General features: G+C 42.3%; 1 protein-coding gene across 1 annotated transcript; it reads right to left on the bottom strand.

Moving 5' to 3' along the window:
- Nucleotides 1-34,835: 34,835 nt before the first annotated feature.
- Nucleotides 34,836-137,179, bottom strand: LOC138583665 (A-kinase anchor protein 13). Its single transcript, XM_069655645.1, has 39 exons — nucleotides 137,143-137,179; nucleotides 128,105-128,258; nucleotides 124,021-124,175; nucleotides 123,301-123,469; nucleotides 116,220-116,403; nucleotides 114,662-114,857; nucleotides 112,544-114,398; nucleotides 111,116-111,195; nucleotides 91,637-91,691; nucleotides 82,981-83,117; nucleotides 80,312-80,667; nucleotides 77,744-77,791; nucleotides 74,829-75,006; nucleotides 74,285-74,387; nucleotides 72,969-73,097; nucleotides 70,734-70,776; nucleotides 70,450-70,561; nucleotides 67,296-67,455; nucleotides 64,782-64,849; nucleotides 64,600-64,666; nucleotides 63,821-63,971; nucleotides 63,464-63,576; nucleotides 62,937-63,083; nucleotides 62,101-62,357; nucleotides 61,157-61,282; nucleotides 60,488-60,605; nucleotides 56,181-56,429; nucleotides 55,955-56,031; nucleotides 53,967-54,148; nucleotides 52,972-53,054; nucleotides 52,690-52,878; nucleotides 49,561-49,707; nucleotides 47,619-47,692; nucleotides 46,681-46,725; nucleotides 44,210-44,260; nucleotides 43,710-43,982; nucleotides 41,917-42,096; nucleotides 41,361-41,658; nucleotides 34,836-37,727 (listed from the first exon to the last, which is right to left on the bottom strand). Exons 1-39 carry the CDS (start codon nucleotides 137,173-137,175, stop codon nucleotides 37,675-37,677), a joined length of 7,095 nt encoding a protein of 2,364 aa, XP_069511746.1. The 5' UTR covers nucleotides 137,176-137,179; the 3' UTR covers nucleotides 34,836-37,674.
- Nucleotides 137,180-144,179: the final 7,000 nt, after the last annotated feature.

Here is a 144,179-nt window from a genome sequence, read left to right as displayed (position 1 = left end):
TGTTGGTTTTATTTTCACGTCAAGTGTGTCCCAAAAAAACGCTTTAATAAACGGTGCATCATCCCGATATAATACACAGACACGGATCATTTCTGTCATACTGTGCATAGTTGTTTTATACTTATGATGTGCTAGTTTTACCTTTCAAAGTTTGACCTCATTATCTCGTTTTTTTTTCGAAGCACTTCCAAACAGAACTCTCTAACGGCAGCAGAAGCCACACCCGCTTTACCTGCACCTGGCACTAATGCTTTCTTCTTCTTCTGTTATTTAACGGCGGTTATCAGGCGGCTTTCAGATGCGCTACAGCCACTCTCTGATGGTAGTACCGCATTACAACCAGGTGGTGGTAAAAACTGTGGGGAAAATATATATTTAAGATGAGATAATAGTCGCTTGAACTTTTGATTTTTTTATAATGACTATTTGGCCTATCTCTAAATAGTCTATGAACTTTATTCTAAGCCGTTACTATTTAGAAATGCAACGAGACAGTAAGTAAAATCTCTCTCTTTCAGTGCAACATGAGCATTCACTAATAATTACCATACGACGAATAAAAGGCCTGGGGTGGGGATAAGTCTTTCTGGTCTGTCTTGCAGGTGAGTAAATATATCACTTGTGCTGTATTACTCCACAGGAACAACTGGATTCTCACACAAAGACACTGAGCTAACAGAAAGTTTCTGACTTGAGGCAGTCTGGCATCTACGTACTTCTCTGGGAAGAGTGCCAGGGCGTAGGGGTGCGATTTTAAAACAACTACTTTCTATTAAGTTTCCAAATATGTTAATGTGAAATTCTATTTTCAAATATGTTAATTTAAAATGAAATCTTGATATATATCGGCCTGGTATCAGTTTGTCCTTTGAGCCTGTAAAAAACGAAGGGTTTTAAAAGTTGTCACAGCAGATAGAAGATGTTTTTACTGCAACAGTGTAGTAAAACCCTGACAAGTGGACGGGAAGTTTTGCCACAGTGAATTAAAGGTTGAAATCAGTGGAGGAACAAAACCAGCCTCTGCATCTTTGCATTACATTTTATGTTCTGAGTTGACAGCCAAAAAGTAAAATGTGTACTGTAGTATATGTGTGCTGATAAAACACGACCAAAGACTGTGTTGACTGATTAAGTATCAGCTGCAGACTACTTGCAAACACCTGCGTCACTGTAAATCAAACTTTCATACTTTGACTGATCATGGTTATTTGTTACTTCAACAGTGTTGCTCTTTATCTACTCCTGCATAGTTTAACAGATCCATTGTATTATGCATAAGGAACAACTGGATTTTCACTTACAGTCCCTGACTTTAGGCGGTGTGGCATCCACCTCTTGTTCTCTGGGAGGAATGCCAGGGCGTAGGGGTTTTAAAACAACCATTTTCTATTAGGTGGGAAGTTTCCAAATATGTTAATCTGAACATTTTTACATTTCTATATTTTCAATAAAAAGTTGTTCAGTCTGTCCTTTAGCGTGTCCAAACCTACGTCCATAGCAGTAATCATTACAGCAGAATGGCAGCTCTGCAGCTCACAGGAAAAAGTGGGAGAGAAGTGGCGCATTCTTGCATGGTGGATTCAAAGCTGACATCAGCTGCAGACTCAACACAACAGGCCTCTACAGTTTGTTTTATGTCCTGAACTGAGAGTCAAATCCAATGTGTGGTGTGTAAATAATGTGTTTGTGCCGTCATTTAATTAGACAAGGAAAATCCAAACATTATCTGAGATTGAATTAAATGAATGCAGCATCAGGATTCAACAAGCTGCAGACAAGAGCTGCGTCCCAACTCAGGGGCTGCATCCTTTGAAGGACGTGTCAAAACGGTGCGTCGAAGGCTGTCCCATTTCATGAGCTCCTTCAAATGCGGCCGACAAATGCGTCCTCCTTTTCCCGGGTAGAAGGATCCAACGCGTGCATCCTTCGGGGCCAAACATATCCCAAGATTGATTGCGAGCCAATTCAAACAAGATGGTGGACTCTTAAATAGCCGAATAACACACTTTTTTCCCAGGGTTTTTTGGGGGGCATTTTATGCCTTTATTTATAGAGAGGACAGCGGATAGTGTTGGAAACAGGGGAAAAGAGAATGGGGGATGCCACACGGCAAAGGGCCGAGGGTGGGAGTTGAGCTAGGGGCCGCCGCATCAAGAACTGCAGACTCTGTACCTGGGCCGCCAATTTATCCGCTAAGCTAAACTGATGCCCTGTAAATTTAAACGTTTTTGGGCTTAACTCAATGGAATAGCTGCTGTAAAAAAAACAATGGGGCCTTGAAACGTCAAATTATCTTTAAAATAATAGGTTGTGTGACGTTAGTTATGTTAGCTAGTTAGCCAGCTAGCTACCTGTTGCTCAGCAACAGGAGCAGCGTTCGGTGACGTAAGGGTGGGAACATTTTGTGACGCAAACAGGAAATCCTCCGTAGACCGTCTCATGTCAGTTTTGCCTTAGCAGTGACTCATCCTTGGTAGCCCGCATGCTTTTAACGATGCTGCCCCTGAGCCACAGCTACACACTGTGCACCGGTGAATCAGTTCATTGTAAAGGAGCTGCAAGCAGCTGCTTTTTCTTCATCAAGTCAGATTAATAGAACAACAATAAATACAACAACAGGCAGCCTCACTGCTGTTGTGTTCTGAGCAAACACCCGCTTCACTGTAAATTAAACTAACTTAAATTAATGTGTGAAACCTTCTGTCAGCCTGAAAATGGTCTCTGCAGTTATGATAATGAACATGGCCATGGGTACAGAGCAGGGAAGTTATGAGCATGCTAATCCATTCAGAAACATGGGTAAACACTGGTGTTGCTTTCTCATACACACAAGATGTGCAGAAGACAATGAGACATGAAGAGTTAGCTGCGTGAGTCAGTCAGGTTTTTCTCTGTAGCGAGTTAGCTGTGCCTGATTTTTCTCTTTACTAATAGATTTTATTATTATCACTGCGCCGTATATCCCTCTGTCGGTGTTAATGTCTGTCTCTACTTTTCTTCTCTGTCTCTCTCTCTGCATCTGTCTCTTCTCCCTCTCGCTGCTGTATTGCTATCAGCAGCAAGTCAGAAATGTTCCTGTTATTGATGCACACCAATGCACAGCCTCTGACAGGAGCAGACAGCATGAAAAGAGAAGCTGCTGAAATAAATACATATGTAATGAGGGGAAAGGGGCCGCCAAATGGCTTGCCAATTTGTGTTTGTCAAAGGCTGAGCTCAGGTTGCATTGACGTATAGATCCATAATGGAGCCACTTCTTAAGTCATTTAGAGGGTCTGCACCAGTCTGCGCAGGTCTCTTTGGAGAGCTTCTAGAATAGCAAGGTGCCTAATGTTCTTAATTATAGAAAATTGTTTTGTCCAAACGAGACTTGAAGTCACTCCAGCTGTCATCAGGGGGAAAATTGCATGCCATTTCTGCCACCGGCTTCGCAAAGCTAAAAGATACTACAAGCTGGAGCTGCCACGTCGAGCATTTCAGCAGCAATTTCCAAAGCAACTGCACTCACAGTGAATTCTGCTGAGATCCTCAGAAGGAGCTGTGCACTAGAGCGATAAATGTCCACTAATACCGTATGGGTATATTTTGATCTCTTTAAGTTGTGTGCTCAGTGTGGCTGGGCACACAATAGGAAGAAGAAACACCAATGTGTGCTGCTGTATAACACCGCTTTGTTGTCTTCACACCCTGACATTAGTCGCTTTATGTTCACTCACTCGTTAGCTAGTGTAGCATCATGCTTTTAAAAGGCAACTTAAGGTCAAAACTATGTATTTAATTGCTTCTTATGCTTTAAACAAAGCGACTATTGCATCATCAAACAGAAACCACTATCCTGTGATCCTAAATTTAAGCGGCTTGTTTCGGACAGTTCATATTTCACGACCAACACTCAGACAGTGAAGCCCACTGCAGCTATTCAGTCTAGGTGTAAAGAGGTGGAAAGGATTTAAGCTTCTTTCTTGCTTTGTAACTTATTATTTGAGTTATCAAGTAAAAGTTTGCACTTGGAACCCCATTTGTACAATTTATTAGGTTATGGCTGAAGATGCAGAGGTCTTCGACAGAGATCAATGTGGCATTTAGATGAAGCAAAGATGAGGCTGTGACTGTAGATTTTTCCGACTCCTTTACTTTTACTTTTCAAAATCGTATGCCATGAGGGACGTATGTGAAGGCCGAATGTGTCGAGGCTGTCTAAGGCTCCTTCAAATGCGTCCAACAAATGCGTCCTCCTTTTCCCTGGCCACAGAGGATACACTGAGTGTATCCTTCGTGGCCCAACATATTCATTGCGCGCAAATCTCAACAAGATGGCGGACTCTTGAGCGGCACAGGAATACACTTTTAAATGTATCGATCGAACAGCTAGTGTGACGCACACAAAAGATGTGGTCACATTTTGTTTGGGCAGTACTTACCTTATTGTGATAATCATACGTGTACTTGGTGATTTATTCTCTGTGTTGAAAGACACTAATCTAGTTTTTGTGGACTTGTCAACCTGGTGCAGTACCCAGCAGCGTCAGTAGGTGGCAGCAGGACGTTGAGCAGCCGACTGGAACCCCGCTTTGCTCTCTTGTTGACCCTCTCGCCATTCTGCTCCGAGGATTAATGCAGAAACAGCCTAACGTTGTCCTGTCTGCTCACTAAACCTTTCAAACAGGATTGTATGGTCGCATGCCTGGGACCTGCAACACTAGCGATACAAACGTTAAAATAATAGTTTTAAGTTACGTGAGGTTAGCTAGTTAGCCTAATAGCTACCTGTTGCTAAGCGACAGGAGCTGTGTTTGGTGATGCAAATCCTCCGTAGACGATGAAGCTCCTGAATTGAGTCGGATGATGGCACCGGTGAAACGTAAATAGGCGATTATATGAATGGTCTGGGTAGTTGGGCCGTGGATTTCCGTTGTCATCCCAGCTCAGCTCAACTTCACGAGGATCAAGGTTGGCCTGCCTGACGTGACTGACAGCTGACTCCCTTTGACTCGATTGAGAGGTTCAGCTCCATGAGTGCTTTTTTTCCCTCTTCTGTGAAAATGACTTATTTGCTTGATTAACTGAGCTGAGTATTTGAACTGAATTTTAATTCACATCTGGAAACTGATTGAAAGTCTGTGAAGGATATTTTTCATTTGTTTGTCTTTTTATAAAAAATTAAACTGAATATTTTTTTGTTCACTTTCATTATTTGGTATTTTTTGTGCTTTTCCCTGATTTAGTACAAAACGCTTTATTGTCCAAGAAAAGGTGTGTGTGATGGTTTCTATGTTCATCATTATTTTCTGTTATGTTGATAGAGATTGTATGAGAATTCCAATCACTTTTACATCCTTTGTGATAGTTTTATTAGGTGTGTGTGACTTAAACAACCACTTTTCCTCAACTGGCACCCCATAAAACGAAATAAGTCATACATACTGTCACCGTCACAGTATATTTTGCCTTAAAACGTACTCAGATGGCACATCTTACAAACCAGTTCAGCCTTAGTTGGTACTTCTGACAGAGCAACATGGTGTTGTTTGGCGAGGTTGTGTCAGAGTGTATAGCTCATCGTTGCCTCATTGTGGCTCCTCTGAGGGAAAAAAACCCACGCACTCTGTTCTGCCAAACCAAATGTCAAGTAAATAGTTGGTATGTTCTGCCCGACAGCCACAGGGAGCAGCAGTGAACCGATCATGGTCCCGAGGGTGGGGACTAATTGGTTTGGTAAAACAAGTCTACTTAACTTACCACATCTGATAAATAGCACAGCACAGTCACATCCCTGAGCATCTATGGGACCTGAGGGACTGTCTTTCATGCAGTGGATGAGCAGGGCTGGTTCATTAAGGCTGGCCCGCACTAAAAGCATCCATCCAGTCATCCATTATCTTCCGCTTATCCGGGGCTGGGTCGAGGTAGCTGCAGGCTAAGCAAGGTGACTTAAAGAATTTAAAATCTTAACAGATGTTGAAAATGTGAGAGACCGCACACATGACATCAAATAATGCTACATTTAACAGTTTTGTTCTTATAGTGTGAGGAGAGCATCGATATGGCCCAAGCAGCACACCATACACCAGTCCCGAAATCTCACAAAATGTCTCGTGGACAAACGTAAGGTCAAACCAGGCCGGAAACTATGGATGACATCATGGAGACGGCGTGAACATCGCTGCAGTGGTTGTGCTTCCTTCTTCAGTCAGCTTGCTTCACAATTAAACCAATCATTGAACATGTTTAATATTTAAGAAAATTGGTGTGGCCTCAGTGTTCTCCAGTGCAGATCACTTTTAACATCCCTCACACCACTGGCAAAATCTGGCAAGATAATCTTTAAACCATCAAAAACAATGTTTGTAGTGTGTACCCCACCTTACAGGCATACTGAAACCTTCATCGGTTCTTGCTCTGATGTCAAATAATAGCACATTAATGGGGCGCCTGTTTAGCTCATTGGTTAAATCGTGTGCCCCATATACAGAGGCTACAGTCCTCAATGTGGCGGCCCAGGGTTCGACTCCCACCCTCTGCCCTTTGCTGCGCGTCGTCCCCACTCTCTCTTTCCCTGTTTCCGACACTATCCACTGTCCTCTCTCAATAAAGGCAAAAAACATTATATTTTCACAATAATTCAAAGGAGATATAGGAATGCAGAATATTAACAAGCTTAAAGTGAAATCTTTTTGGCGATAATTGCGGGAGCATACTTCCCAGATATCCAGACAGTGTTGCATGTGTAACGTCCACAGTTGGCTCCGGTTGTAACTCTTGATTTTCATGGCTGACGGTTGCTTTCCTTTTCAGACTGTTTGCCTTCATCTGAGCGTCGAGTTTGTTTCTTTTTCTTTGGATTTTCACTTATTTTTGAAGTCGTATCTGTAGTCATCAATCTTTTCTTTGTTTGTTCAGCCATTGTAGATTACTGTTTACTCACAACACTTGCAGAGACCGGAGAAGCAGCCGCTTAGCTCCGCCTACCCTCTCTGGCAGACCAACCACTGCTGGCTGATGGAAAACGCGTCACTAACTGGGCGCCGCTCGTGATTTTTCCCTCTTAAGTCGCACCAAACACCCAGACTGTAATACTGCAAATGTAAAGGCTTTCATCAGTGGGCCAGAGGCTCAATCAGCATTGTGTTACGTCATTCTTAACAGACATTTATTTAAATGAAAATCTTAAGATTTTTACAGGTGTTTAAAACCCGTAGACGAAGCCATGGTTCAGTGTAACCTTGCAGTGTTGCCAACTCAGCTACTTTCTCGCTAGACTCAGCAACTTTTCAGACACTCTTTGCGACTTTTTTCCTAAAAAGCAACTACTTTAGGGACTTTTTTAGACCAGTGAAATATATTATATTGTAATTCATTCCCATGTTTACTGCTCAGAGTATTTGCAGTTCCTGGCTCCTCTGCCAACAGCTCCGAGCTGCTCTCTCTCCTCTCTCCTCTTGTCCCATGCACAGCAGCACTGCGCAGGCAGTCAGGGGCGGGCGGGGCTGGCCTCACAACCGCTGAGAGTTATGCAAATGAATATGTGATGGCGTATATGTATATGCCAATTAGCATATGACGTCAGAGACTTCTAGCGACTTTTGGAGCTAGCTACTTTCATTGGAAAACAGTTGGCAGCACTGTAACCTTGTTGACAACAGGACCAGATGTACAGTAAAAAGGCAAAGAACAGTAGTTCTCCTCTCTGTTGGAGTTATTAGACATTATTTTCTCTTTACTAAAGTCACTTACACAAGCTGAGCCTTTTGGTATCAAGCAGAGCCTTTCTGTTTGAGCAGCAGAGAAACGAAAACAAATTAATAAATCTGTGCTATTCCATCAAGAGCGAGGCTCATCTTTGAGCATGTTTGCTGCGTTCATTATTTGAGAGTTAACTGCTGACGCTAATGATGAATGAAGACACACTCCAAGCAGCTTAGTATCTGTCTTTCTTGAACTGTCACAGGTCCAGCTCGAAGATTAAAACATTCCCTTTTTTGGTGCTGGTGAAGTTAAGTCTCTAAATTAATAACTTATTTGACCATTACACACCACGCTGCGAGGGAGCTCGAGCTCTTCTGACGCCTCACGGCGTGCATGCTCTCTAGTACAACAAAGCTGACTTATTTCCACAGCTACATGAATGAATCCGCCATCACATGTTGACAGCTCAGACCGTGCAACTGAAGAAAACATTTGTACTCCACGCCTTCACACCTGTGCTACCACAGCATGATGGATAATTTGTTGCAACCTTGGTGAAAACAGCAGAGGCACTTTTCCCCCCTTTCCATTAGACCACTAAACATTCCCTGACACACTTTAGCGTGTAGCCCCGCTCGCTGAGGGTACTGAAGGCTTCACAGTTTAAATTTTCCACAGCAGAACACATTTGTTACATGAGAGTGACAAAAACATGTCATTGTACATGCAAGAATGCGACAATCACGTTGACTGCCAAGCTCCAATCAGCTGTGGAAATGTTGCGTGACTGTTTCCTTCACACAGTTTCTTCACAGATTCCCTTCATTCTGTCTCATTATGGAGCACTTGCTATTTGTGTCCCCTTTTAGCCTTTATATTCCCGGCCATCCCTGCAGTTATTTCTTGGATTTCTCACGTTTCACACTCAGATAGTTGAGCTGAGAAAACACAGATTACATTTTCTTTCCCCCGAGAAGGAATCCAAATTCCAGCTCTGCAGGATCACACAGTGAGTATGACAATTTCTACATCTGTACGTCATTAAATACTTACTCCAAATCACACACTTTCATTGATGCATGTATTTATCCGTGTAGACAGCGATACACACATTAACTGAAGATTTCCCATTAGCATCCTCTACCTCAATAATCAGCAGCACATTTCAAAGTGTTTTTCCCCCTGTATTCATTCTGCAGCAGTGCGCTAAGACAGAAAGTGAATTACCATCACACTCAGAAGAAAGAGGAAATGAACATAGACGTACAAGTCTGTCTGATTTTCCACAAAAACAAAAGCAGCTGTACACACATGTGGAAATGAAGCTTAAATTACCTGCAGGTGATGCAGTTAAGGTGAGTATTTTCTTTACCTTTCCTCTCCACGTGTGCCAGGAAGGCAGCTTTTACATTTCTGGGAACTTAACGTTAGTAGAAGTAAGCCTCCTGAAGATCTGTCTGAACTTTCTCTTCAGTTTGACATCTTACGTTAGCTTACCGATTGTCAGATGGGGTCTCAAGCTGGAGGTCCTTATGGTTCTAATGCAACAGCAAAATAAATAAAAATAGACATCTGAAACAGTATGAAAAGTATTTAGCCTTATATACAGTTAAATGCGTTCTTATAAACGTTTTTAAAGCCCCCCCTCCAGTGAGAATCAAGCGTTTAACCTTGTGAACATCTCCATGTGGTGTTCTTCATGTGCTACAAGACATATCAGGGACAACATCAGCAGTCATCTCCATGGCTGGGCCTGTCTGCTTTTAAACTGCAGTGTACCAAGGACAGGCTGAACAACACGGTTTCAGATTGGCAGGTTTGAGACGTCACAAACCTAAGGCGCCAATCCCGTTAATGGACGGGGTGACGCTATGCATATTATTATGTGTAACCTATGGCAACCACTTCAGCCATGCGCAAGCCATCTGTAACAGCCATCACAAACTCACTACTGACAAATAACGTTAACATTACAACCACTAATTACTACATTTCAAGCTAGCTAAGTTTCAACAAGTTGCCGCTAAACGAGGGCAGAGACGTGTTTTGTTTTCAGCTGTAATTTTACAAAAGGAGAAACGTAGTACAGAGTGGGCGGGGCCTATGCAGATTCATGAATTTTTAATGAGGGAGAAGGAGGAGATGCCTTGAGAAGATTTTTACAAGGTAATTAAACGTATTTTGCGGAAAAAACATATGAGACACAATTTATTATTTCAAGCCGAGCATTTTATATGTCTTAAAACATGACTGGAGCTGGACTTTAACAGTAAACAGCATTTTCAGTAAGTAGTTGGCCTGTTTTACTTAGCAAACATTCTTGATCACGGATCTCTCGCATCTCAGACATGCAACACACTGGGTCTGTAATATAGAAGACGAGTTGTGTAGCCTATATAATTTTAAAATTACATGTTCAATCATATCTCAGAGCAAATTTCCCATTTTTGCCCAAATGTTTCTGCCTCAAGCTGCATAGCCGACGCGCTGATTGAATAATACAATCTAGTGTTATGTCCGTCGGTGCTGCATTGCTTTTGGGTTTAAACTGGTTTAGGTAGTAATCATTCAGAAAGGAGATTATAAATGCATATGTTAGCACTGAAAAAAATATTTATTTTTGAATTGAGGATAAAGTTTTTTTATGTTTTAGGGATATTTCACAGGACTCAGCTTGAAAACAGGACATTCAAAGACAAAGCAGACGTCTAGCTTTTGTATGGTGTGCTAAAGTAAGGAAAATAAGTATAATTTCCTCCTTATCTGCAGTTTTAGCCATGAGATGCATATTTAAGACCTCTTAATTGGGCTCTCATTTTAAAACAATTCAGCTTCAAACATTCAAAAGTCAGACATTTTAGATGCTTAACACTAGCTGAATTTGGTAGCTAGCTAGCGTCATATCTTATCAAATCTGCTAGAAAAGATAAGCTGCTTTTTTTCTACCCTTGTCATCTCTGACTTTTTGTTTTAAAAGTTACTACTTACATTACCGTTGTAAACATATTTGTTGTGCAGAAATGGAAAGGAAGAAGTAGCAGCACCTGAAGGAGGGGGTTTGGTGAAGGGTGAATTGAAGTCAGTGGGTGAGCTGGTCCCAGGTGGCCTTCCTGTTTCATCAAACTGATGTTCGTGACAAGAAATTTCTTCTGCCAAAGGAACATGCACATTCTGTCTCAAAGCCTATTTCTGTTCAAGCTGTCAATATTCACAGCTGATGGAAAGTGTCTCTCAGAGACGCCTCTCACAGGCTCGCTACAAATGAGCTGACAGCAGAGTTACCAAGACAACAAGCACCGTGATTCCTGACTGATGAAGCACAGATACAAGTCAAACATCAGGAAGTAGTTGTTGTTTCATACACACACACGCAAAAATCTGTGCTCCCCCACAAATCAGCCTGCAGCTGCTGCACATCCCGAGCATTCAGCTTGCATGTTGTTCTTGGTGCAAATTTCTCAGAGTAAATACAGCAGTATGTATTTTTAGCTCGTAGATAATCAGTGAATCACAGAAACATTTTACAGTTTTACACTGCAGCACCGTCCATTTGGAGATTTGACTGCGCATGCTTTACAAACGGCTTGCACTTTGCTTCGGCGAATTGGATCCCTGTGGACGCAGAGAGAGAAAAATCATGCACACGCCAAGTTCATATTTTAGGTTGAGCGAGAGTACCTTACATGATTTCTTTTTCCTCTCCCTGCTCGCTGGAAGGCGAGAAAAAAAGAAAAGCCCCGGCAGCGACATATTACTATTCCCCTCCTGCTCTCTCTCTCTCCACCTCTCTGGCTGTCTGATTATCTCTCACTCTTCCTTTTTCTGTCTCTTCTGACATCACAGAAGCATTGCAGCTTCACCAGTAAGCCATGCAATAATGTTCACAGACTGGATCTCATGCCAGTGAACCTCATCACTCGGAGAGACCCCTGTCAACACGCACACGTCACCGCGTACACTCCTGTGATGTGTGCACACGCTTTACACCGCCTCCCTTTTACCCCGGCGTTGTCATGCTATCCATCTTGTACAGGAGCCCACGGAGAGCAGTAGAGGGAGCGTTGCAGGGGAACTGGGACCAAACTGTCTTCACTCATTCCCGTCGGTAAAGCCTAGGACGCTGCTTAGAGTCTCTGCCGTCCTCTCTTGCATATATTCCTCCTCGATCCTTTTCCTCCTCCTGTATGTCTCTTTCCGGTAAGCCTGTGCATTATGCGAGCGACCTCCTAACTCCGCTGCTACACTAATGACAGCAGAGGCCTTTATCTGGCAGGGGAACAGGATCTCATCTCCAGCGCTGCCCCCGGCTACAGTACACACACAGACATACATTAAACCCCACCAATACCCTCAAAGAGGAGGGAAATAGAATTCAATTTAAAAGTAGCTCCCAGAAAGACAATAAGGGAGGGTTTGTTTGTGCCTTTGTTTGTTTCTCCGCCTGCCTCGCTGTGCAGCACCTTGAATATCAAAATTAATAGCAAAACATGATTTGCATTACGGCGGTCAGTCACTGAAAAAAAAACAAAAATAAGTTTGCAGATGATGAGCAGAGACACAGCACAGCGTCAGCATGTACAACACACAGCAATATGTCACAACTTCCATTCAAATTTAGACGTGCCGGGCTAAAATGATTGGCTCTTTAATTAATTGCATTATCATCAGCAAACACAGTGATTTTCTCCCAGCCGTGAAAGCTCCTGAGAGAAGACAGATATAATGTAGCTGAGGCCACCCTACTCAGCCACTGCAGGAGGGAATCAACAGGCGCAGGGCTGCCACATAGTCACAGTGCCCCCTACTGGCAGACACAGCAATGACACCCTGCAGACAGCATTACCCTTGGCACTTCATCCAGCAGCAGAAAGCCAAAGGGGTGGGCATTTGTGCACGCAGCCATGGGACACTCAGAGAATAGCATCCCTTCAGAATATGAAAGGGATTTTCTGCCAAGTGTTTGGCAGTCCGTGCAGTGCTCATGCATACTCAATTTCAGGGTTGCATTTGATAGAAAACAGCTTTACATGATAGAGGATGTGAATGTGTACCATTGAGATGGAAAATATTCAGCCTTCCATGTAAAGCATTCGTAGCCTGCCAGGGGAGAGCTCAGGAATAGAGCGAGAGTGTATCCACGCCTGCACCACAAAGGTTCAGAGGTTTACTACACATGGACTGATGTGGTTAGAGGTTTTGTGTGAGTGCTCTCCGGCTGTCCACAACACCGAATCTACGTTTCTTTAACATACACACATAAATATTTCAACTTTGTTACATTTTAGTGACCACATCCAGCCTCACACGGGATTCAAGTGTTTTTCCGGTCCTCATGCTGAGCAGCAGAGGGGACGGACTCTGCAGACAGGTCGTCTGGAGACCAATGCTGAAGACACTGAATAATGGAACGGCTGCTGGGACACTGTGTCAGCAGCCGAGAGATTTTACTGGGGTATCAGGACATTTTGTGATTCACAGCTGTCATAAGATGGACCGGATGTCTCGCACTAAAAAAATTGGTGAGGCAACAAGTCTGTCAGGGACGTCACTGCAGCTCGGATGAGGAAGTAGGTTTGTCGTCCTGAACAATGGTACATTTTTCTTCTCTTCAATCTCACCTGCGTCCTTAATTATGTTCTCAACAGACTTAAACTCTCAGCAGCTGCGACCTTTGGTCATGCAGACACATTATGTTTTGTATGTCATTCCTGGAACCGCTACGTCTTTTGTTTAGGTATCTTTAATTTTTGCACGTATATCAGCTGCAGATTCACTTTAAACTAGATTGTTTTATAAGCATGAAAGATTTAAAAAACAGGATTAAACTTTATGATGCTAAATGTACATCTTTATCGTCCTCAGAGAAAATATCTCGTCAATGCACGTCTATCACAATTTAACTGTTTAAAATCATCCGAATAGAACCATAATAATGCAGATCTAAAGTGAGTCATCTGCTTAACCTCTGCCTCTCAGGCTCTGCTTCAAATATAGCGACTGTCCACATTAATACTGCTGAAGCAGGCATGCCAGACCCAGACTTGTTGTGCTAAAGCGATGCAGTTTGTTGGGAAGCTGCGGCAGCAGAATGGGCATATGTTTGAACTGGGCAGAGCATATGTCCCCAGTATTCATGCTCGAGTCTTTCTCCACAAACATGACAGACCCGGGCCAACATCCCCGGGCAAAGAGTCTGCTCCTTGCGTCTTTCAAACAACTCCCAAGCAACAAGAGAGCGCATTGCATAACAGCGTTCAGAGTGAGATATGGTAGAGATGCATGAAACATAAAGCTTACTGTGACATAAAAGTCTTGCACATGTCCTACAATGTGTCCGTCCTACTTTACTCACTGGTGTTACTGCAGGGCTGTTTTATCCTGCTGACAACATCTCCTCTGATCTAAATATATAGTTTGCCTGTAGGGAGCATGTTTTGAATAGCCTTTAATATCTTCATGTAACATTGATCTTTGAAAGTAGAGTTAAAGAGTGATGGTTGGAAAGTGTCCACTCATGAGGGACGGGCTCATATCACCCATCTGTTCTCTGCTGATGACGGAGAGCATCTATAACACACCCTTCACTTATGTGGATTATATCAGAAACACATCCTGTGTGTTTATTAATGTCGACGACGGCTGAAGGAAAGGCTCGACCAATAATGGAGCCTGCTGCATTGACAACTTATATTATTTATTATATTTACATTACATTATATATGTACATTATATTTGCATGCATGAGCAGTCAAATAACATTCAAACTGCTGCATAATTTTTGTATTTGAGAAGAAAAACAAAAGAAAGATGATTGGTGTAATAAAGTTGGCTCTCCTCACATTTTGCTTCTACGATGCAAAGCTACAGTGTTAAAGCTCCTGTGAGGAGTTTTTTTACTGGTTATGAAACAGACTGATTTTAATTCTGATCACTCTATATGAGCTACAAAAGCAAACCAGACCATCAGCAACAAGACTGATTATTTCTATAATGCCTGAAGCTGCTGGCGGGGGGGTCGGTGTCAGACGAAGCGATTAACTGCACACTGCCTTTGTTAAGGTTTTCCAGGGCAAACATTTAAAGTGAGTGATATATATGACTGTTAAAGAAAGCAGGATGAGATGTTTTCTTAAAAACCACCACTTATGCATGTACAGGACAAAATCAGCAAAGAGATAAGAGGTACGGCTTTGTCCACAGGGGGCGCCAAAATCAACACAAACTGTAAGTTCCTCACAGGAGCTTTAAGGCAAGAAGCACAAGTGTTTTGTTTGTGTGTAATGTGTGTCGAGAAGGCGATGACATGCAGGGTTAGTTTGTTGTCACTTTTCATTTGTATTCTATCGATGGCCTAATGCACACTGCATGCACTCTCACTAATTCACCACGGTACCTCCATACTGACCATTAAAATTAAATAACCTGTATGTTGAAAAAGCTGCATGTTGTTAGGAAAACAGACCTGCAGCCACTGTTTTTGCAAATAATCGTTGTATATTTAAGTGGGAATGTGCGTGTGCAGTAAATAGTGTAGACAGTGACAAAGATAGACCACAGTAAGGTCCTTATGCTTAAATGTGTTCACTCTTGTAATCCAGTCATATATACAGTATGTATACAGTACTTTCTCCAAAGACGATCTGTTTCTACTCGAAGAAAATCCCTGAAGATTCTGATTTCATTTTCCTCATTTTGACATGAAACAACTCTTTTAATTAGCAGTGTTTTTGTCACACATGACGCCAACATGTTACTGTGTCTACATGGAACATCAGGTGATTAAAGAGGACACACTTCTACAGTTGACTTTGACTTCTTGCAGCTCTTTGTAGTCTGCTGTCTGTCATCTGATAGGGCAGATTGAATCAGCTCTGTTCCGCCTCATGCACCTCTCAAATTGACTCCTATTTTTGTTTAATTGGTTTATCACAACTATATTTTGTGCGGCAGCATTTTTATGAGAATGAAAGGAAAATCAATAATAAATGCACATCTCTTAAAGTGTTTTTGGGAAGAGATTTAAAAGTGGATACTTATCTGTTAACCCTATTTAGTCAGGCAGGTGGTTGTGCAGCTGCAGTTGTTGTCTCTGAATGCAGAGTTGACGCGTAGTAAGTCTCGCCTACAGGTGGGACTCATGTTTGGTACTGCCTGAGGAGTGCACAGTTTGCTACAGTTCATAGAGGGAGAATATACATGTATATACATAAATATACCTTAATATCTTCCACATGAAAATCAGTGCTGTGTGATGCTTGAACTGCAGTCAATTGAAAACTGTAGTGGCTCAAGTGGTGAACCCTGGGGAACTCCAGAAGTCAACATCAGACACGTGCCTTTTAAAATGGACCTTGAGAGGTTCACAATGTTCACAAGTGATTGCCTCAAGTACCACTGTGGGGAATCTTGATGTCAATCCAGATAGAAAGCCCTTCAAAAACCAGTTACACAAGAGGCGTTATCTCATCCTCTTGGCTGCATAGCTTGATAAGGTTGTGTTAAATGAATATCTTAACTGTGGTGCTGTGGATGATTCATTTGTTCCAATTTTACATTCAATTCAATCAATAGTTTAGTTTTACTGATGTAAGAAGCAACAAAATACTTCTGCTATGCTTCTAGTTGTTGTCAGATTTCCTTGTTGAAGAAATTAATTATATGTACAACTGTTACTATGGTTATGAATCTCAGTCTACAAGCTTAAAGAGAAACTTGCAGGTTGGAGACCCCAACAAAATATACACAACAGTTTTCTTATATTTACGCATCAAGACAGACAACTGGATGTGACGTAACATAAGGGAGTCCTGTCGATTAATGACGGGTTTAACATTAATAAATATCAATCAAAATGCCAGTATTGTCATTGAAGATGAAGAACGTGTTAATTAAGATGCATAAGACGGACCATAGGCTTATAATTATTAGCCTGTTTGGCATCAGAGAGAGCGGGAACAGGCCAGGATGAGGAGAAATAACGGCCACAGGAGAGACGTTGAGTTGTAGTGCGACGAGAACCAGTGCAGAATTGGGCAGGTGTTGTGATGAGTGACCGGCGTTAGCTAGCGGAATCTAACGCTGTGCTCACATCACAAGAACGTAAAGTTTATCACACACCAAAGGCTATAACAAATCGTGAGTAGTAGCAATGGGAGCAATAATATATATTACAGTTACTAATGGGCGAGTGTCGGCTTGTATCAGTTGTATTTCGTGTTGCCTTCTACGGTAAATCTGCACTATGTTTTACCGTGCCTCAGCGGTGTGAAAGGGGGAGATGATGATAGTGCCCTCATACTTTGTCTGATAGGTGCTCGTGTGTCCCGTCCTGATGTCCCGTCTCTTCACCTGGACAAAACACACACCGAGGCACTAAAGCTCGCTCCGCTCCTCTTTCTGTCAGGGAAACGGTGGACTCAATGTCCCGTCAAACTGGAATTTGAAATAAAAAAATTAACCATCATAACAACTGGTGAAGAGCAATGTTAAGACTACCGAAATAATGTCTACACAATACAATACGACCGCTCAAACCACCTACTTCTGCACGTTTTGTAAATAATATGAAATCAAGGATTAACCTAACCTCAGAAGAACGTTGAAAGGGATTTATTTAGCTTTTTCTTTGCACATTGTAGTGCACAATGGCTCTTTAAACTGGAGTTGTTTCCTTAACAACTGCACTTGTTCACATGAAACCCACAAAGCCACCAGGATCTGACACCTCCTCCTCCCCGGCTGAAAGAGGAGCGCTGCTTCTCCTCTGTATGTTCGTTCCAGTCAGCAGGTTCACATGGACGCCTTCCAACTTCCCAGTGTGCAGGGGAACAGAAGGTCTCTGCAGTAATCTGTTGCCACTTCCTTTACAATCCAGCAATTAACTTCACCCGGTGACAAAACAAAGATTTTTCTCAATGTGATTAAATTAGGAAGTGATTCGTTTTGTTAAAAAACACCCGCACAGTCCCCTGTGGGGATTCAAATGATATGTAACTGAAGTTTAATGGGTCTCTTTGGAAATAACAAGCAGCAATGAATATTAATATTTTGAAAAGACTTTAGCGCTCTTTATGCCTTTAAAATTGTGTTGCTACAGTGTTACATACAAAAGGCTGTAATAAGGCCTCCGCACAGCAGCCGTGTGACCTGCTGAGTGGGAACAGAAGCACACGAGTTCTTATTCGGGCTCAGCGTCTCAGCTCAGACAGACTCAATGCAGAAACAGATGCTGCACTTAGAGGAGTGGAGGCGACACAGAGAGACACAGATAAGCCACTGCAGCAGCTCGCTGTTTCTTTTTTAGAACGGACTGTAATTATTCAGGGAGAGTCAGCTGAGCTCCACGCTGTTTGTCAGCACTGCTCTGCTTCACGCTCACACACTTCCACACACTCCTGCTGGTAGATGCTACTGTCAGCCACAGAGCAGCCTCACTGAACCAATAGGCAGCCGTGTGTTCCTCAGGAGCAGGGATAATGGCTGTGGCCTCAAAGTCTCTCCAAACTATCAGGATTCACACCAGCCACAAATGAACTTCACACTGATTACTGATTTAAAGCAGCAGGACGTCTGCAGTGTCATCGAGCACTTAAGACTGTGCAGTAACTTCTTTGACAAAAAATAGGTTACATTCATTTGCTTTAGCTTTGTATTCGTGCGTCATGCTGTCATCTGGCCCGTTCCACATGAGATAACAAGACACAAAAAGATTTGACTTGCTAATTAAAGTACTCCTCCCATCAAAAGGGCAATATAAAGCAAAATGAATCATTTTCAATCAGTCCAGTTGAATAAATCTTTCCTCCACAATGATTGCAATGATGATGGCACATGAGGATCTTTGCCTTATAGATACATTTTGTTAAACGAGGGGCCGTTCTGTGTGAAGTTGGCTGTCATGTGTTATCCTTGTTTAGTGATTTAGTGCTCAGAGTTTTCATTTCATGTTTTATTTTGTCATTAACCTTTCCTCTGTAGCTGTACTTCCTGGCTGTGAGTGTTTTCCCACCTGTGAGATTGTGTGCCCCGCCCTTATTGTTTTCACCTGGTCCTTGATTGTCTCACCTGTGTCTAATTACCCTTACCTTCACAGTGTATATAAGCCATTTTCACATTAGGTACGATTGCTTCGTACCGTGCCTGAGTACGATTGCCCTCTCCTCTCCTCTCCTCTCCGGTCAGCTTTCACATTCATAATTTTGTTCCGTACTTGAGTACACTTGTGGTAGGACTCCGAAGCAGAAGGTGGCGGTAATGCATCTCAAAAACAAGGAGAAAAAGAGGAGTATTAGTAACATTGTTCATGTTGTCTTTCCAGTGTAGAAAAGCGTGTGAATCGCATGTTCCCAAGCCCGTACAATGGAGCCAACCTTCTCACTGTGCCTACTGTTATTCATGTTTTGGAGAAAATCTCCAGAACAACCCTCTCACCTACATGCTTACGGTATCAACCCTGGCCGTGCAGTTCAGAGGATGAGATCGGCGGTGCTGCACGCATACGCGTATATCGAGGAGACATTATAAAAAACAGTCCACTTCAGTGTTTTGGTACGGTTAGCTTTCACACCTGATGCGTACCATACCTGAGTACACATGGACCGTACTCGAGACCACCTTTTCAAGTGGACCCGGGCACGGGTAAACAAACTGTGCCTGAGTACGGTACACCGAGTACGGGTCAAGTGTGCTCGGATCCGTGCCCAGGTCCCTAATGTGAAAGCCCTGTTAGTCTTTGCCCCTCCTGTCTCTGTGCCAGTTTGTTTCCTGTCAGACCTTGCGTCTTGTGTTGATGTGTTGATGTGTTTTCAGCTCTTAAGCTACCGTAAGCTTTTTTCCCCCCATTTGTTTTGCAGTAAATCCTTCTGGAAGTCTGTTATTGGTTCCCCTCCTTCTCTATTACCTAAACCTTATACCCTCTGATGGATAATTCCCTGTACTACATCCACATGTCATATTAAATGTGCAGTTTTGGTTTAGTCCGTTTATAATCATCCCATCGCCAATCATTTGTTCAGCGCATAAAAATACCTTGCCAGCCTGTTGTCTTCTATTTCACATTACAGAATCCATAAGTGATCGATACATGTTTTCCAGGTAGCCTCACACTGTTCCCAGCCCATTTCCTGAGCATTGATTTGCACTGATTCACATGCAGAAGTGTCAGATGCCCTGAATAATCAACACAAACAAGCTTAATAATAAATTCACATACAGCTGTAACGTCTGAAGAACATGTGTTGTGATTGAGAGTGTGAACAGGAGCTAGCGAGCAAATGTAATGAGCTAGCAAAAAGTAATGGATCATTGGTAGAAATAAAAGCAAATATAATGAACAGACCGTTAAGTAGGTGCATTTAAAGGATGAACAGCTAAAATAGGTTTGTAAAAGTAATGCAAAAATTCCTGGGATATATAATGCTAAAAATAATGAAACAAGACTAGGTCAAAAACTGGTATGTGGCTGACCGCATCAGGTCAATGAGCACTTTTGTGGGCAATGTGTTTCAAGTACTGTCCTTATGAGGCCGATGCCAACGTGTTTGAAAGCAGGTGTGCGCTGCAGACGTAGGTGAGGACAGCGGACGAGCAGCATAGAAGCAGCCCCGCCTACTCCCCGTACAAAGTATCCAGAGCCATATAAACAGAGAGTCGCGTCAGTGGAGGTCCAATATGCTCCATGAGCCGACATTGCGATGTTGCAACCCTCTCTCTCTAGGGCTCCGAGAGTACCGTCACTCGCTCACTCAGTCAGCCAAAAAATGGTTAAGTATTGGAGAAATGACCAGCAGAATTGACAGGAAAGTTGGCTTACTGATGTAGGTAAGCAGTTCGTTGTTGTAAAGCCAAAAGGGACGCATTCATGGTTAAAAATGGTTGAAATACATAGAAAGAAGTTGTGTGTAAACAGTTGAAATAGTAAGCTAACAGTAATGAATAAATGGCTTCAATTTAAAGGCCGAGCTGTAAGAAAAGATGGCAGCTCAGCCTGTAGGGACTTGGCTGGGAACTGGAGGGTTACCAGTTCAAGTCCCATTATGGACTAAGCGAAGAACTGGGGCTGGTAACTGTCGAGGTGCCAGTTCCTTTCCTGGGCACCGTCCAGGTGTCCTTGAGCAAGGCACCAAATCCCCCCACTGCTCAGGGCACATGTCCTCGTGCAGCCCCCTCACTCTGACATCTGTCCATTAATTAAAATATAATTAATAAAATATATCTAACAAAATAATTGCTGTAAAATCCTGCTCTTGCCCTTTTGCTAGTTGACAAATGCCATTCAACATTCACAGTTAAATTGTATGGAGAAAGTTGTGTTAGATGCGCTTCAGTTTAAAATCAGTTCAAATGAAATCACATGGAACAAGACAGGTGGTGTCGATGACGGGGGACTTTTGGATAATCTGTCCGGCCTGTCTGGGTACATCCGGCAGGATTGCCACCCCTGCTCTATATTACTCTGTTCATCCCAGAGTGTAGTGTAAGTTAACCCAGGAGCACCAGGGTCACTTGAATATTGGACAGTGGCAGACAGGGGGCCAAGAAGTTTCAAAGGGCTATTTTAAAAAAAGTATTTTAATCTATATCCCCACCGCCTCCTGCCAGGCAGCAGCACCTTCCACCTCCTTCCACACACTGAACTCAATTAAACTCAGCTTCTGACCCATTTCCTTAGCAATGAGCTCGGGGGAAGTTTCTGACAAAGTGCAAGCTCATGTCTGCACGTGCCCAGAGGATCGTGGCTTCAAGGAACACTCAAAACTCAGAGGTGAGAGTAATCGCATGCAAATGTATTACTATGCAGCAAGCTGGAGGAAACTGGAGGAAAACAGGGAGAGACAGACTATTAGTGTTAACATCCTTTTGTTTTTCTTTAATGTACTTCAGTCAGAACTCCAGGATGATAAGTACAGGTTAAACAAAAGGTTAAATCAGACACTCAACATGCTGATTAGCAGGACAATAACAGGAAGCAATGAAAGCAGAGTAAGAAGCAGGCTTCAAAGAGAATCTATTAGCAGATGAAGTGCTAACGATTTTAGGACACCAGTCCATTAAAAGCCATTTTCTTTACAGCGTCAAAGAGAAAGCTCATGGGCGTGTGGAGTCCAGCTCTGCTCCTATCAGCTCCAGTGTAAAAAATACAAAACAAGAGCACTGTGCCACTGGGACATTCCTGCGAGCATTATCAGCGCTCCTTAACTATTCTAAACTGACATCAATTGCTGTGCCGCCGTGATCCCAGCGGACCTTGTTAGCTCCATTTAATGGCAAAATGAGCCAACTTCTAAGCCTTGCTCTGGCAGTGGGAGCTGCAAGTCCTGGCTGCACTGTTGTATTAGGCGGTGAATGTAAAAAGATATCACAGTAATTACTGAAGGGACACAGGTTTGGGAGGCTAAACATTTGTACATTTGTTAGCACATGCAGCTAGTTTGTCCTGCCAGTCAGAGGAACACATTTCCATAATGATGCTATAGCTAATGCATGAAAACATATGAGCTCCATCTGGTGTCATTGGAGCATGCACTACATAGGATGGTGTTCTGTAGCTGCACTGTCTAATGGGGTGGGACCTCTGACCCCTGACCTCTAATAATTAGCTTATATTATAAGTGTCTAAGGAAGGGAAGCAAATTGTCCTGGTGCATGTTTTATTTAATAATGCTTTTCATAGTGTGCTGTAGAGCAGTGGTTCCCAACCTTTGTTCCTTGGAGCCCCCCCTGCTTGTATCTAAGAAAGGCTGAGCCCCCCTAGGCCGCACACGTACACCAAAACAAAGTGATTCATTCCAAACCTTTATTGGCAAAACTTGACACCAATCATTAGTTCTTTGTTGTTTTAGTTTATCAAAGTTATCGTTAGTTATTATAATAAACACCCCTTTTGGTTATACTTAAACACGTGGATGTAGGCATTTCTGCATGCACGTATGAATGGATGTCAAGAATATATGTGTGTGCATACATGTGTGTATGTATGGATGAATATATTGTTAAATAGTTGAACAGACTTTTGATTATCAAGTAAATGCTTTTTTAATGATTTTATTTAACATGTCCAAATCTAATCTTGACAATCTCAGTGCAGACAAAGCCTCGTGCACCCCCAGCGATCTTTGGCGGCCCCCTAAGGGGGGCCCGGACCCCAGGTTGGGGACCACTGCTGGAGAGGTCCTAAATTGACATTATCCATGCATCCTATAATATTTTATTAAATGGTCAGGTGGGTTGTGATGCTGTGACAAAACGATCATCCTTGTAAGTTAGCAAGTGGCAAAACTATTCTTGTTAATTATTAACCATGTACATATTAGTTAAGTTTATTTAGACAGTTATTCGTGACATATCAGAGTTTTTAATCATACATTTGACCAAATCCTACATGTTAACAGATGGGACATGAGTCAAACTATAAAATCAAAATACACGTCAAATGTTTCTCAAACATGGTTTCTGTCATTATAGTTAGTTGTTATCATGCTGATGCATGTCCAAGTGTTCATTAGATCTGTTCTGTATTAGCAGAGTAGAGGACGAACGGCAAGAGGAGACGTAACTAAAACAATCATTACAGTCACTGAAGTTTACATATCTGTGAACGTCTGCTTCAGACTAACACAAAGAAGCTGTTCTGCTTTTGTTAAATACGTCGACTTGAGGGATCTTTGCCGTATTTTCCCCCCCTGGTAAGATAAAGGTGCTATATGTAACTTTCAGAAAGTTAGCAACATGAACAAGCATCCGGGGTTTTATGCTGAAGACACACAAAACTGAGCATGCTCAATCTCGGAACTCATCGGCTCTGTTTACTTTTCACTTACGAGGCTAGTTCATTGACCGGTATCATGTTGACCCGCATCATGTTTTCCAAAATCAACACTGTTTATCATAATACCTAAGTTAATATCATGTTAGCTGGCGAAGTTATGTGTCAAGCTCGATAACTGACATACACACTTAGATAGTATTTTGGTAGTCATAACGTTAGCGAGCATGCTAACGTTAGCCAAGTAGCTCTAATATAAATACACTGGAAAAACCGCCCCGAGTGCCTTGCATAAAAATCAGCCCACAGGTTGTTAGAGGCAATGGAGGAGGTTGCGGAAGGTCTCAATTTATCAGTTCCTCTACTATCCCTTCACACATTGGCAATAAAAAATGATATTTGATTGATGAATATGTGAAATATCACATATAGCCCCTTTAAATGTGTGATTTTGCTTTAGGATAGGGGTTGGACATAGTTACCGTAGCTCCACCCGCCAATCTCTGATCCGTCAAAAGACGTCACCAGCTCAAGATGGCAGTGCCCATCTCGGGGGTACTTTGGTACAATTAGAGGAGATGGAGATGTATCGTCCATCTATACAGTCATTGATTTATACCAAACATAGTGGAAACGTATGGTATTATGGAAATTATAAGGAGCAGTATAGATATATTAAGTAACTCATGTGCTCACATACCAATCACAGGTCAAAACATTTCTATGTTTGACCAAATTATAAAATCCAGAAGTGAAACTAAATGAAGAGCCTCTTGAGAGCTGAAGCAGTCGGCTGGCTCACTCTTAGCTCATCTCTTAGCACAGCATCATGATGTCTGTGAAGGTTCTCAGTCATCCAGGTCATGGTAAAGACTCGTTCGAAGAAGCCTTAGAGATGAGAGGTGAAACGGCTTCAAGAACTTCAACCAAGTCCAATTGCCTTTTGGATTAAGCTTTGAAACACAGCATCATAACAACCTTAAGTACATTAACATGAGCTAACTTAAGCTACTGATCATACTGGACTAAGCAAGGCTGTAGTAGCTAAACCTGTGTATAAAGAAATAGTTGTATTAGTAGCACACAGCTTTTGACCTCTCTAAAGAAACATCCCATTTCAAATACACCTATAGATACAGACTTAGGGTGTCATCCCACAGAACAAACCTGCTGCTTTGATAGACTGATCTGCACCTGTATGCAAAACAGTTCAGTCCACTGAACTGTCCAAAGATGGACATATTGTGACTGACATGCATGCCTTAAGGAGTGCCAAAGACAATATAACATACATCACAAGAGATGAATGGATGCCAGGTGTAGTGTGCCATGGGAAATCTGACACTGATTTTGAGGACAATGTTTTTATTTGGGATTCCACCATTGTTTTGTTTTTTGATGATTTACCTTTTATAAAGCGATATTTGACATATTGTCTTTATAGGACATTTTGGGCAGAGTTGCATTGTGCTCTGTTGTGTCTTCATGAGTAACAGTTTTGTTTGTGTTATTTCTCAGGTTCACTTTTCATGACCTTAGCTTTTTATAGCTGCTCGCTCCTGCTGTTAAAGAGAGACAGAGCTGGAGATGGTTGAGAATGTAATGAAGATCTAAAGAAGAGAAGTCTCTGCTGCCCTTTGGGAGTCTGGCTGACATTTCCTCCATCTCACCAATCAGATCAGCATAAATGTCTCGGAGGTGGAGGCTTCTGCACTTCTGTCAGCTTTAGTTTGAAGGATGCAACCGCCAACCAGACTCTTTTTTTAAAAGTTTGATCTGGCAGTTTGTCTTCACTCTGTGTATGTGTGTGTGTGTGTGTGTGTGTGTGTGAGAGAGAGAGAATGAACTTTAAGAGGGGAAAGGTGCTATTTATCCTCAAACTTTTCTATTAAAGCCATTTGTACTCGGGACATTTGAGGCGATCTCTGTATCGTGTATTTACAGCCTGATTTACCGACTCAATTCAGATAACTCTTCCTAAGTCCTCTCCTGTCTTTGCTTCTGCTGTTGATGTGTCCTTGAGCAGGGCATTAGCAGCAGTTGGACCAGTGCAGCTGAGCGGTTGCTGCCCTTACACTGACTGTTATTGGCAGCTCCTAGTTTTAATGTAAATGTAGGAGAAAATAGTGCAGTTTGGAAGCAGTAGAGGTCATAGAAGTTTGAATTTTAGATGCTAGAAGCATTTATTTTTTTTGTGTGTGATTAAATGTTTTATTTTTATTAATGGAGGTCAAATTAAATATGACAGCAAATCTTTAACCTCTACGTACACTCATCTTTTCACCCCTCCAGTCTTCAAGTCCTCACCCCTCTCCCTATATGACACGTGTCCAAAATTACAATCAGTACAGTCCAGGTGAAATTATGGTCATCAAAGGCTATATTCTTAATAATGGGCCAATATTTAATAATATCTCAAGATTTATCTGCCTTCCTTTAGTGAAGATTTTGATATTATTTAGCCTTTAAAAGTTTTAATAAACAGCAATATTAAATGACTGAAGCTACGTGCTGACTTTTGATCACTCCTCCTTGGCTCTAAAAACAAGTACCTCAGTTTTGTCTTTGTTTAACTCAAGATTATGACACATCCACTCATTGCATTTAATTAGTGCTTGTTTGGGGCCATGATCCCCTGGTAACATTGTGATGTAGATCTGCTTGTCGTCTGTGTACAAATTTAGTTGTTTTTCATAATCTGAGCCAGTGGAAACATGTAGATGTTAAACAGAAGAGGCCCAAGAATGGAGCCTTGGGGAACTCCACATGTAATCTTTCTCTGCTCAGATGTAAAGTTACCTATAGACACAAAGTAGTCCCTGTCCTTTAAGTAAGAACCAAACCAGTTTAGTACTGTGCCTGAAAGTCCCACCCTGTTTTCGGTTCAGACACCAATTTGAGGAAGTTTTTTCAACATTTCACTCTGATTTTAGATTTCAAAATGGAGCCATTTGAATATAATTTTCAAACTGAATTGGAATTTTTGAACCTTAAAAGAATCTGTGTCCTGAAAAGAAAAGATTTTAAATTTGCACGACTTGAAATTGAGTACTTGAAAAAAAACTACTGGAAATTGACTTCTTAAAATATTATTACGCATAAATTCAGATGGATATTTCAGTCATATTAAAATTGTCAACAACAGGTGTTAAAAAGGGATTAAATGTAACCCTTTGATACACAGGGGGCCATAAGATTGACATTTCTACAGCTATATTGTTGCATCCATACAATGTTTTCACTGTTTATACAAGAATATGTTTTTATGAGAATATAAACACACATGTTTCATGTTGTCTGTTTGTTCAAAAGAGCAGTAAAGGTTGTATGTCCTGCCTGTGTGCTGAAACCTGCGGGGGACTGGAGGTGACACAGGCAGACATGTTGATCACAGCTCAATAAGCACCGCTCGGGTCATCAGGAGACGGGCTGACTGTTACCACGGCAACAGGCTCCACCGACAAACAAACAGGAGATCCCCAGACAATCTGAGCGCGTGTGTGTACATCTGTGTGTCTGCACATTTTTATGTTTACATGTGTGGCTGTGGGACTCTGTGTCTTTATATTTCAGTTCGGCCTGCTTTGTGTTCGTGTCTGCTGGATGTCTGAGGGAGGAGGAGGAGGAAGGGGGGGTGCTCTAGTTTACCTTTTTAGACCTACACCTGCTGCATCATGGGTAGATGTTTCCCTTTTTTTAATGCAAAGAAGAGACAGCAAATATGGTGGCAGACGGACGGAGATTACTGTAAATTCCTGTCTTGATGAGAGCAGCTTCATGTAATCCTCATTAAACCTCAGGAGGGAAAACGTACGCGTTTTAATAGACTCGTGGGTCTGAAATAAACTGCACATTACAGGAAAGTAACCATAACTAATAATAGACAGCTGTCCATAACATCCTGTCATGAAGTGAATCAGTGATTTATAAGACACAGTGACGTGTAATATCTAAATAAGTGTGTTACCGGGGGAAAGATACCGAAGCTCTATTTGCAGAGGACTGATTCAGCCAGGACACATAAAGGGATTTATAATAATTGTGCAGATTAGCAGAGGCTTTAGTTATCTGTCGTATCAGACATGTCTGTTATTTGTGAGGCAAAAAAAATACAGCACATTTTACCCAGCATGCTTTGCAGATGAGCCTGGATAACACTCTTTCTATGTAAAATGAGCTCTTACTTGTTTGCGTTCGCTCTTTGTCTCTTTTCCAAGTGGCTTTGATTTCATCTCCAAGTTTAGTTTCCAGTTGGACTCTAGAAAGCAAACTTTTGCACAACTTTAGTTACATTGGATTGTATCAGGAAATAGCACTTAAAAACAACACTAAAGCCCCATTCTACTGTTACTTCATGTGTTTCTCTATGGGAGCTGGGTTGATTTCATTACCGCCCACACTGGTCTGATTTCACCCCGGTAACGAGTAAGTTTAATGTGATCACGGTGTGTAAAAGTGAATCAGAATGTAAACATTTATCATTTCCTGCCTGTGTCAGTGAACATGGGTTAGTGTCTCTGCTCCCTGCTCGTCTCCTCTGCTCGTCTCCTAAACCTGGCAGTGAATGAGAAATCCACATGAAGGCTGAATGTCACTATCAACAACATGTTGTTTTATAACTGTACTGGAGCTCACTGATAAGGGCTCTGACTAAACACGTCCTATTGTTACACATGAAAAACATGATGCATGAGAGGTGGACGTATTTGTTCTCAATGGTTAAAGCTTGTCCTATATGTATATCTATATGTACTCTCCTCTCTGGGAGAGAAGGGGCCTTCTTGCACTCAGGTATACTCTCTCCATAATATGTTGTATGCAATATATTCTTCGTCAAATCCATCAAATGCTTTGTGTGTTTATTTCATCAGTGTTGTCTGCAGTTTTCCACCACAGGTGCAAGATGAACTGTTTATAGATTACAAATTCCTCCTGGTGGGAAGAAGAATATGGAGATGGATAACGCGTCTCCATCTGCTCTCATAGTATGAAAGTGATGCCAAAATAGCCCCTGTGATAGGCCCCGCCATCTTGCGACGGTGACATCATTTGGAGCCAGAGGTGCGCAGTAGAGATCTGCGGGTGGAGCGGCTGTAGCCACTTCCTCTAACCAAAACACACACTTAACTTACAGAAAAAACAGCAAAGATCCAACGTGTTTAAGTCTTTAATTCTTTCTTGTGTTGGTCTGAAGCAGACGTTCACAGATATGTAAACTTTAGTGTAGTGATTGTTTTAGTTACGTCTCCTCTCACCGTTCGTCCTCTACTCTGCTAATCAGGAACAGATCGGCTGAAGGAGCCGGATTTGTCAACAGAGCTGTCAATCATCCTTTGCATCAAATAACTCATTAAAAATAAAATTGTCAGAAAAATTAACACTTGGACATAAATCAGCATGATAAGAACTAACAATAATGACAGAAACCATGTTTGAGAAACATTTATTTGACGTGTATTTTGATTTTATAGTTTGACTCATGTCCCATCTGTTAACATGGAGGAGGCGGGCTTTATGACCTATACTGCAGCCAGTCAGCAGGGGGCGATAGAGATGTTTTGGCTTCACTTTTAGGGAGCTGTCATGTCATCCATCTTTTTATACAGCCTATGGTCTGTCCACTTTTAAAGTTAATCCATCCAGAGTTTATTAATGGATTTCACATAAGCACAAATATCAAGGTCAGGGTGGTGCTTGCAGGAAAAGTTAGTCGATCATCTAGATCAGTGGGGTTCATCCTCTGAGCACCATGAACATCTGCAACAAATATCATAGTTATCAGTGTTTGAGATATTTCAGACTCAGTGACCCTGCTTTGCACAGACTATGCCACTATATATAGCACAGCTTCAAAATGTACAGTAATCCTTCTTATCATCAGTAAGAAGTGTCTGTTTCCATGATTAAATTATAAGTGTGATTGTAGTCTGGTTTGAACAGTGTGTAGTGTGAGGACTGGTATACTAGTCTGAGTGTGGACTTTTCCAGGTGGTGTTTGAACACAGTGTGGTCTTAAGTGGCTTCCTGAACACTGTGTGAGCCTGCTAGCCACTGGAAAAGGGTGTGTGTGTGTGTGTGTGTGTGTGTGTGTGTGTGTGTGTGTGTGTGTGTGTGTGTGTGTGTGTGCATTAAAGCAGGGTCATTGAGGAGTAATAGGATTGCTCGGCCCCGCCCCCTCTCCCAACACCCTGGCAAAGACAGGCCTCCTAAATCATCCTCACATCTCTGAGCAAGATGGAGGACCTGGCACCGTCTCCTCCCGCCCTCCGTCCTGCAGCAGCCGTAAGCGCCCTCCCCACTGTGCTACTGTGATACAGCTACTGTGATACAGCTTCTGCTCGCAGCCATGATCCCCCTCAAACCTCCGGGAGGACTGGAATAATATCTACTCAGCACTCTGTAAATATCCTCTGGGAGATGTACTTCAGTTCATTGCGGCTGTGCCACAGTTTCGGCGCGCGTGCTCGGCTGCTGATCCTCGACTACTGCTCTTTGTTCTTGAACTTTTCATCCTGACTCCTGAGCAGGAAGCCATGTGTGAGGTGAAGCAGCCAACTCAGCTCCTATTATTCATTATTCATGTTCTGTCTAACACTATTTAGGGTCACGGAGAGGCTGAAGACACTTACACCTGATTTCTCCACCCCCTCTGCACCCTTTTGCAGGTGATTTCAACTTTATAACTTTTGTATGCAGGATATAAAACCTGTCAAGCAGAGCAGCTCAGAAAGTTTGCCCACTTTAATAATGAAACAAAAGCTGTATTTCTCCCCCTGTCCTCCATGGATTTGACTCCTTCTTTTATTTCAGGAACAAGAAGCTTGTAGCATGACATTAAATCAGCACGGTGTGTTTGCAGGTTTTACTGTCTGTGTGTTCAGGAGGTACAACAGCAGACACAGACCAGGGCACCTGTCCCAGAGCATGAAAATAATCGTCAGATTTATATATGTTCTTTGTAAACTCAGATAAATAAAAAAGGTCCCTGGATGCCAAAGTTGAACAAAAACACTGTGACAATAACTTGTCATATGATGCCTTAAAAAGTAGACGGTGGAGGGAAAGAGCTATGACATTCATTGGACGAGAGGCGGGGACTGATCGCCAGTCAATCACAAGGCTGACACAGAGATACAGATGACTTTAGCTCACAATTACGGCCAAAAATGAGCATGTCTTTGGACTGTGGGAGGAAGCCGGAGTACCTGGAGAGAACCCACATTTGCATGGGAAGTACATAGTGCAGGCCCACTATGTCAGAACAGGGATTCAAACCAGGAACCTTCTAGCTGTGAAGGGTGACAGTTTAACCACTGCACCACTGTGTCGCCCGAAATACCAATATCATAGCATAATCAGTGCTTTGACTTTTGACATTCTTCAATCATTTTCAGCTGATAAAACTTCACTTTTTATAGAGGGCCCTTGTTATGACTAATCACTTGACTTTGCAGCTCCACTCAGCCTAACAGTAGGTTTAAGCATCTTCTCATTTTTTGTTTTTTTACGGATGTGAAATAAATATTTTGGTTAGCACTCATTTCGGTGATTAAATTTTGTCAGGTGAAAACCCCAGTGTGCACTTATTACCAAGCACCAAACAAAATACCAGCAACAGAAAGTTAGCAACTACCTTGGCGACCAACACTGCATTGCACATTGCTTCAAAAAGTAACAGTTTGCTTACATGCTATATATACATATATAATTACCTACAGGGTGATTAAATTGACGCACTGTGTTTAAAGCTTGTTTCTGTGTCCTAAAGAGACCAAAACACAGAGAACTTTTAAATGCAGGACAGATAGTAGTATTTCTACTTTCACTTAAGTAAGGGATCTAATGACTTACTTTCAGTGTTGGGCAGTAGTAGTGCGACAAAGCGGCATTGGTAGTTTAACTAATTTCTCCGTAGCTTGGTGGTAGTTTAATTTTTTCTGAATGAAATAGCAGTTTTCAGTAGCTTCTTTTGTTTATGAAGTAGTGCGGTAGCATCCACACAAGTTACGTTCACCCACTTCAAAGTTGCAGCGCACGGAGCTCTCTGCTTCAGTTCAGGATCGGTGAAGGACTTCACCACATATGCGGACATGTATATGTAGCAGACGGGACTCCATAAAAACACGGTATTTCACGCAGATGGGCGTGTCTTTGCAGGACGTAACAGTGCACACATCAGCGAGCTCAGTGACCGTCAGCCGTCTCAGTGCTAACTGTTAGCAAGCTTACTTTATGTTAACAGGTTTCCTTTGAAACAAGCCTCACATGCGGAGCGCTTGGTAACGTTTGTCCCATGGGTTAAATGCTACAACCCGAACTTCAGCAGTTTGTCAACAAATTGAAAGTGAATCACACCTCATGTATGTACATGGAAGCTAACTGCCCTGTCAACTCATTTGGGCTGGGCACCTATTGATGCAGGATACTACACTGACATCAGAGTACAGACCCCCATCTGAGTGTGTTTGTTTTGGACATCATTTAGTTCTCGTTCTAGTATTTTATTAAATGTCAATATATTTTAGCACTCTTTAGTTGTTGATATTTTCCAGTATAACGTTATGATGGTCAATTTGAGACTTTGTCAGGTAGATGTGAAAATCTGCAGGGAAGTCTAGTCATGGTAGTAGCCGTGCCAGCAGTACAATGAGCCAGAATCTGAGTGTGACTTTGTAAATCAGTGATCACAAAGAAATAAAAAATCATCTCTGTTTGAAGTGACAATCAGACGTGAGGTTTAATCTTGGAGTTAAAGGAAAAATTAGGATAATTATTAGACTGAGACTTAGACTTAGACTCAACCAAAGGGATCAATAAAGTTGAGTCTAAGTCTAAGTCTAAGTCTAATAAACAACGTTGTCGGTTACGGTTTTGCTAGCTTATCCGAAAACTGACGAGAAAAGATCAATGCGAGCCGATGAGAACATGCATCAGGCGTAAGGCACCGCGCCCGGGTGAATTACTGCGGTTGTAGTGAGTCCATAACGGATAACAGTACTTCTGTATGATGGTGACATCACTGACGAAGGACAAGACGGTAGGACAAGACCACAGATCAGATCAGAGGGAGCAAAAAGTAGCACAACCAACCCCTACTCAGTTAACTATCATCAGTGTAGTCTACAAGCACCAGTCAGCAACTTGGCAACAGCTAAGTAGGCTATGTAATGCTTTTACCTTACATTGCATTTACATATGAAATATTTATATACTTAGCATTTAGCCAAAGGTTAACTTTAAATTTTTGTTCAGAGCTGCCCAAATAAAGATACCATAATAACAGCATTGTAAATGCAGGCTACCTTTGTTCAGCTTCAGTTTAATAAAGCTAAATCAAATTTAGAGTAACTGTTATCTTAGCTCACTACATTTCATGAGTAGCATGGCCAGCACAGCTTATTGTAGCGTTATGTCTCTGACCTGCTAACAAGGAGCTCTGCCCCCGCTATGTGTGAGCTGCAGAGAGACCGTCTGGAGGAAATATTGCAGCTTCTACTCTGATAAATCAGCGAGTGTGAAAGTGCTGATGCTTTGATGAAGTTGACTGCTTTATGATTGTGTCACATTGTCTGCTCACATCTCAGCTCCATTTAAAGCTGCTTTAAACAATCAATTAGATTTAGTCGATCGTGATACGACAATAATTAGTCCGACATGTCAAATGTATCTTATCAGTGGCGGATATATTTCTTATGTAATATTTGTTATGAATGGATATAACTAAGGGGGGGCCTGGATTGTTCCTCAATCGTCGCCATTGGGTGAGAGGCGGGGTACACCTTGGACTGATCATCAGTCAATCACAGGGCTGACACATAGAGAGAGACCACCTCTCACACTCACACCTACGAGCAATTATAGAGTCACCAATGAACCTAACGAGCTTGTCTTTGGACTGTGGGAGAAAGCCGGAGTACCCGGAGGGAACCCACGCATGCACGGGGAGAACATGCAAACTCCACACAGAAAGGCCCACGTCCCACAAGAAACCGCGATTCAAACTAAGAACCTTCTAACTGTGAGGCGACACCACTGTGCAGCCCTAATAATACATTACTATGTAACATTTGTTATGAATGGAAATGACTTGGTAAAAGATGTTATTTACTTGAAACAAAGTGAATTGCATGTGACAGTAAAACATGTGGCTGCAGCTTACAATTATCGTCATTAACGATGAATCTCTCGATCTTATTTAATTCAGTGTTTTGTCTGAATTAGATGTTTTAGATGCAGAAAACTCAGGTAAATGTCCAAAGGTGATCCCATGTAATGACTTGTCTGACCAACAGGTTCCTGGGGATCATTGCTGCAGACCACCTGCTGCCGTGGACCTGCTCGACTCAGACTGTTACAATCAGACTTCCCCATAGTATCATCATTGCTAATGGTAATAATAAACCTGTTGACTTCAACTGATACAATTATTATTATTGCCTTAATTATCATTACTTGCTAATATTACACATTTATACTATTATTAGAGACATTGTGACCATGAGTCTGTATTATCTGTTGTTGTTGCTCTGTCTGCCTGTCTCTATCCTGCATCTCCTTCTCTCCCACTTTTCAGCCCATCAGTCGAGGCAGACGGCTGTTCAACATGAGTCTGGTTCTGCTCGAGGTTTCTGCCTGTTAAAGGAAGTTTTTCTGCCACTGCTGCCAAATGTTGCTAAGTGCTGCTCATGTTGGATTCATGTTGGGTCTCTCTCTAAATAACATAAAGAGTACGGTCTAGACCTGCTCTTTTTGTAAAGTGTCTTGAGATAACTTTGGTTATGATTTTGTGCTATATAGATCAAATTTGGTGGATTTAATCAAATAAATCACATTGTTTCTCTATAGCCATGTAATACTGCTGTGTAGGAAAACTGTACAAAAAAGCCCCCTCTAGCCGGCCTTGCATTTATCTGTTGGAGCACGGCACTATATTTAAAACAAAAACTTTAACTTGTGTGACACTTTCTTATCACCATATCACCTTCATCAGTGTGGTCCAGTAATAAACTGCACTCATACAAGGCCTGTCTAGTGTTTCGACCTGTAAAGCGCTGTATACTACTTGCCAACATTCACACACATTCATTCACTGATGACTGGCCATGCAAGGCTCATCATCATCTAACAGAGACACACACACACACACTGATGGTTGCACCTTGGGAGCAATGTAGGGTTCAGTATCTTGCCCAAGGACACTGTGACTGAAGGAGCTGGGGACTGACTTGCAGGTTTTGCTTAATAATTATGCAGACTACTACAACACAGTCTCATTCACAGTTTCTCTTTTACTGTATTTGACACACGACACATTATATATCATTTGTTAGCAGCATGTTGCAGACCATCGAATAACAAACAAGCAACGCTCAAAGAGTCCGTTATGATTTTTTTATTATGAGAGAAATATGACTTTACATCACCACACGGGTGAGAATAAAACATAAATAAAACATTCTTACAAAATGTTGCAATAAATCACCAACAAAACATATTTTTACATTTGATTTGTTTTTACATAAATCATATTTACACATTTGTCTTTGCCCTTTTTTACATAGGTGGGAATGAAACCGCTCTGTACCACGTCTGTGGTACAGACATTTCCTTTGTGTCGAAGCAGAGGTATAAAAGCTGTCCTCTCTCTCCTGAGAAGATGTGGGGTTCTACTCGAGTGCATTTTATCGTTAAGATTTAAGGCTACGCAGGGTTCACCTGACGGACACGCTCGTCTCACAGACAGGCCTATCATCATCGGGGAGGGAGTTCATTTTCCTCTCCGTGTCTGCTGATTGTCCCTTACAGAGAGAGCTCTGTGCTTCTGCCCGCTCGCTCCCTCCAACAGTTAGACCTCCGTATTAAAGCTGACTGGTTTCACTGAACAACCAATTACAATCTCTGACAACTTATTTGTTTCCGCAGTCAATTACGAATGCTGTGGGGAAAATGTCACACAGTGTGAGAGCCCACGCTCATCACATTATCTCTGACCTGCTGAGAAAAATATGTCCGTTTCTCACAGCAGGGAGACAATATTAAAACACAGAAATTAAAAAAAAGCTTCATATTTTGTTCTGTTTTTTTGTTTGTGTGTATTAGGGAAGTAATTTAGTCATAGGTGCAGTGCTCCCTAGTGGTAAAAACACACCTAAAGCGACAGAAGAAACAAACCAGCACATTCCTCTGTGTTTCTTTGACGGGATTACACCAAAGCCATAAACAAAGGACATGAAGCAACTAATTGGCTGGTCCTGTAAGCCTCTTAGAAGACACACTATAATAAACCAGCCCGGACACGAAGTCAAATCCTCCACACAGACGGCGAGTTAACAAACAAGCACTTAAAGACGAGACAAAAGAGGCAGCGAGAGAGCAGCTCAGTGGCAATAATTCACTGAAAAATGGGTCCTTCTGAACTTGTTCTGCTTCCACGTGCTACCTGTCCAGCAGGTAGGTGTGTGTGCCCACAGTGTGAGCTCAGGGGGGGGGGCAAAACACAGGCTTTAAAATTAAGACAGGTCACCTTGGAGACATGACATAAAAGCTCTAACAAGACGGAGCCGCGGCTTCTTCTTTTATTCACTTGAAAACATCATCTGGCTTTGGATCGTCAGTGCCCTCGATTAAAGAGTCCACAGAAAGCAAAGATCTGCTTGATTGATATCTCACACTGATTAGAAAAAAATGCATCAACATATCAGGACCAAAGTGCTTAACAACACTGACGAGTGTTTATTGATTTGAAACGATCAGACTCAGGCGATACCTGCTGAGCGGCTTCAGTCGTTCAGCGTCCAAACAGGGACACACAACATCATTTGGTGATTCTCTTTCTCTCTACTCGGCTGCTTTGTCCTCAAATTAACAGCATCCATTCCCTCAAACTATCAGCCGCATGCGTCTTTAACAGACAGGAGCCATTAGCATGCTACCTGCAGAGCAACATGCAATTAGAAAAAGGAGGGAAAGCCCCACTGGTGGGCGTTCAGATGAAAGATGTGGGCTGTGTAAAAAGCCCACTGACAGGCAGATAAAGCAGGGATCAAGTTAATATCCATCCACGGCTGCAGAACACACTGAAGGATACGAATTGAGCCATTAGACACAGGAAGATATGTCTCAGTCCTTTCATTACGTTTGATCCGAGAAAAATAGACATGAACATCTGAAGAGTTTAACTTCAAAACACAGATTTTTATACTTCAAATAAATTAAACCCATGACTGACGGAGAAAGGCGTTACAGAGGGTTATTGATGTCATAATGCAGCAATTTGATTTGGCTTTCAAACGGGAAATTAGTGGACGTGATCACATCTTCTTTTCAAACACTGAGGAAAGGAACATTAGGCGGCAATTTTCCTTCAAAGTGGATCTATGAAGAAGCATTTTACAGGAGGAAACAGTGAAAACACTGCACTCGTTTGATTCACACTTAGCGGAGGCAGACTCTCCTCTGTGGTTTCAGGCTTCTATCGATTGTCAATGAAGATGATTAGGAGTGAAGAGTTTCCAGTGCCACATGGAGCTTGTTGACATTCATATCTGTCGCCAAGTGGTATTTGGGTCTGTTTATGGCCTTGTACGTGGGGGGTTCAGTCGCATGGAAAAGGCTTCTGTAAATGAACAGAGGAGCCAGTTTGTGCTGGACTCACTGCCAGGACGGACTGTTGAAAAGGCCCATAACAAACACAGAGGCAGGGAGGCAGTGGAGCCTGTGACATACTTGGCAGAGCCTGAGAGGCAATCTTCTGTGAAAAGCTTTCAATTTGATACTCTATCACAAATTTATGATTCGACAAAATGAAGAAATTAATCCTCTGTCTCATAACCATGGTGTCTTTGGAAGAGGAAGAGGAGTTTTTGGAGACACAATACCTAAAAAATGTACTGCTTCTCCATGTTTCCTATTTTATGTGCTGTTTTAAACGCACCATAACAGAATCCCTAAAACATTTTATCTTCCACAAGGTAAAAGCAGTGATTTAAAATGATAGAAATGTGTGTGTTTCCTGCAGGTAATGTAAAAAAACACTTCTCTTCAGTATGATACAGAAAATTATTTTCAAGGTGATTGTGAAGGTGCCAAAGATTCCTGGTGATACACCGCAGGATATCGTAGATGAATGCATGAATAGTTGGCAGTAACACATTCCTCTGGATGTCAGGATGGCTGTGATGGGTGGACGATAAGGAGGAGGAGGAGGAGGCAGGGAGACACTTCTCTCAGCAGAAGAAGATCTCTCCATCCAGAGGAGGCTCAGGGAGGTGCTGGGGGTCTGGAGGGAGGAGAGAAAGAGAGTCAGTGTCACCATCACAGGAGAGCATTATTCGAGAGGACTCGCAATGATTATTTATTTTTTGGCCTTATAGGACAGCTGAAGAGAGACAGGAGATGGAGGGGAGCAGAGAGTGGGGGACGACATCTACTTAATGATCGGCAGACCGGAAGTCTAACCTGCGATCAGTGCGTCTAGGGCTGTAGCCTCTGTACACGGGGCGCCCTGAGCTAAACCAGCGCCCCATTGCTGATTATTTCTAACGTTTATTTTCTAGGGAGAGTTAGCGAGCAGATCAAACCTTAGTTCAGCGTGCCGGGCTGTCATGTCATCAAGATCCAGACAAGACTTTATAGCCTTGGCCCTTTGCCGGTTGTCATTCCTTCTCTCTCTTCCCCTGTTTGACGCCATCAACTGTCCTCTTTCTCTCACTCAATAAAGGCATAAATAGCATATCAGGGTCCTCCCTCACTATCTAGAAATATATCTTTATCTTGTGTATGTGTACCAGTGCTTATAAAGGCTAAAACCAAATGTACAGAAAGCATCTACGGTAGGCAGTATTTGATACTAACATAAAGTCATTCCAAAGTGACATCAGAGCCTCACCAGATGCATCTCCAAACCAACTTTTTGTTTGTTTTTAAGCCTCGTCTTTTTGGGCCAAAGTTATTAATACAAATACAAAATCTAAGCTGCGTACAAAAATCCTGCAATTTCCTTTTAAGATTTATTTTCTGGCACTTTGGCCTTTATTTATAGTACAGCTGAAGAGAGACAGGAAATATGGCAAGAAGAGAGTGGGACATGACATGCAGCTTTTACTTGGAGGACTGTAGCCTCTGTATACGGTTCGTCTGCTCTACCAACTGAGCTAAACCAACGCTGCTAAATCCTGCTGCTTTCTGAAAAGGTTTTGAGTATGTATCATGTTCATTTTGACAAAATAAAAGTGCACATATATTCAAAAGAGTCCTTTGCATACTATTGATGGACACCAACAATGCAATGCACAAGTAAACAGAGGAGCTACAGGAACAGCTTAGAAAGTACACCCTTGACTTTGATGTAAAAACATTTTGCTGTTAACTTAATCGGCCGTGGCTATCTAAAGATCAGTGAGCACTTGTTTTGTATCATTTGCTGTTATTTAAGCAGTATTACACTTGGGGTCGTGATGTTGGACTGAATATCATCACGGCTGTGATTCGGTCGTAGGCGTGAGGCCGCAGATAATTACAGCAGTGATGATATGCAGTCCAACATCACGACCTTGAGTGTGATACTGCTTAATTATACAAGTTACATAAGCAGCAAATGGTAGTAAAAAGTAACAGTTTAATTTTTGCTCCACCAACTCAACTAGTTCCTCAACTTCACTGAAACTGGACTGTTGTTGCCAAGCAACACAAACATTCTCCTGCACTCTGTGTCTGCAGGTTACCACAGATCTGCTGTTTTTATCACTGACATGTATCTGTTTGTTTTAATTTATCATCAACCAGTGAAATAAGAGTCTGATGTGTGATTCAGAGGTACCAGCTTGATCAGTGTAGACACACGCTCTGCTGTGATGTTAATTAACAGTATTTAGAACACCTGGCTGAGGCGGAGGGATACACAGAGTGAAAAGTCCCAGTGATGTTGTTCTCTATATCAGCACTCATGGAACATCTCTGCTGTATAGTGTTAGATATATTGATTGCTTAAAAAAACACTATTAGTTAATAGTATTTCCTGTATATAGAGTTAGTACGTAATTTGGGAAACAGTGTTAAACTCAGGACATGAACATGGCTGTTGTTAGGACCCAGCAGAGACCGAGTACAATGAGTGACCTCCTCAGCTCAGAGGGCTGGAGCTGCTCTCTGCACAAGATAAAGAGGCGGTCTGATACGAGCTGACGCTTACAAGCTAAATGTCTTTAACATAAATCACCCGAGTGTACACCATGACAGGCTGAGCGGGCTGTGATGAGGAGTGATTATGAAATAGTTTTAGATGATGTTCAGAATCATTCAGTAACAAATGATCTACATTTCACACTCTAACACTGCGTCTCCTGTGGATCTAGTACAGATGGTTTATTGAACATGCGATAGTGATTTTAATGGTTTTAGAACTGGCTGGAAATTAAACAGCTTGAAATTTCTCTGGGTTTACTTTTCGAAACTCAGTGTTAAATGTTAAATGTATATATGATGATGTTGCATGCATAAATAAGATGCCAAACAGGCTTTAAAGACATTATGATTTAGAAAAAGAGGCCAGAGGCCAAAGCAGAAACATAGATTACAAATAATATAGAACAAATAAACCATAATGACTTTTTTAAAAAGCTCTAGAAATAAAAGTAGCCAACTTATTAGCATGAAAAATGAACATCAGTAAACTAAAACTAGGATTTTTTGATCATAAGTGTTTTTAATTCATCATAATAAGAAAAACATTAAAGAAAAAGTCGTCCTCCTCTGTGTTTTTAAATCTGCACACTTCACGAGTCAATGGAAGGATTCCTGTGTTCAACTGAGCGACTAAAGACTTCTGACTCCTTGTTAAGTTTGCTATAACATAAGTTTCAGTGCCATAATTGTGCTTCATTTGCAGACACAGCTACGGAGAAAAGAGACTACTACAAATGTTCCTTAAATCAGCATCTCTCTCTACATGTCATGGCCAGCCCAATCAGATCTGAACCCACTGAAAACCTCCTGAATGTGATCAAGATGGATGCTCACAAGACATCGAACAAAGACGAGCTGCTCCAAGAGCCGCCTAACGTCACCCAACAGCAAAGTGAAAGTCTTATAAGATACATGAAAGCTGTCATTAAAACCAGGTTCCATCAATTATTTATTTGTAGTTGTTAAAACAAAGGTATTGCCCAAGGACTACAGATGCAAATTAGCTTATAGCTAACTCTGGTACAGCTAAGAAGCCATGCATTGTCAAATAAACAAATAAAATATTCTGTTGTTTAAACATTAACTTGTTTTCTTTGCATTATTTGAGCTCTGAAAAAACATCTTTTTTGCTTTAGTTACAATTTTTCTGATTGTGCTCACGCTGCAAGATAAATAATATGTATGCATGTACTGTAAATTAAGCATAGAGCACACCATAGAGCTCTGTAGCCCATGGACATTGTGCTTTTTACTTAAAGAAAACCTCACTTATTTTACATATCCTGTAATAAATTAAACTCTATTTGGGGTACAACTACCACATATAATAAAAAAAGTCAACTCATGTATAGAATTTTAGGTCTGTTACAACTCATCTGAGTCAAAGACACTACCTTTCTTTTGAATGGTTATTTAAACTTGTAATGGGAGCCCTAGTAAGCTTTAGCTCTCTAAATGTGTATCTCTGTTGGAGCACCTGATCCTTTATTTGGTGCAGGCTTTGCACTCCAACATGGCCTATATTTGTCTCTGTGTGTTAACTTCTCACTGTGTTCTCCATCCACTTGTCAGTTAATGTCATCCTTTCATTAGCCAGCCATGCGCACATCTCACTCTTCCTCTCCTCCTGATAATCAAATGTCAGGTGTCTAATCTGAAGTGTCCTTGACAAAGACTCTCATCTCCAACCTGCTGACTCACTGTAAGACACTGAATAATTAAACTCTACCTGCTGTCTGCGCGCTGCCTCCTTTGCCCTTCTTCTTCTTCTTCTCCTTGCCCTCTTTGCTCTTGTTCTTGGCCAGCTGCAGCAGGCTCTTTGAGAGCTGGTTGTTGCCTTCGCTGCCCTTGAGGTTGGTGTTGGTGGAGGTAAACGGATTGAGGCCTTTCACTTTGGGCTTTGACTTCTGGGGCTGCAGCTTGGGCAGGGAGGAGGATGAGGAGGAGGAGAGCTCCAGAGCGTCCAGCTCCGGAGACTGGGAGCTGGCGGGGAACTGGGGATCATCCAACGTTGTAGAGGGAGTTCTCTGCAAGTAGAAGATGGAGGTACAGCTGTTATCTACATCTGTATGTGAATATGCATGAAAGGTACATGTTCAAACCTCCAACGCAGGCTTCCATAAACACCAACCCTCCTAAAGTGTCATTTAGCTAAACACTAACTCCCTCCCCGCTCACTGCACTGCCCCCCTGCAGCTGAGGAACAACACTGAGGCTGTCTCCCTGCAGGGAAGAACACATCACGCCATCACTATCGTTTAGGTTTTTAAAGCGTCCCTGCTCACCTCAGCCAGACGGAGCTCCTCCATCTTTTCGAGGTGCCGCTGCACAGCCTCCCTGTCCCTCTCCAGCTTCCTCTGAGCGTCTCTCAGCCGCTCCAGGTCCTTCTGGTACTCCTCCTTCTTATTCTGCAGCTCCTGCTTCTCGTCCTCCAGCTCCTTGTGCTGCTTCGAGACATCTTCCTCCTGCAGTGGTTGGGAGGTGCATCGTTGGATTTATTGATGTGTTCAGGACAAACACGCAGCACTAAGTTACTTCCTTATTGTATCTAGTGGTATTACAAGCCTTTAAACTAGTGCTCAGCTCTTTTATGTAAGACTGAAGGAATAAAAAGTTAGATAAGAAAGTGTATTTTAAAAATAAAGATTATACATTCTTCTTCTATCTGAACTATCTGCTTCATGTTCAATGATAAATACACTACATAGTACTGGATAGCTCTGTTTTTGTCAGTTGTGGGCTTGTCAAGACGATGACCTGAAGTGATGGTGAATTATTGATGCCCACTTAAGCTCACACAAAATCACATTACATCGCTACAAGCTTACAGCTGAATGCATTTAAAGCTAATGCTAAAAATACATTTTAGTTCTTCTGAGGTAAATAGACTCGTCTTTAAAACAAGTTTCCAACAGTCTGTCGGAGAAAGCAAAGTTAGAGAAAGTAAGCTGGCAGTCTAGACCTCACAGATGCTGCGTCAATTATTCAGTTAAACTCCTACAAGATTTTTCAGCTGCTTTTCTTTTACCATTTGCAAAACTTTTCACGAGCTCACATCGAGAATATAAATAATGGACTGTACTTACACAGCGCCTTTCTAGTCTTTCGACCACTCAAAGCGCTTTTACACTACATGTCACATTCACCCTTCCAATCAGGATCCATGCACATTTATAAAGGCAATTTGGGGTTGAGTGTCTTCCCCAAGGACACTTTAACATGTAGCCTGCAGCAGTCAGGGATCAAACCACCAACCTTCAGATTGAGAGACTGTTGACACTACTGACTCAGCCACTGAGCCACGGCAACCCCTTCATTATATCTGAAAAACTCTAATAATGTCCACAAGTAATTTCTTACATAAAGATTAGCGGGTCACAAGATGATACAAAGAGCAAGGAAACACTGTGCCCTTCATGCAGATGTAAGTGTTTGACATTTTGTCGAGTAGGAATAACTTTTAAAAAAGGCTTAATTATTAAGTGCGGTATTACAAAAACATAATGCTTAAATCTTAAAAGTCTAAAATGAAGTTGAAATTTTATTGTAATTGTACTTTTTTATTTCAATCTGGTGTTGGTTTATTCATCTTCAGACGCACTGCGAGGCGGACAGCAGCAGCTGCAACATTTTTAGAGGACAAAATCAGCAAAGAGATAAGAGGTACGTCTTTGTCCACAGGGGGCGCTCAAAATCAACACAAACCCAAAGTTCCTCACAGGAGCTTTAAATATGCTTGCTGAGTTGATCTTCAGCTTTTAAACTAAACCTTTCTATCACTATTGCAGCGTCTCTGCCTCCTCCTGCAGCTTTGATCACAGTGAAACAAAAGTTTCAAAGACAGATGTTTTATTTTTCAGGTGTCTCAGTCAGAGGTATATTTTTGCCTTCACTGCAGGACTCTTACTGTCACAAATCTGCACCGTTATTTATCAGCTAAAATACATTACAAGTTATTACAGTATTAAACCATCCCACTAGTATAAAAAATAAATAGCAGAGGTTTCATTAAGAATAACATCTGCCTAGAAACATATTAATAATCCACAGCACTGGTGGAGAATGATGAGCAAAGTACCTGTGTGTGCATCTGCAGCTCCCTCTCACTGAGCTGCTGTTCCCTCATCTCCCACTCCCTCTCCCTCCTCCTCTTCTCCTCAGCATGAGCTGCCTGCTGTCTCTGCAGGGAGGCCAGCTCCTGCCGCTGCTTCTCCAGGCTCCGCTGCTTCTCCTGTTCGATCAGGGAGCTGGGCCGTGAGGACGGCCGCGATAACGACGAGCAGGAGGAGGAGCGCTCGCTCAGGGCCTGCCGCTGGTCTTCTATGAAGCTGTCCTGCTGAACCACCACCGCCTGGAGAGACGGGAGCAGAGCCGCATCGATCAGGTCAGACACATCACTCCTAATGTCTTCAAGATACACCACGTCTGTCTCTGTGGCTAGGTTTACATTGCACCCTGAACGTCTCAAATTTATCAATATTTTATTTCTGTCTGTTTCACACAAGAATTGATTTTATTTTTTTACAGTAGAAGCAAAAGTTTCAAAGAGTTGCACCACTTCTGTTCTGGTTGTCTTACCTGTAGAGTGCTGAGCAGGAGATGCAGGTTGGAGACGCTGTGGAGGACCTGCTGTGGGAAAAGAAAGTTCACTTCATGTAAACTCGACACATCCTGCTCTCTTCTGGTTGTCATTTTCTGTCATGGAAAATCTGTGTGATGTGTTCGAGCTTTTTGCAGCACTAACTTTGCTTGTTAAAATGCATCATGGATGGCAGCAGTGCATCATTTTAAACGTTGACTTTTTCTCTTAATAAGCTTTAGACATGGATTTTATGTAATTTGAATTTACCAGTCGACTCTTGGACAAAGGCAGCATTAAAATGACTTGAATTTAAAATGATGTGACCTTTTCTCCATTCAAACGCTGACAAAGAGACAAGGCCACAGAGCTTTCAGCTGTCACCGATGTTTACCAGGACACACAAAAAAGCTCCAATTAATGTTCAACTGGAATTGCAGCAAGAACAGCTTTTATAACGCAGAACATCCCGGAAAGTTTAGTCACATTTAAATACAGCATACAAGTCTACTTAATGAACATGGGGGAAGGACAGGGTGAACAACCCGAGTGTGTATTAACTGCATCTTTTGTCAGTTAAAACAACATTTTACACTTTTATTATTGTTACACAGTAAATCAGAATGTGACCTGTTTAGGTTAAAGGAACTTGAATGCAGATGCATTTGAATTGATCTGCATCACTACATAACTTTAAAGCATTGTTATCAAAGGTTTATTCAGCTGTGTGGGGGTTAAATGTTGAGAGCTTTTCACCTTTTTTACATTATATGCTTTTAGACCTTTGTTACAGGATCATATTGAAACGGAAAATATAAGTGGAATATGTTTACAGATTTATGATGAATTAAGATGATATACGATACACAGTTGCATGCTCCCACGGAGATGAATCCTACATAGTTTGACCTCCTGATTCAACATCTTCCGGATGGAAAATTTATGGAGGAATTAAATTAAAATAACTGTGACTTTCCTCTTAACAACACTTTTTACTAACACAGATATTACTGCCAGCCTCTGCTGTAATCTGTGTTTAACGCAAATTAGCAAATGTTAGCATGCTAACACGCTAAATTTTGATTGTTAATCTACACATTTAACCTGCTAAGCATCAAAATGTTAGCTAAACTTTGAGCATGCTAAAGTTAGCATTTGTTTCAAACCGTTGCCGCGCCTAAGCACAGCTTCATAGAGCTGCTGGCATTGCTTTAGACTGTTACTCTTCCTTTAACTAATAACTAGGTGTTATGGGCATTAATGTCAGATAAAATTAATAATCTCGAAGATTTTCATATAAATAAATGAGTCACCATCTATCAACGAATGAGTTAACACAATGGTGACTGAGCCTCTGGCCCACTGATGAAAGCCTTTGTATTTGCAGTATTACAGACTGGGTGTCTGGTGCAACAATCGCGGAAAAAAATCACAAGCGAGGCCCAGTTAGTGACGCGATTTCCATCACACAGCAGTGGTTGGTCTGCCAGAGAGGGTAGGCGGAGCTAAGCGGCTGCTTTTCCGGTTTCTGCAAGTGTTGCGAGTAAACAGTAATCTACTATGGCTGAACACAAAGACAAGATGGATGACTACAGATACAACTTCAACAATAAGTGAAAATCCAAAGAAAAAGAAACAAATTTGACGCTCAGATGAAGGCAAACAGTCTGAAAAGGAAAGCGACCGTCAGTGAGGAAAATCAAGAGTTACAACCAGAGCCAACCGTGGACGTCACACATGCAACACTGTCTGGATATCTGGATAGCAATTACCGTTTATCACCATAGATGCCGCCCAAAGAGAACAAAACTGAGATCTTCGAGATTAAAACTTTAAGCCTTTGCTGAGATGTTAAGTCTTCTTGAAGCTTGTTCTTACAGACATGACTTTATGAAATGACTTCCTCATTTTAGGGTGTTTTAATGCTCCTGTGAGGAAGTTTTGGTTTGTGTTGATTTTGGCGCCCCCTGTGGACAAAGCCGTACCTCTGATCTCTTTGCTGATTTTGTCCTGTACATGTTTAAGTGGTGGTTTTAACAACAAATCTCATCCTGCTTTTTTTAACACATGTATCACTCACTTTAAATGTTTGCCCTGGAAAATCTAAACAAAGGCAGCGTGCAGTTAATTGCTTCGTCTGACACCTACCCCCCCGCCAGCAGTTTCAGGCATTAAAAATTACTGTATAAAAATAATTAATCTTGGTGCTGATGGTCTGCTTTGCTTTTGAAGCTCATGCAGAGCCATCAGAATTATTTCAGTCTGTTTCATAACCAGCGAAAAACTCCTCACAGGAGCTTTAAATAATGCTAAGATTGAGTCCCACTAATAAAACCTTACAGGACAGCAGCTAGACTTACAGCTGCTTTTACTGCTGTTTCAGTGTATGTATTTATTGATGACAGTAACACAGACAGTTTCCATGTAAACAGCAGCTGTAATTGAGTTCAAGACAGGAAGTCAGTGTTACCTCACTGTTCCTCTTCAGCAGCAGCAGCAGGTTGGCGTTTCCTCCCTGCACACAGACAAAAGCACACACTAAGTACTGTACAGACAAAAGAACACAGCAATGCACACATCTTCTTCTTATTGTGTGTGTACAGTATGTGGATGAGAGACTGCATACTGTACATATGGCTGTGTGGATGTGATTATAGCTGCAGACGTGGGCGTGCTGTAAAAATCTAATTGTCTAATCAGGGAGTGATTATGTACCGCTGCTGCAGTAACACAGCAGGCTTGCAGCTGTATTTTAAATAAAACTTATTTTCAATTTACAAAGAAAAATAAACATGAATTAATAAGAAAATAATAGAAAAGAGGATGTTTGATTTAACTCTGCGCTGTATCGTTAATGATCATTCTGACTTGTGCAAACACTTCCTTCTTTCCCTCCTGTAGCTGCCTGAACTTTGGCTCTATGCCCGATATGAAATCATAATAAACTTAGGCACTGCTCTTTTCCCGATCGCAGAATTAACAAGGAAAGGCCAAGTTATTTCAGAGACTAAAAAACACTTCTGTTAGGCGGCGCGCTACAGTAGCTCAGACCCACTAAAACATTCAAGACGCAATTAAGTGCCGTCCAGCTGCTGGATATGAGCAGGATAAATGACTACAGAGGCCAGAATCCAGTGGAGAGCTACAATAGCAGCACCCAAAGGCGGACCATTCATTTTCATCCACTATTGAATTCTTACACAACTGATGGTCGACATTAGCAAAGGGACCTGGCAGGAAGAGTCAAGAGGCTAATTCACTAGAGGGAGGGAAGCAGCTAAATTCATCTTAGCGCTGTTGTTAATATTGGAGGACAGATGCACCCCCACACATGGCCTCAGGTTCTCATTGAGGCGTGGGGGCGTAGCGGCTTCACAGTAAAGAGTAATTGGCTGCTGAGATGCCGACCTTCTTTAAAACACTGTCGGACTCCGTCCTGCGCAGGTCTCCCGCCGTATCCTCGCTCTCGTCTCTGTCTCCACCTGATAGGAAGAGAAACCACAGGAGACCAGAGTGAGCCAGGCAGCCAATGATCAACATTCAGGTCTGCTGCAGAGAATATAAAACACCAGAAACATCCATATGCAACTTTTATAATCATGTAATATTCTAGCATATTGAAAAGATACCTTTCAAGTAATCTTACAACTTGTATGTCCTGTGCAGAGAGCTCTATTATAGAGATGATGTAAGAACAGTTTGTTCAATAAGGTGTTGTGAAAGGTGTGCAACAAAATGTGACAAATGAACACTGCTCAGTTAAAAGGGATACAGCAGGTTCTATAAATGAACATGAGAGGCAGGTACAAATACATTTGGGGTACAAATAAATATCTCATCTAATGATAATCTAATTTAATTGTTACGGTGGTTCGTTAACCCCCCATTTGAAGCCTCAACTTCAGCATTTTGCCCGTCGCTAATCTTGTTCTTTTGGAACCAGAGTGACCATATTTAGACGATAGGGAGACGACATTGTTTCTACTATATCCTGCTGACAGGTCCCTGAGGTAGCGACTTGTAAATGACAGGTAGCCACACCCTAAAGCCCTGGTTCTCAACTGGTGGGTCAGGACCCAAAAGTGGGTTGTGGAGCTGATTTTATTGGGTCACGGATGTGTGCTTGGAAAAGAAAAAGTTGGCTCAAAAAGTATTTTATTTTGAAGGACATGAGTTTCCTATGACGTGCGAGCAGTAGTAGTTTATGTAATAGGGTAAGCACAGCTACACTTACATTTACATTCCTGACACAGGATTTGATCTACAGTAGTTGCATGTATTTTGCGCTTTTTTAGTTTATTTCTGTTGAAAAAAGGCTGTTATTTGAATAATTTGTAACTCTCGTGCACTGCCACCTGCTGATAATATCGGTTGACTATTACACTGTGTTTTGTGATGCTGACATACTGTGATGTTTTGTTCCATCTCAGGTCCAAACTGTACCAATTTTCATTAAATAAATTTGAGTGGTTGAAAAATTTGGGTCACAATTTGTCATTAAGGAGGAGCTGGTGGGTTCTGAGGAGAGACCAGTTGAGAACCAGTGCCTTAAAGCATACTTTGATCTATTGTCTATTTGACTCTGAACGGGACCATAATCTACAAAACGAACATCATGCTACAAACATTTTGTTCCTATCTGGTTCCATACAACTGGATTCATTTTTGCAACCACTAAAGTGCCATTGGCTTCACATGTGAAACAAGAGAATACATCCACTTCTTATACATAAGAAAAACTAATAAAAACTGGTCACACAGACCGTGCATTATTAGTTTCTGGGCTTTTCCCTAATGGACAGGTGTGGATGGCTAAACGGAAAAAAAATGACACATCTGGTTAAAGTGATAAAGAAATGAATGTTCTTCTGCTCCGTCTAAAAGAAGCTTTATGGTGAACAGTGAGGAAGTCTGAGCCTCCTCTCACTCAATATCTGCCACACTATCAGCAGAGTCCAACTCTGAGTTTCAAAGGCCCCAGTTCTGAGGTATCGCCCCCGGCATGTCTCCCTCAGGGAGCCACGGCTCTGCTGTCCAAGTCCTCGTCTGAAATGTTTTATCTAAATGCACTGAGCAGGGGCACAGTGGGAAGTGCTGGGTGTGGTGACTGCTGTTACGTGTCCACTAAAAAATCAGTTTTAAGGTGAAAAGTGAAACGTTCTACTTCCCAACCTTGGCTGGGTCTTTAGCAGCGACGCCACATATTAGCAGTCATTAAGTGGTTTTTGACGGCAGCAGGTCGGGGTTCAGCGTTTCTGACTGTCACAGACTTGAAAAACGCCGCCTGGCTGACCACTTGGACAGTCTGAACCATCTCTCCATAAAACAAAGCACGTGGCTTCACACTCACTCTTGCTGCTGTGCATCTGGTGACTGTCGAAGCCTCCGAAGGTCTCGGCTCGACGGGGCAAACACACCGACCCTGTGCTTCCTCCCTCCTGGACGCTGGCCATCGCTCCGCCCAGACTGCCGTTCACCAGCGCCTGCAATGTCTCCACTGTGACACACACACATGCAGACACACACACACACAGACAGAGGGAAACATGAATGTGCAGGTCAGTAAGTGAATTATCTCTGCTAACTGTGTTACAGTTCAGCTCTGCGCTCATGAATCCTACCCGGCACTTCTGCCTTCAACCTGGCATTGGCTTCTGTTGCTTAGCAACTATTGACAACCTGTTTGAAGAGAGCTCTTTTACTAAAAGTTTAAATATCTGAAACCATCTGAAAATATATGCGGAAGTACATTTACAGTATTGTTTCCACACACGTGTAGGCAATGCAGCAGTGTGACCTTTCAGGAGGAAATAAGGAGAAACAAAGCTGGATGTGAATTCACAGTAAAACAATAACCTCACAGGAGAAATGACATTACTGCTGCCAATTCACATATCAGATAAGGACAATTATTGCTGCAGGCTTTAGCAGACGCTGAAAAATACATTGTGTTATAGTGCAGCAGAACCTTTCCAGCTAGATTTAAATGTGAAAACATTATAAAAAGCTCTCCTTCAGTCGCCTTTCCTCCGTTAGAGCTGCAAACTGTTCTTGGTTGAATGTCAGTTACGCAACATGTAAACTAGAAAACAAATTCCTGGGATTTCGTGACCATCTACACGTTTTCATGGAACACTCTTTGCCTGCAGCAGTACTTAGAAATCAGTGAGTTAGCTGCATCCCTGCAAAGTTTCTTCCCTTTGTAGCCCACATCTTGGAGGAATCTCAGTCTGGTGAGAGGCTTTCATAACCTAAAACAGCATATTGAAAACACATCTAATTGCTCTTAAAACAAGTGAAGTTTTAGGATTTGAGAAGATGAAATGGCATAAGGATATTTTTTGACGTGCTCGTTAAACAGATACTTCAGAAGCAGTGTTATTTTTCAGTCTACAGAAACATCTAGAGGTGGTTGTTTGAATGTAAAGTGAACTAAAAGGTGCAGAGGATGAGGTTTGCTTCTTTGACTTTTTCCACATTTAATTTACAGTAACTCGCTCAGATCACTTCTCACTTCATGCTGCTTCCTCTCATACACATTTGATGAACAGGGCTGCCAAAGCACCGAACAGAACTGGAAAATAATCACTAAAACACTCCTTAAATTTCTCTCATACTCTCTTTTTAAATCACCCAGAAATGCAAACACTTTCTACCTCAAAGTTCTGCTTTCTTAAAACTCTGTAGAGATCAAACTACGTATCTCTGTGGGAAGGTGAATTATTAAGTGTGTGCTCATCTGATTTCACAGAAGAAACTGTTTTTATTCAAATAAAAAATAAGTCTAAAATTGATTAAATATTCTTTAAACGGACTGCATGCTGAACAGGAACAGGAAGTGTGTCTGAATAGCACTGTGGATTAAACTGGCTATGAAAACAGTGGCTACTTCCTAGTTTCATTTTTTGACAGCAGACATTCTGACCTGTAACACCATAAATTTCACAAGCACAATTAATAACTAACAGCCTGTTCAGAGAGGATGTTCCAGTAGCAGGCTCTTGATAAAGTGCACGGTGGCTCACTGGTTGTCTGGAAACAGTCGTCATGGAACAGAGTCATTGTTAATGTAATTATAAAAGGTGAGTGCTTCTCCAACCAACACAAGCCAAAATGTTTCCTCCCATCTTTGATGTCATGTTTGAAAAAAACTGATACTGTTCCTCTTTGTTTTGTATATTGGACTGATTCGTTTTTATATTAGTACGACTTAATGTACATGTAACAGATTATGTGATTACAGTGATAATAAAGATTTTCATTTAAATAAATGTCTGTTAAGTCACTGTCTATCGCCGAATGAGGTCACACAATGGTGATTGAGCCTATGGCCCACTGATGAAAGCCTTTGCATTTGCAGTATTACAGACTGGGTGTCTGTGGCGACATTCACGGAAAAAAATCACAAGCGGCGCCCAGTTAGTGACGCGTTCTCCATCAGCCAGCAGTGGTTGGTCTGCCAGAGAGGGTAGGCGGAGCTAAGCGGCTGCTTTTCCGGTCTCTGCAAGCGTTGTGAGTAAACAGTAATCTACTATGGCTGAACAAACAAAGAAAAGATCGATGACTACAGATACAACTTCAACAATAAGTGAAAATCCAAAGAAAAAGAAACAAACTCGACGCTCAGATGAAGGAAAACAGTCTGTAAAGGAAAGTGACCGCCAGTGAGTTACAACCGTGACGAAGGGAGTCAACCGTAGATGTCGTGTGCGCCCGCAATTGCCTTTTATCGCCATCAGGTGCCGCAAAATAGAACGAAACCGAGAATTTTGAGATTATATCTTTAATCCTTCATAACGCAACGGAAATTGCCATGTACACTACTGAAAAAAAGCAGTTACGCTCTCAGTTATAACTTTAGATAAATCCACCTGAAAGACGACAGCCTGCTCTTCCTTTTGCATAATTAGTGTGATCATTTAAAACAGTGTTAAAAAAAGGCATCCCAATTAAACTTATAGCATCTGAAGTTCTGCTCTGAAGGACCATCCCCCTCTGTAAGGGTCCTAAAAATGAGGTCAGGTAGTTGAATTAAAGTCAGACAGTCTAGGGCAGAGGTTTTCAAAATGTGAGGAGTAACCCCCCCCCTCGGATTTTGAGGGGATTTGAGGGTGAAGCTGCAGAGGGAGAGGTGCCAGTTTTCTAAAAACACAAAGTTAGTGTAGTGCGGCCCGCTGAGTATTCACCGTCTAAGAACAATAACTCAAAGATAGAGTGATACATCTTAACACACAGACAAGGTTCAAATAAATATATAGTAATTTTACACTTTCAAGAGGTAAGTTTGATCGTTCCTTGTGAATAAACGACTATTTATCAAAGGCAGTTTTCAGCTCCAATAATTACCCATAAATATGTGGATGTAAACTGAGATAAGGTACCGTCAGCCTCTCTCTCTTTTCATTTTCATTCATTCTTCTTGATGTTAAAAATGCATCCACAGTACAAACATTATAAACGCTCCCTCGCTCTGTCTTACCTTCCTGTAGGGCATCCTTCATAACAGACGCTCCTCTGGGGGGCATCTGGCAGCTGGCTGACCTGAAGAAAGGCTCGACCTGCCGAGGGACCTCTTCACCCTGGTTCAATCCCTCCCACATCCCCCTGAAGAGCCGCACCTTCTCCTCCAGTAGAGACATGATCTCTGTATCCTTCTGCCTCAACAGATCTGACCAGCAGACACAGACACAGACAGACGGTGAGGAAAACATCCTGTTTTCTTTCTCTTCACACAAACACTCACTGAACATGTTTCTCTCACCTCTCATCTCCCTGGCTTTACTCTCCAGTTGTCTCTTGTCATCTTCCGTCTCACTGGGAATCCCTTCATCCTCGTCCTTCTCCCTGAAAACCCAGCAAACAAACATCGTATATTAGACTGACAGCAACATTAACCTCTACATGCACAATCATTTGTAAACAGTAAATATTAAGCATAAAGCCATTATATCAATATAATCTTACATTTTGGAGACAAAACATTTTGTCGACAAAACACTTGAATGAAAGAAGTTTGCTTCAGCTCAATCGACATCAAATCGGTATGTACGAGGATCACTTGACAAGGATTACACAACCCTGAGAGTGCCCAGAAATGGATGCATAAGAAGTTTTTGGTACAAGAGACAGACAGACCATCAGCTGAAAAGTGTTTTTGTTTCTTTCTCCTCCATCCCTGCCAATAGCCTGATCTCAATTTAGTATTTTGACAGAAGTCAGACGTAGAGAGAGCGGGAGAGAGAGACAGAGTCCTAAATCTCTCTCCTTCCCGCTGGCTGCAGTCGAATAATCCTCTGCTTATAGCGAGCTGCCCTTGAAGCCAATCCAGCATTAGACTGTCCCTGAGTACATCCCATCCCCAGGTAGAGTAGTGCTAATCCTCCTGACAGCAAAGTGCTCTGTCACAGCTTACCATTTATTACAAACTAGAGACCTAGGCTGGGTCTAACTCCTGGGTTACAACACAGATATACCACATGTGAACCCTGAGAGGCCTATATTGAATGTTTTTGCTGTGGTAGGGGGTATGGTTTGCAGTAAACAGGGCAAATAAGGTCAGGGGCTAAGGGAAAAAATGTCTAAACTCTCCTTCTGGTGCAAAAAGCATTAAAAAATAAGACAACACGCTTAACTCCTGATTAATCCTTGAAGGCTGGGTGCTGGATGTTCACCAAAAAGCCTGAAATCATTCAAGTATTAGCATATTGGCCTAAATATATCCTACTGTAAATAAGCACATGAATTAATCCCACTCACATGGACTGCATGGCTTCCTGGATGAGCTGCATCCAGGTGTTGCGTTCGTCCTTCGAGCTGGCCAGGACCTCCATCATCTCCGGCTTCTCGATGCCCGCCGTGATGAGGAAGAGGCCGCGCTCCTCGTTAGCCACCTCCCTCACAATCAGCTTCTGGAGGGAGATGACCGTGGAGCGCTGGTCCTACAGGGCGAGGAGAGGAAGGAAGGAGGGAGAGGAGGGCAGTGATGGAGGCGACAAGGGAGGAGAATGAAAAAAGAAAAAAAGAGGATGACAGTGGGAGGGTCAAGGAGACGAGAAGGGGGAGGAGGGAGGACATGTTGAGGATGGGGAGAGGAAGGGTTGAGGCAGGAGGGAGTAACAAAGAGGGGGAAAAGGATGATTATAGGGGAAGGGAAAAGGAGCAGGAGAAGTGAGCATTTTTTGACAGAAAAAAGGGGGAAAGAAGAAAACAAGATGAAACTCCGGTTAATGTTATCATCCAGATGGGAGTCAGACTTCTGCAGTCACAATTTAGAGTCTAAACACCACAAACCGCTGCTTCTTTTCTCCTCTCACAGTAAAACTCAGAAAACTCCGAAACCACATCCCAACATTTTCCCTTCATGCTGCAGCCTGGGGTTTGAAAGACAGGTTCAGATTTTATGTCTGTCTTTCTACTGTGTCTAAGAAATAGGAAAAATCCACAGCCCTTGTCTGTGCAGAAAAGCAAGTTCAAATCAAGTGGGTTACTTTTACAGATGTTCAAAGTTCCTTCTGTTTCAGTAGATGCTCCTGCCTCTGGGAAAAAACCTACAATTCTTAACAAAAAGACAAACTCTGGATAACATCCACTTTCTTTGGCTCACTCTGATTCCAGGAGCTTTATGTTAGCCACATTAAGCTTCACAGGAATACTTTCTAGCTGTGTCCCAAACCAGGCGCTGCATCCTTCGAAGGCTGTACTTGAAGGCCGGTTGCGTCACAGTGGAGTGTCGAAGGCTGTCCCATTTCGATGGCTCCTTAAGATGCGGCAGACAAATGCGTCCTCCTTCTCCCGGGCCACCAAGGATCCATCGGGTGCATCCTTTGCGGCCCAACGTGTGCTGAGCATTGCGCACCAGTTCAGACGAGATGGTGGACTCTTACACGGCCGAGGAATACGCTTTAAATGTAAAAGTTTCTGGTTTCAACTCAAATGAATAGCTAGTTAGCTAATTATCTTTTAAATAATAGGTAAAGTTACGTGTTAGTTATGTTAGCTAGTTAGACCATTAGCTACCTGTTGCTAGGCGACAGGAGCAGCGTTTGGTGACGCAAGGGTAAGGGCGAGGCAAACAGGAAATCCTCCGTAGACCAGACTGACTCATTTCAGTTTGGCTTTAACGGTCTACACAGTCTCTGAATGGCGGTGCCTTCGTACACCGCTTCCTTTCGAAGGCTGCAGACTCTGGATTGGGACACAGCTTCTGTCTTCTGTCCAGATGACCTCTGACCTCACTGCTACTGGCTGCTCATGCTGTTGGTGAGCCTCCAAACTGAACTAGGTTCACATGGCTGTCATCCAATAAGAACCACATGTTATTCCTCTGTTAATGTCAACAGCAACTCAAACATGCCAAGGCCTTTTTTATATGATGGATGTGATTCTTATGTCACAAGCCTGACTCTGTTTTCTTTCCCTTTACCGTGTCTGCGTGTGGGTGTGTGGGCTCCATGCCATGAAAGTGTCAGTCCTGTAAATATGGAAAAAGTGACTCAAGCCTATATGATGTATCCCGGCTGGGTTTGAAGCTAACTATCAAGGTAAAAGAAGGCAGTATTACACAATGGGAAAGCTAAGCAGGCCAGCTAATGCTAACAGCAACAACAGTGGGATAGGAAAAAGTTACAACATCCCTGGCAGCGCTCAAGAGATCTTTATTTCTGCGGTAGAATTGAGGGAGCAGCAGAAGGATGGGGGGGGACATGAACAGATAGAGGGAGAGAAATACGACAGCAGGATCCTACCAGCATGGCGAAGACGTATTTCTGGTCCTTTTCTTGAAGGAAGACGAAGACATCTGATAGTAGCAGAGCATGGACATCTGGAGAACAGCCAGGAGAAAAGTATTTCTGGTTAGATGATTGAAAAGTTTATACATATTTCTAAATCTGAAGTACCCGTATGTCCAGAGAGAAACAGAGCATACGTGGTCAGCTAATTGAGTAAAGGTATCTGTAGGTGTCTCCTCACCCTTTAGCCTCCCCTGGCTGTTCTTCAGCTGCAGCATCCCATCGTGGATCAGCCTCCTCCTCAGCAGATCCTCCCTGGCAAAGATCTGCCCGCTCTTCATCATCATGATGGACTTGCTGTCCGTGCGGATGTGACATTCCTTCAGACGCCGTCTTTTGTCGTGTTCGTTCACCTTGCTGTCGACCGATGCGATCACCTCCTTCACAAGCCTTACCGCGTCCGTCAGGTCGTCGAAGTCTTCCTCGCTTTCTGTGTTTGAGACATTATAAGAGATTTTAGACGAGCGAAAGTGTAGCAGTCTCGCATTAACACAAGAAAACACTTTGCCCATTACCTGAGAAATGATGGAATAGTACTCAAAGCCCAGCAATTATTTTGTTCATGCAGAAAGTTAAAGACTTTAAAGGGTTTATTTCGTGCAGGTGCAGAAGCAGCAGAAGCAAAACGCAGGCAGAAGTCCATTTTGCGTTTTAATGGCTCCAAACTAACACACTTGAACCAGATGGGTAGAGTGGCACAGCTGAGGAGGTGTTTATACGCAGCAGAAGGTGCAGTGAAATGTTGGCATTTAACTGTCCCTCCATTTTCACTCTCTAAGAATCCTCTTACTGCAAACAGCATCGCAGAGAGTAATCAAAGCCTTTTTATGGTTGCAGTCGGTGGAGTTGGACACATAAAGCTCTATATAATCACATAAACTTACTCCATATGGATATACCGCTTACTAAATATTTTCTCCTACCTGTATAAACGGAAATGGAGACTGAAATATGATTTCATGCTGTTAATATTGTGCATTGAGAAAACCACACTTCTGGTCTGCAGAATGTTGTGTACCTGTGTTCCAATGCCACGTTCCTCCTTCTTAAGGAAGGGACAGGGGTTTCATGTGTACTCTCTTCTATTAACAATATTGTATTTACAGGATATACCAGGTTTATCTCGTCTATGTTGGTTTAATCATATGTATTCACCAAAGAACAGTTTCTGCTTGAAAGGTACGCTACAGTGGATATTGTGAATACATCATCTATAAAGGCTGTGCAGTGGTTAGCGCTGTCGCCTCACAGCTAGAAGGTTCCTGGTTCAAACCCTGGTTTGGACATATAACGGGCCTTTCTGTGTGGAGTTTGCATGTTCTCCCCGTGCATGTGTGGGTTCCGTCCGGGTACTCCGGCTTCCTCCCACAGTCCAAACACATGCTCGTTAGTTTTATTGGTGACTCTAAAATTGTCCGTAGGTGTGAGTGTGAGCGTGAAAGGTTGTCTGTCTCTATGTGTCAACCCTGTGACTGACTGGAGATCAGTCCAGGGTGTAACCCCGCCTCTCGCCCAATGGCAGCTGGGATAGGCTCCAGCCCCTGTGACCCTTAACAGGAAAGTAGTATAGATAATGGATGGATGAATGATCTATAAACTACTTTTCTTAAAAGGATGAATATAAGTGTGCTTTAACTGACAACACTTGCAAAACAAGCAAACAGCCCCTGGCATCAGAGGAATTTCTTACAGATATTTGCGCACAGAAGAACATGGCAACAACGCAATTTCAAAACCGAGCCGCACCCCCTTCAATTACCGAAAATTAGCCCCTAAAAACATTACAGATGGAACCTCTCATGTGAAATACCCCAATTGTTCAATTAACAAATAAGGTTTTCAATATTTTTAGGGCAAGAAATCATTAGAGACTAAAGGAAATCCATATTTTTAGCCAAAAATTTGATGACAAGATACTAAGATATTAATAACAGTAGTTAGCTTAGCTGAACAGAAAGACTGGACAAAAGGGAAACAGCTAGCCTGGCCCTGCGTAAAGTTCCCCAAAGAAGGACTTTTATATTCTGTAATTAGCATGTCATATTGTTAGTGCTAAGCTAACCTAACCAACCGCTGGCAGAAGCTGCATATTTAGCTGATGAAGGAGAAGATGGATATTTCATGTCTCACACTTTCTAGTTTCTTCAGTGTAGTTTAAATGCTTGTAGGTGTCTTCTCTCAACATGTTTAAGCACTATAGCTACTGATGCTAACTACATGAATCCTCTGGTTATCCTAAATAAACGGAACATTTTGTGTGTATTAACCGGGTCGAGGTTGACTCAGTAACAAAAATGTATTTATATAAAAACAGTGGGATTTTTTCCACACTGAAAGAAGCCCCAGAGTCGACATGCCTCTGATTTAAATTCAGTTAGTGGAATTTGGTTTTGACTGAATACATGAGATTTTCCCCTAAAGTGGAACATTTCTCTCCTGTCGCTCTTGTACTTCTGTGCTCCCGAGCACCAAAATACTATCTCAAACCTGTGAGAGTGCTGTGTTATTTCCACTCAGTGCTCAGTATATATCAGAGTTGGCAGGAGAGAGTCTTCTTTAAGCACCTTGGGGATTAAGTCACAGCTCCCCCGTCCCACATAGAACTATAAACAGGCTTTGGGGAAGGATTAGAGAGAATGTACACAGTGGGAGGCCGACTGACGAGAGCTGCTTTAAATCAGATATAAATATGGTGTGAAATATTTCAGCTACATAAAGTATGTGTCATCTATTATCCTAAAAACACCCAGACAATATAAAGGTACGTTTTTTCTCTAAATATGAGGAGATTTTCCACTTTTCAGGAGGTTTCCTAAAAGAAGGGACACTTTGGTGTGTGTGTTTCTTTGATGTATAAAGCCGGCAGAGCACAGAGAGAAGCAAAACTTGATTAAATGAACGCCGACACTGAAATGGAAATTACACAGCTTTAGTTATAATATTTGGATAAACAATTAACCCCATATGACTGAAGCCTCAACAACGCTCGGAGTTAGCTTCGCCGTTACACGTTTCATGTATCTGACAAACATACATTTTTGTGCAAAGGAAAAAAATCATCTCCTCAGGTGTTAGGACTTGATTTACTTAAAAGAACCAATGTGCTAAAATGTGGTTTGAAGTGCAAATTGGCTTGATTCTCTAATGATCAATAAGCCAGCAACATAAATGCAGTGATTGTCCTGATTCTGTCTCGTTTTCTGTCACTTGTTACGGGGATTTTTTAATGCAAGTATAATTAACACATCCCACAAGCAAAGTTTTGACTGAATGAGATTTTTCTTTACTGCCTTAACATCTGAGTTTAAATTATCACTCCTGCTCTGCAATGAGAGAGAATTATTTTGTGTTGTGAATGTTTTAAAATGTCTATTCAGTGGAGGATAAAAACAGTGTGAAAAGCACAGATAGCAAAATATTAAATGCTTGAATGTCACCGGTAGAAACTACTGGCAAGTAAAAAGTACTCTCCTTACAAATCTACTTTATGATGCACCTGGATGAACCATGAAGTAGGGCTGCATGATATATCGTTTAACAATCACAATTGCAATGTGCGCATTTGCAATAGTCATTTCACAGGACGTGCGATAGTGAAGCAAATTAACTAAAACACGTCCAGTAGCTACTTTATTGTTGCTCGGTGACAAACGAAAACTCGCCAGTTTGTTGTTTCCCATCACTAATCTACAGGGAAAGTCCGACTGATATCACATTAGTGCAGCTCTTCATCAGAGCACACAGAGGCCTGACCGCTGAGCTGCAGAGACTTTGTGACACCTGCATGTAAACTGTAAACAAGCACGCAACACTGCTGCCATCACAGATCACGTCAGCAGGACGATCGAGGCAGACGCTCCGTTACGCAGGGTGGCTTATAAGTGAGGCTATTCCTGTTATCAGCGACACCTCGTCCCGGCGCTGGTTAATGCTGTGGCTACATAAAACAGGACAGTTCACTGAGCAGACGTGACTCGGATTGTTTACTTTATGTGGCTACACCTGCAGTGCACACACGGCGTGTGGTTGTATGTGTCGAAAGGAAGTGGGAGACATTACCTTCATAAAATTAATGTCACTGGGCTGATCACGCTGATTAAACATACATTTGAACACCGTTAGAAACGGTAGATGACAGACTGTATGGATAATATATACGGTAAATATGAATAACAACTGCAGCCCACAAGTTTATTTGTACTTATGTTATAAAGAAACCTGTCGCTCCACCTGAACTCTCTCTACTTTTTATAAGGGTGTCAGAGTCTCTTAACCAAGGCTGGTAAAAGTAGGAGAGGATAGTATAACAGTATATTAGACTCATCTACTTATCTAACTATTTGTTGCTATTGTAGTGTAGTACTAATAGTCTGTAGTTGCCATGGTTGCACCAACTGAAACAAACTTCTTACTTATAGTTTCCATTTCATGCTATTGTGTCATTTAAAGCATTATTGACCAGGGACAAGAGGCCGACATAAAGCTTACCGTAAGTGTGCTGCAGCATTCTCTGAATCAGCACCGGGTACTTCGTTATCCTCTGGGTCACTAGCAGGATGCATTCTGGGATACCGAGCCGCCGCACAATGCTGCTACTCATCTTTTTCTGGAAGAACAAACAAAATGCTTTAGTTAAATGTGCCCACACAACAGGTGGCAACACAACACAGGGTTTCAAATAACCAATAGGAAACCATAAAAGTCTTTAGAGAACAAAACGGCGATGATACTCAAGAAGGTGTTTGCTGTGATTATGGATATTACGATTTCAGAGGCGTAGAGGATGACACACAGGGAAGCACCGACACTTGAAAAAAGATAAACAAGCCAAAAAAAGCTGTCTCGAGGGTAATTGCTTTTATACAAATGTTTCATATACATGCATGCAAAATATAGAAAAACAAGAGAAAAGCCAGACTGAACTAGCTGGCTGACACAGTAAGTAGCACTCTGCAGCAGAGAACAGTTGTTTGTTAGACGTCTATTCAACGAGAAACAATCGTGTCTGGGAAACCAGACATCTTGAAGCTCAACATACTCGCAGCACAAAAGCAGTAAAAAAGGGAGGGCAAGACAAACGCATGAAAAGCAACTTCTCCAAAATGTTGTAGGAGAGGTATTTGATAAACACATGGAGGGTTTAAATGTTGGTCTCACTTTGATAAATGCCTTGAAGCGTTTGTCTTTGGTCAGCAGGTCCTTGTAGAAGTTCACGGCCTCGTTGTGGCGGCTGCAGAATCTTCCATAAACCCTCTTCATGGTTTCACCGTTACATCCTGAGAACTAGAGAATTTACAAGGCATGAATATTCAAAGCAAACACTGGGACAGCAGAGCAAAAAAGTTAGTCAGAAGAAGAAATGTGACGAATCTGTGGGTAGAATTGGACACTATTTAAATCAAAGGACATGTAACTTTACAATAGAGGAGTATTATTGCAGAACACTGAAACCCTGGCTTTAGTTAAGGATTGAAGCCATATTTTTTTTCCATAGCGGGGGCCTGCAGGAATAAGATTCCACAGCTCTGTGAGGCTGTACACACACAGCCCTGCTTCAAGCTAAATGCTCAAAATGACGACGCTAATATGCTGATGTTAAGGAGTTGTAATGTTTACCATGCTCATATTCCAGTTTAGCATGTTAGCACAATAAAATTAGCCAGTTACTATGAACACAAAGAACAGCTGAGGCTAATTTGAACATCATTGTTATTGCAGGTGTTTCATTATGAACCCAATTACAGGGAAAGCTGAATCACTGATCAAAGTACAAGTCAGGAGATCACCACAGTCATTGCATTTCATCCACTGAGGACCATTAATGTTGCAAAACTAAACTGCAATCCATCCAGTAATTACTGAGGTATTTATTCAGGACAAAGTGGTGAACTGATCCTGCAGACTGACATGGTGAAATGTGTTTTAGTTGCTTTTTGCATGCAATAAAGACCCCGCAGCCTTAAACACTGCTACAATGTTTTTCTTTTAAGAACCGATTTGCCTCCAAAAAGAAAACTTTTACATCATGTTTTTAGATGATTGATATGTGACTGTGATGTGATTATAGCATCCTCATCACAGCAGCCCCCTCCTGCTCGTACCTGGCTGACCAGGATGTCTCCTATCCTGTTGATGACGAAGCCTCCATCCGAGTTCCCCCCCTCCAGCTGGCTCTCCCTCTTCCTCTCCAGGAGGCGGAGGAGGTGCTGCGTGTGGAGCTCCAGGAGTTCATCTAAAGCGGGGAACAACCTCTCCACAGTCTGCAGTTCCAGCTGCACCTCCTTCTGCAGGCCTTTACTGTAGACCTCTGACATGATGCGCAACGTCCGGATGTGATGCATCTCCGTCTGCATGAGCTCTGAGGGACAAACAAGAAGGGGATACTTTTAAAGAGTGACAAAGCAAAGGTGTTTATACACTTTACCAGATCTATGCATCTATAATCCTTCCAAAGACGTCTACAAAGAGTTTCAGAGAATCCTTGACCTTAATTTACACAACACTGCATACCTGTGTAGAAATGTAGACCAATTTCCATCAAATGTATGTGGCACAACAAGATTCTAATTAAAAGCTGTAGACATCTCAAGGACTCTCAAAGCAAACAGGGTGCAGGTTTATATTAGATAAAATATTGCTTTAATAGACCAGTGAGACTCGCAGATGCCACAGAAACACACTGAAGTGGAAATCACCAAGGTCACGACACACTTGGAATTAAAAACTTGCAAATCAAAACTTCCTCTTCACTGTAAAACGTGCATTTTACATTTGATTTAATACATTCTTCCTTCTCATTAAAAACAGCAGTGAACCTAATGAACCTGGTTGAGACTAACCTGGAGAATCACTGCACTTTGCTGAACTGAATATTTCCCCTAATTGAATCAAACATCCAGATCCAATTTAAAAGCATACATTAGTGAGACACAAGTACCATAGATGACGTCTTGTCTCTTCATCAGCTCTTTGTCCAGCTGCTGCAGGTACTGTGGCTCCACACCTAAACTCCACGAGTCAGACTCCAGCTCTTTGGCCTCGGCCTCGAACTCCCCCATCAGCTGCCCGTCCATCATCTCCGTCCCTGCAGCGACAGCACAGTTTGCTGCATTGAAGCTCATGTTTTATTTGATATTTCATTTGTATTAAACAGCTTCGATTAAAACATAACATGGACAATTTTTATTTCCAGGCTCAGTGTTGACTGACTTTTGTAAAGAGTTGAAGTAACAAAAAAATCAGGATCTGTGAAAACTTGCTATCAAATTAGAAGTATTTGAACATTTTCTAATAGTATAACTGCAATATAAACATAATAGTAAAATGTATTAATTGTAATATATTAGGTTGAAGCTTTCTCTGAGCCTCTGATTAGAAAACAGTATGAATATCTAAGATCGACAAATGATCTGCAGCTCGTCGAGCAGGTGGATTGTTGGTGCGCGTGTGTGCGTGAGTATTAACCTTCATCAGTGAGCGACTCCAGGGACTCTGTGACCTGGTTGGTTCTGTTCAGGGAGTCAGTAGACTGGGAGAGATACCGCAGGCCTTTAATGGGCATGTCGTCGAACACCGGACTGAATGGAGACATAATACATGTGAAAATGTTTTTTACAGCCAGGTGCAGCCACAAAACCCCATTAGTCTGTTTACACACACACAGTGCACTGTAATTGCAGTGGTCGAAATAAAAAGTCATTTTAAAAATATTATAGAAAGGTTAAACAGAAACATTTCATTCAGATGTGATTATCTGAACGTCATCACAGAACTGTAAACACACACACACACACACACACACACACACACACAGCAGCTCACCCAGCGATGTTGCTTATGGAGAGGCTCTTGGAGAGGTTGTTGCCGTGGAAATTCATGATGCTGGTGTGTCTCCGTGATGACGGGATCATCAGAGAGGAATGGTCTTCTGGGGACAAGATGGCCGACCAGGGACGCTCCCTCGTCCCACCAGCTGGACCAAAGACAGATACAGGACTGGAGGTAAATATGCTGTTCATCACTCTACGACATGAAAAGACTGATCCTTACTAGCAACATCTTCTGCTTAGGCTTGCGCTTCTCTTCTTGATTTAGAGTCAGTTCTACCCAAAAGATATTTATTGTATTATTTTCTTTTCATAAAAACTCCAACTTGCTTCCTTGCAAAACTCACTGTAAAATAATGACGTCTCTAAGGTGAGAGAGTTTTAGAAGGTTAGTCCCTGGAGGATCTAGTAAACCTTTAACTAATCTGTGGATACATGGCGTTTTGTTCTCAAGCATAGAGGCAAAACTTCTCAGTGAATTCTGCACAGGCATCTTTTCCGATCACTTTGAATCAGTGCACAAGAGTTAGTAGCACAAACTGGGTTTCTTCTCCTTCTCAGAACTCTAAGTTTGAGTGAACACCTTGATCTTTAAACCCTTAAAGTTGTGGGTAAAGGAAAAACAATAAATGAGTTCCAAAGACTCTTATTTCAGCTACCTTCAGTCCAAATAATTGCTATAACAAGAAAAACTCCAACAGTAAGTGAAACAGCTTCAAAGTACTTTGTGCAAACTGGTGATGAAGATTTGTAAAGGTTTGGTTTGACACTCACATTTGTTCCTCATCGTGACTGTAGGCAAAGAGCTCGAGTCTGGGACTGCATACTGCTGTTTGGGCAACTAGCCAGAGAAACAAAGAATAAAAGCATAAATGAGGAGTTGAAATCAATACTGGCTGCAGGAGAAGAGAAACTGTACAGAGTCGGTGGTGGAGTTACTCTGAGGGAACTTTTACCTTCATCTTCACCTTGGCACAGACAGGCAGGCCGTCCCTGCAGCCCTTGTGGACGGAAGCATTACAGCCTGGAAAGAAAAGCAACAGACACTCATTGAATACTGCGTGCATGCTGATGGAGGTGGTGGAGGTGGGGGTTTGTGGAAAAGGTGGGGGCTAGAAATTCTGACTGGTTTTCGGAGCCGGCCAGGAAACTCCACCAGCCCGCTAATGAAAGACAGACTGGAGCAGAGCATGTGATGCAATCGAGGGGTAATACTGCTGCTGGACGAGGGAGGGAAAAAAAGAGCGATAGGCTGAGGACTAATACACACACACACTCACACGTGCGCTGGTGTGCATGGGAAAATTTCTATTGCGTAAACATTCCCAAATCGCCATTTAGGAACAAAGGTCATCAGCAAGATTGCTAAAGTAGGACGAGCTCTGTGATCTGATTCTGTTGAGTCAATCAAAGAAAATGAATTCCCCTGTACCGTACTCTAAATTTCACACAGCCAAATCATTTCATAAGAGCGGCCTTTGAAGCAGAACCCTGTCACGTTTACTGAACATACTTTACACAAGCCTCAACCAACTTCCCACTCTGTGTTTAACAGACGTGTTGCGCAGCTGAAACCCACTATCGAGCTCGTCGTCCATGCTAACATGCTACAACATTTCCGTCGTTAGGATTACATCAACGCACAAACTGAGGGAGAAAATAATCCTGTGCAAGTCAACAAGAACAGAAAGGCAGCACCACTTTCAGGCTCAGAGGCTCTATTTTCACTTCCACCTATGCCCTGAAAGTGTATACACTCGGGTTACTGTAAAGAGGAATTGGTGGATTATGTAATGCATCTAATTATGACTCCAGCAGCAAAACCAGCTTAAATTCCTGCAGCGTTTTCCGCCTCTTTAACGGTTTTATTGGGTATTTTACTGCTTTTTGTGGACGTCCAACTAATTCCAGCTAATCTTAGACAAAGGATCACTGTATTTGTCTGTTGAATGGACGAAAGCCAAACATCTGCGAGCAAAAACCTCCTGAAAAAAAAAAACACCCTCAGAGTCAGTCGTCTGTGGGCTCCAACAATCCGAAGCAGACCCAGGGAACACAACAGCGACTGTTTTCCAGTCTGAAGTATTTGATTGTGACTATGGAGAGTATCGCTGTGATCCGTCGCAGAGCTGGTTTCTCCTTTTTAGGCTTTTTTTGGGGTTGCGCCAAAAGCTTGTGCAATAAACTACATCCTCTTTAGACTGCCGCTGGTTCAGTGGAAAACAATGCAAAAAAGCTCCCGTTGTCTGTGCTGAGAGTGTGACTGAGAAGCAGCTCTGTCACTACTTCAAATAGACTCAACCAAGTATGCCTGGTTGAACCTCTTTTTTTATAACACAAGCGCATGCTCTACAACATGCTATAAAAATATGCATTTCTAATGTTAATGTTGAAACTTGGCCTACTTTAGCAAAAAAGTAAGCCAGTCTGTATTTCTGTGAAGATGAGATGACAAACAAACTAACTAAAAATGTTGGTCTTTAAATCAAGTTCTTTATTTATACATACGTGGATACATACATATTAATTATTGGCCTAAAAGAACTGAGACTTTATGGTAAGCTGATGTGACCTATCGAATGCATGATTCATGCCTGATGATGTATGTGCACCATGAAGCTTTTCTTCACAGCTACATTTCCTCCTTACAGACTATTGAAAGTGCTGATTCTGAAGATCTCAGTTTCTTTCTCTTTGGCGGCACATATGGTGATAAACCATGATTTTCCTCGCTGACGGTCGCTTTCCTTTTCAGACTGTTTGCCTTCATCTGAGCATCGAATTTGTTTCTTTTTCTTTGGATTTTCACTTATTTTTGAAGTTGTATCTGTAGTCATCCATCTTTTCTTTGTTTGTTCAGCCATAGTAGATTACTGTTTACTCGCAACACTTGCAGAGACCGGAAAAGCAGCCAGTTAACCCCGCCTACCCTCTCTGGCAGACCAACCACTGCTGGCTGATGGAAAACGCGTCACTAACTGGGCGCCGCTTGTGATTTATTCCGCAAATGTCACCACAGACAGCCAGTCTGTAATACTGCAAATGCAAAGGCTTTCATCAGTGGGCCACAGGCTCAATCACCATTGTGTTACCTCATTCAGCGATAGCTAGAGACTTAACAGACATTTATTTAAATGAAAATCTTCGAGATTATCATTTTAAAGAACTTTCTGAAACTTTACGGTAAGTTGATGTGACCTATCAGATAGCATGATTCATGCCTGATGATGCATGTGCACCATGAAGCTTTTCTTCACAGCTACAGCTCCTCCTTACAGCCTTCTCAATGTCGTTTGTTCCCAACAGTGCAGAGAGCTTACTGTAGCATGTTTTCAAATTAAACATTGCAATAAGATAAACACTTTTCATAATAGATCACAGCACTTAATAGGCTTTCATTAAAGGTAAAGCAACAGGAGTCAGGACACAAACAAACACACACAAAAAGAAGTGAACACATAGATACATACTTGCGCAATGGAAACCCCCTTTGCTGTTGAAAGCCTTATTGCACTGGGAGCACTGGGCCGTTGGGCCCAAGATGACGGGTGTGAATGCATGACCGTTAGCTGACTTCTTGTCCTTCTCCTTGCCCTCCTTCTCTTTCTCCCTTTTGTCTCGCTCCTTTTCCTGCACAGGTGAAAGTAAGGAACAGAAAAGCAAACACAGCAGGAGCAGAAGGTTACTTTGAGTTCAATAATTACTTTTTTACCAGCCAATAGAAAGAAAATAGGAGTGTGATTCGTTGGACCTCCAGAGCGAACTAACGCAGCACACATGGCGCAAGATGTCACAGCGTCTGACCAGTTGTTTGCGTTTAATTCCAATCTGAATCCAGCAGAGCGACATTATTACTGTGATGTGCAGCTCTGCAGGGGGCTTTGCATATTAAGTGATGCATTATTTATGCTGACAACAAATTGTCTCATTAAGAGGCTGTTTTAAATGCACTGCTGTTTAGCTTCATTTAAAGACAATGAGATTTTCTTTATTAATCGCGATAATTTGATGTTTTTAAAATGATTACTGGAGGTTTTATGACGCTGGCAGTACAGAACAACAAAACTGACCATTCACACTAATATGACAATAAATGATCATATTGGGTTGTTTCCTAGGCTTTTAAAAGTCTCATCTCATGATGAATGAGCAGCGAGGACTGAAACACTCGACTAGTGACGGAGACGCACAGTCTGGGAATCTAATCCGTGACCTTTCCACAACAGGGCCGTCTTTCTGCTCGCTCTTCATTCATGGACGAGGTCATCCTCAGCTGTTGGTCATCTCTGTACACTGAGCTCAATCACAATCCCATAAAGTGATGCAGAGAAGAACAGAGCTCTTATTCTCTTGGATTTACATCACAGAGCCTCCACCCAAACCCAGAGGAAATGGGAAAATAGAGTTTCCAGCTCCTTTTAATGGCCGGCCCTGGGCCTCTTGGTTTGAGGGGACCACAAAGCTCTGACATACCAGCGCTCGTTTTGTTCAGTCACTTAAAGATACCATAAGGCTGAGTGTACCACAGCAAGCCTGCCTTTTTATAGACATTACAACACTCTGCTTTCATTCTCACTTCCTGCAGCAACAACAGCTATCGAACCAAAGGTGAAACAAATCCACAAACAACTTTAACTAAAGGCCTCGAGAAGTGTTCTTCACCATAGAAACTCTGTTAGGGGTCATGAGAGGGCTGTAAATATCTCACATTTACACACAACTTATTAAATACACACAAGATTATTCCCAGCACATTTCTTTTGCTACAAGCGTTCACAACAGGAGAAGTAATAACTTGTGACATCCAAACCAGAGATTTAAACAAAGAGACATTCGGCTGAAACAACGGGTAACAGGCTATGACTTCACTGGAAAAAGACATCAGCCCTGAGGCGAACACTGCGTCTCTTTAAACATGATATTGTGACAGTCCCTTCACTACAATTATGGCTGGGAAACCAGAGCTCTCTGTTAGCCTACCTCCATCCAACCTCTCCATCTCAGCGAGAAGCCATGGCTCCCTGTGAATCTCCTGCATACCATCCCAAGCTGCGGCTGAGCGGCTGACGCTACAAGCAGCTCTGAGGCTCCATCAGGAAAGCAGCAATGAGGAAGTGACTGGTTGCTACAGGATGTGCGATTACTGCAATGACCTTTTGATCTGGTACAGACGCGGTGTCAAAACAGCACCAACTAGATCCGCTTCCAGAAAAGCCACACTTGGAGACTGTCGGGAAACTTTGCATCTGCAGTAAAGTTAAGTATTTATGATCTGTGCATGTTTTTTAGACTTTTATAGAGGGTGTTTTCTAACCTGACAGGAGGAGGGGGATCTTTTAAAAACCTAACGTGTTTTAGTGCGACACGCTTGTGGCTGCTGGGGTGGCAACTGTCCTAAACTCCACCAAAACTTGATCAATAACTTGGACATAGGGTGACCAGCTTTAGTTTGTGGCGAGCTCCTTTAGAATCCTGTCACTTTAAAAGCAAAGGGATGACTGAGGTTAGAGATGAGATTATAAAACCACAGCCAGCTCTGTCTTCCTGTTTTACTTCCTGTTCACCCCTGTGTCTCTTTGCAAGAGCTGCACAATAACAGACAGCAATCACAAGTTAAAGCAACTATATATAGACTGTTTTATTCCCTAATAGGATCAATTATCAGTAGAATTCGGAATCTAAACATTAACAACTAATGGAAACTCTTACACTAATAATGTAAGAGCAACGCTGTTCATGTATGGTCATACAGACCTTAAAACAAACTGCAAAGTGTTCGGCATCAAGCGAAACAAAGGCTTTCTAATAGTTTAAAACAGAGTGCATTGGAGTTTTCTCTTGATGTGATGTCCACATGTATCCTTTCTGATGCACCTAGCTTTACAATGTTTTTAACAGTATTTACAGAATTTTGTGATTTCTCATGAATTTTACCTGATAGTCACAATCAGGATTGTCCTCACTCACAATGCAACAAGTCCTAAAGCCTACTACATTCTCACCAACAGAGACTTTTCGCAGGTGAATTCCCTTACATGACTCTGAATCAGAAACAAATACTTTCTCTGACCACATCTTACACCGCAAGACACTGCTGCGGCCACAAGACCAACACACTGAGCGGGGGGAGCTCCATGAAACACTGACATGCAACCCTCAACTTTTTGACTGCTCAGAGGCCGACGCAGCTCTTAGTGTGACTGAAGTTTAAATGTGGAGCAGCGTGAGGCTAAAAAGCAGCCTGGTGTCAGTCAATGTTTCAGGAGGTCAATTTTCACCAAACACACAGCACACATGTAATCCTTCTCTTTTTTTTAAGATTATCTTTTTGGCCTCTTATATCTTTATTTAGAGAAAGGTCAGTGGACAGTGTTGGAAACAGGGGAAGAGAGAATAGGGGATGACACGTGTCAAAGAGGCGAGGGTGGAAGTTGAACCCTGGGCCGCTGCATTGAGGACTGTAGCCTCTGTGCATGGGCCGCGCAATTTAACTGCTGAGCTAAAACAGAGCCGTGAAATCCTTCTCTAAGAAACATTAAGGAAAGAGTGCAGCAGAGTAAATACACCTTTAAAGTCTTGCTGCAGTTTTTAAGAGTAATTAAAAAAGACTCAATGTTCTCTTACCCTGGTCTTTTTGTACATCTTGTTCTTGAGGTAGCTGAAGGTCCGGCTGACTTTCGTCACGTTCTTCCCCTCAGTGTCGCTCCGCAGAGGGCCAGGCTCCTCCTCCGATATGCTGGTAAACACATACACATTCACATGTTATCCTGAAACAGCTGTACTCTCCATGCTTACCTGTTCACACCTTCAGAAAGCGGTTCTCTATGATGAGACTATAAGGGTCCCAGCTGCAGTAAAGACCTACTGAACTATTCTTCAGTAATGTGTATGTGCAGAGTGGGACTCACCTGTATGCTAGTGACCCGGAGGCGCTGGAAAACGACCTCATACCTGCAAAGACACGAGACAGGAAGTGAGCAGTAGGACAAAGATCTCCGTCCTCTATTTAAGGTGGTGAACACCTCTGTTTCGGGGGTGAACACATCAACCACCTGGTCATCCCTCTTTCTTTGAATATAGTACCTGAATGACCTCACTGACAGGGAACAGATATGCTTCTATTTCAATTAGTACTCGCACTATGTTTGTAAACACTTCTGCTCTTCACATCTGTGGTCTTCTACCTTTCAGTTATTGGTTCAAGCACTGCAACACTGCAGGCTGCTGCTAACACGCTGCTCATGAAACACCCGGTGCAGAGAGTCATTCTTGTCAACAGAAGGTTGTTAGTTCCTGTCTTGGAGAGTTATGTAATCCACACCCACCTGTCCTTCTATAACTACCTTTAATGTCCTTGAGCGAGGTATTTAACATGACCTGCTCTCGTGGAAACTGTGTAGAAGCCAAAAACAAAACGATTCTGGCGCTGATGAGGACAGCCGAAGCTGAAGCTGAAGCACGGCCTTTAAATCAGTGCCAGTTATGGCTGCTACATACTGGTCCAAAAAACCTCTGGCTGCATAGATGTGCAACCTGATGAAATAGGAAATGTCAAAATACACTTATGAATGCAATTTTTTCTCATCCCCTCAGGACATTATGGTCTCAATACCTAATCCCATTTCATGATGGTTACGCTAGCTTGTTTGACCCGAGCTCCGCCCACACTCATCTATTATTCAAATGCCTATTTCCTGGCTGCAGTGTGCGCTGAATGTTGGTATTCTGCAGTGAAGCTGTGACTAAGTGGTATTTATTGTCCGATACATGCATATTAATGACAAATAAAACACTGAATGAAAGCATAGCCTGCAATCTTTGCTAAATATCCATCACAGAGTCCTCAGTGTTTTGATGGCAGTTCAACATAGGCGCGCAGGTATTTACAGCATTGCTTGTCAAACCAGAAACAGGATGATGAGGACAAAGTTGTTTCCTCATTGTGTTTCCAGCAAAGCAGTAAAGGAGACGGGGGAAACTAATGGAAATATCTATTGGATTTGAAAAGGGTGGGCGCAGTGTTTTTAACTAAAGGTGACAAGAGAGAAAAGGTCTTCTACAGTTCACCTGCTCGGTTTCTGTTTTTCTTTTTCCTCTTCCTGAGGTGATTATGTTTTATTTTTGCAAAGACGTACAGTATCTAGTCAGCTAAATACTTTGCTGGGCAGAGGACAGGAGAAGCCAAGGACTTACTTAATGTCGTCAGCAGGAATTAAATGGTAAATGGACTGCACTTATATAGCACTTTTCTACTCTTCAGACCACTCAAAGCGCTTTTACACTACATGTCACATTCACACATTCATACACTGTTGGCATAGGCTGCTATGCAAAGTGCCAATTTCCACTCAGGGTCTAACCTTTCACACTCATTCATACGACTTCGGGAGCAATTTGGGGTTCAGTGTCTTGCCCAAAGACACTTTGACATGTCGACTGCAGGAGCTGGGGATCGAACGAGCAACCTTACGATTGGGAGACGACCAACTGTTCCACGGAGCCACAGCCGCCCCAATTATCAACTAAATGCCTGCTCCATCAGTGAAGGGTTGTTTTCTACACCAGTACTGCCCTATGAGCTCATTCTTATAACACATTCATACTGCAATCAGTGGTGGGCTTTTGCAGGAAAAGTTAGTTGCAGCTGAACCTTGTCCTTCAGTGTATAGCTGTGTTCAGCTTTAAGGCTGTTTACAATTAATTTCTGATGCTATTCAAAATAATCCATTAAGTGCATCAAGTTTTTTGTAACTATTTTCTTTCAGCCGACCTTGTCTACATCTATCTGAGTGTTTCCAGAAAGATCTGAAACCTCAACAGTAAATAAAGATGTCACCTGTGGGCACATAAGCACTTAGACATCTACTAGTTAGTTAAAATATGGGTGTCTTAAAGGCTTTCTTCCTGGACGAAAACACATCTCTTTTGGCTTCACTGCTGAACACCATGTGACTGCGCCCTGTACAGAAATATAGTTACAATAACAATCATTATGTTCATCTTAATCCTTTTATATGTTGATATAGGAAACACTAAGGGCACTTTTCACTCTAAGGGACTTCGGGGGAGATCCGGTACTCTAACAGGAGCAGCTACTGGTCTGAATCTGACAGCTACTTTCTACAGCAGCTAAGTTTACTTACTCAAGCTATCCTCATCATCATCGCTAGACGAAGAGTCCCCGTAAATGAACTGAGACTTAGATTTGGTGATGATGGGGGAAAGGTTGAAAGAGAAGGAAATTCGCCTCTTACGTCTCTGGCGTCCCGCTGCTTGGGGCGGGCGGGGGGGGGGGGGGGGGGGGGGAGCAGGAGGAAGGAAAGAACCACAGCAGGAACTGATTAAACTGATTAAAGTGATGAGACCTCTCCTGATTAAAATTAAGGTTATTTATGACAACAGAGAGGTCGGGGGATGGGAGGTAGAAGGTGGAGGTAAACTTTAAAATCAGCGACAAATGAGAAGGCCTTTTAAAGGCGCTGCACACTCACACAGGTGTTTACATATTATCCATCTATCAGACCGTTGAAACTTAATGAACCAATAAATGTGACAAAATAACAAAAGGTGCAACCTCTCCCACCATAACCATAGGGTCAGAGAGGTGCCAATCAGGCACAGAGTGTACCCGCCCACACCTGTCAAATTAGACAAATGAAAAAACCTGTGTGGGTGGACCACTTGTATATAGGGCATTGAATTAAATGAGAAAATGGGTATTTAACTACCTTTGTGTCGTACTGATCTAGCAATAATTTTAACATTCTTACGCAACTACATATCTAATGTTTTTCTGAATATTATTTTTGGGACTAATTTAAGGAAAACATCATAAAACATCATTGACACTTTATGTTATTTTTAATGAACTGTTACTATCCAGATTCCACCTACAATGACTGTGGACACTGTGCCTCTTAAGCATAGAAACAGCATCATGTGAAGTAGGGCTGCACGATATAATGAAAAACATTCATTGCGATATCTTTTTTTTCTGCGATATTTATTGCGAAAATACAGGCAATTTTAGCAGATAAACGCAGTGTGTTATCATGTCCATAAAAACAATTATCTTTTTATTATTTGACACTTTTTAGTCTATTTTCTTCTAACAAAATAAAACTCCTCTTCTACCTTTAACTCACTTGGTTCAGAGACTCTGACACCCGCATGAAAAGTAGAGAGAGTTCAGGTGGAGCGACATGTTTCTTGCACATGCGCACATCGCAATTGGGGTTGTTAAACGATAAATCGTGCAGCCCTAACGTGAAGTACAGTTGAATTAAATGACAACTTTAATATGTTTACCCCATTATCAACTCATTTACTACTCATAATAAAAAATAAATGCTTAAAGTAGAAAGTAAATGAATTGGTAAAGAGGTCAGACAAGCTGAATATAATGATAACATGATAACTGTTGGGAAACAGAAAAACAGCCTCACAGCTTGTCACTCACCATCAGTGTCTCTCTGGCTGATGGCGAGCATGGATACAGACTTGGTGAGGGGCAGGGACATGGGAGGACAGCTGTTTCTCAGAGGCCGATAGCGCCTTGTTTTCTACAGCAGGAGACACAAGGTTGAGTCAAACACACTGCATGATAATCAAAGTGATAACAAAATGACAGGCAGAGATAACATGGAACTATTTATTACCAGTAGCTAAACTGGAAACAGGAACGACAAGCCGAAAAGGGAAACTACACAAGTGATTTGTGATGTTGTTTTATATTCAATGAGAGCGCAGAGACACCGCCTGAGGAGAGTCATGTTTATTAATTCTAACTAATCCCCAAACTGACACGTCTCAAAGTTTCCCTCGCTGTTTACAAGGCTTGTTTGTGTGCAAGCAAATGCATTTTCCTCTCATGTGAATTGGGCTGAAAATGTTGCGGAGCATCCCTCAGGGCGGACTGTGTGACTGCATGAAGATATGACATCTAAAGGACCAAAGTGATGATGTGTGTGTATCTGTGTGTGTGTGTGTGTGTGTTAGCTGACCGGGTCATGCAGTCTGATGCGTTCCCCCAGCTCCTCCTGCTCCTCTGTCAGAGAAACCAAGGAGCCTCTGTCGTCACTGTCATGCCGGGGCATCCTTAAAGGCTCCAGGATTCGAGGCACCTGAGTGGTGGGGCCCCTCAGCTCCTCCTGGCCCCCACTGAGCCCCTCCAAGCTGTAGCTGTAGGGGCAAACAGAAGGCAGAGGTGACCTCAAAGAAGGAGGAATGATTTTACGACTTTATCACATCTTTGTGGTTACACACAGCTCCGCACACATGCACCTGTTGATAGACACACACACACACACACACACACACACACTGCAGGTCCTGCACAGTGTTTAGCCAGCTGAGTTATCACCCGGCTCCGGAGCAGATTTATAGCTGAAGCAGCAGCAAATGACTTCCAACATCAGCATCAGCATAGAGAGCTCCGCCTGCTGTGATTTACAAACCCAATTACATCGATCTATGACTGGAAATAAGAGGCCTTGAAAAATCCAATGCAATGATTATGGAGAGGAAAACTACAGCTACATTTCAGGATGAGCTATGCTACACGGCTGCGGCTCTACTCGCTGCAGGACAGACTCGCTTATAGTTAAAGCTCCAGCAGTAAATCTCTCTTATCTCCAGCCCTTGGCTTTGTGTGGCTCTCCATTTTCCAGCAAATCATCACTCCAACATTCAGACATCACTAACCTAAACCGAACCAAGAGAGTCATGACTCTGTGATTATCGGTGATCAGAGCAGAGCAGCACTCACCTACCGTCAGGGCTTTGAGTGGAGACGACTATATCTGTTACATGAAGGCCTCCTGCCTGTGTTATTACATGCAATCCTACAGGTCCTCCTCGGCGCTATGACATGAATAAAACCAGCAGCTGCTCACGCTCTCTGCTGCAGGAAGCTACTGACTGACTGATGGACCGGGCAGGGCATTCATACACTCACAAAACACATGCACGCAGGCATATACGCCCTCAAAAACGGCAAATGCAAATCAAGCAGCATTTAAATACGCCCTATTCAAAGTAGGTCAGGTGTCAAAACATCACACAAACACACAGTACCTGAGGGAACTAGCTACTTCCACACAATGGCTGAGGGGAGCTTGAGCAGGGCAGCAGCTGATGTGTGAGGTGAATGGGTTAGTGAGGGGAAGAAAGAGGAGATAAAGAGGAGTGATGGCAGCGAGTAATGCAGAGTCTACAGCTCTGAGTACAGACTATTTCACATTGCAAACACTGTAAATGGGTTCAAGTTAATTTCCTGCTGCAGTGTTGTGGTAATTATAAGAGCTTACAGGAAATAAACTGGAACTGAAGCTTACCAGAAATAAAAAACTTAGAGTAAGAATAGCGAAGGTACTTTTAACACTGTTGAAAACACTGCTGTAGTAGCCTCTGCTTCCCCTACGATAAAGATGCGGCCTGATGGTCAAAGCAGTGGTCTTTTATTTGGAGCCTAACAGTTATAGAGGCTGTCCATTATGAGGTGGTTACACAATGTTAAGATAAATGTCACCTGATAAGTGATAGCAGCACAGAGACTTTACAGATAGAGTTTGTCTTGGGTTGTTTAGAAACAATCTGTACACCAAAGAGCAAAGAAAACCAACAAAAGCTCTTAGAAAATCACTTGCATGAATAATTTCTGTGTAACAATTAGTATAACATCAATGTATCACAGAAGAGCCAGATAAAAACTTAAGAAATCACTAAAAGGCAAATCTGGTCTAAACAATAATCTGGTGTTTTTCTCCCTACATGGACACATCACTACTAAGTCAAGCTCCTCCTCCTGAAAATGACGGTCTCATCCCGACTGACTGTATTTTATGGGGAATCTACACAGGCATTGTATATGAAGTGTATTTCTGACATGCAAGCGCCGGGACAGATCCGCTCCAGTGTCATTTAATGCTGCAATCTCCACCAGCCACGTGTGCTGCGCAGGAGTTATTTTCTGCTGTTCCGTCAAGTCTAACAATCCTATTAATCCGTTCTCATTTGACAGAATTTATGCACAATTAAGAAGTAAGTCTACAAGTCGGTTGCAAAGTTTCCGGCAGACTGCATACTTTTTTGGCGGCACTGCCACCCCTATTTATGGCCAGGAATTGCAACTACCACTGGCTAACTTTGAGACTCATCTTTGCTGTGGCTGCAGCCGGTGCAGATCGCAAAATAGATGCTGCTGTGACGCTTACGTGTCCCGCACGTTTGTGTGACGCTACAGTGTCGGTGTAGATTCCCAGTTACACTACCCTTCCTACACTTGTGAAAGTTATCATAACCCTATGTTAGGAGGCTTACCTTGGTGTGAACGCTTACTGTACACAGAAGACAGCTTTTGTAACACAGCCTTTATGAAAAGTCCAGGAAGAGTTTTTGCTCCAACGCCGACTACTTTTTCATCACTTCTTGATGCTTCTAGGTCACTGTTCAGTTTGTCACACATACAACAAAGCCACTCTGCTTGCATTATGCAAAACGCAAGCTAAACTTCCTGCTGCGGCACCTTCTCTTCTCTACGACTGAATTCTGAACTTCCTTTGACGCCTTTAAGTCTTCAACATTTCTTTACAGGAATTCATTACACCAAAAATTCCTCTGTTTTTGATCTTTGGCCTCTGTGTCTGCCTGATATTACCACAGCCATAATAAACTCCAGTGTGCATCTATTAGCCACAATATTCTATTAGCTACACATTGCAGCTGGGGAAAAGAGAGCACCATTTGTTAGCGCAGTTGCCTGCAGGGATGGAGCACAGTGCAGCGGAAGTTCAGCAAGCATACATTAAGAAGCGGGAGATGGACAAAGGCTACACCTACATGAACTCACCATAGCACGTCACCTAGCAACAAGTCAATCTTTACAATACATGAAGTGATGAATGTGATTTATGAGTACCTTCTCCTGTGAAAGGTCAGCTTCCCTTCACCATGGCTACGGATGGAGCTGGAGGTGATGGATGAGACAGACAGAGAGTGACGGATGATGGGAGAGATGAGCGGGGATATGAGGGGATGGCAGGTCAATACCAACATAATGAATGGAAGAAGGAGCTAGTTTATCTGCTGATGGGACCTTAATCTTTTTTAGAGGGCTGGAAATCTTTGGGCACTCGTGTGTGTGTTTGTGTGAATGATGCTCAAATGCAACCATGTCAGAGGAATTAATACAACTACAGTATATTTGTTTAGAATAATCATCTTGAAGGGTTAGATTGACGTGATGGGAAATGCACTTGTTTGTTTTATTGCCAAGAGTTTCATGGGATTACTGAGGCCACGCGCGTATCTGTTCATTAAATATGAAGCTGGAGCTGGGAGATGGTTGGCTTGGTTTGCCGGTGAGGTTGGAAACAGGTTAAAACAGCTAGCCTGGTTCTGTCTCACTAAGTAACTCCACCTACCAGCACATTTAAGGATCAATGGTTTAAAGTGTAACTACAGTGTGTTGTTGTGGTTTTTTGCCTTTGCCAACCAGTCATGCTGCGGTGTGTTTCCCAAAGAATGACGATGATGTGGCCATGAAGGGGACAGGGAACGAGGGATATATTTATGTATTGAAAATGTTTGAAAGCAGACAGCGCATTACCCGAAAAAAACACAATGACATTACGAGGCCGACATTAAACAGGAAAGGTCGCACCAAAACAGGAAAGCCAAAATACTTTCTCTCTCTGTTTGTCTGCAGGGCTTGTGATTGTTATTCAACCTTTCTCATCACAACAGAACAAAAAGAGTGAGAGGAGATTGTCCTCGAATTGATCGCAGATGGCATCCTTTGCTAAGAGGGATAAACATGAACCACATGTAATATAATTTCTGACATGCGTTGCTGAGATATTGCCTTCTCAAACTAGACGGACTACAACTTGGACATAACCATGCTAGCCTCTTGTTCGCAATCTTTATGCTAAGCTAGGGTAACCAGTTGCAGACTTAAAGCTCCCCTCCAGTGAGTATACAGTGTTTAACCTTAAACATCTCCATGTGGTGTTCTTCATGTTCTTCATGTGCTACAAGACACATCAGGGACAACATCAGCAGTCATCTCCATAGCTGGGCCTGTCTGCTTTTAAACTGCAGTGTACCAAGGACAGGCTGAACAACATGTTTTCAGATTGGTAGGTTTGAGACGTCACAAACCTAAGGAGCCAATCCAGCTAATGGACGGGGTGACGCTATGCATATCATTATGTGTAACCTATGGCAACCACTTCGGCGAGGTGCGAGCCAGCTGTAACTGTCACCATAATTTTTGCAAACTCACTACTGACTACATTAACGTTACTAATTACTACATTTCAAGCTTGCTAAGTTTCAACAAGTTGCCACTAAACGACGGCAGAGATGTGTTTTGTTTGGTGGTTGGAAATGTGCATAGTGGGCGGGTCCTATACAGAGTCGGGAAACTTTAATGAGGGAGAAGGAGGAGATGCCTTGAGAGGATTTTTACAAGGTAATTCAATCTATTTTGCAGAAAAAAACATATTGGACACAATTTATTATTTCAAGCAGAACATTTTATGTCTTAAAACATGACTGGAGCTGGTCTTTAATCTTTATGCCAAGCTAGGGTAACTATCTACGGGCTGAAGCTTCAAATGTATTGCATCGTTTCATCCAACTCTTGGCAAGAAAGTTATGATTATATTTCCCAATATCTAATAATTCCTTTAAAATGTGACTGAGCAGTCGAAGGGTGCAAATCCAGCAGGAGGTGGTGATCATTCTTCCATCGCCTTCTATAGGCAGAGAGATTTCCCTGCAGTCTTCATGCTTTCATTCACTTCCAGCAGTAACCTTTTTCTAAATGTTTTGTCTTAATCCCTTTGCATGCTTCAGTTTTGTGCTGCAGGTGCCTCGTGTTTATCTATAACGGGCACCTCCAGTCAGAGACTCTTCTTTGTGTCATTAGTTACACTGTAAAGAAGGCTGCAGATGAAAGCTTTTGTTTATGGCTCTTTCTGCCAAACCTGGATATCATAAAAAATTACTTCATGATAAAATAGGAAAGCAGTTATTTTTCTGTTTTCACTCCAACATCGTGACACAGGCGGTTTATCGCCTGGCAACTGCTCTGCTGACAGTCTGCGACAGGCCGCAGAGGACAGAAATAGATGTCATGGTCTTAAAGTGGCCTGTATTAGTTTTGTAGTAGTATGTGTTAACTGCTGACTATTGTGTATGTTGCTGTGAGTGTGAACAAGTGTGTGCATCTACATGTGTGCAACAGCGTGTACATGGTTGCTCCCTACCAACAGCAGACAAATGGCAACACAGATGCTCGCAGCAGGAGGAGGAAACACTTGACACAGCACAGAGGGAGCGACATCAACAAGCTCTAATAATCCAGACAACTGCACGCATCACGTCTACTGACATCTAGTGATTAACACCAGAAAAACACCAGCAGCTAGTTTCAAGACAAAAGAGAAACAAATAAAACATTCTTTATCTCAAGTCTCACCTCCTCTGGTTCATCTCTGCGTCTGCTCCGTTGTTCTTCCCAGGACCCCAGCTGTGGCGGCGAAGAGGCGACAGGGAGCGGAGGCTGTTCCTGAGGATACAGGGGCGCCGTGGCACCTCAGTCACTCTGTCTTTGGCCTCTTCTTCAGCTTCTCCTCCTCCTCCACCACCACTGTCCAGTCCAGCAGTTGCAGCAGCCCCAGTCCGGATGCCCTCCTCTGGGCTCCAGCTGCATTCCAGGCCCTGGCTTCCCTCCGGACTGGAGCTGGACGGGCCGACGCTGGCTGTGTCGTCTGTGGAGGAACAGGAGACGGAAACCTCGCTGGCACTGTCTCCTCCTGTTACTGGCTCGTCATTCTGCAGACATCCAGGAGATAAAGAGATTAGTTTCATTTCAAATTGTCGCTCCCTAGGCGCCGGATGCCTATTGGGTAACTGTCACAATAAAAGATGACTGGCTTCATTAATTAAAAAGTGAGTGAAGTCAATGCCGAACTCTAATGAGATGTTTAATAAATGTAAGGGACAAGACGTGTAAAAGAAGCTTCCCACTTCCATCAAGGAGCACTATAGTTCAGTGTCTCACAGGAAGTGGAACGTTTATCCCTCAATGAAAGGAGCATGTCTCTGTGGACATCCAGCTACAGTAACAGGAGAATACTATATAAAAAAGAGCAGAACAAAACAAATGTCCTTCCAGTTATGGTTAATTACCTAGCCTATCACGTTGTATATCCATCAGCATTTCTGCACTGATGCATGCCATGAATAAAGAGAGTTCTGCCGAGCTATTTAACCCACAGGAATGGGATATAATGAGGACCAAATGGCAAGGCTTAGGGATAATGAGCCAGAGCCGCTTTATAGCAACACTGACATTAAAACAAAACACCAATAAATGATGGCAGACCTTGTGAAAACAAACCTTTCCCGGGGAACACGGTTCAAAGTTACACACAGCCTTTTCAAAGCGTATTCTTAATGGACTGTCTGATACAGTAAGACAAAGATCCAGCATGTATTCTGCTGTGTATTTGTTAACTGATACACGCATATGCCAAAATGCATCTTTGCAAATGAGGAAAGACGACTTTGCTGGGGCTCATTGTGCTGTCCCTGGAGAGTCTGACCTCCCTGATAGCTCTGTAATATAAGCAAAGCTTGATGCCAAGAAAACAAACAGCATTGGTAAACAGTCTTTGGTGTGGGTTTCTGGTGGGAAACAGCTCCTGCATGCACACACACAGGTATGGGATAGTCCATTTAGAGCTAATTTGTAGGTGTGAGCTTTAACTGGGTCTATTGTGCTGCCAGCTGCAGTGTGAGAGCCGAGCACAGAGCCGCCTCTGTCGGAGAGCTGCGGATGAAAGATCGGCTTTATGCTGCGGACACAACTTCCTCTGGGAGAGAGCGAACGCATGAGTTTGTTTGCGCGTGTGTGTATGAGTGTGGTGTGTATACATTCAGGGGAGAGAGTGCATATGAGTTCAGTTTATGTTTGTGAGTCGCATGATGAAAGAAGGAGAAGGAATCACAACTTTATTTTACTCTTGAGGCTTTTGGACGGTTTGCTCTTTCCACGCTGCATTTGGTGAGGACTTAAAGTCACAATGTCTTGCTTTAGGGCCCATGGACATGACACATGCACATCTGACAGGTTCCTGAGATCAAAGCCGTGGCCTTGGAAGTTATAAAACACTGTCTCTCCACAGTAATTCCACAGCTTGTAGAGCATTTACAGTATCTGATCTTTCAAAAGAAAGACAGTGCAGACATTAATCCTCTCTTACAGCAGCTGAATTTAGCTGCTCCGGTCTTTTGGGGCATTAAAGCCTGTGGACATCACGGCACATTTAGCCCGTCCCTGTCTATCAACAGTGTCCTAAACCTCAGCATCACACTATATACTCTGATATTATCTGCACTGACTTTTCCCATTGTTGTACAACAAAAAGGACATTTGTTCACATAACCGTGAGCATGATTCAAGCGCTCAACGCTGCAGAAAATGAGAGATACAAGTATTTCTGCTGTAACCAAAGGGCGCCCGGCTTCAAACAGACTTTCAACATCAGCCGAGTGACAGCAGGGACCACAGCTCGCACTTCCCCAGCAGCAGCGTAGAGCTGCCGGCTTGAAAAGATGCTTAGTACATGTTTGGCATCTCAGCCTCGGGGTGCTGATAAATAAAAAGCATAGACTGACAAAATAGCTACTTCATATATACTGTATAATCCCTATAGGAGCTGCTGCAGGGGCAAACACAAGATATGCTCTCACTGTTCAGTGTGAGTGAGCGGGATGTTTGAGCTGCAGCCAGGGGAGGGTTTGTGAAAGTTTTAGTACCCTGAATTCACTGTTAATGTGTCAAAGTTAATATGTAGGCTTATATTTCTTCATTTGGTTTCATAACAAGAATGTTTACACTCACTCTTAAAATAATGGACATAATGCATTTTTGTCTTTAGTGCCTATTTTAGATTTCCCACTTGGTGCAGGGATTTAAACCACCACACAGTTACAATTGTGCATTGTTCATCAAAATAAATTATCAAGGACATTTGTATGATTTTCTCAGCTTATAAACCAAATATAACCATCACACATCCAGACAAAAGTCCACTTTGTTTGTCCGGAAGATGATGCTTTCCCACTTTTCCCAGCTCTGACCTTATTGAAGACGCTGTCGTATCCTGTCTCTGCGTTCAGGAAGCTCTCTGTGTCGCTGCCAGTCTCTGCCGAAGGACAACTGGTGGCACTGCTGGTTCTATTCGGCAAACTGGGAGACGTTGGAGACTGAGGGGGTCCTGAAACACACAACAAAAACAATTAGTTAAAGGTGAAATATGGCAGGTAAAATACAGAGAAATTCAGATATGGTGGAAAACAGAAATATGAAGGCACCAGAGGCAATCCTGACATTTTAATCAGGAATACAGTCTTATACAATCTGCTTACAGCTATGTAGATCTGCAACAGTTAAACAATTAATCAATACACTGACTGAAAGAAAATTGGCATCTATTTTGATAGGGCTGCACAGTGGTGCAGTGGTTAGTGCCATCGCCTCACAGGTAGAAGGTTCCTAGTTGAAATCCCGGTTCGGTGGGTGGCGTTTGCATGTTCTCCCCGTGCATGTGTTCTCTTGGCTTCCTCCCACGGTCCATAGACATGCTCGTTAGGTTAATTGGTGACTCTCTAAAGTGCCTGTGTTGGCCCTGTGATCGACTCGAGATCAGTCCAGGGTGTACCTCGCCTCTCACCCAATGACAGCTGGTGTAGGCTCCAGCGCCCCCATGACTCTGAACAGGTTTTTGATAATTGTTTAATCATTTCAGTCATTTTTAAAGCCGGGTGAACAGCTGCTCTCAGCTCTTAAATGCAAGAATTTGCAGCTTTTCTTTATTATCTAGGACAGTAAATAAAGTGTTGTTGGGTTTTGAATTATCACCAAAAAAGCAATGAAGACATCAATATGTGCTCTTGGAAAATTGTAATGAGCTTTTTTCCCACTATTTTTTGCCTTTTCATGGACTTAAAGATACATCAATTCATCTTTAATATGGCAGATTAATAGATAATGAAAACAGTTGTTAGTTGCAGCACAAGCTTGATGTTACTTAACATATCTTTTCTCAATGGGAGCATTCAGATGTTAAAAACATGTTTCCAAAATAATGTGTTTTCTCTCCCTCCTCTAAAACATAAGCAGGTCTGTAAGAGATCAGTGAAAAGACTTCTGGGAATCTGAGAACGTGTGAAAAGCCTGGCGGATCAATGGCCAACTGTCCTCACTAAAGCTGTCCGTGCTGAACTGCAAAGAAAAACAGCTACTGTTTGTGTGTGTAAAAGGTCTGAGGGCAGAGCTGCAGTCAGATTCTCACTCAGAGAAAATGACAACAGAAAATGTTATTGATGTTCTGTGAAGCGGCTTTTAAGACGGAGCAGCATCACATCAGTCAGCCCAGGGACAGCCGAGGCTTAAGAAGACTGTCTGCAGTTTGATGTAGAAGCTTTGAAAATAGAGGTAATATTAAGTTAACAGTTGTTTGATCAGCAGCGATTACAGATATCATGCAGACACTTGTAAGCCCAGTGTCTGCAAACATCACACACAGGTGTGTTCTCGAGGAAGTCGCTTCTTCCTCACCTGAATCGGAGCCGGCAATGGATCACATTAAACATCTAAAAGACACAAAATCTACTTCAAATAAGTGCTCTAACTGTAAAACCCTCGGCCTTAGCGCGCAGCTCAGTACTTCAGCTCAGCCCCATCACTCTTTAACCACAGCAGGTATTTCACAGCAACCCACTAGGAGACGTTTAGGGGTTTAACAACATTATTTTAGATGCTTTTTCAAGGCCCCTTACTAAGTAAGAAGAAACCCACCCTAAAGTACAACATTTCCTTTACAACAGCACTGTAGTTTCTGCAGTTTTTTGTACATGTAAGGACATGTTCAGATAATATCCCAGGACAAACTAAAAGAGGAAGTTTGTTCTGAGCTAGACAACAGTAAGCTTACTTAAGCCAGATGCCAAGAACAGCTGCATGAGATCATTCCCTGAGTTTGTTCTTTTGCATCATTTCTGATGTCTATTTCTGCCAGGAGAAGCGGAAGTTATTCTTTATCCCTGAGGAACATTTTCCCTGTGGTCATATGAGCAAGAGGAAGTTCTTAATGTATCTGTCTGTATAGGCAAGTGTTCAGCCCTCAAGGACCTGGATTCTGTGGGAAATATCTACTGTTATTATACGGCTGTGCTAAATACTTGATTCGGATAGGTTAATTATGGCATTCTGAGGTCTGTCATTTGCTGATAAGTGACCGTTGTTATGAAGAATAGAGCATTGCTAAGGATGTGGCTCTAATCACACAATCTCACACATTGTACAGCACATGAAATAAACATTAAACAGAACTCAGTACGGGATACGGCGGTGTCTAAAGACAGTGAAAGAAAATGTCAACAATCTCTGAAAGTGAACCTCAACCAGGTGCTGTGCAGATTGCGGTCTGTTCACTGTGTCTTACTTCACCATCAGAGGAAATGTTGCCATTTAATGTGAGTAATAACGGCTAAGTTAGCTCATTTTAATGTGAGAGATAACAGCTAGCTTAGCTCATTTTAATGTGAGAGATAACAGCTAGCTTAGCTCATTTTAATGTGAGAGATAACAGCTAGCTTAGCTCATTTTAATGTGAGTAATAACGGCTAGGTTAGCTCATTTTAATGTGAGAGATAACAGCTAGCTTAGCTCATTTTAATGTGAGAGATAACAGCTAGCTTAGCTCATTTTAATGTGAGTAATAACGGCTAGGTTAGCTCATTTTAATGAGAGTAACAATGGCTAGCTTAGCTCATTTTAATGTGAGTAATAACAGCTAGCTTAGCTCATTTTAATGTGAGCGATAACAGCTAGCTTAGCTCATTTTAATGTGAGTAATAACGGCTAGCTTAGCTCATTTTAATGTGAGAGATAACAGCTAGCTTAGCTCATTTTAATGTGAGTAATAACAGCTAGCTTAGCTCATTTTAATGTTGCTCATTTTAAGAAGTCTACAGACTTAACCGTTGCTATAGACGCAGCTCTCACTGTGAGTGTAACGTACTATTTTTAAACGGAAAACGGAAATATAATAATTTCTAAATCAATAAAATAATTTCCGAATCAATATATTGTAAGTAAAAAGCCATTCAATAAGTGTGATAATGTATAGTGAGTAGCTTAGCGCGTCATGGTCCAGCTCACCCTAGGTTCCATTCCGCGATAACAAACTGCTCACTATAGATTATCCCTTACTTTATGTTTAATTGTTACAGAATAAAAAACCAATGCAGTTGATTCAAGCTAAAGTTAGCAGAGCATTGAGCTGCAGTCAGCTGCTGAGAGGCGGCGGCATCAGGGGATCAGGAGATGGGACAAAGGGTTGCAGGGGGAGTGGTCAGTGACAGAGCTCTTCATTTTAGCAATAATCTGTTACACTGCGGTGACAAACGAGCAAATAGGAGGCTACTGTCACAGACTTCCTGAAACTGATTGACTGCTTACTACTGAGCACTCCACCACTGACTCACAGGCAGAGAAACAAGCTATAACACATTTTAATGTTAAAACATGAAAACATCTCAATCAGTTCTCATCGTCTGCAGCCAAATTTCCATGCAGATTTCATTCATTAAGCAGTTGATTTTCCCTTATTAAGACTTTCCTAACCTGAGGGGACAGATCTGAGAACTGGCGCTACAAGGTATCAATAACTACACGGCTTAATAGAGCTAAAAACTACCTAATAATCCATTCTGAATATGAATGTTGTAATCAGGTGTCAGCTGATTAAGAAAGGTTACAAGTTTTATTGCTGGGATTTCATCTTAACCTCTCAAATCATCCCAGAACCCTCTGAATAGTACAGATACACACACTTATACAAGGGGCAAGTCATAGCAATAGCCGCTTCATCCTTAACAAAATTGGGGACAATATGAGACTCCAAACATTAAAACTACACTGACCTTTGACCCCGAGTGTTTCGGCAGAGCTTAACCCGGACCAGGGTGGTTTAGGAAGTTGATGCAGATACATTTTATCCTGTTTTCTTCATGTTTCTAAGGTCACAAGCCCACCATGACCAGAGTAACCCAAAATGTAAATGTGAAACGTGTGTGTGTGCTGGGGGAGTGCTAAGCGGGGGTGACAGAAGTGGATACTGGGAGTTTTTCTCGGGCTCCACCCACTCACACCTGTCCACCAAAACTAGCAGGGGACTGTGAGCTTTGACAGCTGTCTCCCTCCCTCCATTTCAAACACACACACACACACACACACACACACACACACACACACACACACACAGAGGATAAGCACAGAGAACAGGTGTCAAGCCTTATGATGAGTCAGTGGGTGGCTGAGGTTGTCGGTTGAATGTGAACACCTGTACACATTACAACGACTAATCTGCAACACATTTTTTATCTTTCATTTGACTTTGATTTAGAGAGATTAGTGGGGTCCACAAGGATAAAGCTTCTACTTAAAGAATACCAACAGTGCAAGCAAGCAAAGGTAGTAATGTTAATGCCACATCCAGGTCGAGGAGTTGAAGGAAATATATTACTGTGATGTCATGGAAATCATGAGGGCACGTGTCATTGATCTAGGGCAGCAACTGATGATTCAATAGCAATTACTATCAGGATTTAGTAATTAATCTTTTGGTCTATAAAATGAGAGTGACGTCTCTAAATTGCTTAATTTGTCCAATCAACAGCCCAAAACCAAAAGACTCTTTATGTTATATCTTTATGTTTAATTGTTGCAGCTCTACACAATTTGGTAGAAGTTGCAATGCTAGTGCTGTACCTCGGAGGTCAATCAAACATTGCTTGACATGCAACCAATGATTTTGAGTGTTGTTGGGGTAATGCAGTTTAAAATGTGGGACAAAAATCAGAAGCCTGGCAGAACTCAGGAGGCAAACTGTTATATAATGAATATGGAGGATGAAAAATTGCAAAGTAGATATGATCCAGACAAATCATCCAGTCTGAAGCGATAGACGTGGAGAGAAATGGCCAAGAAGATGAAGTATGCATCAGGCCTCCCTGCCTTAAATCACTCCTCTCTGCTCATGTACATACTGTTAGTCGAGATAAACTGCCACTGAGGCTCCGATAAGTGCAGATTTTATTAGCTTATTTATTTCTCCTTATACCATTATATTATGTGATATTTTCTGAGGACATGACTTGTTGAAATTTGTTAGACTGGGCTCCTGACTGCAGATAAAGGAGTGTTGTGTGACCACCAACTTGATCCTACCATCAGCTGTTCAGTGAGCTACTTCGAGCTCTCTGATGGGAAATATGTAAAAAGAAGTTAAATGCATAATGAAAGTTCCTCACAATTTTGTCAAGATGCTGCAGACCTACAATATAAACTCCTTTGCAGTCTTCCTTGCACACTTTTTAAAGCGTGCACTTCTTCCACCAAACTATAATTTAAATGTTCACTCTGATCCACGCAATAACCATTTACCCCTATATCTTTGTTTTCCATGCTCGCTGTATTATTTTTGCCTGGAAGCCAAGGCACACCCAGCGTGTCTCCTCCTATATAAATAAGGGTTACTGAATCCAGTTGAGCCAAACAGGACGCAGCTCCAGCCATGATAAGTGTAATATCATGCAACATTACAAACAACACTTTAGAGCAGCAGCAGGGATCTCAGCATAGGCAAGCAAACCACAGGCAGCCAGGAACGCTTCCAAACTGTGGGCTTCCAAAAACACGTTAACCAGCGGGATTATGGGATGCAGATGCAGCTCTGTCACACACCGCAGACAACATGCAGCATGCCCTGTGCATGTGAAGACTAAACTGAGCTTTCATGCATCTAAACTGGCCGTGCAAACTGGTTTAACACTGTATGACACTTGAAGTAGAGCGGAGAATCAACAAGGTCTCACCCCTGACCTTGACCTGGGTGGTTTTGCAACTCAATATCCTGGGTCGACCCACTTACTCTGACCTTTGACACTGACAAAAGAAGGTGAATCCCCCAACGACCAACCTGACAAGTCTTGTTCTCTACTAACAGGAGCAAGCATGTACGGCTGCATTTTATTGTAATTTTCCGAAGTTTAATCCATGTCTCACATCAGTCCTTTGTTCACACTCTTCATTATGTGAGGACAAGAGTCTACAGCCATGTACAGCCATGCAGCACTCTGAGATGCTGTACATAAACACAGCAATGCTTTGAACTAATGCCAATGTCAGCATGCAAAACATGCTTGTAATGACAATGCTAACATGCTGATGCAAAGTTGGTATTATGATAACTAGGATCATCATTGTAAGTTCAACTGAGGCCGCTTGTGGGAACTGTTTATAATACATAATATGTAAAAAGCATTATTTCTTATCCTTATTAAAATCCAGACATGTAAACATATTGATGGAAAGTACATTTAATTGTTACATGTTCTTAAACTGAAGAGAGCGAGAGAGAGAGAGATGCTGAAGGAGTGCCATCAGTTGAAAAGGAAGTGATGTCAACTCATCCAAGCTGCTCCAGAGGAAATCCCACCCTCACCCACCCTTCCATTTTATTTCCGTTTGACACTCTAGTTTTTTCTTTTTTTTATCATGCCATTTCTCTCCGTTTTCCTTTCTTTCCGTTCGTACGTCTTTATCTCATCCATTCAAATCTCTATTCTCTCTCTCTCTCTCTCTCTTTCTCTCTGTCTATCTGACAGACTGATGTTTCATCTGTTTTCAGCACAGATAAAAGGCCGTTTGTTCTCAGCCTCATGCAGCTCATCGATCTGTTGGTCTGTTTTATTGAGACCGGTCCCTCTGCAGACAGACTCATCTCGTGGAGGTCAAGGGATCCTTTTTTTCTTTGTTGCTGTGGCTGTTACAGACAAGTCTCTTTACTATTACTGGAGAGTCTGTCCTCATTATAGTTTAATATTAATTTCTTATATTCTATTCATTGTATTTCTCCTAATATCCTTTTTGATTGGTTTTAAATTAAAACAATGATTTACTATTTGATTTTGAAATAAAACTATTATTTTGCTTTTGGTTTTAATTAAACTGTTTTTTAATGCAAGCTTACTGTGTGGACCTCTCTTTCTTGTTATGGCCTAAACGAGCTGTTCATAAAATGTCTTACTGTCATGTTCCAGGTTCGTATTAAACACGGGATATGATGCATCATGAACATTTCACCACTTCCAAATGATAGGCAACTATAAGACAATGTGTAGTGAAAATTTGGAGGTACATGGAGCCATATTTCATTTTAAATTAACATAGTTTATAACTATTAGACAACAGCTAATGTTAGCATTCAATCAGTTCCAGACTAACGTTAGTCTTTAATAGTGTTACACCGCACAACAACATTTCAGCTAACTGTAATGTTGGCTAGCTAACAGTAATTTAAGATAGTGCTGCTAACAGTAAAGTAATATTAGCATTCAACCACTTCAGAGCTAACATTGCTGTTTATTAGTGTTACATATAATAAAATTCCAGCTTAACTGTAATGTTGGCTAGCTAACAGTCATTTATGCTAGTGCTGTTGACAATATTTGTTAGCTAGCACTAATGTTAGCTTGCAAGAGGTTTGATGCTCACTTTAGCTGCTGTGGCTCAGCTGAAGGTACCTTATAAATGATCAAATATGTTGTTTAACCCTGAAATATGGCTCTCAGTGTGTGCATGCTGTGTGAGATAAAAGTGTTCTACAGCTCTGATAACTGTCAAAAACTCCACACACACACACACACACGCACACGCACACACACACACACGCACACGCACACGCACACGCACACACACACACACACACACACACACACACACAATTGCTTAGTCTGTTTCAGCTAGCTGTCTTCTGTCTTAGTGTAAGGCCTTATTGATACTATTCCTATATTAAATCACCAATAAAAAATAATTTTTCAAAGAAAATTGCGAATGAAAATCTCCACAAGTGTCAACACAAGTAATAGAAAATGCTCAGTGAGGTTTCAGTTTCTCTTACACCCCTCAATCAGTCCAGCCACATGTAACTCTGGACCCCACATTGTTTTTAGACCTGAGACATCTATTACCTTTGTGTTAGCAGTTTTTAGCAGCTACCTCTCTCATCATGTTTACAGTATATGTCTGATTTGACAGCACGATGGCTCCTGTGTTGTTTTAGAAACTAGCCTCTTTCACAAAACACCACATTTACAGCATTGTCTATTGAATACCTGAAATTCTTTGGCATGAAATGAACCAGATGATCAAAAATACCATCAGGGATGATCAGAGGCTTTACTCCAAAACTACAAGTATCTGCCTACAAAATCTCACATTAGTCCAATTTTTGACTTGGCGTTAAAAACCAGCTAAATGATGTCCGATGGTCCAAATTTCCTCTTTTTAGGAGAAAAAACTGGCACACGGCGGCTGCTAAGCTGGCTTTACAGTACTGAATTTACCAAGAAAAGGCTGCTGTCAAAATGCTGAGGCTCAAATGATGAAAGTGCCTTTGCTTTGTGTTAGAGATACTTCACCCAGACTGTTTGAAAAGTCGCCACACAAACATCCAGCTGCTGTCACTTCAAACAAATGGGCTCCTTGGGATACAAAGGATACAGCGACTTCCAGCATGAACAATGATGCATAAAGGACCCACTTCTACACATTAGTCACACATGGGAGAGAATAATCTAAACACAAAGCACAGAATGATGCATAAAAAAGGCATTTGAATCTCTGAACATTAAGGTTAGATCATTAGAGGCAAACACAAACTCTTACCTGAGTTTTGAGTGCTGCAAGGCTGATGAAACGACGCCTCTCTGTCTCGGTGGATCTACAGAGAAACAGGAAGACACTGAATCAGCCTCAGCAACATGTGATCGTCACCCACAAAAGAAATAATGATGCAGAGCAGCGTGGCGGATAGGAAGTGTTGCTCGCTACACAGGATGGGAGGCAACGACAAGACGCTCTTTATAACAGATGACTTAAGAGTATTCATCAGGTTGGGCAGCTACGCTCAGGCTCGTTCCCCACAGAGGAACTGTTTGGAAAGATCCAACTTTGGTTTGTTTTCAGCCTTCAAACTCACAGTTACACTGACACGCACACACACACACACACACACACACACACACACACACACACACACACACACACACACACACACACACACACACACACACACACACACACACACACACACACACACACACACACACACACACACTCTGCCTGACAGAGATCTGTGGTTGGCTGTGAACACACAACGCTGCGGCTCTGCTTCCTCTGTGGTCTGAATGTCTATAGAACAGCTGTGTGTGTGTGTGTTGGCGTGCGCGTGTGTGTGCTGGTTTTAGCTCACACAAGCCACAGGCACCCCCCCCCTCTGTGCAGGCGAAACAAAAGCTTCAACAGTTTGGCCGAAGCTCTGCAGAATTGACTGACAGCTCTGAATGTGAAGCTAACAGAGACTCAGAGAAGCTCATTGTGTTTTAATGAGCTCCATCAACGACGTGTAGATAAAGGACGAGGATGACGAGCTTTGATTTTCAATGTGTCCCTTTAACAAACAGAGTAGACGGAAAACAGATTGCCAAGTCAAAGCTCTTCATCAGAGATAATAGTTACCAAAGCCTTATTGGTTGGAAACATGCTTTACTGAGGAGTAAAGGGGTTTCTGATTCAAGCTAAAGCTCCTTTAAAAGGAGTAAAGTTGATACATCCTCCTTCAAAGATTTGTTTCCTGCTTTCTGCCTCCTGTAGCATGTTTTCTCCCCTCCTTAAATCTTAACTCTTAACCCCAGTAAACCCAGGTTAAGTCTGGCTCAGATCAACAGGCTTTAGCGAGGCCCTTTAAACTCTGCTGTGTGAGACTTGTACAAAGAACCCTCCAGACGTAGAACAAACACGTCCCTGATCTAAAGACCACAACCTTTAGAGGAATCAGAGGAACAAGGCAGAGGTGCTGTTCAACCACGGGCCACCGAGTCGATGCTCGAGTTTCAAGCACTGATGCTGTCTTTGTACTTCCAGGCCTGAACGTGACTCTGAATTGTGTCAATCAAATCAGATTTGGCTGTTCAATAAAAAGCTTTGACTATTCGGTTGTTGTTTTTTTTTCATTTCAGTGACACACTAAGATCCTATATGAGCCTACGTGAGTCATGTTTCCCTGTAAGATGCTCGTTTAACAGATTTTTCCACAAGAGCCGCCTGTCGTCCGGATATAACTATATATATAACTTTTCAAGCAGACTACTTTCTTAATGTTTCAAGTCAGTTTATTGTCCTTCTTCGGTATATCAAAAACCAGATGAATGATTTTGGTCCTCTGGTCAACAACAGCTAGCTTCAGTTATGCTCCAAGTCCTTGAAGTCCTACCGAAGAGTGACAGAGATCGTAAGTACCGGGTAGGCTACATTTGTTTTGACACGGAGGAGACGTCTGCTGATTGTTCAGCTCCTAGTAAAGACCCCGTCTACAGACTCTGAGGGTTCATTGTGAGACTCTGTAAGTTAAGTTGCCATGCTGTTGCTCCTGCATGGCTTTGTGGATAATGACAGCTAAACAACAGTGAAGTGATTGACAGACAGAAGTGACTTCACTCTGGGTCTCAGGGCTCGACTGATCCAGTCCAAAGGTCGACTTTTAGGGTCCTGTAGGGTAGGGTCCTAGAGTCCTGTATGGATCCTGTAGCCGTCATCAGATCTATGGTAGTGAACGGTTTACTGGTTCAATGCTACATTTAACTTTTTTTTTTGGTCATGCTGAGAAGAACTTTAATAAAAAACAACTACTCCTTGTGTGAAGTGAGAAGTCAAGCTAAGATAGAAGTTGATATTAAGTCTTTGGACTGAATGAGAGCAGGGAACAAAACAGCTGGGGTAAGACACTTGTGTGTTCACCTTACATGAAGCTAAAGCCAACAGCTGATAACCCTAAAGACTGGAAAGACTTGGAAACAGCAACCTAACTCAGTACACAGGTTCACTTATGAGCACTCCTAAATCTCACTTATTAAAAAAAGGCATAAAGTAGCAGTTTATCCATATAAAAACCGAAGAATCATAATAATGATTTGTGATTTTATAGGATCTTATGTGACTTCTTCATGGTGACAGTGACTTCCTGATGTGTTGGCATTACCATTAATGTCTGTATACAAATGTTTTAATGTTTGGAATAGTCTGGAATGACTTTTGTGGGTTGATATAAATGTAACTGATTGTTTTAAAGCGATCTTTGATAGTCTCATTGATTACAGGGCCCTGAGTTGAATCAACTCAAAACACACATCATGGCAGACGTATCAGAGAATATCACATCCTAATACTAATGATTTTGTATATTGATGTGTGTTTGGCCTTTTATGCCTTTATTTCAAAAGAGAGGACAGTGGATAAGAGTCGGAGGCGTAGGAAGAGAGAGTGGGGATTACACACGGCAGAGGGCCAAGTGTGGGTGGGAGTCAAACTCGGGGTCGCTGCATGGAGGACTGAGCCGCTGTACATGGGACTTGCGATTTTACCACTGAGCTAAACTGGCTGCCATTGACGAAAACTTTTGAGTTGCACACCTAATCACACTTTACCAGAGGTCAGGTAAGGGACTTAAAAAGGGAAGCTCTTTCTATCAAACATTTACAGTCATATGGAACAGAGAAAGAGCAGCTAATCCTCACATTAGAGACGCTTGAAGCAGCAAATATTTGACATTTCTGCATGATTAATAAAAAGATCTTAGTCTTAAGATTTCAATTAATTTAAACCTGATTTGAATTCAATATTTGGTCCACATTACTTTACAACAATTTAATTAAATAATGACTTCCTTATATAGTAGTTTCCCCTCTTCCCTCCACAGGATTCATATTGCCTACCTACACTCGATAAGACAGCGACACACAAACAGAGAGTGCTCCGGTTAAAGAGGAAAGAAGTCACAACTAAACTGGAGCATCCACTGCACTCTTTAAGGGAACAGAGACAGAAGCAAAAAAAGAACCAAGTCAGGAGGTTAAAAACTAATCAGAGACATTATACAGAGGAGGATGAGTGAGTCCCAACCAACCAGCAAGGTCAAACTCCCAGAATGCTTTGGGGTTGAGGGGGCTGAGCCCAGTTTCTAAACAACTTACCCTCAACTGTCCCAGAGTGGGCTACTGACAGGCCCGCTGAGACCCCTGAGAAACACTGAGCTCTGTTCTCCGGGCCTGGGAGTGTGTGTGTGTGTGTGTGTGTGTGTGTGTGTGTGTGTGTGTGTGTCTAACTTTCTACACACACAGTGACAGGCACTTGCAAACCAACTGGCCCCGTGTACATGCACCTCCATCAGCCAGCAGTGTTGCAGACATGTGTGCACACATACTACAAACACTTATGCTCCTTTTATTCACTCATCAAGTCTCACACACACACAACAAAACCCCCAACACACACACATGCTCACACTCGCACACAGATGCATGCACACACAGGCTCTCTCTTTCCTCACAGCTGTGTTCAGATATCAAACAGAGCCCGCTGAGAGAGAACAAACACGCTGACGAGGAAAGATTAGCTGGGCACAGAGGGCGCCCGTACGCACACACACACACACACACTCAAACACAAACACATAGATGAAAACACACACACACAAATGTACGCACAGGTTCCGCTCAGAAGTTAAATGATTGCCAGTGTTCAACAAATTACAAAAGGCTACATGGCCCGACCTCACGGCGGAGCAGCAGCAGAAGAACTTCAAATAAATCAAAGAATCCTGAAATAAATTTCAGATAAAAGCCAAAGTGAAGGAAAAAGCAGCTTTGAGTGTTTTTATAGACTGTTAGAGAACTGCTTTATTGTGTTAAAGCAACGATTATTCATTGAAATAAACTCAAGCATTGAATGGATAAGAAGTGGACTCTTCACAGAGGGATAGTTCATATATAAATGTACCTGCTACTCATACAAGAAACACATCACAAGTCTCCTTTATTTTGGCGGTGTATTGCAGTTCATATTACTTGGTGTAATCATGTCCACTTGACTGGCGACATGAAAGAACACTGAATAAAAGAGTGTGGCGGGTTAAAAGGAGATGTTGATGCTGTGATATAAATTGGAGAAGCTTCTATTTTGTCCTCTCAGATCAGTGACGCTCGCTGCATCGCAACCCTGAAGCTACTTTAAAAGTCAGTGATGTGCATGAACATAAACTCTCTGTCTCTTAACAACAACATCAGACACCGAAACGACAGAAATAACAATCTTTCCACTTTAGTTCTAGACATTTTTGTGAAACTTCCATTCATCTTTCTATACATCTACATCTATCAATAATGAAAGCGGTAAAAAGTAGGGTCAGACATGCAGTAAGATCAGTTTAAGTGAGGAGGTAGGTATGTTTTGTCCTATACAGATCAGAGGCCTGTTCTTCAAAGCAGGATTTGCTTAACAAGGTAAATTCAGGATTAATTCCAGGTTTGCAGTACTATCAATATACATAAGAGATAAACAAAGCATTGTCTACAGAGTAATCTCTACAGATTCTACAAAGAAATGTAGAATCTGTAGGCAGGGCCGTGGATTTTAGGCATGGCAAGTGTTCTGGTTTCTGTTTGAACTACGCTTGTAGTCCGAGTACTATTGACCAATCATGTATCAGCAGGCTGCGGCGTATGCAGGGAAAACAGTCCGTGAGGAGAACAAAAGCAGGCGGAACGTAATGCGCCTTAGTGACATCCCGGCTCCCATCAGCAGTTGTCTGATGATGATTTAGCTTCTTATTAATCTCTAAAAGACATGCATGCTAACAGCTAACAATATGTTTTGGATCAACTTGAGATAAATTCCCTTGACGCTGTGTCATGACAGCCGTTCAGCGTTTAGATTTCCCGACTTCCTTGAATGCATCAGAAATGATCGATCCGACCTCCGTTCAACAAACAAGCATTACTTTTAACTAATCTGCATCATGATGTTCAGCCAACTTAAGACCTGTTAATAACAGTAAATCACAAGATCAGCATGTTCTTTTTCTGTAAACAATGCAGCGCGTGGAAAAGAGGCGACCATATACAGAGGCTACAGTCCTCGATGCGGATGCCCGGGGTTCAACTCCCGCCCTCGGCCCTTTGCCGCTTGTCGTCCACACTCTCTCTTCCCCCATTTCTGCCACTATCCACTGTCCTCTCTCTGACATAAAGGCATAAAAAGCCAAAGAAATAAAATAAAAAATAAAAAAAAGTCTTGATTGGAAGTTGTTTGTCACTAACTGCTGGCTACACGCCCGGCATGTTCACCGTTGTCCACAGAGGCTGTATTGTTGTCAGACTATAGCCGATGGGATCCATTACCTACAGAGCAATCAGTTCTCTGGATCCTGGAGCTCTGTGTGCTACAGATCATGAGATGGGAGGAAGATCAGAGTGTTTAGAGACTAGCAAAACACTCTGGCCCTAAAAAAGTGTGATATTTTATTAATAAGATATAAAAGTAAGTCTATTTACGGCTTTGAATTCTGTTTTTATATGATTTCTTTTGTTTTCTCCACATCTGTTTGACCCCTCAGGGGCTGCAGCTGAAAGAATAAGTCCAAAATCTCCAGAAAAGTTCATCTGAGTAAGACATTAATTTAATGGAATACACAGATGTAATTATAGTCAGAGCTACTGATGCCATAATGATGGGGCAGTAATATTATAAGCCTTAATTTGCGCATTCACACAGTCACACGGTCTTTCTTGCCAGCTGTCCTTCCTGTGTTTGGAAGCTGCAGCTGTGTTGCTTCTGGTCTGGATTATGTGTTAACTTCTTTGTACTTTTCTTACATTAGTTTGCTCAAAGTTAGGAAAATACGATGCTCTGCTGCCAGAACACGAAGCAATGTTTGTGATGCTGCAAAGAACGTCTATTTATGTGAAACCCTGTGGTCAATTGACTGATAGCCAGCGTCGTCTGACAGCTTAGCAAGATGGCCTTTGTTCGGCAGAAGCCAGAAGATATCAAAGGTGTGTTTAATTCTCTTGTTAGTGCAGGCCTCTGGAAGCACAAGGTAACAGGCAGTAAGACAGCCAGTCTTCTCACCAGTCAGCCAACCAAACATCCGTTAAAAAAGTGTTAAAGCTAGCAGCTAGAAGGCCTGCAAACCGGTCAGTCAGTCAGTAAGCGAGTGAGAACCGATCCCCCCTCTGGAAGCTGGCAGCCGGACTCTGAACAGCTCAGTGCATATTTGTAGCGTCGGGGGAGTCTAAACTGTACCCAGTAAAAACACATCTGGTTTAAAAATAAAAAAGGCGGGCTGGTGTGTGTTTGCCGGGGCAGGCAGGACCTGGAGCGCTGCCTCCTTTCTAAACAGGCAGGCGTCCAGAGAGGCTCCACAGCGCTGGAGGAAGCCAAGGCTGACTGAATGACTGTTTCCAGCCAGGTATGCACACAAAGTTTTCACCCTGAGGGCAGCTTGCAGCAGACCTGAGGGCGAGTCTCTGTTGCAGTGAAAGTGCACTGAAAACAACCTAAACGGGATAAATAGGAACATATCACCTGTCAGACAGTGACCCGACTGCTGCACAGGATCTGTTTTGGATTAAATTTAACATTTTAAGACAAATTATGAAGCTTCCTTAACTGAAATCCTTTTTTTCCAACCTGCCTTCACAGAGAGGTCGCAGTCAGCTACGGAGCCGAGCACAAGAGGAGCTGACAGGGATTTGCTGGAGAACATGTGGGGGATTGAATCTGCATATTCTGGTTGAAGGCGCTCTTGTTATAAACCGACCGCAGGAGAATTATAACAGGAGGGGTTTTTTTTAACATGATCCTGTTTAAATCACTGTTAAATAAAAATTCTTACAGCTAGAGGCTTCATTCTTTTTCCAGCCGAAAGCTCAAACTTAGTCTTTTGCGTCATCATGTTCTATGTTTGCTGATGGCGTCATTACATGGCGTTAAGTGGGGTAAAAACTGGGTAGACACTCTGGCAGCAAAATGGTCGGGGATACATGATCCTGTTATTAATCCACCTAAAATAAAAACTACCGAAGCTAGAGCCTTCATTATATCATCATTAAGTTGCACGTTACATGCTGTGGTCAACATGGTAAAGTGTGCAGGGGGCAGAGGGTGGAAGCAATCGAGCATTCGGGGATTGTTCCTTGCAGAATTTTGTTTGAAGTAAGAGCGTTGGAGCATGGCCTGTAAAACCGCAGATGTACAGATTTTAGCTCTTTCTCTGCGTTTTGGCCGTTCGTCCACACACAAAGGTCGTTTTAGGTCACTGAAAACGGTAAAACTCCGGCCAGAGACTTATAGAAACTCTGTTTCCACGGAGACGTGTAGATGGGGTAAACAGCGTTTTTTTTGGTTCGCGACGTCAGGCGGTGCGCTGTTATCTCCTTTGTGAGGCGTCACTGATGAGGCGACATTCCTTGCAAAATGACGTGACAAAAACAGTGAAGCTTCTAACCTCGCTAACAGGACTTTTTACATGTTTACACATATGTACATATTATATGTACTTTTACTCGTCCACTATGTTGAGGAACAAGCGTCGGGATGCACTGCTTCCTGCAACAGATTTTTTCAGACTGTTGATTGGCTGCGATTTTCTTTTTATTCTTTGCATGCCCGGGTTATATCGCCGCCTGTTGCGGTGGCATCTCATGACAGCGTTTCTGCTGTGTTTTTGCGTTTTCGTTTGGATGGGGATTTTTTTAATAACCGTGCTTGTGTGGACGTGTTTTTTTGGTAACACAGGAGGGAAAAACTGTTTTGGAAAATATCTGTGTACACATAGACATGGCCTTGCATGCAAGAGATTACATCACAATAAGCAAAACACCCGTGTAAGCCCTGTATCTCTGGTGCAGAAGAGCCTAACCTAAAAGAGTTACAAAATATTTCATTTATTTTTTTACACATTAAGTTGTTTTGGATCTATATGTTTTTTTGTCTATTAAGCTGTAGAAAAAAAACACGTCACATGACACTACTGTACCCATTTCTTTTAGAGAGCTGAAAGGGTTACAGCGGCACTCATGTTGGTTCATACTGACTGGCTTTCTTTTAGATCAGCAGAAGAATCTTTAGATAGTAGATCAGTAGTAAACAAGCAAAGAGCTCAGGACTATATTCCTGTGATCATAAAACCTTTAAGAATGTTAGAAATGCTGCTACAGAGGAAATAAGGGCCCTGTTGTACATACAGTAGTACTATGTTAGTTACTATAAAGCCTCATTCACAGTTACTGTACTTAGGAAGTAACTGATGATGTGTTTTGTGACTCTGGGCCAGCAGAGATGCTGGGATGTGAAACGCTGGTTGGAATGAAGTCATTTGGCCGAACGCCTGTTTCCATCTGAGGCCAGAGGAAACCGTTAGCCCAGCGCTGCCTTTTTCCCACACCACCATATCTCTGCCTCTCTCTCTCTCACTCCTTCACTCTCTCTCTCTCTCTCACACACTGTCATCCCTGCTATTTCACTCGCCGGGTGAAAAGAGGAGCTGACATCAGGAGCAAGTTTAGAAAGTGACAATAGACTGAAGAGAGGTGTTACAGAAAGCAGAGCCATCCACTTCATAGATGTTTTCCTTTCTGTACCTCCCAGGCGGACTCTGGATGTCACAACTATCAGACAGCATGACGGTCACCATGACGCACTGCAGGTCAGCGGTTAAGTGTTTGGATTATAGTTAATACTCATGTGGAAATTATTCACTTTGAGTCATTAGCTTAGATTGAATTACATCGGTCCTGTTTAGTTGATGCTTATTAGTTAGTACTTGCTAAGTAAAGTCCAGATTCTATAAGTTTTTTCCACTTTATAAGTCAAGTTAATTTCATTGATAGAGCCCAATATTATAAATCACAGGCTTTACAATCTGTACAACATACCACGACCTCTAACCTTAGGCCCTGACCAAAAAAGCCTTCAGCAAGGAAAATGAAGTGGAGGAAAATAAACAGAGGGGGGACAGAAATGATGCAATAGATGAGTGTAGTAGCTGTAATCACATAGGGGCGATCAGGGTGTACAGTATATGAAGATAAAAGGATGATGTGCTTTCAGTTCCTCTATACAGACATAAAGTTTAGACTTCTAAAGCAGTTTATAACACGAGTCTCATTACAGTAAAAGTTAAATACAGTCTAATGACATGCACTTCTGTTTATTTGCAGTGACAGATTTGCTTAAACACAGCCTCACAGAGCTACCAGCGGGGCTCTACACTCTAAAGTAGTAAATCTGTTCAATGCTAACACCAGTCTGCTAACACACTGACAATCCAAATGTTTAGCAGGTGTCATTTTTACCAGGTTTACCAACTCAGCTCAACTTGTAGCATGCTAATATCTACCAATAACAGTTTAACATTAATTACAGCTGCTTCTTACACAAGTGTGTTGCATTCACTTGAATTAATATTCTTTCAAAATCCTGCGATTAGCTTTTATTACACGAATGATGGATTTTGTCCCACCTGTTGAGTTTAATACGGTTTTATTTTGAGACACTGGGAGATAATTGTGTCTTTAAGTTAGATAGATGTTATTGTTGTTAGTCAGACTGATCAAGCAGCAGCGGGAAGACCCACTTAAAAATGCTGATTGCCTCTATTCCCATTGCCAGTGAAGTATCCTCCTTTCAGTCTCTTTTCTGCTGCGTCATGAAACAGGGATAGTAAACAGTGAAGATGTTTTGGTGGTTAGGTCTTTATTGTATCTACTACTCATTCAGTCTGTTTATCAAACTCAGCGACGACATATTTAGAACAATGTTCGAGCGCTGCTCGGACGGAGACGGGCGGAATTTGTAGCTGAGATGACGAGGAGTCGCAGAAGTTACAGATGGAGCATAACATCGCACCGGAGAGGGCGGAGATTAGCGTGTCGACACAGGTTTTGTGTTCCCATCAATGACGATCAGAGCCGAGGCGATAATTACCCGAGTCTACTGCAGAGTCATTTGACCTGGGTCTGAATGCCGATTGTAACCTTTCCCAGCCGGGTGTTAGTGGGTTTTTGGACCAGCGGGAAAGCGGCTTCAGTGTGTGCACGAGAGCCTCTCGCAGGGTTTCAAAGTATCTCATTGATTCGGAAAACCAGCAATTTTTTTGAATGAAAACTTTTCCCATAATTTGGACATAATCAACTCATTAATTCAGAAACAGAGCTTTTTTTTTTTAAGTGAATGCAGTACGCTGTCGTAGTTTGGGGTGGAAATGTCAAAACTTCTGAAGGTGTTTGTTCAGAAACCACGGGCAGCTGACAGAATATGACTGAACATGCAGGTAGCACTGGATGAAAAGTGCGTGAATCACCAAAGTTATTGCAGTTCATCCTGAGGAAACATGACTGTCTGCATCAGATTTCATTATAACCCTTAATCTGAGTGGTAATCTAACTGTTGAGACATTTCAGTCCGGACAAAGTGTTGGATCAGACAACCAACAAACAGGCTGACATGCCATCCGTACCACTCTGTGCTGCTAGCATGGCCTTCAAAGCAAAACAGAGAAACACATATGAACATCATATCCACTGAGCTAATCAACTGAATTGACTGCACAAGTAATAAAGTATAAACATTGGTTGGAGCAGGTTAATAACTGTGTACAGGAATTCTACTATGACTGATATCACAACATCAACAGGATTCACTGCTGACATTGAACTTTAAACAGCACTTGTAGCTGCTAAAGGATCCCATTCAGAAAGATTGCAGTTCAAATAGTTACACAGAAGCTTCAAGGTAAGGCAACAGGAGCTTTGACTTTTTAAGAACGTCAGTGGACGTTAAATTCTGTTTTAGCTTTATACTCTTTTAGACAACTCTCCTGACCAGAGAGTCCAGGACAGACCTTAAACTGCCTGAGCCTCATTAACTTTCATACACTGTTATTCCACAGAGATGGATGGAGTGCAGCATGCATCCAGAAACCACACTCCACCCCAAAATAATCAGCACTCTGCGTGTGCAGGGCCACTATCAACAACCATGCAATCATCTCCCAGGGTGCAACACAGCAAACCCCATCACAACACCCCGGGCGGACGACTGCAGGTCTGCCCGAACACGCTGGAGCACAGTGAGACAGTTTTGATCATGTTTTACTTAAGAGGAAACTTTTCCTCCACGATTCCTCGGAAGACGTGTGATCAGGCCTTCAGAAACAAACTGTCTGAGGAGCTTCAGCTGTTAAATTACTTCCCAGGACTCTCTTAATTCCACGTTATTACTTCATTAATTAGATTTGACCTCCTTTTTACAGCTTCCTTTTATGATTTCAGCCTTTTTTTATTCCCTACTTTGCTTTTAATGCTCTTGCCATTATCTTTTATCTGTTTGAAGCACTTAACAACTGTGTTTTCAAAGCTTCTCTTCAAATGACTGTTATTACCAAAGCAGTACCAGTATTATCAAACCAAGCAACTTTGTTTGAAAGTGCCGATGTGTTTGCCTACCTTAATCAAAACCACGTCTACAGCTCTCTCTCCTTTGGCACAGAGGCTGTACCTCCGCTTGTGTCGTTCGTACATTGTCCCTTAAATATCCACAGCAGACGTAGTGAGCAGGAGGTTACAATCCAGCAGAAACACTGTTGAGGAGAGCTGAAGCTGTCTGCTAAGCTTCACATCTGGACACAGAGGCAGCCTTCTCCCAGACTCAAGCTCTACTCCCTCCCTCCTTCTCCTCCTCCCTCCCTCCCTCTTCTTATCCTCTGTCGCCTCTAAACTCTAAACTCTCCTGACTCACGCTCCTGCTCTCTCTCTCTCTCTCTCTCTCTACCTCAGTAAGTGTTTGAATATCTCTCTCTCATTGTGTAAATCAGGCAGTCAAAGTAGTACATTGTTAAAGCGTGACAGATGGCAGCAGGGCATTATTACTTTACTAGTTAAAGTGATTCAATCATCACACTTCATGCTGCTGAGATTCAACCCCCCCTGCTGGATGAGGATGTACTTGAGGCCACCTGTGAGGCGCCTTCAGGGAGAGACTGCCCCTTTGTCGCATGATGGATACGACCGGAAACTTTACAGTGAAGCAAATTAAATGTACCTCACATTATATGCTCACCCACAAGGGGAGGATACAGAACAGTCCAGCTACTCATCAGAGCCAATCGCATCCATGCCTGTGATCATGATATCTGGATGTTTTTTTATTTTCTATTTTTCTTATAAATTGAAGCAATAATGATAATAATTAATGCTGCAGAATATTTTTTAACGTGTAGAAATGAAGTGTTCATTTAAACACATTGAACTGCATCTTAGAAATAAAGGCGTAGCTTGCTTTGCAAGTCCAATACAATCCAAATGTACAACGAAAGCTGACCAAAGTGCTGCACAATCAAACATTAAAAAAAAGGGGCGCTCGTTTAGCTCAGTTGGTGGAGCAGGCACCCCGTGTATACAGGCTACAGTCCTCCTCACACTGATGGCACTCTCGCTCATCGCATGTCAGCCCTCACTCTCTACTCCGAACATTCCCTGTCTCTCTTCAGCTGTCCTACAAATAAAGCCAAAAGCCCCAAAAATTATCTTAAAAACAAAACATTAAAACATCACAATAAAAGACCAATTTAAAGACAACAGGACCATAAAATAGTAAAAGTGTTAAGACCAGTAGGAAAGAAAATGAAATAAAGTACAGGCAGTGTGGGGGACAGCCGAACATGTGCAGGCAGAGCGTTCCAGAGCTTTGGAGCTGCGACTGAGAAGGCTCGGTCACCCTCTGAGCTTCAACAGCAGTAGCAGCTTTTAGCATCTGCCATCCTGTCTGTTTTGCTTTCTGGCTCACAAGTTAGAGACTTGTTTAAGTGGCGTCATACACAGAGATGTGTTGTGTTTTATGGTGTATACAGGCCGAGTCTTGTCATGTGATGGCATGCATCTTAACATATTTGAAGCAGCCAAGACTTAGCTCTTTTTCAGGAATAGTTGCAGCTAGAGGAGGGACAAATTATTGATACAGCAATATATCGTCGTCCTGACTCCTGCAATACAATTATGGAAAGGCTGGCACCAAATATCCCTATTTTAATTGACATATGTACTCACCGCGTCACTACTACTACTATTATATGATTGTCTTGCAATATATAAATTATCGCAGAATCGCTGTATCATGTTATCGTGGGCAATGTATCGCGTATTGTTAGTTACCTGCAACTCCCTCCCCTAGTTGCAGCAGTTTAGAAGCTACATGTAGCAGTGAGTGAAGTATTATCAAATAACTTAATAACAAAGGAGCACTATTAACATGAAAATCTCCAAATGAAAACGCTAATGTAATGTGGAGATGGATAATGTAGCGAAGTTTCAAGTCTTGAATATAAGTGCCAAATTTCAGAATATTTCATCATTATTTTCCCTACTTTTCTCTGGAGAAGGACCCCAATGCTCTGCTCCCCGCTGTCATTTTCCTCACATTTTGTTATTGTATTTAATGATGACAAAGATACAATACAAAAACCAATGATAAATGAGCGTAAGAGACAGCCTGTAAAATGTGGATGAGCACCTCCTGGCTGGCTTTGATCTCGGGTCCTGCCGGCCAATAGCACGAAGGCGTGAATCCTGGCAGGCCACAAACAAATCAAGCTCTCCTCTTATCCAAACTCACAGAGCGCCAGGTGTTTCAAAGTTCATGGAGACACTACGATCAATCCGTTGGACCAAATGAGCCACAGAGTTTGCACAGAAACTTTGAATATAAACTTCTGTTCGATAGATCTTTGTGATTTTCACGCCTGCCTCTAAGTCCGCACTGAGAACATCAAGCGAACACATGCAACAGGAGGTGTTTTCCTTTAGGAAGCCGTGCAATAAAACGGTACGCACAAGGGGATAAAAGAAGGACCATTCTCCCTGTTACAAGTCAGTGTGCTATATAAAAGCTTGACGCTGTTATTTTTGAGGTCACATCGTTACATAATGTTGCTTGAATTCCCCAAGCAGCTTCCCAGCCTGTATTACTCCATCTTTCAACACCAGGAGGTGGTTACACAGCACACAGGCGCATTCTTACTCACACACAAACACATAAAGGAGTCACGTTAAAAGACACAAGCTGCTATTCACATTGCCTTAACCACTGACATTACAAAACACTCTGTATTAAGAACAGCAGTCATTAATACAACTGGCAGATGTTTCTCATCAGTTACTGAGGCTGCCTCAAGAGTCTAAATACGTCCTTCTCACAACATAAGTAGCTATTAATTCTCCATATTTGTACGTCATATATCATGAGAACTGGTAAAAGCAAAGGAACAAGCGAGGAAAGCAAGAACACAAACAGGAAGTTGAAGTGTATGCTGTTCTGAGGGCACTGTGACCGATCATAACAGTAAAGAAAAACTACTTTTCACTTCTGTAGAAACAGAGAAAATGTTTCCCCCAGGTTCAGTACATACAGCAGAGAAGTCAAGCCTGGCCAGTCTGGTAAATAATACTGTGATTTATAGGCTGTATTACACATTATATATTATATTGTTAGGGCTGCCTTCCCTGGCCCTCGGCTGTGGAGTTCACACCCATCGATGAGCTGTTGGAAAATGCAATATCACAGGTAAAATCTCCAGAGCTGCCGCTGCGTTCACGGTGTTGTTGCAGAGCAAAGCTGTGAATGCACACTAAGCAACGCTGGTGGATTAAAGTGTTTATTGAACAGGCCTTGACAGCAGGGTATTTAAGTTGACTGTTGCTGTTTAGTCTTACAGCAGGTGTTTAAATGACTTCTCTGGAGGGATGCACGATATACATCCGCCCGATCGGCAGATAATAGGAATATTTGATTATTATTTATTATTCCGACAATACAATTTGATCCGATAAAAACAACCGATAATAATAACTTTCCTTTACTCATTAACAAGCCTACACATTCCGACACAGCATCACCGCTGTGTTGATGTTTACATTTAGAGGAGTTAGCCACCGCTATCTAACACCATTATCGCTCAGCAGAACTCGGTGTAATCTTTGTTTTTACAGTCTGGGAAAAAAAACAATCAAGCACCACCTGTGATATCTTCAGAAAAGTGAAGTTCGATTTCAGTCTGCGCTAGCCGCTGCACTTTCTGACACAAACAGCTGACATACGGCATAAAACACATGAAGGAAAACAATGTCCTCTGGTCCCCACTGTGAACGGCACTTTGTTGTTTCCATAATATTCTATTCTATTTTGTTTGTTGTCTCTTTTAACCGCTGACACAAACAGCTGATCGATAGCGTGCGCTGCATGCGTAGGTATACAGGGCCGTTGTGCAGAGTGAGGCATCCTGCCGAGGGAAAGGGCTGTTGTCTACTGTACGTAGTACACTTAATATTAGTAAGTACCTCATATAACCCCACTTCAAACAAACCAAACTATCCCTTTAGGTTTTTTGATGTTCTTTGTTAAAGTAAATAAAAATTTACTTTGTACTTTTTACTTTGTTAAATTAAAAAACGAATGACGATTGAAGATTCAGGACTGTTCTGGTTTCTGTGTGTGAATAATAGTGATGTCAGTTAAATTTGCTAAGTATAGAATATGAATATATATCTAGCTTTGCTCACTTCATCTTGTGTCATCTAGTGTGCATAAACATTACACATTATTAATGTTTTAAAATACAAAAATTTGGAAAAAAATATATTGGTAATCTAATCGGTATCAGCCATCAGGGGCAGGTAATTATCTGTGTCAGCTCAAAAACATCCTTATCCTGCATCCCTACTTCTCTGCATGCACGCGCTTAATTGCAAAAAAAAAAAGATTATCTCCTGTCTAGGGATATTAATAGTTAACAGTTTAACTGTTGACTGATAATAAGAATGTTAACTGATTAACATGATTAAACAGTTTTTAAAATAAAACTGAAAACACAAAGCTTTGTTGCAGATCTCTGCTCCTGGGACATCACGGTACCGTCTGAGCTGGTATTCTCCGCGGCGGGTCTCACAGTCAACAGACTGCGCACCAGACTAACCCCACAGCATGTCCACATGTTGCTATTCCTTCACCAAAACCAGCAGACAAACTGTCTCCTACATAATGACTGGTGTAGGCCTGGCCTTGTTATTTTCTACTGTTAACGTATTGAATGTTATTAATTAGTCATTAATTATTTAAAACTCCAGACACAGTGTCAGGATCGGACAGGATCTTATGTTTATTGTGTTGTTGTTTATTGTATGTTTATGTTATTGTGTGTTTCTTTGTGCTGACCATCAAAGAAAGGTCGGGTGTACATGTTTATTTACTGCTGGATCACATGGTTGTATTCTCCAGAGGTGCGTTATGGACACAGGACAGTATATTAGTATCCACGGTGCCACAGGTAGTTATGTCTGAGGATTATAATAAATGTACCTCCTTAGTTGCGTCTGTGAGTGCGAGTGTGTTTTTTCTGCAAGTATTAGAGAGAGCGTGCATCAGAATGAGCGCGCATGGTGGAGAGCTTGTTGTCGGTCTCCGGCTGTTTGTTTCGTTAACAGTTAATGACCTTTAACAGAGGTCGGTTATCGCTCAGAAAAAAAAAATCTAAATTAGCATCCCTACTCCTGTCTATATTTCGAGAAGAGTTCTCACAGCTGCTGGTGAAACCCATGTTGTCAGAGCACGATAAAGAGTTATGTTCTTATATTTATTAACTGCAAAAGATGTCACACTAAGGTGGTTCAACCGGGATTAGATTATCAGCCGTCTAATAGCTTACATCGGGACGCTCTTTGTTATCATAATTACTTCATTAACCTTACATCTGATTTAATTTAATAATGTGTTGTTGCTGTCATTTAGATTCACTTATCCAGCATGTTTTATTCTTAGCTCTTGATTAAAGTATAAATAGAGAGCCTGATATATATTATATCTTTATTACCACATTGTAATTTTTTCTTTTCTTAGGTTCTTTAAATTTCCAATCACAAATATCCACTTATTATAATATTGTATTGTGAACTGAGGGTTAAAATGTATTGTATAATAAGTGTAATATAAATCTTGATGGTTGCTGTAACGTTAAATATAAAGCTTCTTCTTACGAAGGTAACAGTATCTATTTATCACTACTTGAGTCTGTAAACAGGCTGTTCTTCACCTCCTACACTTCTACAGTTTGCTCAGCAGCAGCATGAATCAAAGTCTCCTGCTCATCACAGAAATGACAGCAGATTTGATCAGGATCAAATGGCAGGTCATTAAATGCTCCCTCTGGTCAAAGGGAAAAGCTAAATCGTCGGCATTGATGCTACATCGCCCTCTGCTGGCGACCCCTGCACCCTGCACTCTGTGTGTATTTTTCTCCTGCAGTCAAACATCTGGCATTCAGAACAAGCCACTGACCTAAACCGCAACCCAGGAATAAGCAGAGCCACTCCAGTCTATGGCTGCTGAGGAATCTGTTAGTCAGCAACATTTCAGAGTAAAAGCCTCGTCTGCTGAAGATCGCATCCATGTGCTGCGTGCCCGAGCTGGGGCGGCTGCACAGAGCTGCAAAACATGGCTTACAGGATGAGATGGGGGGCAAACTGCATATACTCCTGCAGGTTGTGTATTTCTTGTTGAATGACTGCACTAATCAAAATTACAAAAGAAAAACATATAAAAAGCTGTCTCTTAAGTTTTTACTTAAATGGACAAATGTTCCAGGTATCAATATTCCTGAACACCCTGCAAATCTCTAGCTGGCACGTTAGGCTGCTCATAAACAAAGCCTGTTCTTCTTCTCCCAAATGTATGGTCGACCTAACTTAAGATATCCGTCAGGTATTCTTGCCAAATATTAAAACACAAGATGTTAAAAAAAAAGTTAAGGTCTGGACTTCACAGGAGCCCTGATTTATTTCATTAAACATGAATGCATGTTTCTTTTTGCTCATAGTTCTGATCACATTCTGTGAAGATGAGAAGTAAAAGTTTTACTACTTTTGAACTACAGGTGCATGGTTGTTACATGCAAATAGTATATGGACTGCACTTACATCGCGCTTTTTTTCTTCCGACCTCTCTAAGCGCCTTTACACTACATGTCACATTCACCATTTCACACACACGTTCACACGCTAATGGCAAAAGATCTAATGCATCTATAATCTATGCATTCATACCCGATGGCTATGCCCAGGGAAGCAATTTGGGGTTCAGTGTCTTGCACCAAGGACACTTAGACATGAGACTGCAGCAGTCAGGGATCAAACCTTCAACCTCCCGATTTAGAGACGGCTGACTCTACCACTGAGCCACAGCCGCCCCAGGCAAACACGATGCAGAATGATTAAACTGTTCACGATGGAAATCAATTGCAGCATCATCATTTAAACACAGGACTGAGATTGTGCACTGCACTGCATGTTGCACGCTATAGTTGTTGAGATCAGCTCTTAAAACAAGCGCCACATAAACAATATATAAGTATCAACATGTATACTCACGATATGTATGTATCATGTATGTATACTGTGTGATTAAACCCACTGTCAGTGCATGTTAATCTGCCTTTTACCTGCAGTTATTATTATTATTGTATGTGATGTTTATTGAAACACAGAGATATATGGGTTGGATGGATGTGATTCTAAAGGATGTTAAAAAGGTTAAAAATGTCCTCATGAATATTTGTATCCCTGTGTAATTGTTCTCTTGATATCATTATTGTTGTATTAACAGCCAACACAAGCTTTCCCAGCTATATTTAGAGTGAACTCGGAGCAGAGCAAGCCTTTTTATATTTAGCATTTGACTGATGTGTTTGCTTGATTAGCGCCGCCTGTTTTCCTTTTCCCTCCTGTCAAAAGTCCGTCCTGTACGGTGCGTGTTGTTTTCTGTTCTGGATAAACCCTGCTGATCTGTTTTGATGGCCTCGTAGCACCGGAGCGCTCCTGCTGCTTGGAAGTTTCTAAACGAATCAGACAGACGTTTTTCACCGCAGACAGTTTGGGTTTTATCATAGCAGAAAAGGCCCAGGTGGAACTAATAACATTTTAATGCAGCAATTATAGATGTTATTGGTTACACCTGTGTTTGACAGGCCGAAACATCTGCAGTGAAAAAGATCCACGCAACTTTCTGTTACATTGCATCCCTGCTGATGTAATCGCTCAGAGAGTTTGGTTGACTGTTTGTTCAGTATATCTTCAAGCCAAAGGTTGCTTAGGGTGTTTCAAACATTGGGCAAACATTGACTCATCCTATACTCATGTTAATCAAACCTATGTCTACAACCAAAAACAGCCCGATACCTGATGACGACAGCGGAGACTTTGATCTTACCATGGACGAGTCCGTTTCCTCCGCTGGAACTTTTTCTTCCTCTGCTGCACCGACCGCAGTTTGATCTGACAGGATCACCTCTGGAGAAATGCACACAACACAATACAATCAGTCCTACTGGTAAATCCTCCAAATATAAGAATCAATAACAAGTGTTAAGAGTGAAAGGAGCTGGGACTTGTCTGCCCTCGCTGCAGATACACTCAGGAGTTTGATTGTGTACAATAGTTCTGCAGCAGCTGGGTCTGAAGTTTTTATGTACTATTAAACCTCTCCTGAAAGCAAAATTTCCCAGGGGCACAATAACCATTTGGATGTAAATGAATTAATCATACTTTGATTATAAAAACAGAAACTGAATGGTGCGTTGATGGTGCTGTGTAATTATCTGAGATGGATTAAAAGGAATCCATCTTGGAGGCTTTTGTCAGCACACGACTTAATGAATTCTGAAGGAAGTCGAAAAGTCTGAGAAAAGGCGTTTTTTGTGAATTTATTTGGGAGTAATCGAGGTTGAATACTCACATCTTTATTTCTTTTATTTGATTTTTCAGAACCATGACACACTAAAAGCTCGTCTCTGATGGCCTCTGCTGGCCCGCTGTCAGGCTGTAAATACATCCTCTGGTTTATAATGACACCCCACTCTCTGCGTGACGCACAGCACCAACCTTGCCCTTGACCTTTTCTTTATTGGACTCGGGTCCGGCACAATTATTCCTGATGAGTGAAAATAGCCGACAGAGGAGTGCTGGAAGTTCACTCGGAGAAAGCAGACTCTCACTTCCTGCTGCCATCAGCTGGCTTCGTGTGTATGTTTGTTTTAGAAAAGCCAGCCTTCTAGCTGTGCATCTGAGACTCGGTCACATGCACGGGTAATGTGACCTTGCCTGCTGACATGCAGGACACTGCAGCCGGAGACTAGCACAAAACATATGAACATAAAGGGAAGTGTTGTCAAACTACACACGGCCTCAGGTATCAAAGATACATAACAGCTCAATACTTCCTGTTATGTAACATGCCACAATGTATCCAGTGTCCTTGCAGGAAGTGATGCAGCAAAACTATTGTGCTTATGTCACTTTTTAGGCAAAGTGTTTTGCAAAGAATGACTAAAAGCTAAATCCTCATTAGAGAAACAATTGGAGCCAAAAACACTACGCAAATAATGTCTTCACAACGGCAATACATCACAACAAGACGTCAGAGAATAAACGAAATACCTCTGTAAGCACAATTATGGTGAGCTACCTTGCATTTAGCTTTGCGGAGCTATTGTCATTAATCACCAGAGGAAGAGTGAATCTGATTTAGCATATTTGTTTAGGAACAAGACGTTGACAAACATATTGCCCCGTGATGTATGCGAGTGTGTGGATCTAGAATAAACCTGGACAGGGATGAAATAAATCACTGTTTGCTCACCTTGAATCGAGCTGTTGTGGGTTTGCGACGCTCCATCTGCTGCGTCAGTCGTCTCATTTTCAACATGAGGTTCACTGGATGCTGAAGGTGGATCATCTTCCAAGGCATTGACATCTGCACTATCTGACAGTGAAGTGATCTGATCCTCTGATTCATCCCCTGTCATCTCTGAATTATCCTGTTGCGGTTGACGTTGCGCCACCTCTTCATCTCCGCTGTTTTCAGCTGGACTGGTGACCTCTGAGTCGTCAGCCTCCGCTGTTTCGCTTTCATTGGCTTCCCCTGTTGGGTCGTCCTCGCTCTCTGCCAACGCTGGGCCTGACAGATTCTCTTTGGAAAGTTCTGGGGCAGATTCCTCCTCTCCTGTCCCCTCAGGGTACAAAGCCTCCATTGTCTGCGTGCTGGGTGACAGTTGTGATTCAGGCTCAGTGCCAGGCTGGCTGCAGTCTGTTTCTGTGGCCGACTCCAAGGGGAGCCCTGCGTCCACTGTTGGTGAGAGTTCACTGCTTTCACAGGGTTCTGACTCGTTCGGTTCCTCCATTTTGGATGAGTCCTGATCCTCTATGCTAGCAGTGTCATGAGTCGGGTGGAATATTTCTGTTGTCGAGCTTGCGACTGATTGGAAGCTGGCATCGTCATCACTAGAGATGGACTGGGTCATCCCTGGCATGATTTCAGGTGAAGGCTCAGGTGATGGATCGGTCCGTACATCATCCAGAGAGATATCAACTGTATTGTAAGGTTCATACATTGGCAAAATGGTCCTTTCGATAATGTATCCAGAGGGTTCGGCTAAGTCCTCACCATCCTGCTCCTCACTATTCGTTCCAGTACAATTCCCAGAGTGACAGCCAGTTTCTGGAGCCGATCCCCTCTCCTGCTCTGTCGAGTAATCCCCACCAGCTGTTTCCTGGTTTTGTTCCAGGCTGTTTATGTCTGATGGAGGTTCCCCCTCGTGGAGGCCTTTTATCAAGAGACATGGAACAACAGATTCATGCTCCTCGGTTACATCACCGCGGTCTATCAGCGATGGGCCGGGGAGCTCCCCTGGGGTTGATACAGGGTCTGCAAACTCTTCACTTTCTGCCTCCTGCTCGTCTAAAAAGGGGCCGTCGCAGGGCTCCTGGCTGAGTTTCATCTCTCCCTCCCCGACGTTCTCTCCTTCCTGACAGCAATCCTTCCTTTTAGAATCAGATTCAGATACATCGGAGCTTTTTGACGACGGCGACTGGCCCATGTCTAAAGCTTTCTCGTCTCCACTGGGCGTTATAAGATCTGTAGCTTCTGCGTTGGTCTCCTCCTCCCTCCCTCGAGCTGTGCTGTCCTCTGCTTCCTGCTCTGATCTTTCCTCTCCCTCCGTGGTCTCCTGTCCTTCCCCAATCACAGCCTCTCCTCTATCAGTTTCCTCTGCCTGTTTACCACAGCCTGCTGGTGCTTGGTTTCCCACAGTTTCTGCTTCTTCACACAAGCTCAAACTCTGGGAGGAAACATCAGGCTGCTCCCTTCCCTGCTCCGTTTTGCAGTAATCTCTCCCAGTGTTTGAACTGAGACACACCCATTCCTCTGGGGGGCCGAGGCCATACTCCTGGGTATGCACTTCTGACTTTGGAGTACTCAAAGACAAACTCCTGTCTTTCTCTTCATTCCCATTCTCGCCATGTCCACAATCAACACTACTGCTGCTTTCCACTGAGCAGTTTTCTACCCAGCTCCCCTCTGTTGTCAGATTCAGGCACTCTGATGTTGTAGAAAGCTGCTGTAGTCGCTCCAGACAGGTTGTCTCTGTATCTACACCTTCACAGCATTCAGCAGCTGTGAGCAGAGAATCAAACTGCAGCTCCAGCACAGAAACTCCCTGCAGAATACAGAAAAGACGGAGGATAAACGTTAGCTTTTCCCTCAGAGAAACCAACAGAGCTGCTCTCTAGTTCTTATCAATCGCCAGCTCTGTGATTGCATAAGGTGTTCCACCGGTTATACAAACTAAGCTTGAAGGTTAAAAAAATGAGGGCAGTGAAAAGACAAACAATCCAACAATGTTCGGCAGCAGCACACGTCCTGGAAGAGGCCGGCTCGAGAAGAGATAGCGTGCTAAAAGGGCAGGGTGGCATGACTCACCTTGGCGTGGAGGTGGCGAATCAGGTGCAGAAGCTGCTCGACGCTCCTCTGAAGGGTCGGGGGGTCGTGGCCTGGGTGGATGCTCAGCGTCAGAGTGTGTGTGTTCAGCCTGGGGAGGTGGCAAAACACCTGGGCGTCGGTAGAAACAGGCTGTTCGGTCTCAGTCCCTTTGTCCGTGTCTGTGTCCGTCTCAGCCCTGCCGTGAAATAAACACTTAGATCATCCTGAAGTTGTAGCGTGATTGGCTAACACAGCACTGCTCAAGAGAAAGTTTAAACAGTGATGTCAGCTGATCTACACTCCCCTTTTTTCTTTACATAGTGCATCCACGTGCATAGCAGATTTTTTTCCCTCCAGCTGCTGTGGTTATGTTTAGTCTATTTGAGGAGATTATCAGGTAATCAAGCATCCTGTAGAGGTGCTGTAATGGAGTACCGAGTAAACATTAAAAGGCTGCGGCCTGTCAAGCAACATGTGTTTCTCTTCTTCCCCAGTAGAAAAATACACCCTCCAATACCCACCTAAAGACCACTCCTAGCTGATAAGATTTCCAGGAAAACCTCTCTCCCCCTGCCGCATTAGCTCCAAGTGTTGAAGGTAAAAGTATGCGCAGTGTTTCTTGTTCATACAGACAGTGCTGCAAAGGGGAGACACCTCCCAGCCAGGCTGATCTGTTTGCGTAATGTTGGGTGGATTGCTTTAGCTGCGAGGCCCGGCAGCTGAGGTCACCAGCCGGGCCGCGAGTGACTTCACTCTTCATGAGGGAGATGTAATTACCAACGCATAAAGACAGAGCTGTAAGTTGTAAAGCGCATATGGTAATGAGCGAGCTCCCTAAGTGGTAGTTGTCTCTCAGCTAGTGGCGTCTTCATTTTGAGTTAAGCGAAAACTATTCTGCAGCAGATAAGTGGAGTGCTTAAAAGACATAAAAAGGGGCCGTTTCCACTTTAGGCCATTTGCCAAAAGCTGTTTTCCCCCCTCAGTTTAATGTTTCACTAAAAGAGGCTGAAAAGAATTCGACCTCACTTGTCACTCAGGTATTATAAGGGATAATACCTGACAAGTGTAAATAAAACACATACATCCTCTTGTCATTACACACTGCAGTGTGTGTGGGTTGAAGTAAAGTTACACACTGTGAGATGTGGGGAGATTCAATAGGTCAGAAGACACACAAGTTGTAAGCGAGGCTTTTGTGTTGTGAACGGTTCCCATCTCTCCGGATTCTCTTGAAACAATACTGACAGCACACAACTTTTCAATTTGCCTTCAACAATCCCTCTGCAGCTGAAAGTGCTAACCTCTGCTGCACCGGGCTTTGTGGTGATGTTCTTTGGATTCTCCCATTGTTCGCTGAAGATAACAGACAAACAAGGCTGCCCTAAAAGAACCACACTATCTGTCCTCTGATGTATTGACATGAGACTGTTTGTGCTGAGAGGAGGGCAACGTTCACTGAAACCCATCAGCGTGTCACACGCTGTGCTCATGTTTTACATGTTCTTTTCTTTTCTCTTGTGTTGTTATTGTCTGTAAATGCGATGCTCTCATTGCTTACTCTGTGAGGAGCTCCAGCAGGCGTTCGTGTCCTCGCTGGGCTGCAATGGCGGAGGGGGTGTGGCCTTGCCTGTTGGCCAATCGCAGGGCCTCTCTCGCTCCAGACCGCTGCAGTAGGAAGTGCGTGACCCGAAAAAGACCCCGACGTGCTGAGAAATGCAGCAGAGTCTCCTGAGGGTCCAGGTCTGAGGGGGAGGCGGAGGCAAAAAATATACACATAAATACAAAAATACAGAAACAACCACTCACACAAAAGAATGCAGAAGTCTGGGCAGACAATTTGTGGCACAGTAGCTGACATACCATCACTTCCTGCAGCTTGGCAACACCACGGTGCAGTCTAATTAAACCAGTACAGGGTACACAGTGATCCAGTAAAAACAAACCTTTACACACTGAAGCCAACAAACCAATTGCCAGTATTTGTGAACTGGCCGTTTCTGTGCTTGAGAGAACACAATATGTTCCGTTTGGAAAAGCCTCCAGTGAGGGATAATGACAACATCACAGCAACAACAACATCAACAATATTGCTGCATGTGATTAAATCAAAGATCACCATTTAATTTTAACACACAGACCCCCATTTTTAATTTAAGTTCATTAGTGGCTCCATATGTCAGTCAGACTGCTCATAACACCATCACACTGAAACCTTCCCCCTTTGCACAGCAACAAAGGCGATGACAGAGACTCATGGGAACACAAACACACTACGGGGGAGGTACCGGTTTCAATACCATCACCGGTGTCACGTTCTGCCACAACATGGACTTTGCAATACCGTCATTACCAGCATAAACACACACGTTTTAATTTCCGTACACACACATTTTGGTTTAAGTGCTAACACGAGGGAGATTTACTTTGCCCAACACAGACGACCTACGTAACAACCAAAGCAGTGTTTCCCACACAAAGAAGAACAGGAAAAGTCGGCGTGAGGTAGTGTGTGCCAACAGGAAGTAGGATACGGTTGCTTTTGCTTCAAATAGTTACCGTCAACGGGCTGATCATGTTAAACACATTGTAACACTGTCAGAAATGGTAGATGACATACGGTATAAGTAACACAACTGCAGCTATTCCTACTTTTTCACACGGGCCGGGTCAGAGTTGCTGAGCCAGTCCACCATCTACTAAATTCAGATATCTTGAAGCGAGAAGAGGACAGAACAGGACTGAGGGAGGATATTAAGAAGAAAGTCTTAGATTACTTCCCAAAATATCCTTTATTGCTCAGACGCAGGTTGCTTCCAAGACACATGAAGGCCTTTAGCTCACTTTGATTCCTTTTGTGCACAAAAATTTCCTTAAAAATCTGTTTTTTCTCTGCTAAGATGTGTTCCCTTACACTGACAATAAAGCAAAAAGAGCTAGAATCATGTGTTGAGTAGAGTACCTCTTTTCATGTTGCTATAATACCGTTACCACCAAAAGGATGGCAAAAGGATGACCTAAAATACCATGATAGACATTTTAGGTCATATCGGCCCAGCCCTAATACGCAGACAGAGACACCACCATCTTTCTGCCAAAACAACAGGTACTCAGAAAGACTCTGTTAAGCATGGCTGTGTAGTTTGGTCGTGGATCATTCCAGAGATCTTCTCATCTCAAGTTGAATTAGTGTGATTAAATCACTCTCTACATTCACTGGAAAAGATTATTAAAACATTCCTGGCTCTGCAGGAGTTGCTCAATCTTCTCTGCTCATATTAATATATTTTACAGTCTGTCCACTGGATAATTTATTGTTAATTTAACGGGACATTATATAAAAGGGTTGGCTTGTTTAAAAGAATTGGAAATTGTGTCGTTAAAGTTAAACAAATGATCACTTCACAATAAAGGGAAGAACATGCACGTTACTGGATAGAAATAAAAACACTGCAACAAAAGGTGTTTGTAAGTGTCTCCACTTCAGCAGCCAGATGTCTTGTAATGCAGAGTCAGTACAGTGCACACAGGTACATTGAACCAGCTGGTCTGTGGTTATTTATAACAGCAAATATTACACCAGGAAGATAAAATGCCTACAGTACTGCTGCTGAGTCCAGATTTCTGTGGACAGAGTGTTTTATCATGGGTATTAGAAAGACTGTGTTTCACTCTTAAGCTTGTATTTGTCACTGCCTGTGAATAGATGATCTCTTCCACGAGTGTCCATACACCAAACAGATATTTATTAGAGGAAAAAATAAGCAGACTCGTGGTCTTTTTTGGTCAGACAAAGACAAGCAGCTCCATACTGCAAGGTTTCTGTTATTTCCTCTAGAGCTTTAACTGTGCCGTGTGCAGACTTTGACTAAAGCAAATTGGAAAAACTGCTAAAAACTGCATCAGATTTGTATTTTCTGTTACAACCCCACAACAACCATTAGGCCACATTTACAAAGCCGTTTGTGTCTGTTGATGAGAGGTTTCACTCCATTTACCGGGGACCGGTCTGAACCAGCCCTCCCTGATGAACCTCAGAGCCAACTGGTCAAATTTAACGCTCCACTTGGCCGAGCTGGACCGGACTGGAATGCGAGGTGCCAAACAGCAGCAGGAAATGCTCTAATGCTGGGTTTGATGTCGGGTCTTAAAAACTGGCTGCCACTACTTCCAGGAAATTGTGGTGCTATGGCATGTGGGACATACATGTAGTTAGAGCTATTTGGTGCGGTACATGAATCACCAACATGAAGCTGCTGAACAGTATGTTGGGTCACAGCGAGCAGCTGAGACACATCGCTGCACCTTGGTAAGGATCCAGATAGATGAGTACCCTCGCTAGCTTCAAACAACAGCCCATAAAATACTTTCATCCTCAGTTTATCAGTCTTACATTTTTTGGTTAATGAGTTCTTTATTTGGTTCAGAATATTGTCAGAAAATAGAGAAATTATCTCAGCTTTTTTTTTAAAGTAAAGTTTTGCTATTTTTTCCACCAAAATTCAGTTATTCAGAAGCTCTGTTAAAAATAAAATGACACAATATGGAGGAAAGCAGCAAATCCTTTGAGAAGCCATGCTAGTAGCATAGCACTGTGCCCAATGGATGAAATGCCATTAAATTTGACCTTTGGTGACCACCTAAATAGACTCCTAGCACTAAGATGATTTTAACCCTGACTGGATAATATTTGGATTGATTGCGATAAAATTAAGTTAAAAAAAAATCATACATGACCTCTTTAGGATAAGGTGAATTAATAACTGCTATGATCCAGTCGAGATTTAATATTATTTTGTGTCGTGGTTTTGAGTTATTATTTTTGTATTTTTCATCATTCATGTGTTCATTTTTATTATTTATATTGTCTCCATATACAGATTCTACAAAGAAATGTAGTCCATGTGGAGAACAAAAGCAGGCGGAACGCAATCCGCCATGATGCCATCTCGGCTCCCATTAGCGTCATCTGACGATGATTTAGCTTCTTATTAATCTCTATAAAGAGACATCTGCATGCTAACAGCTAACAATCTGTTCTAGATCTAAAATTGAACTTGAGATAAATTCCCATTGTCACAAAAGCCGTTCAGATTTCCAGACTTCCTCGAATGCATCAGTTCGATCCGACCTCTGTTCAACAAAAGAGCATTTTAAAAGTAGTTTTCTTCTCCTCTTGAGGACAGACCTGACAAAGCTTCAGTTCTACTTTTTACTAATCTGCATCATGATGTTGAAATTTCACAGTAAATCACAAGAGAAACGGTTTCTTTTTCTGTAAACAATGCAGCATGCGGAAAAGGAAAATCATTTATCGCTAACCGCCGGCTACAGGCCTGGCATGTTCACCGTTGTCCCTAGACTCACAGGGGTCTCCATCCCTGAGAGAGAGCTACCCTCCTGCATGCTTTAGGTTTCTCCGTACTCGAACACACCTGATTTCAATGATCTGCTCGTTATCAGCCAACTGAAGCATCTCAGGGGATTGATAACGAGCAAACCATTTGAAAAGGTGTATACCTGGCCACTCCCACCTGTCTCTGTCTCTGCCTGTAGAATCACCTCACCTGCCCATTCCCCTCACTCACCTGTTCCACATTGCCTGATTAGCTCCCAGTACATTCAACCAGTCCTCTTTTACAGCTCTCTTGTCAGATTGTCTGCTTGTATTTTCGGATTTTACCTGGACTTTGCATACTTGTATTTTTATTTATTTTTTTGTTTATTCTGCCTACTGAGTCGTGCGCTTGTTTTTTTGTTTTGTTTTTTGCCTCTGAACTGTGACAACTTTAGTTTACAGCCACCACTGTGCTTCATTTTTAGTGGTATTAGCAAATGTTAGCATGCTAAGATGGTAAACATGGTGGACATTATACTTGAAACATCAATGTTTGGATGAATGGAGTTTGTTTGTATTTAATGAGGCTGCAGGTCACTTAGTCATTTACTGAAAAGGTATTGATTGACAAAACGTAGGTGACAGATAATTTGACACTAAATGTTGTAACCTGTTAAACATCTGTAAGTTATTTGGGCGTTGAACACAGCTCTTCGGGGTGCAGTGAATTTCCCAGAGGAGAAATAAATGTCTGACTACAGTGAGATCAGTGACTGCTGCGTGTCCACAACATGAAGGATGACTGAGATAAACCACCGTCACCTCCACCTGTAGACTGCTGCTATCCATCACCTGACACATCTGATAAATACGGAGCGGAGTAGCTCTTCTCCTCCCTCCCTGTAGTTCACTGCAGCTGAACGTCTTGTATTGAAGCGGTGACATATTGTGAAGCAGAGCCTATTAGAGCAGACATCACTCACCGCAGCAGGAAGCCGCCTTCAACATCCACAACACTACTACTGACTTCAATGCAAAGTGTGTGTGTGTGCGTGCGTGCGTGTGTGCGCGCGCGTCCATCTCTAAAAAGCCGAACACTTTCCACAACAATAACAAGCAGATCTTATCTAATCGGCAGGGAGGTCATTACTGAAAATTTGATTTGAAGTCTTTTCCTTTCAGGCTCCAAACAACAATGAATAAAACATTTGAAGGAGTGTGTGAGGACTCTCAATCTCAACTACACTCTCATGGAGTTTTCATTTTTGCCAAATTTCCAGCTGGTTCTGCTGATTTGCTCTAATATCCAAGTCCATGCTAAACCATAAGCTATTATCTTAACAATAGCCAGAGGCAGAGGCCGCGCTCTAACTACTCCCAACAGTCTTGTTTACGCTGCTTCACAGCGAGCAATTACCTCGCAGAGTTTATCATCCACATCAGCTCGTTTGGCTTCCTTTAACTGATTAAAGTCGTCAGAGTCAATGGCTGGAGAAAATTGGCACTTTGATTTTAATAAAAAACTGTAGGTTTGTTTGCTCTGACAGCTTTTTCTCACAGCTCAAACTGCTGTTTGGCCTCGGGCTGCAGCACGTGGACACTCTGCTCTGTTTGATTGTCTCAATAGCAGAGTCACATAAAAGTCCATATAGAGACATGTTTCCAAGTCCAAGTCTTTCTGTTAATGTGAGCTGACTAAAGAACACATTGACATCAGCCTTCCATTATGTATTACAAATAGATACATGGCTCCAATATTTCTATGTAAGGTTGTCAACATTTTCAATACTTCTCACTACTTTCTGAGACCATGTGTTTTAAAACGATAACATTTTAACATGCAATAGTTCCGAAAGGTACTGAAGCTTAAAAAAACAACACATTTACAATCGGTTTTCAACCAAAAGCTACCGTGCGCAAGAGAGAGAGAGAGCTGTGGTCGAGTGACATAGGCAGGAAGTGGAGAGAGAGTTTTGTGTTAGAAAACAAAACCAGCCAAAGATGACCTAAGACAGCTCTTGTGATCTTTGTGTCGCATGTCCGTCACGTCACTTGACTTCAAATTTCCGAAGGAGATCGCATCAGCTATGGCAGCTGTGGCATCAGCTTGGCCTTTGGTAGCTTGTCACAGCAAAGTGATTAACCAGTTAATCAATGATTGACATCAGAAAAGCCTATTAATATCCAGGCTGTAGACAGGAGCAGAGAAGCCGCCACTGGCACCCAAAGGCACCTTACTTGTAAACTTGCTGTGATGTGTGTAAAAGATACCATTTTAAAGCACTTTTGCCAGGAAATGTGTTGAGGAGATCCTGTAGAATCAGTTATAATAAAGGTTGGAATATAAAAATATGCAGACATTTAGTTTGCTTAAGTGTGGTGTCGACACTGTGCTGTCAGACAAGACTTTAGGGGGGGAATAGAAAGCAGCAGCCACAAGCCTTTGCTTTTTACTTTAGCTTAACTCTATACATGTAATGTATTTGTTTTGATCACATTCTGAACAGACAAAGGATCAACAAGAAACTGTTTAAGACCATGCAACTTCCCCTGGTTTTCTACTGGCCAGCAGATGTCTTGTTAGCTAGCGTGGTACTGTGCTAGCTGGATGAAATTCTACTTCTACAGTCATTCAGTTTAATGATTTAAAGCTAGCAAGCTACGGCTAAATAAGCTAACTTACTCCACAGATCACTTTCAGATCCAGGCTGCGGAGGTCTGGCAGCATTATGTAAAAGTTATGTAAGGTTATTTTTTCCCCAAAGCTAGTGTCATAACCAATTTCAGACTAAAGCTTTGAGACTTCCACATTCACACAGACTACCTTTGTCTCTCAGATGGTGCCACTTCCAACTGTCATTAACCCAAACATCAGTACACTCTGCCACTGCAGTGATGGCAGCAGCGCTTGAGCCAATTTATCACAGAAATCAGCTGCTGGATTCAACTATAAAAAGGTCAAAGGTAAAGTGGAGTCACGGCAAAGGACACACACATAGTAAACTATATGTTGCATCATATAGTCCTCTGCACCCGTCAGTAACAATGTCTTGTTTCGACCAGTAGTGTGCATCTCCAGCTAAGTAGTACTGTTAACCATTATCTGTTTTTTTTCCTAGTTTAAGTGATTTTTGGTCAAAACTGTGACATATAGGACACACAAACAGAGGTGCTCTGTGTGTCATTATGTGAACTACAGCTATAATCATTCTGTATGTTTCTGCAACAGTGCAGAGACATACTGTCTGACTCTGTGTGCGAGGAAATTACATGCTACAGACGGCCCGCTGCCCTCCAGTCTCACCAGTGTTGGTTAGTTTGTTCCCCAGTAAGCTCCATCCTGGCGGCAGAGCGAGGTGGTGGAGGGCCAGCGCCAGGCTCTCGTCCAGGCGTTCACACTCCTGCAGGGGAATCTGACACTCATCCAGCAGCAGCGCACCATCCAGGCCGTCATCCCGGCCCGCCGTGCTCACCTGTGCAGGGAGCGATTACAAAGATGAGTCAAGTTTTAAAGAGGAGGAGGCGAGGCTTAGTCTGCTGGAAGCACTCGCTTTAAGACGCTCAGCATAAGAGCATTAAGTAAATGCCTAAAACGTAAGATGTAAATGATGTAAGACGCATTCAAATGCAATGGTGAGCTCAATTTGGGGCTGCGGTGACAAAAGCAAATAATATTCAGATTTAACAAGTGAAAAAAGATTCCATTAGAAGCTTTAAGTTTGAGTCCTCAGGACAGTTACAGTATCTTCCTCTTGGCAAAGCAAATTGTATTTGAACTTCTACTGGATGATAAATCGTGCTGAAAAGAATTCATTAATTAAAAACCAAGGACTGCAGAGCCGTCAAGCCTCGTCAGGGAGGAAACAATAGAATGTCAGCCTTTTGTCTTACTGTCACTTGGCCCATATTGCTCCATCACTTGTAACCATGGTAACCACTTTCATCCTGATCTGTGACAAGCCTCAGTCCTTGTGTTTATTTCACCGCTTGCTCAGAAATGGAAATAACCCGTGTTGCTGCTCACCAGGAACTGTGCCATGTCAAAAGCCAAATCCTGGACGAAGCTGAATCGATGCTCCGCCAACGGAGACACGCCACCCAGACAGGGATCCGGGTCCTCAGGGACACCTCGGCTGGATGAGCACAAGGTGACGGACACCACCTCGCAACAGTCATGAGCTACGAGACGATACAAGGAGGGACAAAGAAAGAAGAAGGGGTGAGAATAGAGAGGAAAGGAGAAAGAGGAGGGGGTGTTATTATCCCAGTTTACCATTAATGCATCACAAAACATTAATCATGTAAAATATAATGTATCATATTGCCAGATTCTTGTTAATACACAGCCAAAAGTGTGTTTAGACTTAGTAAAGCAGACAGTGTCCCCCTCTTAAAGTAGCAATAAAAAAATATATAGTTGAAGTCAGGTTAATAAGAGAAGTGTGACAATTAATTTGAAACAGTGGTGAGGAGAAAATAACAGACATTAGGAAGCAAAAGGGCTGAGAAGCAGAGTAGATCCTGAACAGAGTGGATGCTAGCTAGTTACATGGCTAAAGAGAAATCTCATTCCCAAATAAATGAGGAAAAAAGTTTTCATGGTCCTGGTATTATGCTCACTGGCTCAGTGTCACACTGTCATTGTTCACAGACACACTTAAAAAATATCCTTACTGTTAATAGAAACACCTGTGGGTCGTTATGTCTGCTTTGATAGAAACTCTATAGCTCATTAATGCAATTTGTGGCCAACTGAGGTTAAGATGTCAATCTTATTAAACGGCTGTGTTGAATACTCGATTCTGATTGGTCAATTAATGTCAGCTATTTCTGTCTAACAGACTGCTGCTATGAAGAACAGACCGCTGCTCGGGAAGCAGGTCAACAAAAATGTTAACAGGATTCACTCAACCAGGTGCTGCAGAGATTCATTTTGACCTGAAAATGTCGGGTATTGGATTGAATTGGATGAAATGTATTTCGAACATGTAAAAAAGAAGGTCATACAGAAAACAATAATTACACAAACAGAAAGCATGACGCAGTATCAGTCTCTCAAACACCTGATGACTCTGCATACACGTCCGAAAAGGAGTGAGAAGAAGTACAAACTTATTTAATCCCACCCCTCTCCATAATTTTTTCAATTACTTTCGAGCTTCCTTATATATAAACCTCAATAATTATTTACTTAAACTTACCTATATATAGTTTTAATACAAATGTATTACGAATAGATATAATGTGAGTAATAACATCTAAGACGACTGATTTTCAGGAGGCTCCAGAGCTCACAGCTGCAAGGCAGTGGTTCCAACCGTGGAGTCTAAGGGACTATTTCTTTAGTGGAAGAAATAAAATCATTTTTAAATTAATACAATAATGTCCATATCAATGTGCTAAGAAGTCGTGTAAAAAGGGGATCATTTAAAGTTAGCTTTAGCTGAAATGTAACATAATTCGTTTCATAAGGTTAATTTATTTGAGTTGTATGATCATGTAACCGTATGTTGTGTTTCTTGTCTCAAAGGGTGGAGACCAATTTGCTGAAATTAACAGTCCTCCTTTCTGTAAAACTTTAACACTTTGCATCAATCACCTCAACAAGAAACACAAGATAGGATGAGCAATGTTTCTGAGAGTTTGTTGCTAAAGTCATGAATGAACACAGAGTGTGAAATTGTCCAAGAACTAATCTTTAAGAGCATAAAAGTTCCCATTTCAGCCGGAATCCTGCAGGCGTAATGAGATAACCACGCCGTTAAAACACAAACAGGATGATACCAACAATATTCAAGTCATTAAGATATCACAAAACTCTACAAAAAGAGCCCCTAATAAAAAATAATCAGCTACAGTACAGTGCAGACTTGCACCACTGGCTTAAATCATATCTAATTAACACTAATAAATATTTATTCTTCTTAATGAAACATGTGTTTTAAATATTCTTACTAATCCCTTTTTCAGCAGTCGCAAATCAACCTCGACCTGCCAACAAATTAACAAGGCATTATTTAATCAGTTAACTGAATACTTATGCAAATGTATTTTCAGATGTCACAACATAAAGAATGATTAAAGGGGACTGAAGTCCACATGCATAGCCAATGTCAAAACACAACTAACGGGGAATAAAGGCTCTGCACGGCTGCCTCCAAAATGCGTGTGGTGCCGACATCCCTGCTACTAATTTACAGGGCATTACACGGCCTTCTGCATCAATTTACTTCCTCCTCAAATGCCAAGTCATACTCTGTGGATGCAAGACTCCTTGTCACTTGAATCTCTAAAGAGAAAATCAAATAGATCTGACCTTTCTTCCTAAAAGATTCAAATTCTTCAGCACACCTTTGCCTGTGTCAGCTTTGTTTGTCACTACAAACATGCTCAGCTGGGAGCTCCACTTTAATACTTAGGTTCAAAAGCCTTGCTCAAGGGCATCTTAGTCCAAGAGGAATACAGATTCAGCGTACTGTACATGCAGCCTTTTTCCCAGGCCACTTGGGAATTGTATACCACGACCTTGCTTTGGGTCACAGGGCTGCTTGTTCAGAGCTCTGTGTGTACTGACGGAGGGAGCAGTGAAGCAGAGCTAATCTGTTAGCAGAGTAACACCTTCTCCGACCCCCCCCCCCCCAGACTGCTGTAATTCAGCCGAGCTCTTCACAAGATATAACTGTTTAATATGCCACAATAGGGCTGTGACAGTACTGAATGTTTCTAACCGCGGTGAAGCACTAATGCCCCCTTGTGTTTGGCAGTTAACCGCCGCCCCAGCTGAAGTATGTTTTGTATATTTTACTACTGCGCGTCCCCCAGACGGTAGAACATCATCGACATGAGTGAACACAGCATGAGCGGTGGAAACATGGGTTTATTAACCGCGACTAAGTTTGTTTCCTTATTTGTTGAAATGAGATACGTGGTGACTGTTTAGTTATTGCTGTAGCGGCTAAACTAGCATGTCGCGAGTCTGCACACGGGCGCGTCTGCGCTTAAAACAGCGGTGCTCTGACAGCAAGGTTTCTTTTACTGATTACTGTGATTTTAAAACGACTTTGTTGTTCACAATGTATCGTTCTGTATGGAAAGATGAGGTGCATCCCTGTGGCGTATGGATAGTGAGTTTACTGTGTCCCTTTAATTTTTTTTTAGCATACCTAGCAACATCACTGGGTCTATACTTAAAGACCCTCATTCCCTCCTGTCTCGATCGTTGCTTGTGTTGTATTAACTCTCAGATGTACGTCGCTGTGGACAAAAGCGTCCGCTAAATGAAATTGTAACATTGTAAATTGCAACATTGTAAATATAAAAAGCGGTGATGACGGTCACTTGGTCTGCCTCGCAGTTGGCGCCACATAACCGCAATATTGTGGTCATGCGGTCGCAGCACATGCAGTCATGCGGTTGTATTCTGTCTTGGCCTACATTTAGCTACTTTAAATGTTTACTGCAGGTTTAGTTCTGTCTTTCTTGCCACTTGTACAGTGACCCTTGACCTTTGATTTGCCTGTTGCTGCTCATTCCCCTCACAGGAAGCGGACTTTAGCACAGACAAAATACATTCAATATTGCAAGCAGAATAAGTGGGATGTGCTCCAGTAGCAGTGACGAATGTGCCAGGCTCTAGCTAAAGTAAAGACGAGGCGATTTCTCTCTTCAAATCACAACATTAGTTTTAAAACGAGGACAATGGTGTTGGATGATTCATCGTTTATTCTGAAGCTATAATAGCTCCTGGCTGACCTGTGCTCCCTGAGTGACATGAAGGCAGAATAACACACCCAATCCCCTCTTGGATGAATGAAATCGTCTCACATTTTGGTGTGTTTCAGCATCCTGTATTGTTTATTAAAATAGCAATAAAGGATTAACAAATACAGGCGTGTGTCTCGATGCAACTTTCACTTAAGTTTGTGTTTATTTGCACACACACTTTAAGGGTATCTGCAACAAGCACAGTGCTTTCAGTGAAGACAGACAAACAGCAGAACTATAAATAGATTGAACACGTGTTGTTTGCAGTAGGTGGAGCTGCTTCTCACGGGTCCATTAGAGGTAACAGGGAAGCTGTAAAGCAAGCTGTGGGCGGGGTGGCTTACCGGGACAAAGTGCCTGCAAGGTGTCATGACTGCTCCTTAGGGTGCTGGTCAGGTGCCTCTGTGTGCTGCCAGCAAACAGGAGGAAGTAGTCCACGCCCTCCTCATCCGCGGCCAGCTCTTCATCAGCGAGCTGGACCGTGATAACGCATCGCCCCTGCAAAGAGAGGGAGGGAAACAAAAGGATAAAGATAAGAGAATCAATAAAGATAGATTGATAAAAGCAACAAGCAATATTTAGATGGACAGAGATTGATCTGAGTGAGTCTGCATTCATTTTAACATACAGGGAGGGAGCACGATTTCCTCTCTGGCATATTAATAAAGCCTGAATCATGTTGGGCAATGAACCACAAGTACCACAAGTAAGGAAGCCAAGTCCACAACTAAAGCAAAAAGTACACGTTGTCTGCCACAGACAAAATCTAAAGTAATCAGGAGGTTAGAATACAATCTCAGTTCTTCACTTAAGATGCATTCAAAGCATAACGATGCCAAATGTGAACTACAATCCTCCACTACTGTGTCTAGTTACAGATAAGATATCTGGATACCAAATCTTCACAGGGCCACTGTGTGAAAATCTGCGCGGAGGCTCCCTGTCCTCTCATCACCACGTTTGTTTAAAACAACTACACTATGTTAATGTGGTGGTGATTTATTGATGTAAAATGACATGCATCACATCTTTTACCAACAAACAGAGAGGCAGCAGGAAACATGGAGGAGCAGCTCGACTTTCTGAAGACTCAATATTTATTTAAAGTCTTTCCAAAGTGCAACAAAAGGATTAGACAGTGTTTGTCTGTTCTTCTGTGAGCTACAACTGAGAGCATGTCCTCGTTTCCACTGCACGGCGAGGCACTGCTTGACCTGATTCACTTTGAACTACTCTTCTTTGGTTTTCAAAAACCATAAAAGTTGTGGAGAATACCTGATAATGTTAACTTTCATTGCTGTATTTATTAGCATTTTGGCTGTATGATTGACTGAAAAGTGCTATATAAATAATGTTAAGATGAGTTGAGCACTTTTTTTGGCATCACCTTAGTCGAGGTTTCAAGCCAGCTTAGCCGATACTAAAAGTTTAAGTTAAAACATTGCAGAGCACTGATAGGCCAGAGAGAATCGTCACTACCATCCTCCTGAACAAACATCTTATCTTGTGCCAAATAAGTAAAAAAGGGCAGCTCGCAAATCCATGCTGCGATCAGATGAACAAGTGAGGGCTTTCCTGTTTGGTTGCAGATTAAAGGATCCAGCAAGAGCCGCCTTGAAGATGATGTGTGGCAGTTTCACGCAGCATGGCTGTGATGATCAGCCAAGAGTCCCACCTACACTGAGAGGGAACTCTCTGCATTTGAAAACAATGTCAAAAAAAGTACATGGTACCAAAAGCAATTAGCATCTAGAGTAGTCCAGCATGACGAATTCAACTCCTTAGCTTATTTCCTAAACTAAAGAGCAACTCATGAAAGGTCTACATTATTTTATAACATATTAGGACACAAAACAAAAGCCCAGTTCGGGACTAGAACAAGCCGTGTGACGGATTTCTCCAAACTGTGGAGGCCAGTCTGAAAGCTATCAGAGTTGTGCAACACTATCAGCTGTGACCTGCTTTTGTTGGATTCGGGGAAGTTTACACTCCGCGCGCCAACATTACCCAGAATAGAATGATGTTTGCTAAAACCGATTGTCTTAGTCTGCATGAGGAGTCTTGTCTTTTGTTTTGTTAAAAGGTGAAAAATACTGTCTGATAATGTGGACTGATGACCCCTCGTATTTCTTTACTTCCATGTCTATTAGCCAAATGAAAGGTCAGCTGATGATAATGATGCTGTTCTTGTCCAGGTAATGCAACTTGTAGCACATGCCATGTATGCTAATGCTTATTTAAAATCCCTTGTACAGAATTGTCATGTTAAAACCAGTCAGTTGAACACTTTAAAAAGTCAGCACCAGGTGTCATTTCAGCGAGCTAAATCCATGGCCACCGACGACAAATAAGAAGCTGCTTTTGTCGGCCTCTGCCTCGAATCAATAACTGCCTGTTTCAAACTTCATTGAGAAGAGACACAAATGTGCCATTATTATTTTGATGAAGTGCATATTGCAGAGCAAAAACAGAATCAGAAACAGATCTACTGGGGCGCTGGTTGAGCGCCCCATATACAGAGGCTACAGTCCTCGACGCACTGATAGCAAGCTCGACTCTCTTCAGCTGTCCTAAACATTAAAGGCAAAAGCCAAAAAAATTATCTCTAAAAAAGAAACTGATTTACTGCTAAGTAGGTTACTAGGATTACGCAATATATATATATATATATATAGTAAGATATATAGCAGGATTATGTGCTATTGGGGTGATAGTTGAGCTCAGTTTGCAGAGCAGGCACGCCATGTACAGAAGCAAAGTGCTCGTCACATCGACCATGGGTTCAACTACGACTCGCAGCCGGAGGGTGGCCGCTTTGCGTCCCGGTGCGGACCAACCATGGAATCGGGGCTAATAGCTGGAGAGGTGCCAGTTCCTTTCCTGGGCACTGTGGAGGTGCCCTTGAGCAAGGCACCAAATCCCCCACTGCTCGGGGCGCCTGTCCATGTGCAGCCCCCTCACTCTGACATCTCTCCATTAGTGCATGTCCATAGGGTCCTGTTTGTGCATGTGTGTATTTCTGGCCTGTGTGTGTGTGTGAAGCATGTTTGTAAAAACAGAGTGAAAAAATTAAATTTCCCTTCAGGGATAAATAAAGTATGTCGTCTTCTTCTTCTTCCTCTCCTTTGATGCATGTCATCCCCTCTTTCTCTACCTCATATTTCCTGTCACTCTGCACTTTCCTATCAAATAAAGGCACAAAGGCCGAAAGAAATTCTTTAAAAAAACAATGAAGTAGATCTTTTCTCAGCTATATTGTAGTTGCTATTAGTATTGGTAAAAAATGTGTTCTAGCTCTGCACAGTTTATTGTACAGTCTGCTCCCTTTCAAAGAGACAGCTGTCTTTGTTGTGGCCGGAGCGTTGGGGGGAATGATGTGGTATCATCTGAGGACAGACTGAGGAGGAGGAGAGGCAACAAAAATAGGGATATTGTTCAAAATTAGCTGTTTTCCACCGGGGGACTGCAGCTCGACACCGAGGAGGGATAATGGGACATTTCAGCCCACTTAATCTGACCACAGTTACAATCTTCTCAGCAGCCTGGTTCAACATGAACAGCCTGACAGGGCGTCCGGTGAAGGCTGGCGTCAAGGTGAGCTTAACAGTCAGGGTTAAAGGTGCTTCCTCCCCCTCTTATAAAGTGGTAGCCTCGGGGCCTTGTTCCATACAGGAGGGATCAGCGGGTTGACAGCAGCGAGGCTAACCAGCAGCCTTGGCAAGTCCCTGTTTGGCAAGCGGCCGCTGCTGCTGCTGCTGAGCAATGTGAGGGGGAGAAATGTGTTCAAAGGCGGCCACATAGCCCAGAGGCCACAGGAAGAGAAACAGCCTGCAGTAACCTTCTAAGAGCCGGGACCAAATACACCAACTTGCAGCATGAAGGATGCTGGCTTTGCTATGCAGGGAGAGTCTCCGCTTTAACAAGCCGAGCAGAGGCTGGGGCGTAAATGAGTTGTAGATGGGTGGAAGCCAGCAGGCATGACATTCCCTCCATTAAAAACTCATCTTTTATCCCGAGCCCAGATTGGAAATTAGGGTTTGGTGATACTGGCCTGATTGGTACCTCAGTGGATTTGTGAGTTTGCACTCCATGTGAAAATGAAAATGTATTAGTGTGAAATAAGTTCCACATCCTCTCTATGAACAAAAGAAAACCAGAGGGAGAATTGGTTTTCTCTCTACTGCTGAGGGCGGTTGGCAAATCACCTCGGAACCATCATCGCGCAGCTGCATTTAGCTTATTAGCTGCTCAAATAAATGTGGACAGCACAAAAGCAGTGGCTTATTCTGTCAAAATGAATATCTGTTCATCATAAATAACATCACAAGCGAGGGATTATTAAGAAGGCCTTACGGATCAAATGAACTCCTAAAATGACGTCTACATAACACATTTTCCCTCTCCTACAGTTACCATTTACCTTCTTAACTAAGACTGCTTTTGTGAGCTATGAATCGTATCTATGTGAATAGAAAGAGTGTAACAAGTAAGTACAATAGAATATCAACTGAATGAGACCATTGTCTGCCTTTTTGGAGGCTAATGTGTTGGTAGGGGGTGGAGGTGGAGAAGCAGCGATGAGAAACATCTGTCGAGGATGGCAGCTGCACAAAGAGCGCACACACAAACTGAAACAAACAGACAACAAGTCTAAGGAGGGAAATTAAAACACAACATTTAGAAGTGTGTCCGGCTTAATTTAGTCACACAAACCAGGCAGTTTTAAAGCTGTGTCAGGAGCCCGAATGGATGTGTTTCAGCCCCGGCGTAGACTGTGCTCTCTGTTGGTAATAAGTACTTAACAGAGTGACCTGCTGGGGTATTGACCTGCTAATCATGGAGCTTCAGCAGGGAACGGGCAGCATCAAAAGAACAGCTGGAGGCCACGAACCCAGCCCCCTTCCTTTTAAATATGCATGCAGGAGTGTAGCCTTTTCCACACGTCCTGCAACAGCGCCGAGTTCAACTATCAAGGTGAGGAAGAGGTGGGGTTTAGACATTCTCACTGAAGCTGCTTTTAAAGATGAATTTCTAACTCACTTTGCAGTTTAAATTCATGTGTATGCCCTCTGGCTGGATTTTTATCGGCAGCACAATGTTGAAATTTAGCACCCAAACTAATTGTAAAGATATCCCATGGCGCCGCTGAGACTTCTCCTCATCTTTAATTACTCTAAAGGCAATAGGCCGCCTTCTTCTACCTTGTATTTTAGTCCTGTTAAAAGGAAACTGCTGTAATAACTATAAAAGACAGACAACTTAAATTTGATGTTCTGTAAAGAGGTAGCGTAATAAAAAAAAGCCAAAGGTTTATGGCTCCACTTGCCTGACAGTGTGATTCATACCTGCTGGCATTTACACATACTGTTAGATTTTTACTAGCAAACTCAAAGTCAGATGCTTTTCCTGGAAGCAGAATAAATGCAACCTTTTTATGTTGTTTACCCAGAAATGTTCCACCGGACAATTTAGAAGACAATTTATGGCAATCTTACGAACACGCTGGAAAGTTTCAGGAGACAGATGCACGTTTAATCCACTCCGCTTCACACATGGCACTGACATTTAGAAACACACATCCTCCAACCCACAAAGGCTCCTGACATCTTGAGCCTTCATCCTCGCAGAAGAGCAGTGGCAGAGCATCACATAGCTGAGAGGTCACAGTTTCCTTCAGCGCGGCTGCTCACAGTCATGTGTCCCGTGTTACACGCTGAGCCCCTACCTGCTCATTTAATTGTGTAAGGCACTCTGGGAAACATTGTCTGCTAAATGCCAAGAATGTAAATGGCATGTTTACTCACAGGCACGACAGCAGAGCTCCTCTGTTATTGAAGGAACACTTCTTTTAAAGAGCTTCCCCAAGTCAACCTAAATGTGCCAGACAAACCACGTTTCCTTTTCTACTTCCTCTCAGAGACACTGCCCATCACTTCCTTATTTACATTCATTCTTTAGCCAAAGTTTTACTGCAATAACAGCAAGGCCTTGACCCTTAACCTCCTCATTGTTTCCATAGTCGCTGATGTAGAAATTATGACTGACAAACTGTCAAACTGTCAACTGCAGAATCCCCTAAATGTGCATTTTTAAGCGTTATCCTACAATTAGGAGCAGACTACTTAACCCCTGTGAGCTGTCTCACTGAGAACGGCAGCTTGAAGTGTCTAAAATCTGAAGTCTAATGAGGCCTGACGGCCCGCCTGGTTCCTCTGAAGAGTCGGACTGTAAATCACAGATAAGGTTGTCTGGGTGGTTAATGTGTGAGCCACTCTAGCCTCACACACACACACACAGTCTGACTTATCTCTTTTCCTGGGTGCCTTCCTCACCTGCCAGTGATAGAGCGACCACTAAGACACTCTCTTAGAAATGTCTGTCACTCACACACACACACACACAACACCGTGCTAAATACTCTCACCGGCCACTTCATTAGGTACACCTGAAAAATCTATGTAATCCAATACACCAGCTGAGCCATAAGATTTGCTTTAATGTTGCCTGTAATGTCCAGGCTTTTTTCTAAGCTGTCATAGATTCAATGATACTTCAGCGTCAAGGTCATAACTGGTGGTGGGGCTGCGCTGATCTGTATTATATTCAGAGGTGTTTCTAATACTCCGTCCCCCTCATGTATGTAAATAGGGAGGACAAAAAATTAGAGGCACCACAACACCACCTTTAACTGTGGCCTCAGTAATAAACATCATTGAATTTACACACTTCTGACTCTCAGCAAAACAAATGTCAAGAAAAACTAAACTTCATAAAAGCAGAATCCATGGCAGTCTGTCGAATTGAACTGCATTAGATTGTACAGGTGTACCTAATGAAGTGGCCGGTGAGTGTATGTTCATTTTAGGATTATTTTAAAACTTGCTGGAACTGTATTTAATACCAAACATTTTAAATCTCCCAAATCATGTTTACAAAATCTGATACAGTTATTATAAAATGAGAAATGTCTTGTTTGCTTGATAAAAGTGTTTTGCTCTATCCACCTGAAGGCATGAAGGCCTTATTCACTACTGAGGGTAAGAAGGAGCATGAGATTGACCCTAGTTAGGAGCACTGGGCGCAGAGAGCTGCACTATAAGATATCCTGTGATGACAACCAGCAACATGAGCCACAAAGCAAAGCTCTCAGTGTATAGCTTGACCCTCACCTGAAGAAACAAGCTCTGGATAGTGAAAAAGAAAAAGACGTGAGATTTAGAGCTGCTGAGATAACCTCTGCAGGGTGGTTGCCACACTCTGCGTGACACGGCGGGTAGTTCAGTCATCTGAGAGGAGCTCAGCTACAAGCTGCACCTCCTCCACCTGAACCCCCTCATCTGGCTCCACAGGTGAGCGGGCCACCCAGGTGTTTCCCTCAGGAGGAATCCCCAGCACGATCGACTGAGAGGACACGATGAATAGACTGAGGGGATGCTGGGAAAGCTTGGTGATCATGAGGAGATCCCCGACAGTTAGGAAAACAGATATCTCATATGAAACATAACACTCTCAGCATCCCAGATCCAGGTAAGTGGTTAGACATGGATGGAATGAACCCCTCTTAACTGCATAAAGCTTTAGTTACTACATGGTGAAAACCTTTTTCTTCAGTGTTAGACATATAGACCAACAGACCCTGTTATAGACACAGACAACTTTGCGGTACAAAATGTTCCTTTTTGCACCCACAGTTTGATTTATACGAACATTCAGCAGTCAAGAGGTTGCTTCCTTTTTGCTGTTTTGATCTTTGCTGTATTTACCTGCTTACTTATTGATTTGAATGAAAGGCACATGTCCAGGTGAACTTGGCCTCAATTTGGCCTGTTCAGAAAAATGTATTTACGGTCCTGAAGTGAATTTATACCTCATGATGTTTTTTTAGTGTGATGGGGAAAATGACATGAATGGATGGGATGTAACTAACAACATTAACTCATGTTCTGTCCCTGAGTACACTTTTAAGGCACTTTACTTTACAAAGCAATTCCATCTTGTGCTTTTTGTAATTGTACTCTACTAACTACAGGCAAATATTATACTTTTTATTACACTACTTTCATTTTGACATTTTTACTTTCTGGACACTTTGCAGAGTCAGATTATTGATACATGTATACAATCAACGTATAAACTATAATGTATGAGCCTATTACACGGCTGTGTTAAATACTTGATTGTGATTGGTTAATTACGGCCTTCCGAAGTCTGTTACTTCTCGATAACAGACCGTTGCTATGAACAACAGACCGTTGCTATGAACACCAGACCTTTGCGAGGGATGCGGCTCTAATCACACAATCCGGAGGACTAACTGTAATCATATCAATCCAACGGAAGAAGTCCGGTAAATTTGACGTCGGTCTGTTTACAAAAGGAAAAAAAGAAGCGAGAAGAAAACAGCGGAGAGAAAGCAATAAAGGTTAAAAGACGCAAAAACATTAAAACGAACACAGTACAGGTTACGGCATTTCTTCACTGTGCTTAAAGCTGCTCTGAGGAACTTTCATTTTGTAACAGTTCTGGCTTCCCCTGTGGACAAAGTCGTGCGTCTTATCTCCTTGCTGATCCTGTCCTGTGCATGCATGTGGAGTATTCTCTCAAGAAGAAAATACGCTCCTGTTTCTTTTTTACTTTCATCGTACATCTCTCCTCGAAACTTTGCAGAGTAAAATGTAAACAAGACTCTTTCGGTCTGCACGTTTTAAAATGTTTAATCTGATTTCTGACCTGATGACAGCGTTTACAGGCATTCAATAGACTTATCTTCTGATGGTCTGGCTTGCTTTTGTGGGTCATATTGAGGCAAAAGTATTACATTTAGTCAGTTTTATAGCTGGTTAAAAACTCCTCACAGTGCGGCTATTTTTATTTCATCCCCAGTCCAACAAGTGGTTCTTTCTCCATCTCACTGATTACATGTAAAGCATGATCACTTCTGCACAAGGAGGACACTAAGCAGAGAACCAGTCGTTATACATATTTCGCAGTCAGCAAACATTAATGCCATGTTCATTTGCATGCTGTCTGACACTGTGTTCTGCACTAATCTGCTCTTGCACACCCACACAGTTGTTTCAGTTATTACAGTTAATTAGACCGGTTCTCAGGTTGAGGACAGGCGGAGCTGCTCCAGGAAATACATGAGGTCACCTGACTCAATATACAGCATTAATGAGGAAGATACAGGTGTAAGTTGTCCCGCCCTAACAGGTGCAACAAACATACCTTCAGGCAGAGTGCAAACACACCTCCTCAGACCTGAGGAGGTGTAATTAGGCAAAGTGAAAACACCTGTGTGGGCGGACAAACGATGTGTAGGGATGACAGATTGTGTACTCAAGAGCTTCTATGTAGTTATAGTGTGAATGGTGATACTTACATATAAAGGAGCTTGCTGAGGGTTGAGTTTCATGACCCTGGACTCTGTAAGAGAACAACAAGTGAGAGGTTAAAGCTTTGTGATATGCTGAATGACTTTTTATGTAATGTTCATATAATGACATGTATCATGATCGTGTATTAAAGCACTATTAATTATATTTCTGAGCCACTCGGGGTGGTGCAACAAACTGTCAACACTAACATACTGTATAAGATTCTAACAAAGTTAATATGGATGATGTGTTATCTGTATTTTGAGCAGCAGACATGGAGCAACATTAGCATTCATATGAAGTCGCTGGTCCCTGAGCAAATGTAAGTCCAATGCCTTCCTTCAGCTCCTGAGGGAAATATTTGTCTCTTTCACAGCTAAACGCTCCGACATGTACGCCAGGCCTGTGGTGATGGATAGGTAGCATACAGTGGGCAGGACAGATATTACACCTTTTTCACAGGAGCAGTCATTTTTTCAGACAAACATTTTCAGACATCAGACAAAGCCAGCGGACAGCTGGTGCAGTATTCCGCCGGTACTTCCCAAATGTCATAACTTTTGTTTTTAAACTACATGACACAAGTTGTTGTCTACATTATTATTTTGTGATGGACTTCACTGTAATAACTGGATTTAAATGGTAAATGGACTGTACTTATAAAGCATTTTTCTAGTCTTGCAACCACTCAAAACGCTTTTACACTACATGTCACATTCACCCATTCACACACAATTTTATACACTGATGGCAGAGGCTACTGCGTAAAGTGCCCGACTGTAAATCAGTCGTCAAATTCCCACACGGGAGCAATTTGGGGTTCAGTGTCTTGCCCATGACACTTGTAGTGACATGTAGACTGAGGGAGCGGGGGATCGAACCCACAACCTTCCAATTGGAAGATGACCAACTCTACCACTGAGCCGCAGCTTCTATTTCAAGGTGTATGTTAAAGGAGAAGTTCAGTATTTTTAAACCTGGGCCCTTTTTGAACACATTTGTGTGTCGAGATGTCTCACAGGAACAAAAACGGTTCAGTGCATAGGCTCCGTTGTAGCTGCGATACGGCGGCAACATAATCCAGGGCAACTGCGCCCGATCAAAGTGTGTCCACTAAAAGTGATTGTTTTTGCCACTGACAGACTCAGATTGTTACTCAAGATGTCCGACAACATTACGGAAATAAATCCCTAAAAAGATCGTCCTTTTTTTAAACAGGAACAGAAACAGAAGTCTCGATTTCCCCTCTCTGATCAACAGGCTGTGCTGCAGACGTTCTTTCATGTGCCCAAAATAAACTGGAGGAGGCGACCAAGACCACAGGGACCAAACGGGCAACTATCTATTGAGTAAGTAGACGTAACATTGCTGTTTCTGGTTACACAATAAGGATCTTACTCTTTTAAAAAAGTACGATCTTTGTAGGGCTAATTTCTGTAATGTTGTCGCTCACCTGGAGTAACAATCTGAGCCTGTCAGTTGCTGTCAATTATTTTTGTGTTGTCTGAGGTATATTTCTTAAGAGTAAGGTCCAGGGGCAAAAGCCAATGCCTACTGGACAATTCACTAAATATACACCCTTTTCTGAAAGAACAAGGAGTTTGTAAATTATGTATTTTTTGTTTGTTTGTATTTTTCTGTTCAGAGAGCAAATTAAAAACTGCAGGAACTAATGATGCACAGGGTTTTGTTTACAGCGTATTACACTGTCAATATGTAAAGATATTTTCCCATCTAGGAGGCACAATGACTGCAAAACACACTCACAAAAACAAAGCCATTCAAAGCTAATGTTGCTAATAAAATAGATAAGGGTAACATGTAAAATTAAGCTCATCAACTGCTGCAAACATTGAGACAGATACTGACTCTTTACTATGTGAAATGATCCACTACAGTGTTTTGCTGGACTAAATTCCAGCAAACAATGGACAGTGGTCATTATGGTTTTCACCGGATGCATACATGTATCAGCTGTAGCAGCATCAGAACATTGTTGTTGACAGGTGACAGTTAATCTTGACCCTGGCAGTAGTCCCAACACTCTGCGGGAGGTTAACAGTGCATGAGTAGAGAACAGACACACACTGAATCACATGTGGGACCACACACACTCATCATCCAACCAAAACTGCCAAGTCCCTATTTGTGCTTGTTTATTCAAAGACAGCCGCAGCGATGATGGAATGTCTCTGTGCGCTCCTGCCTCCTTGAATCACCTGTTCGCGTTTCAACGAGCAAAGAAAGATAAAATAAGGCGCAGCACTTATTGTGCAAACACAAATCTTCTATGTTGCCGTATGTTGTGAGATCAGCTAACAGGATATACCCAGTCATGTTCACGTTTGAGTCCCTTCTTCGTCTGGGCCTTTAAAGCCGTTTTCCGGGCACAAGGTCAGAAGCAGCGGGTGTGTAATTACATCCAAACAAACGCACTAAAGCTGAAGACTTGAGGACAAATGGATTGGAAACCTTTTGGTTAAACTTTCTTGAAGACATATTGGTTCGCTTGCATTCATCAATGAGTCGAGGGACGGGTCGGCTTTCAGAGCCTGCATTCTCCTCAGTTATTTGCAGAGACAATTTTCTTTTGTTTGCTGTGCCCTGGCACTAAAACAAGTCCTTGCTGCTGGCCTCAGTGGTCAGCAGTGCATTAATCACATGAACTCCAACGGCGGGGGAGGCGGCGACAAAAGGCCAGGACCTAATGAGTTCAGCCGAAAAAACACCAAAGGAGTCAATGTTGGACTCGACAGAGCGGTGAACCGTGGCGAGGCCAATTCACTTTCTGCAGCCCAATCCAAACATTTTTCCTCTTTTCTGCTAAATAAATAGGCTGGAGGGAGTATTAGGCGGATCAGGTAAGGGGATAATCAGTAGCTCTAATAATACTCTGGAGTCTAATCCTCTTGCCTTAAGTGCACTGGGCCAGGGACCAGCTTTTTCAGCACATGCATGACTTTGACTGATAAGACTGTCGCATTATGTTCCCAACACACCCAATGCTTCTTTTATTTTTGGATATTCTGGATATTTCCCATCTTGTAGTGCTCTCTTTACGGCCTCTCCTCAGTAATGAAAAGGCATGGGGTGCGGTCAAGTGTGGCCTCATTGACTTCATTGTTGACTGTTGCAGGCGTCAGCCCCCAGACATTTCATTCACGTAACATCTTATTGACCACTAGGTGACCTTTTCCCGTTGCGTAATAAGAAAATATTGGTGAGGAAGTAGGTGCGTTGCTACATTCACAGTTTTCACAGTTGAGGACAGAGTTGATAACATATATTCACAGAGGGATGGTTTCCGTGCCCTTTATCAGCTCACCCTATGCTTTACATTCTCCGCACATTCACACCTGGCAGCTCCACACAACAGCTCAGTCTGCAGCTAGTGAGCTCCTCCTCACAGTTGAAGGAGGGGAAAGCCCTTGTGATACTCCACCAGTGTAAATGTTGCACAGTCTGGACCTAGAACTACAGGCGTCAATGTAGACATCACCAAATATAGATCTTCATGGGTCTGCAATGTTGTATAAACACTGGAAAGTATAGTTTACTGTGCCTTTAATATCTCTAGAACGCTGCATGATTAAGTCTTACTTTTTTACTGTTCTTTAGCTGATGCGTTCTGTCGAGGCTCTGGTTCGATCGTCTCCCTCTAATTAGCTACCTGATCCAGCCTCAAACTACCGTGTCTTTAATGAGACATATCGTTTGGCATCTTGACACGGAAAATGACTCAAAAGCCATCTATTGGCTTGCTCAACGTTGTAACATTTGTAGCTCACAGTGGATGTGTAATATGTTACACACAAAAAAAGCCTGAAAAAACATCGCAACAATGCAACTTTTTCAAAAATGTGAGATCAGTCATTTTAGGCCCCAACAATCTCAGAAAAAGCCCACGGAATCCTGGAGGGACTGCATAGCAAAACACGCTTAAGCATGAAGCACATTAGCTTATAAGCTAACCTCCATACTTTAAGCATGTGCTCTTCCAACTTGTTCACCATGTGATTGTCCACTTGTTACCATCCTTTGGTCAGAGCTTTTTCTGATGTAATGATTATACACATAAAAGATGATGATTCAGTATCCTGCACCATAACAGGATGTAATGCTCTCTTTGGTTCCCTTTTGGATTTTGGAAGAGGCCTTTAACTTTACAACATACTTCCACTTTATTGTTGCTGTAAGTTAGGCTCGTTAGTCGGTTTAAAATCGCCTCCCACCTGAGGAGGAAGTTGTAAGCATGTCTTATCATCATAAAGTGTTTCCCATTATGTTTTATTTGTGTGTTTTCTGAGGTGTATTTCTTAAGAGTAAACTCCTGGGAAAAGCTAATGCCTAGTAGTTACAGTTTTTAAGTTATATTGTTTATCTTTTGTTTTCAACTCAAAAACTGCATGAAGCACAGCGCTTTGTATACAGCTTTTCACACTGTCAATAAGTAAGGATATTTTCCAAACACAATGACTACAAAATACACTCACAAAAACAAAGCCAGACCAAGCTAATGTTGCTATTAAAATAGATAAGGCTAGCATCTAAAATTAAGTCTCTGGTCACCTGATAAATGTACGTCCAATATTCCTCAGAAAAACATCTGCATGTTTATCTTTATATCAGCAGGATGTTTGGCTCTCATTTCGCAGATTTGTGCTAAACAGCTAGCATGCAATCAGCTCATCTGAGCCGTCTGCCAACTGCTTTATGTGAGAGACGTGAGATTCAACCAAACAATGAATCAAACCAAAGTAAAACAATGAACTGAAAGAGGATACAAGCTGTGTGAAGGTGGAGAGATGGGTTTTGAATCTCTGTGTTCATCACTGCAAGACAATCAGTCACTTTTCTCATTAACGAGATCAAACACTATCCCTAAAGTCAGGTTTGATAACAGTTCACCAGACTGCCTTGAATTCATGTTACTCCATGTTTACAGAATAATGGGGGCAACTGTCCTTCTGGTCAAAGAGTTCTTCTTGGGCAGCGACAATCATTCAGAAAGTAAAACGGGGAACTCTAAAAATAGCTACATCTCAACGTGATCACCAGCTACAGTTCCTGTTGCGGAAACTACAGAAAGATTACTGAAAACACGGATTCCTGTCTCACAAGAGGCAGAAACCACAAGTTCAAGGCAGTGCACTGCAACAGGATATCAGTGCTATGGCTAACACCTGGACTTGCAGGTCAGGTTACAGTGTACATGTCAGGTAATATCAGGTATGATGGAAAAACTAGAGAAACCCAACACATCAGAAACCAACCTTCCTTCTTGTGTAAGTGATATCAATAGACCTACATTTACAATGTTTTCATTTTACATTTAAGTGAATGCAAAATGAAAATATTGTACATTTAAATGTACTGAAAAACCATCATCCTCTGACAGTACCTGACTCTTATCTGTGCTAAATCACACCATGAAACATTTATTCATCTTCAATCTGAATAAAATAAGGTGGCTAATTACAAGTTTGCACATCATCCATGTAACTCTAAAAAGATGTTGTATCCAAACCAAACCAAGTTTCCCTGACGAGTAACAGAAGAACCTTGAGAAATTACATCCCCTAAGCTCACCCGTCGGCCACCCGACACCTGCGCACAGAGATTACACAAACCATTAACTCCACCTAAAACACTGGGTGCAGCCAGTGTTCAGCCAAGCTCCTTAGCATCTCCATTAAGGCAGAAGCAGCTTTTCAACTGCTGCTAAAACAGAATTTTCTTCCTCTACAAAAGGAAGGCCCCCCCCAAAAAAAGCAGCAGCCACATTCAAGTGTACAGTTGTAACAAATGGACCAATAAATCAGGAGACAAAAGCCCCTCAAAGTCGTGATAGGCGTGGTGATACGCTGGGTCGGGGCTGTGAATGGCCCTGTTATGGCGTCCACAGGTCCCCTGGCTATCAGAATAAGCCATAATAGCCATGTGACTGCAGCGTGAATGGAGGGATGACTAGGATTAGCTTCACCAGTCATTAATCAGACTGTCTCCGACACCCTTTACATGATCAGCTGAGGAATCCCCCAACAGCACCACGTGCACAGGACAGACCATGACCACAGCATGTTACCTAATATTTTTCTTTTTCTTTTCTTGCAGCTCGGTCTGTAAATGGGCTGCCTGTGTGTGCGACAGGGTCTCTCTGGAGGAGAGAGATCCTTGTTATCGGTGGGACTCAGCAGCCTGCCATCACACGCGACTCAATAATCCTCCCTGGACAGAGGGAGGTAAATGTCACAGTCAGGTAAACACCAGCTTGGTCCAATAAAGCAACAGAAACAGATTCTTTCAGTCTACCTTTTTGCAATGAGGAGCCATTTTGACAGACATGATTGTATTCTTAGACCTTGTGCAGTTTTAGTGTGAACAAATTAGTTATGGTGAATAACTCTGAATGTCATCATCATTGTGTGTATCCATGAGGTTTAACTAGTAGATGATTACTCATCGAAAACGTCTGAGAGATGGAGATTCTTGTCGTTGAACATTCAGGCAGTTTTCATGAGAAAAACATCAAAGTGAACAAGGGTCGAGTAAACCAAGGCTTTTAAAATAAGCACATATTAACTGCACATCCACCAATGGTTCCCCAGAGACGAGGGACTTTTAGGAACATTCCAAACAACAGTTCAGGAATTTTGGGGGGTTTTATTAAAAAAATGTGATTGGTTGAGTACTTGCTGCATTGAGACCAGGGGAGCAGCATGTGGTTTGATTGTCTGGATGTGTTTCTGGGTCCATAGCTGGCCTTCTCTGAGGTTGCAGCAAAGAAAGACTAAGCTAGTACCTTACACCCCTTTCCCACCAAATTTAGCACGTTGAATGGGGTTTTTCAGCCCCGGGAAAACCCGCTTATAAATGCAGATTGTCTCTGTTCCCATTGCCAGTGGAGTATACTCCTTTCGGTCTCTGCAGAGTCATTTGACCCAGGTCTGAATGCCGATTGTAGCCTTTCCCACTAAGCAAAAAAGCTGGATGTTAGCGTTTTTTTTGACCAGTGGGGAAGAGGCTATAGAGAAGTGATAGT

The sequence above is a fragment of the Semicossyphus pulcher genome, unplaced genomic scaffold, assembly GCF_022749685.1.
Source record: "Semicossyphus pulcher isolate SPU_LCO1_2020_fin unplaced genomic scaffold, fSemPul1.0.p SCAF_1, whole genome shotgun sequence".
NCBI classification, from domain to species: Eukaryota; Metazoa; Chordata; class Actinopteri; order Labriformes; family Labridae; genus Semicossyphus; species Semicossyphus pulcher.
The sequence above is the reverse complement of the archived record's forward strand: the minus strand, read 5'-3'. Positions and strand labels throughout refer to the sequence as shown.

Coding starts and splice junctions, on each gene's coding strand:
- LOC138583665 (XM_069655645.1), bottom strand. CDS start 137,175: ATGAAACTCAACCCTCAGCAAGCTCCTTTATAT. Junction 70,562..70,733: donor TCCGGGTCACTAGCATACAG/GTGAGTCCCACT, acceptor TGTGTTTACCAG/CATATCGGAGGAGGAGCCTG. Junction 47,693..49,560: donor CCAGATGCACAGCAGCAAGA/GTGAGTGTGAAG, acceptor TCTTCCTATCAG/GTGGAGACAGAGACGAGAGC.